This window comes from Loxodonta africana, chromosome 12, assembly GCF_030014295.1.
Source record: "Loxodonta africana isolate mLoxAfr1 chromosome 12, mLoxAfr1.hap2, whole genome shotgun sequence".
In the NCBI taxonomy this organism is placed as follows: domain Eukaryota; kingdom Metazoa; phylum Chordata; class Mammalia; order Proboscidea; family Elephantidae; genus Loxodonta; species Loxodonta africana.
Window position 1 is genome coordinate 7399149 of NC_087353.1, and position 144179 is coordinate 7543327.

A 144179-nucleotide genomic window follows, 5' to 3' on the forward strand; every position below is an offset into this window, starting at 1 on the left:
TGGGGAGTGACGGCCACCTGCAGGGTACCTGCTCCTGGCTTTCAGTGCCGCTGCCCATCAGCTTCCCTTGATTGGGCTCCGGAGGGATTGTATAATATTTGCAGGTATTTTCATAAAACAGAAATACGTACCATTTTGTTCCTTTGCAGGAATGTAGGATTAGACAGAAGAAGGAGAAGGAGTTTAACCAGTGGACTTGGGAACAAAATCAGCCGGCTGGGTGGGAAGATTATAGTGAATTAGGAGGTTTTCTGGAGACATTTCTACAGCCACAGTGGTATCCTGAGGAGCTTAGTCTAGGCCTATGTAAAACGTGTGCAAAGTTAAGAAAATGACAGTGGAATGTTAATTAAACAACACCCTCAATTAACCAGCCTTAAAAAAAAAAAAAAAAAGCCTTAAGGCAGATGTTTAAAAAATGAGGGGAGGAAGGTCTTGTGCCTGGAATTTAGTTTTTAAAAAGTCTTTAATCTGTCCAGGGCTGTGTATGCATTCATCCAGCTATAATTTTATCGCAAGAGAGCTTTTGGTGAACAAGGACTCCTGAGGTCACAGGATACCTTAGTCCTCTGCTTTGCCTGCATTGCTCCAGTGCAGCGCTAACCTAGGCTTTTATAGTTGCAAGGAAGTGAATGATAAGCGCTGCCTTCCAGATCCTTGGCTTGGCTTTTGTGCCTTTCCTCTCTCTGCCTCTCCCGAAGCTTGGAAAAGCCCTGCAGGCACAGTCTTGGAGCTTCTAGGATTTGATACCAGCTTCTTCTAGGAATGAATGCACCCTGAGCAAAACAGTTACTCTAATTTTAACAATAAAAACCTGTGGCCATCAAGTCAATTCCAACTCATAATGATCCTGTAGGACAGAGTAGAACCACCCCATAGGGTTTCCAGGGAGTGCCTGGTGGATTTGAGCTGCTGACCTTTTCGTTAGCAGCCTTAACGCTTAACCAGTGCACCACCAGGGCCCCAATTTTAACAATAGGAAATGTTAACCTCAGTTGTGAACAAAAACCTTGATCTCCCAACAAAAGCCTATTGTATCTTGTAAACTTGTAAACAATTTAAATGGCTACTTCTGCCCTCAGTGGCTCTGAGTGAGAAATCCTCTGGAGTCTGTCCTCGGGCGACGCAGGCACAACGCCGTGTGTGTGGGGGCCCGTGGTGGCAGGTCTACACTTCCCCCCAAGTATCCTCCATCCCCGAGGGAAGCAGCAGATGGAGTGACTTGGAAGAGAGGAGCAGTAGCAGTGGGCGTGTTAGCTGCTGAGGGACAAATTGCACTTAAACCTCAAAATGGTGGTTAATTTGCGTAATTAATCGGGCATATCTCAATTTGGCTCATTTTTGGGGGAACGCTATTTTTAAAACATAAAAAAATCAAGTCTGTGCAAGAGTAGAGAGAATAGTGCAATAAAAAGAGATACCCATAAACTCAGCCAACAAATTCAAGTTACGGAGTTTGTTTGCTTTATAATGTGTGTATGTGTGTGTGTGCATATCTATATGTTTGATGTATCAGTTGATGAACCATTTCACTGTGAATTACAGACCTCATGACATGTTACCCCTAAATGCTTTATCATGCATTTCCAAAAAATGAGGACACTCAACCTATGTAACCGTAATACCAATTCGGATTATTCCAATTGTTTGGAACATATCTTTTTAGCTGCTTTTATTTTTTATCCTCAAACCATGGTCCATCGTATGTGGTGGTTGTGTCTCGTAAATCATTTCAGCAATGACAACAGGAGCCCCCTGCCTCCCTCCCTTTCCCTCCCAGCTTTCTGCTCCTGTGCTGCCATCTCGTAGAGACCAGGCCAGCCGCTCTCTCACTTCATTCTGTGTCTTTCCGACAAACCAGAGGCTGGGTCTAAAAGCTTTATTAGACTCAAGTTAAATATTTTTGGCATGAATAATTCTTTGGTACTTCTGTGTACTTAGTATTGCCTACCATCAGAATCCACATAACGTCTGATTGTCCGACTATTAGTGCTGCTAAAAGTAGGCTAAGACGATGACGGTGAGATCATTAATCTGGTTTTTTTAAGTTTTGAGAAGCATCCATCTTCCAGTTGTCCTCTCGACTCTGGTCTTTAGGATTCTGTCCTGGTATTCTCTGGCAGCAGAATTCCCGCTGGAGGCTGCAGAACATCAGAGCCCCAGGCAGGTGCCAGCTGCACAGTTTCTAGACGAATCCTTCTAATTAAATTCCAGCGAAGAGGTAGCAGCGATTTAAAATGCAGGTCAGAACAGTTCATTTCTGCTTAAAAGTAACCAGTTTTATGGTGGGCTGTTGCAAACGGTTAAGCGCTCCGCTAGGAACTGAAAGGTTGGCAGTTCAAATTCACCGAGAGGCAGCTTGGAAGAAAGGCCTGAAGATCTACTTCCAAAAAAGGAGCCGTTGAAAAACCTGTGGAACACGGTTTTACTTTGTCCCAATCAAGTCACCTTAAGTCAAAGTTGACTCAGCGGCAACTGGTTTGGTTTTAGTTTTATTGTGTATTAGGCATAAAAAAAACTCAGTGGAAATGACACACATGATAATCTCCTTGGGACCAGAAGACATAGAAAAGTTGGCTTGCCGCCCGTTCTTTCCTCGTTACGTTTACCTGCTGTAGTGTGTTGTATCGTGTGTGTAACACCGTATGGATTCTGGCATCACACCCTTGCCTTCTTACTCTGACTGTAGCCTGGGTTAAGGAGGAAGGAGAGGAGAACTTGAAATAAGGACGTGTGTATGTACAAGTCACCCACATGAAAACAGCCGAGTGATCACAGAACCCTCCCTCCTGCATTTCTCTCTACTGAAATTTGATTTTGTGACATTTGATTAGAAATGTAATAAGATACCCAGAGATAAAACCACAGGTTATGTAACCTTTATTAAGAGGTAATGGAGCCAGCTCAGGGCGGCAGGGTGCGGGGGCGTGATGACGTTGTCCTGGCTTTGGAAAATCGTCAGATTACTCGTCTAGCATTGGTGCTCACATGTCACGTGGCGGTGGGAACACCCGTAGAGAGATGCCTGTTCTGGATTAAGCCTGGAAAAACTAATTGAATTAAAAAGGTTAGTGTTTCATAATGTGATGTTTTGAGTTTTTATAGGAAGAAGATGGTAATTTTGTGGAAATATCACAATACCTTGTGATTCTTTGGTATTTGATATTGTTGGTAAAAACCAAAACCAACTCCCTTGCTGTCAAGTTGATTTCAACTCATAGAGACCCTACAGGGCAGAGTAGAATTGCCCCATAGGGTTTCTGAGGAGTGGCTGGTGGATTCAAACTGCCGACTCTTTGGCTAGCAGCTGAGTTCTTAAGCACTGTGCCAGCAGGGCTCCGTATCTCCAAGGTAAAAAAACCCAAAACGCACTGCTGTGGAGTCTGTTCTGACTCACAGCAACCCTGTAGGGCAGAGCAGAACTGCCCCATGGAGTTTAAAAGGAGCTCCTGGTAGATTGGAGCTGCAGACCTTTTGGTTAGCAGCTGGAGCTCTTAAGCACTACACCACCAGGGTTTCCTGTCTTGGATAAAGGATAGGAAAATAGAGACCAAGCTTACGTTAGACTTTAGCCTCTTTGTGGGTGTGGCATTGCACAGGAGAGATTTTTCTCTCTAGTTACGAGTCCTTTGAGGCTGTTTGGCAGAGATCTTGGGAACGGGTTTGGGGAAGAAGTGGATAACCGAGGTGGTCTGTGAATTGTGCCTGGCCTGTTGTAAGGGCTCAGTAAATACTAAATGAATGTTGACTGTGGAAAGTTGGGGTCAGTGAGTTTGCAGCTTCCTTCTTACACACCCATAGATGAAGTGCTGAAGGGACGGACCGGTGGTGTTAGCGGGTTCGCTTTTTGTGGAGTATGCCTTGAGGAAATACATGCTGCTACCCTTCTCTCCCTTTCTCGTAACTAACGTTGGTGCCGTAACCACCGAGGTGCGGGTCATCTATGCAAGGCACGTCACAAACTTCCACACTTGTTTACCATCCATCACTTTATACAGGGTTCTGGCACACAAAGACCATTCCCTGGGTGCTGGTTAGTATGTCTCCAAGACCTGCCCTTTCTGGTACATCTCCACTAAGTCTCTGATTCTTTCAGGGCTGTTATAACCATGCTGGTGTCTGTCTTTCTGTTACCACTTTCTCATCACTGCCTATCAGTAATCTAATCTCTTGGCCCTGAAATATAAGGCTGCCCATTTGGATGGTAAATTTATATAGTTAGAAGTTAATGTCCCAGCATGGTTTTTCAGAATTGCAGGGGAGATATTTTCATTTAGTGATAAAGGGGTAGAATTTTAGCTTTCAAAACAAGTGATTATATATTGATCCCTTAGAAATTATTTGTGTTTAACATAAACTAATTTTCTCATTAAGTCAAAATTCCTGTTGGATTATTAGGGAAATATTTATGTGATTTTCAAATCGCAGCCAAAAGCAGAAAATCAAACCTGTTGCTGCTGAGTCGATTCCAACTCATAGTGACCCTGTAGCACAGAGTAGCACTGCCTCATAGGGTTTATGAAGGAGCAGTTGGTAGATTCGAACTGCTGAACTTTGGTTAGATGTTGAGCCAGTCATGGCCTAGCCAAGTTGACACACATTTTGGGGAGGACACAATTCAAGCACTGTGCCATCAGGGTTCCTAACGTTATGAAGTTTAGGTAATTTAACTGTATTTTCAAAAAAGCTGAACAAACCTGGCAGGGGTGGTGGCAGTGGGAAATGACACTTCGCTTTGGGTTTTCTTTTGAGAAGAGATTTTTTTTTTTTCCTTTAGAGACTAGGATTTCAAAGTTCTCATCTCCCTGGAGGCTTCTTTAGAACTGGCACGTAAGCCGGTAGGAGGAGATGCCAAGAATTCTTTTCTGTAGGAAATCTTCAAAGCCCAACATGTGGAAGCACACAGAAAATCAGCTTCCCTTGAGAATCAAGTGGGTAGAACCTAGGCTTTGAAAATCAGATCGAGTTGGCTCCTTTCTGGAGTCCCCATTCTTTGGGCGTCACACCCAACTCCAGATTCTTTGGGTCTCTGAGTTGGAGATGAGAGGAAGGCATTGTAACTGTGGTACTTAACTGTTTCTCTCACTTTATACTTGGGAGCATGTTAGAGATCTTCAAGAAGCAACATGAGAAAATATTTGAAGGGCATATCAAAATATGAATAATTTTTTAAAAGAATCGTGGGTACCAAACTAAAAGAATAATAGTATTTCACGACGTGAAAAGTATATGAAATTCACATTTCAGTAAATCGCAGACATGCTATATCATCTTCATGTTATTTAAATAAAAACCGTTTTGGTGTATCTTCTGTCTGACCTCGATCTTACCTTTTCCTGTACTGTATTTTTTCCCGATACCATAAATATATATTAGAACACAGACACACTTACCTACGTGTTACCTGTGGCTGCTTTCGCTCTACAGTGGCAGAGTTTAGTAGTTTTAAGAAAGACACTGTGGTCCACAAAGGTGTAAAAAAAAACAAAACTGTTCCTTTAAAACATCCCCTCGAGTAAACACCCATGTGTACCACCATCCAGCTTCAACAAGTATCAACTGGCCAATCTTGTTTCATCTATATGTGTCCCCCACCCGCACCCCTGCTCCCACCCTAATGGGTTATGTTGAAGTAAATCCCAGACATTCTGTATCATCTTCATGTTATTTAAATAAAAAACTGTTCTGGTATCTCTTCTGTCTGACAGATCTTATATAAACAGGAGTAGCAGCCCTTGTTTTAAGGAGTCCACTCCCCCAGTGATACCTGATACTTGGTGTCACAGTTATAACAGAAATACCGCAAGTGGATGGTTTTAACAAACGAATTTATTCTCTCATAGTCTAGGAGGCTAGAAGTCTGAATTCAGGGCACCAGCACCTGGGGAAGGCTTTCTCTCTCTGTTGGTTCTGGGAGATCCTTGTCATCAGTCTTCTCCTCGTCTAGGAGTGTCTCAGCTCCAGGACCCCGAGTCCAAAGGATGTGCTCCTTTCTTGGTGGTATGAGGTCCCTCTCTCTGCTCGCTTTTTTTTATATCTCAAAAGAGATTCACTCAAGACACAACCTAATCCTGTAGACTGTGTCCTGCCTCATTAACATCATAGGGGTAGATTTATAACACATAGGATAATATCACAAAATGGAGGACAATCACCCAATACCAGGAATCACAGCCTCACCAATTTGACACACATTTGCGGGGGGGTACACAACTCAATCTGTAACACTTGGTTATGGTGTGGGGAGCTAACAAGAGGCAGAGGAGGTGGAATTAAGGATGTGTACCATTAGTGGCATAAGAAAGCCTTTTTCTTTTCCTCCTCCCCCGTGGCCGGAGCTCCAGGCATCTCTCGTGTTCTCTGCTCTCCATTACTTTCGCCATGGATTTGAGTCATTGATGGTGGGTAGGCAAGAGGACAGTTGAAAAGACAATTAGAAAGGTGAGAATAGGCATGAAAAGAGATAGCCCGGGCTGTGAGACAGATCAAGGTGCTCTGTGGGATAACTACATAGTGAGGAACCCCCGTTACATGGACACCGAAGCAGGGGGAGGCAGCAGTACTGCCCTGGAGTTTCAGTGAGAGCTGCAGTGTTGTACCTGTGTTCACTGTGAATGAATCCCAGTTGTCACGACGTCAGAGGAGCACTCTTTCCTAACGTGAGCTAGCTCTTCACTTAGGTACCTGTTGGCATCATACCTTACTAGAATCCTGACAGACCCAGGCTACATCCATGAGAGGCTTCCTACCTCCTACATGGTTGTGGCTAAGCCACCTGTCTCTCGGTTTCGGGTTGGGTTCAGTTCAGATGCAGATGGCTCTCTGGTGTTTGTCATGTGGAGCCGGTGCTGCTTTCCAAAAGCTGAGAGTCGGCTTCCTCTACACAGAAGCAATAGAAAGGGACAAGAAGCGGGGCTTGTTTTGAGTGAAGACAGAGGCAGCAGTTATACTCAGGCCAGCAGGTGGGGGAACAGTGTGGGAAGTGGGACTTTCAGCCACAAGAGGGTTAGCAGGTAGAGGTAAGGGAATGTCTGATGCTGGTCAGTCCAGTGTTGGGCCTTCCGGGTCCTTCATACTTTTCCGTCTCACTTTCTCGGATCTCTTGGCTGCCTCACTGGCTAGACAGTGTGGACTGTTCGTTTGATAGGGAATAAAGGGGAGTGGGTGGGCCAAGCATGTACATGTGCATATATAGTGAATTAAAGTTACATTTCATATACCATTGTATCCTCTCTCTTTTAAAATAGTGATTTTCACAGGGCAATGCCCCTTACTTTGAATAATTACGTAAATAAGCAGGTCAAGTAAGTTTCACAGTCCCTTTATCTGCTCGGCGAGGCCTTCACAATGAAAAAGAAGAGCTTTTAACCAAGACATTCCCAGATGAAATAGCCTTATCCTGTTAAAGGGTGACATTCCCTAGGTGAAACAGCCTTATCCTGTTAGAGATTAACAAGACAAAGGAGTTTCCAAAAAGGAAGATTTGACTCAATTGAAAATTGAAACTTCCCTTCAGTGACTTCAGATGTTATGGGGAGTTCTACCAAGTGTTTCAAGAAAAATTAACATCAATCTTTCACAAACTCTTCCAAAAAACAGGAGGGAACATTTCCCAGCTTGCTCCACGAGGCCATTTTTACCTGTCGCTTAAGGCCTAAAATGTCACGTGGGTCTGAGCCTCAACTGGGTCCCAAAAGCCTAACCCTGAGTTTGCCTGCTCTTGCCAGGTATGGCGCCCCACCCAACAGGAGAGGCTTCCCCACCTGGCCTGTTCCCCTGTCAGCCAGATCACCTGCACCTTAACTGGCTTTACTTGCTGTCTTGTTACTGAAAACCTGCTCCCATGGCCTCTGCGGGTTCCTTTGTTCCTGGTGCAACCCCACGTGGTCCTGCGTGGTGTGCAGTGTCCTCCTCCCCGGGATGTGAGTGTATGTGACTAATAAATTGCTGCCAGTCTCATCTGTTCAGTGTCAGGTGTGTGTTTGGCCATCTCCAGAACCCTAGGACAGGACTCTCTCTACTATCAATGTGGTGAAGAGCCAGTGGACAAAATATTACCCTGATACTAGGAACAGAAAGGCATAAGAAAACTACAGACCAGTATCCCTCATGAGTATACGGGCAAAAACCCTCAACAAAATACAAGCAAATAAAGCGCAACAGACTATTAGAGGGATTACCCACCATGGCCAAGTGGGAGTCAGCCTGGGAGTGGAAGAGTGGGTCAGCATACAAAAATCAGTCTACAAATTAATTAAGGACAAAAACCACATGATCGCCTCCGTAGATACAGAAGAAGCATTTGACAAAAGCCTAACACTCTTTCATGATGAAAACATTTATTCAACCAACTTGGAATAGAAGGGAACTTCTTCAACCTGATCAAGGGGCATCCGTAAGAAACCCACAGGTATCATCATAACCCAAAAAAAAAAACACTGCCATCCAGTCAATTCCGACTCATAGTGACCCTATAGGACGTAGTAGAACTGCCCCATAGCGTTTCCAAGGGCACCTGGAAGATTTGAACTGCCGACCTCTTGGTTAGCAGCTGTAGTACTTAACCACAGTATCATCATACTTAATGGTAAAGGGCAGAAAGCTTTCCCCCTAAGCCCAGAAACAAGATAAGGATGCATGTCTGCCCTTGCTGCTGTTCACATTACTGGAGGACTTATCCGGGGCAATTAGGCAGGAAACAGAAAAGGCAGGCAGGTTGGAAAAGAAGTAAAACTCTTTGCAGATGACATGAGCTTGCCTGTAGAAAACCCTAGGGAGTCCACAAAGTATGAGAGCTAATCAGTGCGTTCAGCCAGCTTGCAGGATACAAGGTCAGTACACAGAAGTCTGATGTGGGTTGTGATTCTACACGCAGCATTGAAGGCAGAAATTGTACATAGTTGAATCCTTTGGAAAATTTCAAAATTGTCTTTCAAGTTTCTGTCTACAACCCTGTACGGTAAGAATGCATACAGTGTAACGTGTGTGCCAATACAGATTATAAAATTGTGTAACTGATTTTATTAAAGAGGTGGCACCTTGATCTGCTACAGAAATAATGCTGCTTTGTTCTTTCTGACTTGTACGTATTCATGGATTAGGTGAGAAATGTCTTTTTATATCTCAGAGCAGTCAAGAGGAAAGTTAACGCTGGATGTCGAGAGGCAGCCAAGCCCTGGCCCCGGCAGTTCGTCCTGGGTGGGCTTTGGGCAGACCTCCCCCGCCTGTGGCCTGCTTCCCAGTCACTGAGTAAGCAGTACTCTGTGGCACGTGGACTATTGAATGACCAGAGAGAGTCCAGTTTCATACATTTTGAGGGTGTCTGACACTGCCTTTGTTAGGGAATAAAGGATGAGTGAAACTGATTGACTGGTCTCTGTCTCTTGGTGTCTCGAAATCTCCATTTCATTGCACATCAGGGTATAGGTTAATGAAAGTGTAATTTAATCCAGGAGGAGTAGATCCCTACTTCTGGCAGGCCCTCCAACAGAACAGAATTAAAATACTCAGATGTGTAAATTTATGATTTCATTTGTCATCTGCTTGGTGTCACTTGATCTTCTGTAAATAATTTATGAGTGCCTAAAAATGCTCTTTATTCTGTATCTGTCTATATCCTCAATTAATTCCACGCCTGCTGACCGGCTGCCCGCTGTTGTCAGAGGCTGGGAAACGCTTACTCACTCCTCAGGCGCACCTTGAATAGGCCTTGCCTGCAGGCACGTAGTGTTTCCGGCAGGACTGCATCCACTGCCTGAGAAATAAGCTAATGCAGTGACATGGCTGGAATCCTCTCCCTACACTTGTAAAACTAATTTTTTTTCTGAGGGAAGTATTGCTCAATCGGTACAAGTTAAAAGCACGCAGGTGTGATTCTCCAGCACAGCAGAGTGGTATCATAAACAGAATTAAAATACATAGGACAGATTGGGAAAGAAGACCTGCAACTTCAAGAGGTTAGTCTCCTTCAAAGCAGAAATTAATATATTAAAAAAAAAAAAAAAAAACCCAGAAGAAATATTGGCAAAGAACACACAGGAGGCAATTTATAAAAACAAATGGGCCACAAATGTACAGAAGAAGTGTTCGACCTCACGCCCCATTCTTCACTCAGTAAAATAGCACAGACAGAAAACAAATGATAATCTCCAGCGACATTTATGCTTCCAGCGTAAGGGGAGGGCACCTATACTCCCTCACTCAGAAAGATGATGATTTCTCATGAGAAGTCTGGAACCATTAAAAAAGCTTTAAAAATGTTTGACTCGTTATCTTGGACTCCGCTTCCAGGAGTTTCCATAAGGAGGTAACCGTATGCACAAAGATGACGTACAGTGATGCTTACCACAGAGTCACTCACTCGGTAACAAAAATCAGCTGTTCCGTGGGGTGAAGCAATACTATGCCTCAATAAAAACTGTTTTCAAAGAGTACTTACGGATATAATCAGTGTTTTCTGAAAAAGCAGGTAGGTTAGAAAACGAAAATGGCATATAGGATGTTTATGATTTTATGAAAAACTCTTACTCCAACGTATATACACAGAGGCACTGTGTATCTATATCACATCTGGAAAAGAAGGAAGCTATAATTGGGCAATTAAGAAGCAGATTCTTGGCCAGTTCAGCACGGAATATGACTCTGAAAACCCCAAATCTTTTATGAACCATATTTGATGAGTGAAACTGATTGACAAATTGATTGGTAAACATGCAAAATTACAAATTTTAATATGCTTAGAAGAAAAAAGTTGCTTTAAAGAAGGTGGTAAAAATGATTTAGCCTGGGTTCCCCGACCCTATTCAAAGATGAAAATACACACTTCTACCCCAGAGCTTCCAGGGGACAATTTTCACATTCTTTCTAGCAAGTACAGTTAGCTTTGGGTGGCGGGATTATGGGTGATACATTGTCTTTTACACTGTATACTTTTCAAAATATTCCAAAATGGACATGGATTATTTTTTAAAAGAAAACAGTTGTTTAAAAGGTTAATTAAGTACATGGTATAAAATCACTAACACCACTGTTGTCAGTAAGATGCAAAACCAAGTTAACTCAGTAGATAAACGCCATTTATTTGTCTATAAAAGTAGTTCCGTACAAGTGAAGGCGAGGATACGCCTGGGCTGGTCGAGACTGGGGCTTGGCACAGGCTGGGCAGCCGCACTCCCTCGGTGCTGGGCGCGCCCTCTGCACGGTTCAGCTGTAAGCTGGCAGCGCCACCCGCGGAAGCAGCAGTGCCTTGGCTGTCGGTCCTTGAGTGCCCAGGGGCACAGCACAGTCACGCACACCTCTGTCAGGCTAAAAACGCTCCGCACAATTCACAACCCAGTCGATGAACACCAACACAGAATATGGCTCCTGCTTCCCTACGCTCGTGTTGTATTCGGAAAGAACTAATTTGGACACAACCAACGCAGTTGTTAAAATACATTTTAAGAAAAATAAATATTCTGCATGATGTATTTACAAGGATCAATTGTTTTTGTCCTCCACCCCTAATGAGTATAAAATTGGGAAACTGTAATTTGACAATTAAGCATATTCTTGGCCATTGGTGTCAGTTCAGCACAGAAAGTGATTCTGAGAAGTGATCTTTTTTGAACCGTATTGGTAAATATGCAAAACTGAAAATCTGAATATGCTTAGAAGAAAAAGATTTGCATGGATCCCTGACCCTATTCAAAGATTCAAATATCCAACAGTACCTTCCTACCCTATAGTTGCTATTTCTAGCATGCAGGCCTCACAGGATGCCTCCCTGTCACCCATCCAGTCGTCACTTTTAATCACAGAGAACATTTACTACCAGCTATTGCACAAAAAAGCACAGGTACGACCTTTCGTGGAGACAGCGATGAGGGCAGTGAGGGCCGCATTAGAATTTGAAGAGATCGATAAAGTGCTGAGGAGACACAGGCGTGAAGCAGCTGTCCGGGTCCGTCGCTGTGCAGGGGTGTCCTGAGTCCTGCAATGGGGAGAGACGGGGTGAGGTGACATCCACAGGTCAGGCACCACGGTGCCATCAACAGCCACTGGCTGTTTAAATGGACGCCGGACCCCATCTCTTAAAGGTATTTGAGAAATAACTTTGATTAGAATTATTAAACCAAATGCAGTGCTGGTTTATCAGTACAGAGAGATTTCCTTCAGGAATTTCTACCCAAGTAGATCAAAAGACTGATGACCTCGGAGTATGTCCTTGAAAATAACATCCTCTAAGTTTAAAGGAACATGACTGCCAGTCATTGCACCATGCTGCACCAGAAACCTACAAACGTAGCAAAAAGTGTGAAACCACTGAATCTGTTTGACACGCTAGTCCTGGCCATGCTTTCCCTTGGAAAATACTCTGACATTCTGTGTATTTCTTCCCAACCGTGCGTTTCTTTCTTCCCCCATTCTTATTTTACACTTTTACTCAGATTTCCCTCCCTCCATCATTTATCCCTTAAATTCATGCTTGGCTGCACACTGCCTCTATCCTAGAAGCCGTGCAAAGGCTCCTTAAGCAGGCAGGGAGGAAGGAAGGCCTTGGCCTGGTTTCTTGGGCCAGGAATGGGAAATCCTAGATCTAAGAGAGTTGCCCAGAGGAAGCCTCAGCTGGACCCTGAAGCTCCCAGATTGCACAGTATGCAAGTGTTTTCTGTTACAGATGGGAGGGAGCCAAGCAGAGCAGGGATCCAGGGAGGCTGGGAGGCCTCACTCAACTAAAGATCCTTAACTACACTGAGTAGGAAAAATGACGTAAGAAACAAAATATGTTGTGGAAGAAAACTGATTAAACCTTGAGAAGCCTGAAGAATACAGGCAAATGGGAATTAGCGGCTATGTTGTTGTTTTGTAGTTGGGTGCTGTCGAGTTGACTGTGACTCACAGCTACCCCATATGACAGAGTAGAGCTGGCCTGGAGGGTTTTCTAGGCTGTAATCTTTACAGGGGCAGATTGCCCGTTGTTGTCCAGCCGATTCCGACTCATAGCGACCATACAGGGCAGAGTCTAACTGCCCCATAGGGTTTCCAGGAGTGGCTGGTGGATTTGAGCTGCCGACCTTTTGCCTAACAGCCAAACACTTAACTACTGAGCCACCAGGGCTCCGCAGGAGCAATTACCAGGTCTCTTCTCATGTAGAGCTGCTGGTGGGTTGGAACTGTCAACCTTTTGGTTACCAGCAGAGTGCTTAACCATTGTACCACCAGGCTCCTTCAGAGGTAGATTAACCCATTGCCGTCCAGTTGATTCGGATTCATAGGAGCCCTGCTGATGTAGCGGTTAAGTGCTCAGCTGCTAACTGAAAGGTTGGCAGTTGGAACCCATCAGCTGCTCCGTGGGAGAAAGATGTCGCAGTCTGCTTCTGGAAAGACTTACAGGCTTGGAAGCCTTATGGGCCAGTTCTACCCTGTGCTGTGGGTCTGAGTATGAGAGGCTACGGAAGGGAAGTAGAATGGTTTCTCTTTCAAAGTGGTCCCTTCCTGGCAGTGTTCTCAGTCCTAAAGCACTGTCTTGTGGTGTCTCTTACCTGAATAAGAAATTTTTATTAAAAAGTCTACATTTTTCCGGTAAGGCTGTGCTTTGTCACTCAAGCATTGTTCTACAAAATAACTTCATTAAATACTTTGATTCTAGATGAAATAATCAAGAGAGTTGTGATTTTCTTTTACTGGTTTCAGTTTGTCATTAACCTCTGCTCACATACATACAATGTGTATTTAGGTGATAATTCTGGGCATCAGAGCTTAAATCGGTGCTAAGCTGTAATTTAAATTTCATTGGTTTACTACGTAATGGCAAGGATCATGTACGTGAGATGTACCATAATTCATTGTTTTTTAGTTCCAAACACAGCATGTGTGGTAAAATATGGAAGTACCTTGAATAATAAAGCAAGATGGTAGTCCTTTGAGATCATGAAGAAAGAATCAGGAAGGAATGCAGTAAAGGGAGAGAAAAAAAAAAAAAGAAGAAGAAAAGGAAAAGTTAAGATTAGAAAGAGCCAGACTGTATTTAGACATTCAGGTTTAATGCATATTATTTATGAAAATAAAAACAACAAGTAACTAAATTTGTCAACACAGAATATTATTAAAAGCAAACATACAAGAAAATATCAGACATCTCAAAGACCCCTACAACTTGAAGACACTGTCTTAAGACAATGATAAATATTTCCATTTCCTTTGAAAAATTTCAAATCGATAACTGAATGAGGTTTCAGGGCTAAATAATCTTCAAAATTGTTCACTGAAAAATATACAAAGTAATGCTGATATTACCATGGATAGTTTATAATTAAAAAGTTATACTAGTTTTTTTGGATATGTCATTTATTCTTTCCTTAACGTTCTGAGGGCCTTAAAAAAAAACCCCTATGCTAATTTTTTTTTTTTTTATGCTAAATCATACGCGTTGACTAGATTCCTCGTATGCCAAAAAGTCATGCAGCCAAACTCCATCTTCTTTGATGCTTTTGTTTCTACTTATTGTTTCTCAATACAAGACTAGTGTCAATCTGCTACTTTCATGGCCTGGGCAGCAGACGCCTCCCCACCACCGATCTGTCAGCAGATCCATCAACTGTTCCTTCGACCCAACCACTTCTCACTGCCTCCACTGCTGCACTGCCTGGACCATGACAGTCGCCTGTCTGTCCCTCCTGCTGTCCTAGTTATCACACAGGGAACTGGTCAAGAGTTTTCTACCATTCTCTGCTCACTACACTCCTGACACCCGGCCTTTCGCTGATCCTCAAACATGCCAGTGGGTTCCTTCCTCAGGGACTTTGCACTTGCTATTCCCACCTCTGGGGGACTCAGTCCTCGAGCATCTGCATGGCTCACTCTCGCATCCAGATCTGTGCAGGGTCACTGTGTAAATGTCTCTGTGGTCTGTAAATAACACTCTGTTCGTGCAGCCTTTCCTGACCAAACCACGTGTAACAGCTCTCCTCCTCCTCCTCAGCTCGGGGCTCTCCTCCTCCTCAGCTCGGGGCTCTCCTCCTCCTCAGCTCGGGGCTCTCCTCCTCCTCCTCAGCTCGGGGCTCTCCTCCTCCTCCTCAGCTCGGGGCTCTCCTCCTCCTCCTCAGCTCGGGGCTCTCCTCCTCCTCCTCAGCTCGGGGCTCTCCTCCTCAGCTCGGGGCTCTCCTCCTCCTCAGCTCGGGGCTCTCCTCCTCCTCAGCTCGGGGCTCTCCTCCTCCTCAGCTCGGGGCTCTCCATCTCCCTCGTCCTGCTTTTTTCTTCTGCGGCACTTTTTACTATCCAACATGACGCATTTTTTTAATTTTAATTATAAAATTGTCTTCATTTAAGCTTTGTAAGGGCAGGGATTTTTGACTGTTTCACTCACTTATATATTCCCAGAACCTAGAACACTGTCTGCTTGGCACACAGTTCAAAATCAAACCCACTGGCGTCAGTTCCTACTCAGTGACTTCACAGGGTTCCCAAGGCTGTAAATCTCTATGAAAGCAGACGGCCCCATCTTTCTCCTGCGGAGCCGCTGGTGGTTTAGAACCGGTGACCCTTTGGTTAGCAGTCTAATGCTTTAACCACTTTGTCACCATGGCTCCCTTGGCACATAGTAGGCACTTAGTAAATACTGGTTGAATGAATGAACACCCCATACAATGTTAGCTCTTTGAGGGCACGACTGTGCACTCTGTTTTATTCAGGCAAATACCAGGAACCCAGTAGTACTCAGTGAGATAACAGAATAAATGTACAGCCCATGTCTCAGTGGAACAGATCTGAGATTGGTGACTGCAACATAACACACATGGGTCTGATGGGAGAACACCCCAAATTGTCCTCTTTGTAGTTATTTTTTATTTCAGTGAGAAGAAAGCTCACTAGTCCTTTATGTGGCCTTAAAAGACAGAAGACAAATAAGCTGCAATTAAAAAAAAAAAAAAACTTAGCTTCCTACTAATAGGTGAATTAAATGGCTTTTACTCCCCAGGGAGATCTTAGTTTTAAACAATAAAGAAATACATGTATGGAAAAGGAGTAACTATTTAGCAGGGTAGAAAGTAATGAGGAATAATTCCTTAAATAATTTATAGTATCATTTATTTACAGCATAAATCTTCTGTAGCGGACCAGACAGCCAAAAAGCAGAGGTCTGTAGAAAGAGTGCTTAAGCTCCACTCTGTTGCTGGTGGCCGCACAGTCAGTTCTAGTTCATGGCGACCCTGTGTGTGCAGAGTAGAACTGCTCCACGGGGCTTTCAAAGCTATGACCTTTCAGGAGCAGACTGTTAGGCCTGTCTTCTGAGGCACCTCTGGGTGGATTCGAACCACCAACCCTTCGGCTGCTAGTCGGGTGTTTAATCATTTGCACCACCCCAGGACTCCTGGTCCCACTCTAGATCCCACCAGGATCCTAAACACAGTGCCATCTATCTGGAAGTTGGCAGAAAAAGTCCCTGTTTGGTGTGTGTCTACCTTAGATGTCTGTTTTCTCAAAGCATCAGCTAGAAAGTCTAAGCCAGCTCTATTTTCGACATTAAACAACAAAAAAAGATTGCTGTTCAAAGAGTTACACACAAAAAAAGACTACGTTGTCAACAGCATCAGCTCTAGCCTAGCTTTGCTAAAATCGTCTCCATGAGTGCATTTTCTTCTCTTGCCTCTTCTTTCCAGAAGGTGACAGGCGGCTAGCACCTTCAGTGGACTTAGTTATTTAGTGAGGGGTGCAGGGCACGGATGACCTACGCATCCTGTCTCGGGCATGTCTTTGTCCTCACTTTCCTGCCCGCCCACTCTAACCCCAGTTGGAAGCATTCTAGTTCGAACACTGCGTTAGTCCACGTTGATGTTACGGTTGGATCTTATACTGCCTGTATTTTCTTGGGATTTCTTTACAAATTAAAAAAATTGAATTATTCCTTACTTTCGGTAAGGATTGTTGTTGCTGGGTGCCATGGAGTCAATTTTCAACTCACAGCAACCCCACATGACAGAGCAGAACTGCCGCACAGGATTTCCTAGGCAGATCACCAGGTCTGTCTTCTGTGGAGCGGCTAGGTGTGTTCACTCTGCCAGCCTCTCGGTTAGCAGCCAAGCACTTAACCAGTGCACCACCAAGGGTCATGTCAGTAAGGGTAATTGCTAATTAATACAGACCCTCTGGCAAATTATTTTGTATTTTTATTTTCTAAGTACAAAATGCTATTTCAGATTTTCAGTGTTGTTTACTTAGAGCAAGAGAAGCCAGGGGTGAGTTTTAAGTTGCTTAGGTTTAACTGTTTGGGTTGAGGTCTAAGTATCTTCTTTGTAAACTAAAAAAGATTCCTTAACATATTCCTCATTATCTTCTCTTTTAGTTCACATTGGTGCTGGATCAAACATTTAACAATTAATTTCGAAGATATTTCTTTCCATACAACTGGTAGTAGTATCAATCATTAAGCTTCGTTAACCTTTAAGTTTACGGTGTAGTTCTTACATGGGTAAATACATGGGTAAATAATTGTACTCCAATGAAATATCCATGGAATGAAGGATCTGTCATCATGTGCCTGGTCCTAAGACAGAGGATTCAGTATAGATATGAAATTGTTAGTGTAGATATATGTAGACGAGGGAGATACAGCAGACCATGGTAGTCTTCATTTGCAAACCAGCCATGTGAACTGAATTTAGGGAAGAAACCTTCCATCCAGTAGCAGTTTCCTCTGAAGATTGTATCTCAAGATAATGGGAAACAATAATCCTAGGGCCATCAGATGGGCTGTTTCCCAGTCAGAGAGCTGGTTCTCCAGTCCCCATCAACGGGCCCCACTGTTAAGCGTGGTGATGGCAGGAAGCAGCACTGCTACCTACCTGGTCCACAGCCCACCATCTTGCATATAGTAGGCACACAACTTGTAGTTTTTGAATGAATAACTATATGGTTCATCACTGTATCAATACTGATACTGTTTAATTAACAGCGCAGTGGTTAAGAGCTCGGCTGCTAACCAAAAGATCAGCAGTTTGAATCCACCAGGCACTCCTTGGAAAACCTACGGGGCAGTTCTACTTTGTCCTATCGGGTCACTATGAGCCGGAATCGATTGGAGGGCAGCGGGTGTGTTTTTTTGGTTTTATCCCTTTTGTGTGACTGGACGAATTTCTAAATGCTGATCAACAGCCCCACTTTGCTGATACAGTTATAGAAATTACAGTTAATGAAAAATCAATACAATTATTCGCTAAGTCTCTGTCCATTTAACAACTTATTTAATAGCTGCTTGTAGTACAGTATTAACTTATGTAAACTATTTGTGAACATAGGGTCTAACAGTCTTAAAATAGGACATGTTTTCAACGAGTGTTGGTGTTTTCTTACAGAATGCTGCCTGTGGGCCCTGGAAGGTTGTTGCTAAGGGGTGGCTGCTGTGAAAAAGTCCCTCATGTGTGCATTCTGGAGGCGGAATTAGCTTGTCAATGGGTGCAGAGCGGAAACAGGTAAATGTGTAGCTAGAGGCAGGACCGGCCTCCACAGCAGGATCTTGGGGGGATTTGGGCGGGTTAGGAAAAAGTGAGAAGAGCTGGTTTCAGGGTCTCTGGAGCGTTATGGGACCCTTGCAGGGCTGGGAGCAGTTCTGGACTTGTCCCAGTAAAAGCTGAACATTTTATACTGTTAACTCATTTTGAAGAGGTTAGTACTCGGTGGGTTTTATCAGGTGTGACAACAGAACGGCTCCCGGCTCCCGGCTCCAGGCTCCCGGCTCCCGGCTCCCTTTTTACAGGCACTCATATTTGTTTAATAAAGTGATGCAGAAGGAACGGTGCTGAGCATGAAAACCAAACGTGTGTAAATTAATTATAAATATGATACAAATCTGAACACAAACATCAAAGATAATTTTTTTCAAGTTTCATAATAATTTTAATATAGAAATTGTGACTTTTAAAAAAAGTTTTTATTCATCAGAGATCAAATTAGTGGATAGTTTTGAGAGCCTTGTACTTAATGACATTTTAGGAACCTGGTTTGTCTAAGTTTGGGGCTTTAAAAAAATATGATATGTCAAAAATTATGGAAACCATCATTTTAAAAGGATATGATTAAAAAGAAACAATTTTCATTATTTGGTTTAAAATTCTGGATTATCTGTATTTAAAATCCCAGGTGAAGGAGAAGAAAAGTAAGATGTGCTTTTTAAAGTCATTATTATTGATGGGGAGAATCAAAAGATATGAAATCTTAGTTTTGCTCTTAGGTAAACATAGATTAAAATTTTTTTTTTAACCTCTTATAATGGAAATTTTCAAATGTACAATCAAGCAGAGTAGGATAACAAATCCCTATTTACGAATGACCTAGTTTCAACAATTAAAACATTCTGCTGTTCTTGTTTTACCTGTGCTCAGCCTCTTTTGTTGTCGTGGTTTCACCTTTTGACCATGATGAACTATGGGCTAAGAGAGTTATGTATCGTTAACAGCCAAACATCATCATGGTGCACATTCAGAACGCCTAGCTAATGCTGGGAGGTTGGGACGGATACAGGTAAGGCTGAGTTGAGACCAGTCAGAAGTACTGTCGACCACCAAGCAGGCAGTGGATGGTATGGACACGGTAACCTGTGTGAGAGAACGTCAGGTGGATCCTTGAGCCTACCATGCACCCATCCTGTACATTCTGTAAATGGGCTGAAGGAGAAACCACCCATGGAAAAGCACAAGTGAGTGGGAGTACCAGTGGGAACGCAGGCACCTGTTAGAGCCTGGGCATCAGGAGGGGCTGACAGGAGGCATACACGATCTGGAGAGAGCTGCCGGTGTCTAGAGCCAGTCTTAACAAAATACTGCAGAACATACGGCAGACTGAAAAATGGAAGTGCTGAGTGACGAAAGGACTTGTGGGGTTTGATGGTGCTGACTGCCAAGGACGGCGAAGGAGTGCCTGAGTCAGCGGGGTGGCCAGAGTCCAGGGTGGAAACTGTCAGGAGGAGCAGGTTGCCCTCCTCAGGCAGGGGGCTGGGGACCGAAGGCCAACCTAGGCAGACCTGGATAAGCTCCACACAGGCTAAGAACCAAAAAAAAAGAAACCCAAACCCATTGCCATCAAGTTGATTTTGACTTACAGTAACCTTACGGGACAGAGTAGAACTGCCCCATAGGGCTTCCAAGGGGCAGCTGGTGGATTTGAACTGCTGACCTTTTGGTTAGCAGCCAAGCTCTTAACCACTGTACCACCAGGGCTGCAAACAGCAGGTGCCAAAGGCAACTACAAGGTAGTCTGACATCAAATGAACGTCTGGGGTGGAGTTAAGATAGAGGTTCTTGCCAGACCTGGAAATGGGGCTAGGCCCAGGCCACCATTAATCCAGACCAAATTAAATGCCTGTAATAAATGGCCTCCATTCACGTTGTTTTTTTGTTTACCTTATTTTCTTCATAAAACTAAACCTGTAAACCACTAAACTGCCTGTGGGCTTACAAAGGGAAGAACTGGTGCTCCTACACCTCTGTCAGAAGGATGACCAAGGGCTGATCGTGGCCCCAGGAGGCCAGGTGTAGTGGAAACAGTCAGACAGAACTGCTCCAAATCCAAGAGCAGGGGCATCAAGATGACGATCCGGAAGGACAGACTTCTACCAGTCAAAAAGACAGGAGCTCTTTTCTACAAGATGTGTGTATTTGAGCATGTAAGTCTGTCACTGTTTATTTAAAGAAATTCATGAAAGAAAGGACTCATTTCAGGGCATGATAAGTAGAAAGAGCAGGCTCGTGTAGCCAAATGGATCTGTGTTATCCTGGGCAAGTTATTCAACTTCCCTGAAAATCATTTGCTTCGTTTGTAAAACAGGAACAATACTTACAGATGTTATGAGAAATATCAATACTGTATGGAGTGCAGGGCACGCAGCAGGCGTTCAGTAAATAATTGTCATCATCTGAACAAATTACGAGAATAGCAAACTAGCAGGACTCACAGGCTACGGGTTCTAGTAAGTTCCTATACTCAGACCATATCCTCATATGTTTGAAAAGGCACCGTTTAAAACTTCAAATTGTTTTTTTGTCTTCTCTCTCTTGGTAGTATGCTGCAGTAAGAAAGTCAACACTGTGCAAAGAAGCTTAAATTGCTACTAATACTTTTTTTGAGGCCAGGAGCAAGGGAAGAGACAGGAGCAGCCACGCAGGGTCTGGGGCTTTTCCTGTTCTGTGTATGCTTCTTTCTTCAGCACTTAGCACAGTGCCTGGGACAAAATAGTTGCTCAATGTTTACTAAATGCATGACTTACTGCTATCTCCCAGTGAGCTCTTCAAGCTACAAAGCTTTGGTTCTGACTTACGCACCTGAAAGGGTCATCCTTGCTGCCCAGTAGTCCTGCCTTTAGCTCTTCCCTGGGACTGGGAGCTACACTCTGACCTCTGCAGATGCCAAAGAGGGACCTGAGATGTCTTTCTGTCTAAGCTTCTCACCATACGGATGAAGAAACCTCGGCTCAGATGAGTTCAACGACTTGCTCCCTAGTCCTAGAAATAAGGTCTCCTGGCCACTGCTCCAATACTCTTTCTGCTATCTCTAGCTGTATGACTTAGAGGGGTCTTCTGTCTTATCCTTGTACAGGAGATCTGTGATCGGCTGGCTAACGCTAGTCAAATGAAAACAGTTCACAGAAAGGCCAAGGCTGCTAGACTTTGGATCTGGCAGGTACTGTTTTGTCTTAGAGTCTGGTCCTGAGTCTTGAAGTCTTGAATCCTGGTCCTGGATTCAAGCTTTCTTCTCCAACCCACCCTAGAAGTCTACTGTTTTTAACTAAGGCTTTATTAAATTGAAAAGTAAAGAAATTCAGTTGGAAGAATGAGTAGGAGTAAGGAATAAAATAGTTCTGTATCTAACTCCTTAGTGACTGCACTTTCCCACTCTCCTCCTTCTCAATGACACTCCCTTTAGATTGTCCAAACTCTGTCTGCCCCGCATGGGGGAGTAGTCATCTCAGGGGACCCTTCTGAGGGCCACTTACGTCAGACCCTAGAATTGGGTAGTCTCTGGTTGTACAGATCAGCCCAGAGGAATTACTATAGAGGGAATGCTCTATATTTTAGGAGAGATATTCCCTTCCTTTCACATTAGAGGTTTTCTGATAAAGGCAGGTAGAAAAATTGGAATAATAACTCCAATACAGTTAAGCCAGAACAGATGGAAAATCGGCTTGGAGCAGAAAGCCTGGCAGCTGCTGGCCAGAGGACGCCACATGTGTGCTGTGAAAACTGATAAAATATCTGATATAAAACAGAACAGGATGCACAACCATGGTGCCAGGTCCTTCAAGTCTGAGAGCCCTGGTAACAATTTAGATTCACCCAAATCCCCATAAAAAAACAAATCCCCATAGCCTCCCTTTTTTCTTAATAGGCTGGGTATTTTTCATTTCTCAGCCAACATTATTGGGATGTTAAAGAAAATGAATAGTCATAGTGGGGACCATTGTTGGAGCACCAACTATGTGCTGGGTGCAATATTATTTAATCCTCCTTGGTAGATTTCATCGTCAAATCTGAGGTCTGGAGAGACTGGTGACTTGCACGTGACCACACCATACTAAGTGCTGGAGCTGGAGATCCCCGTTTGCCTGACTTCAGCATCTGTGCTTTTCCCACGTTGCTCAACCACTCAAGCTAAGCTGGGCACGAGTCGACTTGGGAGGCCAGGCAGGAAGCACCTGACTTTTTCAGGAATTAAATTAGGAAATCAGCTCCTCCAGAAATTTTAGAGATTGATTTTTTTTTTTTTTTACACTCTTATGTAGAGATTCAGAAATGACAAAGCTGATTGCAATCAATGTCTTTCTGGAATGATGTATGGCAGAAAAAGCTGTAGCATGATGAGGGCTTAATAGGCCCTAAATGGAACGAGACCGATCCTGTTGCTATAGTGACGTGTGATATCATACGGTCCCTCCAAGAACAAGATTCTGAATGTTTCGAATCTGAAAATACAAGGAGACCTTTTTTTTTGTAATACGATTAAGTATAATAAAAAGGTTCACTAAATAAAAGAAGTTGGAGGTAAATTCTTTTGGAAAGCCAGAATCATCTCTCAATTGAAAAAAAAATCATAATTTCCACAATTCAGGATACTTATACTGCTTAACTACACCAAAATTAAGGACAGAGTCATTATTTCTTCATTAGTTAGTTGGCAGAAAGGGAGTGCTCCAATAGTCTTAAATATTGTTCTGAGAAAAATACTGCCTCTATCACTTGGAAAACTGGAAGACTTCTATCCCCGGAATAGCACTTTTCCCTAATTTATAGCGCACATAAAGGTATCATTGCTTCCAGTCCTTCTAGAGTATAAAACAGTCTTCTCAGAAGGAAAAATAAAACCAGAGAAGAATTAATTCAAAGTAAAAATTCACAGCATCTCATCTAACTACATCACTGACGACATACCCGCATGTGTTTTCAGTCAGTATTAATGCCTTACAGAGAAGCACAGGGTATTAGTCCCAGGAGGAACTGCAGAGAAAGGTTAGTACAGTTCCTTCTAGGTCAAGTATCAAAGCCGGTGAAAGCCCCAGACTCCACATGCTCGGTCTTATTTTGTCCTACCCGCTGGCCTCTGCGTGTGTTGACATCTTACCCTGTGCTATGTGTTGTGCCCCCCTTTCCGTGTACCTGCAGTCTCACCGCTGGCTGATTTACCTAACTTACTGGTTCATCCACTCAGCAGATGTTCACTGAACACCTAGCACAGTGCCTAGCAACAGGGTGCGAACACGAGGGAGCAGAGATTGCTTCTGCTCTTGAAGGACAAGGTCCTGCAGCGCAAGTGGACTACTGGCAAAAACTTACATCTTCCATCTTTTTAATTTCAAAACAGTGGGGAGTTACACTAAGATATAAAACAAACTGGAAACCCTGTGGCGTAGTGGTTAAGTGCTACGGGCGCTAACCAAAGGGTTGCCAGTTTGAATCCGCCAGGCGCTCCTTGGAAACTGTGGGGCAGTTCTACTCTGTCCTTCAGGGTCGCTGTGAGTCGGAATTGACTCAATGGCACCGCATTTGGTTTCGTTTGGATAAAACAAACTAGAAATAAAAATCTCCTAGGTTATTCATGCATGGTGGCGTCAGTAATCACCCATGATGCTGCTTAACCTTGATACAGTAAATTGAAGTGTTATTAAAATAATACAAGAAAATTGAATCTTTCCCACTCTCTGCTCAATCATGGATTGTAACTTAAAAGCATGTCACAGTTTTTATAAATGTAATTTGAAATGAAAAAAAACTCAAAATAGTTGTCTCTTTTCCATCAATCTAGAGCTTGCTATTGCTATGGTCCACCTAATACATACAAAAAGTCAAGAAGTTACCAGAAGAGCTGACGGTGTTTGTCAAGCAGGAAGGTTATTTCCCTCTGCATCACAGAAAGGGGCAGGTTTGAAGGAAGCGGGGCTGCGCTTGGGCTGACGCTGTGACCTGTCTGGGAGGCGGTGCTCCCCCTTGAGGAACAGCAAGGAACTGCCAGGCTCAGACGGAGAACCCGCACAGGACAAGAGCCACTCTGGGGGCCAGGCTTCCATAGTTCAGCCTCTTTTTTCTCCAGTGAAATCTCACAACATCAAATATACTCAAAGTCAAGGCAAGCCATGGAGATGCATTCAGGTAAAACACGTTAAGAAAATAAAATTGTACCAAAGAAATGGTATACATAAGTTTACCTCTGTGCATTTTTATCAGAGACATGGTCTGGATAATGAAAAGCAAAGCACGTAACAGGAAGTAAGAGGATGAAGGGTTCCTAAGTTACTCTGTAGATACTGAAGATGCTTCCAAATCCAAATTTCCCCAAAGGATTAGACCTGCAGGTAGGTAATGACAGTCTTGTTCCGATCAAATTCATGAGAAGATGACGCATATACTCTGAAGTCTGTGACTGAAGACCTTCCTGTCACTGGATTAACTCTTTACTGACCTCCTTGCTTTAAGAATTTAACTCTGAGAACTAGTAAACTTCCGCTTGAAGACACTGGTGGGTGACTGTCTCTGAAAACAACTGAAGGAAACGAAGAATTTAATTATCAGAGTTCTAGGCTGTAGGTCAAGGTTGGAGAAATTTTTTTTTTAGGTGCCATCAAGCCAGATTTTCGACTCCTAGCGACCCAGTGTGACACAGCAGAACCGCCCATAGGGTTTCCCAGACTGTAATCTTTATGGGAGCCGGTCACCAGGTCTCTCTCCTGCAGCGTCACTGGGTGGGCTTGAACTGCCAACCTTTTGATTAGCAGCCGAGAGTTTAACTACTGCACCACCAGACTTCCTTTTTGGGGAAATCAGTGAAGAGAATTCTCCCGTAGGTTACAGAAGAGGGTGGGGAAAATCTTAAATCCCTTTTCCTCAGAGGATTAGCAGAGACATTCCAGAGCCTGCTGTACCTAAAAGCTATCCACCTCAGGAACTGAATTCCTGCCGAGGACTAGGAAACGGGAGAGGGGGCCGGAAAGCAGCTTTCCCACCTCCCCTGCTCCCTGGCATATGCCTATTCTACACTAATGTCTATAAAAGCGAGAAACAGGGTTATCTAAGGGAAAAAAAGGTGACAAGACAATTCGGTTTTCAACATTGCTGATTCAAAACACGAGTTATGCATTTTACTTTTACAAACACCTGCTCCCCTGTCCCAATACTAGATGAAATACGTCTCATTACCCTTCTTATCACACACAGTATTTTCTATTTTTTATTTTACCTTTACGCTTAAAATACAGGTGATTCATTTACCTGGCCAAGGGTAAACCCTGACATTCCGAGAGTGTATCTGAAAGGATTACCTTCCAAAAGAGAATGCTGCAGTGCCGGCAGAAATGCAACGTGTCGCCGTATTGTTCCTTCGTTGGGTAGTACTTCAGAAGCGCAAAGTACATCAGCTTCCACTCAATGTGGCCTTTCTCTGAAAGGATCAAATGTCTACAAAACTAGACAGAAACAAAATTCTGTTCAGAATCAGCAGAAGATGATTGTCCAAGCACAGGATTAGGTGCAAAACCAGTTTTAAATGGAGTGCATGAAACATTTAATTATTTGAAATTAAACAACTTAAAACCCACTGCCGTCGAGTCGATTCTGACTTATAGTGACCCTATAGGACAGAGTAGAACTGCCCCAGGAGAGTTTCCAAGGAGCGCCTGGAGGATTCGAACTGCCGACCTTTTGGTTAGTGGCGATAGCACTTAACCACTATGCCACACACACACACAAAAAAAACAAAAAACCACTACGCCACCAGTGTTTCCATTAAACCACTTACTTGGATTAAATCAATGAGGGACTAATCAGATAAATTATGGCATGTCTGTACGATGGAACACCAAGCAGCTGCTAGAAAATTTAAACATCCTCATCTGCAAAGATGCCCACACATGTTAAGTTAAATCACACAAATCATGTATCTGATATGGGGCTTGTATGCAGGATACAGAGAACACTTACAACTCAGTAATGAAAAGACAAATAAACCTGGTTAAAAAAGGGGGAAGGGATCTGGATAGAAATTTCTCCAAAGAAGATATACAAATTACCAATGAGCACTTGAAAGACGCTCAACACCATTGGTTATCAGGGAAATGCAAATCCAAGCCACAGTGAGCTACCTCTTTACCCCACTAACTCATGATGGTTAAAAAACTGTCAGATGATAAGTCTTCACGTGGATTTGGAGAAATCAGAACCTCATACAGTGCTGGTAAGAATGTAAAATGGTGCAGCCATTTTGGAAAAGAGTCTGACAGTTCCTTAAAACATTTAAACATACAACTACCACTTGACCCCGCAGTTCCACTCAAGAGATGTAAACATATACCCACACAAAAACTTGTACACAAATGTTCATAGCTGCATTCTTTAGAATAGCCAAAAGGTGAAATGACCCAGATTTCCATCATCTGATGAGTGTTATAAATAAAATCTGGTCTATTCACACAATGAAATGTTATTTGGCCATAAAAAGGAATGAAGTACTGATATACCCTACAACATGGTTGAATCTTAAAAACATTATGCTAAGTGCAAGAAGCCAATCACAAAAGACCACATATTATGTGATTTCATTTACATGAAATGTCCAGAATATGAACAATGGGCTCAAGTACAGCAATGATTGTGAGGATGGCACAGGACTGGGCAGTGTTTCATTCTCTTGTACACAGGGTGGCTATGAGTTGGAACCAACTTAATGGCACTTAACAACAACGACAAAACAGAAAGTAGAGTAGTAGTTGCTTAGGCCTGGGTGGGCTCGGGGAAATGGAGGGAGGGGGTTTGATAGCTAAAAGGTACAGGGTTTTTTTTTTTTTGAGGTGATGAAATATTCTAAAATTGATTGTGCTTATGGTTATACAACTGTGAATATGCTAAAAACCACCAGACTGTACACTGTAATTGGGTGACTCATACGATACATGAATGATACATCTCGATAAAACTGTTACAAAAAAGTAAGTTAGAAACTGATATGATTTCAATTAGGGAAAAAATAAATGTGTAGAGAGATAAATTTTATAAGCATGCCTGATACGTATAAAGCTGAAACACACGTATGACACCCCTCGCAGTGGCCACCCTTGGGAAGTGGTGGGAGCTTTTACTTTTTTAAACACTGTACTTAGTCTTTATGCCTTTTTGTTATTGCAATAAGCATATTTTACTTTTTACAATTGAAAAAAATCATTTGGGTAAAATACTCATACTTTAATCATGGCTTTGAGTACTTTGTTTTGAAATTATGATGTTGTCCATAAGGAGATTCTTGTTTCTGGTAAAAATTTAAAAGGACAGCTTGAGGAAAAAAAGAAAAGTAATTACAGGCCTGCTTATATTAATTTCTGTATCCTCCAATAACTGCTCACAAAGTTAATTCCTCGAGAGTAAAAACAACTGCTTGGCTCTGACCTTTGCTTCTCACTAACCCGCACCACACCAGCACCCACAGGCAGCTACGCAGAGACCTCTCCTGGCCCCAGATCACTCCTCTCTGAAGTGACCAGCTGTGGTCTTCCTGAACTCAAACCTAACACCCACAACAAGATGCTCAAGTCAAGAGTGTTTAGGCAACTTCCCTCCCAACATTATTTTAGACTCTTTGTATCTGTCCAACCTTTATACGGACTCAGTTTTCACCTGGAGGATGCGTCCTAACCTACAGCATTTTCATAAAGTTGTTTTGATACACTTCTTTTTTTTTTTTCAGGGTCTTACAGTTGGTTACTGAGCCCTGATGGAGAAGTAAGGTTTTAATGTTGTGTTTTTAGAGTTCAGACAAGGAAATATGTGCAAACGAGATGCACCTGTAGGTGCTAGTTGCTAATTACAACCTAACTATCCTGGTACGACATTAAATATTGGTGCAGAAGAGACATTTAACTTCTGTATAATGGTTCATTTAATGAAATACAAACAACTCACAAATGGCCAACAGATATCCTTAGACTATATTCAGATCATAGGTTTATAAAAAAAACTGGCATTCTCATTATTTGGCAAACAGTTATTAAGGCCTTGATATGGTGATAGAGGCGAAAGGATGACAAAAACAATCTAAGGAGTACCCCAAAACAGACATGAGTTCTACTGGGGTTCCCTGTCCTCTGTACAGCATGTGTCCAATGAGAGGGAGGCTTCGAGGTAAGTTGTATAAACAGAGAGGGTCCCCTTTCTCTTCTCCATCCCAGATAACACCTTCATTCACCCTCTTTCCTATTCACCTTTTCCTAGGTGCTAAATTCTCCATTCAAAAAATTCAATCGCCCCTTTCCTATGCCGAATTTTAGGCTTCAATCTAATTTCTTTCCTATTCAAATTAATATCTGAGTTTCTCTGCTCCTTCCAACAAGCCCACCTAGAATGGTTTTTGCTAAGGCCACCAATAACCTCTGTATAACTCAATCAAATAGACATTTCCTAGTCTTCACCGTAATTAATCTCTCAGCAGCTGCTGACACTTCTCCATCTTTGGACACTCTTCCTTGGCTTCTGTGGATTTCAGTATCCTGTTTTTTCTCCTACCTCTCTAGTGCCTTTCCTCTTTAATCCTTTGTAGTTTACGCTCCTTTACTCAGCCTTTAAGGCTGGAGCTCCTCAAGGCTCTTCTTCTCATCTCAATCTATTCCTTCTCTGTAGACAAGTGCATCCAAGTCTATGGCTTCAAATACCACTTATGTGTTGCTCAGTCTCCATTTACAACCCCAGCTTCGATCTTTCCACAGAATATCCAACAGCCTACTTGACTGTTTTCATTTAGATATTTAAAAAGCATCATACTCAAACCTGTCCAAACCTGTAACTTATCCCCAAACCTGATCAGCCCCTCTGGCATTCCCCACTGCAGGGAAATGCTCTGCTGTCCACAACTGCCTGCGAGCCAGAAACCTGGCTTGAGCAACTCCCGCAACTCCTCTTCACCCTCATTGCCAATCAAGCATCAAATCCTACCAATTTTATCTCCTGTCTTTCAAATCTGTCCACTTCTGCATTTCCCTAGCCACCACTCCTTCTTGTGACCGTCTGTTAGTCTTTCTTGGGATAGTCTCTTCATGGGTGTCCTTGCCTTCCACTTCAACCTATTCCTCAAACAAGAGCAAGAAGGATCTTGAGCCTTGTGCCCTTTTAAGACCTATCTATATGGGATCAAACTGACAAAAGTAACTCAGAAGATTAGACAGGAAACTTAGGGAGCAGTGAGTTTATGTTAATGGGGGAGGAAGAACTCAGAAAAGGTGGGTGAGAATGGTTACACAACTCAAAGAACGTAATCGATGTCACTGAATTATACATTCAGACACTTGAATTGGTCTATGCTGCGAATCAACAACAGCAATAAAATAATCATTAATTAAAAAATTGAAATTTGCTCAAAACCCTTCAATGGCTTTTCTAAGGTCTTTGGATGAAGACTACGATCCATAGCATGGCCTCAACGAGCTGCATGATCTGGCCCCTGGCTACGTACCAGCTTCACTTATGTCACGTCCCCTCAGCACCTACCTTCCTATCACAGTGGTTATCTTTCAACTCAAGTATACAATGCTCCTCTCCATTTCAGAGCCTTTACACAAGTTGTTCTCTCTGCCTAGAATCTTCTTGCTTCTGCTTATTGCCTAGATTACCTTAATTTTCTCAAGGACTTTCCCTCACCCCTCCCTGTCCACTTGTGAAATGCTTACGTAATTCTACACTGCTTCTGCATCGCACTTCTCATAACCTCCTCTAGACAGTGATCTCCATGAGAGTAAGGACCATACCTGCCTTGTTCCTGACTCTATCACCCCTGCCCTTCACTTTGCCTTGAGCACAGCAGGCACTCACTACGTATTTGTGCAATAAATGAGTGGATGAATGATTTCTGCAGTGATCTAGAAACAGCAACAAGATTAAATTTTGGATAATAAGTAAGCAATTGTATGGGAGAAGACCCCTAGGAAGTATACATAACGCTGTACTTTGTGCTGCTTCCCACACGGGTTCTTGAAGGCAGTAGGAAATACAGAAAGTTGAAGGACTAGTCTTTGGAAATTGAAGAATGATGTGTTAGTAACTGATAACAGAAAACTAAGTCTCAAAGAGTTTAAACAACTTTTTATAAGATATATAATTTGATAAAAGGTAGAACTGGAATACATCAAATTAAGGAGAAAAGAAAAGAAACCGATGATTTTGATACACTATTGCTTTTAAAAGAGGTTTGGTTTTGTTGTTTTGTTCTGGGCTATTTTTAGCCCATGGTTCTTTTTACATTTGAAAAACCTTACCATCTACAGAAAAAAACGGTAGGGAATTTTAACGAACTGTGGTTATTCTTGCTTCTTTAAAAATGTACCTTAAGTACAGTGTGTGGGAAAACACCCCCGAGGTATCTACTCAACTCAGGGAATCTGGAGGGCGACGTCTCTGCCATCGTACTTACCTGCTTTTCAGCAAAATGGTACTGACAAAGCTTCTTCCACAACTGTCTGTCTTCACTGAGCATATACAGCGTTGGAGTCACTTGACCTAAAGTTATGATGTCCCATCCATCTGAGAATCTGTATAGTATGTTGTTCAGCATGTGTAAAGGCAGATCACTAAGGGTAAGGCCATTGTTCACTTGCTGAAAGGAAAACATTGACATCCTCTGACTGAGAGCACAATACACAGTAGCACTTACTTACACCTGAATTTAATGCTCAAGCTAGAATAAATACTTCAAAATACGGACTACAATTTAAAATACGACTTTTCTGCACTTCACAGTTTGTAAAGTGCCTGCACCCGTGGTCTCCTCATCCTCACAGCAACTGCAAGGCAGGCAGGGCAGAGGTTGTTTCTGTCTCACAAATAAAGAAACAGATGCACAAGCAGGTAAGTGACGTGCCCTAAGTCACACTGGTGGAAAACAGAGAAACACGAAATAAAAGCTAGGTGCTCTTTGTCTTAGCCTCCTTTCTTGTGGCTTCTAGTATACCACTATGTGAACCAGATATATTTTGAGCATTAGGAGAAAAGTATTAAACTAATACATTAAAAAAAAAAAAAAGCCTGGAAAATGGTAGGTTCTAAGAACGTAGAATTGTTGAAGAAATCAATCTAATGCTTCAGGAGCGCAACAAAGACAGGCATTTTATGTGGCCATATGGTAGAGCAGAAAGACCTAATTTGGCCTGTGAGTCAGGAGACCCCAGGCTGACTCTGCACCTTGGTCACTACCTGGGTGGCCTTGGGAAGTACCTTAGCATGAATTGGTCACAGTTATTTCAACTAGGGGAGGTAGACTAAATTACCTTTAAGGTCCCTTCTAGCGTAACATTTCTGTGACTTCACATTTATAAAACATATCCTCCCTGACATAAGCCTGAGAGTAAATACGATGTATTTATCCCTCAGGCTGATGAAAGTGAAGAACCATATTTATGTACATTTTAGAGCAAAATTAAAAGCTGACTGTGCTATATAAAAGGGAACAGAAAAACAGATATAATTGTATTCTGTTCTGAGAGATGAGCACTAGCCCCCTACTTGGAGGCTAAATTAGTTCAAGAAATAACTCTACTTTGAAGGCTGATGTAGGGCAGCCCTGGATCTAGTTTGGGTTCTAACCCATTTAGACTTTTCAGTCCTCAAGCTGTCTGAAACTGCATGCCTAAATTCTCATTAGAAGAACTTGTTACTAATAGGCTGGAGTATTTAGCTGATTCAGCAGGAGGGCAGAGAATAAGTGTTTGATGAGACTGCTTGATCCCAGCTCAGCTTTTAACCACAGAGCACTCGGCCGTCATTGTATTCTGAGTTAACATCCATGTACACACCTGCATGCTTCTCACACGTGTTCAATGATTTTTTGGGGGGGGTGTCCCCATGTGGTCTATATATACTCTTAAAGCCATGAGGGCAGTGAGAGTGGTCCCTTTGATTTTTTGTAATGGTTAAGAGCTTGGCTGTGAGCCAAAAGGTCGGCAGTTGGAACCCAACAGCTGCTCGTTGGAATCCCTAAGGGAAAGTTCTATTTTGTTCTATAGGGTCCTATGAGTCGGAATCGACTTGATGGCAACGGATTTGGTTTTCGATTTGGTAACCCTAGTACCACTGCATACAACTGGCTAGAATGAATTAATTCCTTGAGTTTGGTCTTACAGACCTCTGCCCTCTATGAGAACAGACCTAAAATGAGTGGGGAGCAGTGAAAGGTGAATGAACCAGGAGTCACGACATGCCTTGCCATTTACCCATTTTCTTCTTAGTGCTTCCCTGCTGCAGTCCTACCTATGGAATACTTTCTTAGCACTCTGAAAATATTAAGTGCTGAAGGACATTAATTGTGCATCCAAATGGGGCAACAGAAAGGGTAGACTAATACTGATGGCTGTTTCTGAATTATACTTCTTATTTATCAAAGTGCAGAAAGCATGCTGTTAGACACCCAGTAGGGCCTTGATATTTGCTGACAATTTATGAAAGAATCTACCATTATGGACACATTGTGTTGTTTATGTAGGATACATCGGGGCTTTGATGGCCCTTTCATCTCTGTAAGTGCATGTCATTTCACTTTTCACTTCATTACACTTGTTTATACCTGTCTCCACAACTAGACTGTCAATCACTCTTCAGGCAGCAATGAGGTCTTAACGTGGGCTACTGTGCCGCACAATCCTGGGGCATCCTGTCCTCAGTATCTAGCACAGGGCCTGTGGCACGAGGCACACATTCTTTGAATGAATGAAAAGATGAATGAATGCTCACCATTGACTAGTCTAAGCATGTTTTATTCAAGATTTAGCCAGTGATTTCAATTTTATTGTCTAGCATATGGCAGAGAATACATATAAAAGATAATATGCATGTAAATTTATCCCCCATCTAATAGTCTTAGCACTATTATAAGAATTAAGTCTTATTCTGAACAGGTGCTTCATTCTTCTTAATGAGAGAAATTTCTTCCCCAGACAGTTCATAAAAATTCTGCTGCTAAAATCAGAAAGCTGAAGGTAGTATGAAGTGGTAGAAAAAAACCCTGGGTTTTAGTAAGGAATTATAGATGCTGGTATGGCAATTTGGCATCTGGTTCTGGCAGGGCCCAGGCTATGGCCATACCACCCTGAACGCGCCTGATCTCATTTGATCTCTGAAGCTAAGCAGGGTCAGGTCTACTCAGTACTTGGAGGGAAGTCCACCTGGGTATACTGGATACTGTAGGTTTTTTTTGGGGGGGGTGCCCTGGGGGTACAGTGGTTAAGAGTTTGGCTGCTAACCAAAAGGTTCTCATTATACTTCTTTTAAAGTATCAACATTAATTTCACTTTTGTATCATAATTTCTCCCTGCCTAATCAAAATGTTAATATGGTAACAACAGTTACTTCTAGCTGAGGCAGTGTACTTGGACCATCAGAGTTGTGGAGATGTATGTCAGGCCAAAAACAGAAGACAGTCTTCCTAGCCATTTTCTTCTAATTGTAGTATCTGTTGGCCACTCCTTGGAAACCCTATGGGGCAGTTTTATTCTGTCCTGTCCCATATGGTCACTATGATTCGCAATCGATATGAACGGCAGTGGGCTCGGTTTGGTTTTGTTTTGGTTAGCCATTTTGAGTGTGGAAAACCATTTGTCAACTTAAGATAATTTATATTTCCCATTATCCTCTGCTTCTCTACCAAGCTAATATAAATGAAGTGAGATCTAAAAAGGTGCTTTCTGAACTACACATTTATACCTCTTTCTTGCTCTGCCACAGTCTACCTAGGCAAAGATGAAAGGCTTTTCCTTGCTTTCTTCTTTCCCTTCCCTTTGTGGTATATTCAGGTCCTGTTCTTGGAGTTTCTTTGCTATCCTCCCTCATCTGAGGTTGTCATTAATCTACATTTCTTTATAAATAATGCACGACAGCTAAGTCTTGCCTGGAACTTCCCAGTCAGACCACAAAGGCTGCTAATCTTGGTCTTTCCCAAACATTCTCTCCCTTAGATGCTGACCACTAAAACCCCATTGCAGACAACCTCATATCTCACTCCCTCCCCAGAGATTCATTAGCTGAGATATTATCAGTTCTACAAATTAGCAACATTAAGGATAAATGGGATTTGTAGCACGTGACTTGGCCTCCTCTATTCATTTCTTTCTGTACTATTTCTGCCCAATCTTAGCTGTCTTTCACAAGTCTTACACACACTTTACATCTGTGAATTACATTCGCCTCCTATTTTTTCTGAAATTTACATCAACGCTTCTCTAGCAAACTATGTTCCATGTTTTAAATGTCTTACAAGTGAACTTTCATAGCACAGCCCACTTGTACATGGGAAACGAAGACAGGTAGGGTAGAGCCAGATTATAGAGATCTCTGAATTACTGGCAGAGTCATTTTTAAGACAATAGAAGAAATAATCCAATGTTTACATCAAATTTGCTTATCTCTTATTGACACTGAATATTTGATTATTGATAAGTTCAGACTGGTAATAGGGCATCACTACTTTTTTTCTAAGCCCCGTATTTAGATGCCTAATAAATGATCAAAAGTTAAGATATTCCCAAATCACTTTTGAAAACAACTGCTTTCATGAGGAAGATCTATATATCTGTATCTACAGTTTATTCTTTCTCCCAGGTAGTACTAGAGATAAACAAAATACAAATCTAAAACACTTACTTTGATCAATAGTCTTAACATTTTTCTCACTGAAACTAGTTACCAGAATAAATAAAAATAGCAAAAACAACTGACATGAATTACACCTTCTTTTTCCCATGTTATGTTCTCTGTTGCCAAAGAACTATAAAACAACACACACACACACACACACACACAAATAGAAAGCAAAAGGAGAAATAATAATAATAATATCCCTGGAGAAACAACAACTAGATAAATGGAGAATTACTGGCAATATAATTTAGCCTTAGTTTACTGAATGTTATTTTAGCAGCCTGAAACACTTCATTTCCTTCGAAGGTAAATTAATTTACCACCTAATCACCCATGGGATCAGCTTTGTTTAATGATTACCATCCCTATTGTCTTTCTAATAACAACTCTAAGCCATTAAAGGTTCTTTTGATCCGAATCCATCTTAAAACAATTTAATCAATACTTGTGAAAGAGGTAAAAAAAAAATCTTTCAAAAAGCTTTAAGAGTCTTTCCTGTGTGCTTAGAAGAGGCAATGACTTTTATAACATAAAATAGAGCATAATACTTTTTAGGCCAAGCAGTTCATACCTTCGTCATCTGAAGATTCTGTAGCTGTTGTTGCCAAGTGAGGATAGTTTCTAATCGGCAAATCCAAATATTGATATTTCCCACCAACACGGACTTTCCTACTCCTCTAATAAGAATACAAAGTGTAGAGCTTAGGTCTTGGAGAAGATCTTTTATTAGGCGAGGATTTTGGTGGTCACTGAGAACTGGAATAAAGAAAAAGCTATGGAGTGAGGGATACATATATATATATATATATATATATACATGCACACGCACATATAGTCCTAAATTCCTATATATGCATAACTTCTTGGTGTGAAATTTAAAGTTCTGCTTATTAATAACTCCTAATTAATACAATTATAACTCATTAAAGAAATTATTGGCTTGTCTGATGCCCAGGTGAATAAATCACAACTTTAGTAATTATGCAAACATTAAAAAAAAATACAAACATTACACGTCTAAAATGAACAGTGACTGGCTAGCCATGAAAAGGTAAAGTATCTTTTTAAAATTCAGGGATTAAATTATCTTTCTTATATATCTCTTTGTAGCAGAAACAAAATTTTAAAAAGGTCCACTATGGTAATATAGAACATTAAGAATTGGAGGGACCAAGTTGTCTGCCTAATACTATCATATTATTTGACATTATTGATTCTGAAAGAATACATACCTGGGTGGGGGGGAGGGACAAAAGAAAAATCTCATACTTTTTCCAAATTTCTAATTAAGAATTAGATTATTTTAAAAAACATCAGTGATCATCTTACCCTTTTGAACGATTTTATCCAAAATGTTGAAGTAATTCTTTTGTGCCACACCACTCAATGAAGTTAATTGGGATTTTGCAATTAGCTGCAGTAGCTTAAAAGAAAAAGGAAAAAAGCTAAGGCAATATATAAATCTATTTAATAAGGTAATAACCTATAGTAATATAAAACCAAACATAGTGTGAAGCTATGCTAGCATGAGGCATTCTAAACTGTCAGTGTATCCATCTGAGTGCACTGTAGGAAAGTCACCACTCTACCTGTTAAGCTGAAAAGGGTTTAATACAAGGAAGTTCAGGGAATCTTCAAGTCATGCAGAATTGTATCCAGTTGACGGAAGCTAATTTATATCCAGGACCCTAGCTAGCAGGGAGTCTGTGAATTGTAGTTTTTAGCCTTCCAACCTTTATAGTACAGAAGCATATTAGGAAGAGACTAAAATAGATGCTGAGGGCCAATCCACCTTGGTTACTAACAAATATTTTTAAAAGACTACACACTCAGGCTCGATGTTGTTTGCTGACCAGATACTCAGAAAATCAAAAAAGATTTTCCACATGTAAACTAAAAAAACTAAAACTCCTTCTTAAACTAAACTTTGGTCAAAGAATATACAAGTTGCAGAATGTCTAGGAAAAAGTATTAAAAACACCGTAACAGAATTTATTAGTTAGTTTTTTTTTTTTTTTTTTTTTGCGAGAATGACGAATTAAAGTCTTCCACTACTTAGAATGCTTCTACTTCTGTTTGGATCTCCTGGAACGCTAAGCTATTTGGTGTAGACACTCCTGTTAAGACCCTTTCAAGAACCAACCGTTTTCTGCTTTGAATTTTTTGTTGGTACCAGGTGTTTTTCAGTAATGGAATGTATACAGATTAATGGACTGTGTTTAAATTTTTGTTTGTTAATATGGATTTTGAGAAATACTGTGTAAAAATACATGATTTGTGGGTGCCCGTATGGCCCGCTGATCTTGGGTAGCAGGCTTTATTGCAAGGTGTCTTCCATTTGGTGCATGGGGCACCTCTGGTTTTGCCTAATACCTCAGCTATTTTGCTTCAATGAATGTTTCTTTCACCTTTCACCATTACATAAGTCTCCACTGGAGGGCAGCAAATACTTTCAGTGGGAAAAGTAGAGTCCCCCAAAAACCTGAGAGCCAGAAAAAGTGGGTGGGCAACCATATATTCCACTGGTTTTGAAAGGAATTTATAACTTCACTCTGAGGTGAATCTTTTGGCATTATAAAGTGCTTTCCTTCTTTCCTTCACTGCTTCTTGTCCCATTTCATTTTTGTTTATATTTGCCTGGTATGCTTTTCCCATTTTTTTTTTTGTTTGTTTTCCTTTTTTTAATTTTCAATCTTTCTGAATCACTATATTTTAGGTGTGCTTCTTATACACAGGTTAGAGTTGGGTTTTGCTTTTTGATCCAATCTGAAGATCTTTTAATAGCCTGTTTTACATTTATTGATACAACATGTTTGGTCTCAATTTTGTCTTTTTTATGACAAGTTTTTGTTTATACATATATATTTTTTACATCTTTGCACATGCATTCTGTTTGTCTCACATTTTCCTCAGAGTATACTGATGTTGTGACAGCTACTTTTTTTTTTAATACCCATTTTTGAACAAGGTAGAACTTCCCAGACCACTTATTTTGCAGAAGACTCCAGGAGGGAAAGGCCATAGTAGCTTTCTAGGCTTATCTGTCCAAATCCTCTCTTTCCTTTGTTCCCATAGGGAAAGGTTGTTTTTCACAAAATATGCCTCATCTGTAACCCCACTACCCACCTCTCAAATAAAAACTGGGTCTAAGAAATCTTTTGATGTCAGCCCTCTTCCCTGTAATTCTATCACTTATGGCAAGGAATATAGCTTATAAAACATTTGCCTTTCTTGCCAGTCCTCTTTACAAGGAGTATGTTTACTGGCATCTTCAATATATACCCCTGCTGAGTCTTTTTTGTCTGCCTCTACACTTCTATTCAGTTCTCTCTGTACTATTTCTGCTCAATCTTAGCTGCTTTTGGTAAGTCTTACACATATTTCAGAGTCTGTGAATTACATGTGCCTCCTACAAAAAAAAAAAAAAATTTTCCTACTTTTCTGAAAATGGGATAGTTCATCCCCTCCTTTCAATTCTCTATGCTGCATTTGTTGATTTCCACAGAAAGAAAAGAGAAAATACTAACTCACATAGCCATGTTGACAGCAGAAGTACCGAAAAACTATAAACATGAAAATCACACAGGAATGTTCAGAAGATTATCATTCTACAACTTCTATTGTATCTACATAAAGCATGCCCTCCCTACAGTGAAGACATTACAGAAACACAACACTTCAGGGCACTGTCCAGAAATTTGATTAGATTATACCAAACATACCTGAGAAACCCACTGCTAAAATTTCAATTCTGTTTGTTCATCTTTCCAAAACATATTAGCTAAATATTACTATTAGTACATTTCTTCCTTATTTTGACCATCATTGGAATATTGCTATTTGAAAGTTAAATAATCCCCTGCCTGAGTTTAGAACTAATTTAAAGACAAAGAATTCGGGCCAGTTGAGATTAAGATATCAGATTTACTGCTAATGAAAGCTGGACTGACGATGTGCCTTAGGTCTGCAGCACAATGGACTTCCTATTACTGATCCCTACAATGAGACTTACCCACCAAACCATAGGCATTGTTTAACAACCAAAACCTTCCCAAAATAGGCTTCTTGTCCCTACAACACTTATGACACAAAGGATGCAGACCAGAACATACAGATATGTTTGTCTTTTATTCCCTAAAAAAAAAAAAGGAAAGAAGAGGAGGGTAATGCATGCCCTATTTCTCACCAATATGATAAATGATGGGGCAGAGACAGGCCAGGTTGTTACCCTCATACAATGCTTCTCAGTGTTGCCTGTGGGAGGTCCATGAGGTCAAATGAAGTATTGCATTGGGCAAATGTACTCCAGAAAACCTTTTTAAAGAGTTAAAAAGCAGAGATGTCACCTTAAGAACTAAGGTGTGTCTGACCCAAGCCACGGTATTTTCAATTATCTCATATGCATTTAAAAGCTGGATGATGAATAAAGAAGACCAAAGAACTGATGCAGTTGAATTATGGTGTTGCTGAAGAATACTGAATACACTGCCAGAAAAATGAACAAATATATCTTGGAAGAAGTACAGCCAGAATGCTCCTTAGAAGTAAGGACAGCAAGACTTCATCTTACATACTTTGGATATGTTATCAGGAGGGACTAGTCCCTGTAGAATAACATCATGCTTGGTAAAGTTGAGGGTCAGCGAAAAAGAGGAAGACCCTCAACGAGATGGACTGACACAGTAGCTTCAACAGTGGCCTCAAACATACCAACAATTATAAGGATGGCGCATGACCGGGCAGTGTTTCATTCTGTCATACACAGGGCTGCTATGAGTTGGAACTGACTCAGTGGCACCTAACAACAACCAGGTGCTGCTTGCCTCCATCCTGCTTCCAGCTAGGAGGTTGGGAGGGAGATAATCTACATTTGTGCCATCAGGTATCTCCCCAGTTTTCAGATGAGCTGATTTATAACTATCAATATCCATGATGTTATAGAAGAGGAAACTGAGACACACTGAACTCTCCAGGCCTCCATTTGCCTATCCAAAGTTTGGACTACTCCCTCTTCTTCCCCAACTCCAGCAGGATGAGTGGCAGGCAGCCTTTTGCTGGGGGAATGTCTCAGGAGCCCATCCGGTGACCTGTGTTGGGGGAGGTCAGCTATGGTCAAGGCCCAGAGATGGGGGGAGTGGGAGAAGGGGTGTGGTTGCAAGCTCCTGGGTAAGGGAGGAGAAGGTCAGCAATGAATAATGATATCAGTGAGGGACAGGTGCTATCCAGATGGGGAAACTTAGGTGAAAACTCCTCTAATCTTTGAGAAGAGGCGAGCCTCCATCAGCTCTGCAGGTCCACTCATCTTTCCCATGAAGACACCGCAGCCTGGAGAGTTTCGGTCACTCCACGCTTAGACTGAGATACAGGAGTAGAGGGAGCAGGGCTTGTTCTTAGGCCCCACCACAGCCAGGTAACCTGACCACAGAGACGCCCCTCCACTCCTGACAAACCCGAGGGACGCACTCCTCCCACCTCAGCTGCTGAGAGAGGGAGTGCTGGGCTCAGGTGTCTGCCTGCCAGCCTTGCCCTGCTTGGTACCTGAGAAAGGCTCATTTTTAGCACCTGGTTTCTTTTCCCTGCCCGGAGGGAACTCAGAGAATAGAGCAGGGAGACCTGGAAGCAAGGCCCAAAGGAGAGGCACATTTATGGAAAATAGCTCCCACAGCAGTTAGTTTTAAATTGCTGAGTGATCCATCACTGCTGGCGATGGAAAGTACAATGGCCAATAGAAACTGCTCAGTGGAGGGCTTCTCCGCCCCCCATCAAGTGGCAACCAGGGCATGTGCCATACCTGCCATACCTCTGGATGTGTCCCCCAAGGGGATGTGTGATTGTTCTGCTCCCCCCACCCCACGGGTGCCCACACAGAGAGGGGCCCTTAGCCTCCATGCAGTGTGGACATGAAGAGGACACCGTCCTGGTCCCGATGCTGGTAGTCTGCCTCACCCGGCAGTTCCCAGTCAGTATCATTCATTAGCACGCAATTCCCAGCCGCACACTGTCTCCTTGGGTGAACAAGTCTGGCTGTTCTTTTAGCAAATTCTTCTTGGTCCAGGCAAGGAGGTTCTGGATATCCCAGGGCTCCTCCTGCCCAAGCAATGTGACCTGACGCCTCTTCATACCATCGAACAGGAGCTCTGTGCCACTTCTGAGCTCCACCTTCACTGACAACGGCCTGCCATCTTGGGGCAGCCAAACTCGCAGGAAATACTCAAAATATCTATTTTTAATATAAATTTGATTCTGCAATAGTAAACACTGATGAGTGATTACTATGTGAAGGCACTATTTGAGGTTATTTAATTCTCATAACACCTCTATGAGGTAGGTACTATTATTATTCCTGCTACACAGATGAGAAAAATGAGCACAGAGAGATTAAGAAACTTGCCCCAGGGTCACACAGCTCAGAGCCAGGATTCGAATATAGGTAATCTGGTTTCAAAATCTCCATTTGTAGCCCCTACGCTAATCGATATATAAGGAATAGCTTTTACAGCCTTCGATGATTTAAAATTTGATTTTTCTGATTAAAAAAGAAATCTTACTTTTACTGCATTTAATGAAAAAAGGAATGCAACCTACACTCTTTAATAGCAGAGAGTTCACAAATAGAAGTTTGTGAAGCCAAAGGGGAATCATTAATTACTTAAACTTATATGAAAAGTTCATAATCTGTGTTAATTTTCTGGGGAGAGCTTCTACAGCTTTCATCGTATTCTCAAAGGCCTGTGACCTTCAACCCCAAAGGTTAAAGAAGTATTACGCTACAGAATTAATGCTGGCTGCATTGAAAAAAAAACAAAAAGTTTTCTACTTTAGGAACTAGTGCATCTCATATACAATTTACAAATTACTCCAGCAGATGGTCTGTAAGAAGTGATCTCTGCTCTTTGGGTTGTCTCTTTTCTTCACCTTCCTTGTGAATTAATATTACAATGATGTCTCCAGATGGCGCAACCAGTTAAATGCTTGACTATGAGGGAAAGGCTGGCGGTTGGAACCCACCGACAGGTGCCTCAAAAGACAGGACTGACTATCTGCTTCCACAAGGTCACAGTCTTGAAAATCGTAGGGAGCAGTTTTACTCTGCACACACGGCATTGCCATGAGTCGGAATCAACTCGCTAACAAATAGCAACAACATTATATTCTGTCAAAAACCTAAATGTACAAACACCAAAAATTAATGTAACCGAATATATTTATTGTTGAGTAGCTACAATTCAGGTAGTGTCAACCCTAATGTATAGGGAAGGAGCTCCAAAGAGGGGACAGTGAAAGCAGGTTATATAGGTCACTGTTATATTAACTTCTCAGGGGACAGCATCAAAGCACAGTGTAAAGTTTTAGGGTTCCAGGTTAGAGAGTCACCAATGACACACCCAAAACCAAAAAACCAAACCCAGTGCCATCGAGTCGACTCCGACTCATCCTAAAACACACCTCTAGTCAAACCCTGGAGCCCCTGCTTCTTGAAGCTGGCTACACGTAAATGAGTTCCCAGAAGAACTCAATGCCTAAGGCAAAACAATCTCTGCTAGGCTGCCCACCAGGCTGTTTGACCTGAAGGTGACTCCAGGGAACCAGTTCCTTTAAGGTTCAAAAGGACACCCCAATTCCATGAACCCAGGAATCTGGATTCCAGGAGAATTAAAATAGTTTTGTCACTTCTGACTCTCATCTTGTTAACTGATTTCTAGTACTGGTAGAAAGACTGCTGTTTATTTAAAATTGAACTGTTACACAATTTTAAGTCTGTTTTGGTACAGAATTCTTAGTTGCGACATTTAGTCATTCTACAAGTTCTCTTGTTGATAGGATAGCTATGCTAAAAGTTAAGGAAAAATAAAGCCAGTAGCAGATATTTGCAGGCGGTACTAACAATGGTATTTCAAATTTCTAATATAATTAGAATATGCATCTAGAAGACAAGCTTCTGTTGATGCCATCTAATGAACAAAAGGCTTATATTACTTGCTCAAGTTGGCCTGACATAGCCTACCCACTATAATCATCAATTTATGTTTAACTTCTCTTAAAAATGTCATAGCTACAAAGTCAAATTTTAATTCTATTAAAGTCACATTGTCAAGTTAGCTAAAGAATGCTTCCTTCAATTGAAAATAGGTGTCTAAGAAGTCCCAATAGTGTCGTTTCTTGGTCTGTCTTCTTTAATGAATCTTGTCTTAAAACATTAACATATATTGTTGATGACTTTAATCCAGCCCCTTTTAAGGGGAAAAATCACAGGAAATGCCTGGAGCGAATGAAAGAGCCTACAGTCAATTCTTGAATCAACATTTAATAAAAAAAAGATTAAATAAAATATATCTTTTTCATACAAGAAAAATTTGAGTCAGGTACCTCAGAGAGTAGCCTTTTGTGAAGAATCTCTTTTTATAATATAGCTATAACTTCTATTTCTGAATATTGTTTTCCTGAAAAGAGGAAGTTCCCGCAGATTGCAAAGACAACTGGCAAGAATTCAGTTCTTGTAGGGTCTCCTACCGGTTTGACGGCACGGGGTCTGGGTACCGGTTAGTCCACATTCAGCTGGCATTTATGAATAACTGGAATAACTTACAAAACAATTCATGTGAACAGTGGTTCGCTCCTTCGTATTCACTCGTTCACTCATGTTATGAACAACACGTACCTATTCCCCGTCAGGGACTGTTCCAGGGGGTTGGGATGTAGCAGGGGTTACTGAAGAAATGATTTCATGACAATAACTTAGCATTTGACTGTCTCTCAGACAAAGTTCAGCAAACAAAGGCTTCATTAGCAGTATGATCAGAAATTCTAAAAATACTCCTTTTCAAGATTTTCATTTAACTTGACAGAGTATTCTTTTACAATGTCACATGATGCATTTAAGAAAGTAACTTGCTTTCTATCAGAGGAAGAGTTTATAAAGTCGAGAAAAACCAGGTCTTAACACAAGCATTTGTCAGTTGTTGTCAGGGTAGGTTTTCTCATCTCTAATCTTGGACTATAAATGGATTCCCATGCAGATGTTATCCCTCAGCCCGAATCGTTCACAAGAGACAATGAAAACAGTAGCTACAGCTACAGAACACATCGAATGGCCTAAAAAGAGCTTCACATGATTTCACTAATTTTGATCCTCACTACTGTCCTCTGAAGCTGATACTAATGTTTGTCAGATGCTGTGGGTGAAGGGGTTAAGTAATTTGTCTGAGATCCCCTGGTAAATAAATAAGAGATAGAAATCAAACACAGTGCAACTCCAGAGCCAACCTCTTAACCCCCAGTCCCTGCTGCCTCTCCAGTGTGGCACTGATTCCATTTTAAAGACCCCTGGAAACCCTGGTGGCGTAGTGGTTAAGTGCTATGGCTGCTAACCAAAAGGTCAGCAGTTCAAATCCGCCAGGCGCTCCTTGGAAACTCTATGGGACAGTTCTACTCTGCCCTATGGGGTTGCTATGAGTCGGCATCGACTCGATGGCAGCAGGTTTGGTTTTTGGTTTGGTGTCATTCATGACACCAGTGTTTAACCATTTCCATCTCCTCAGCATGAGCTGCTGTGTAAATTAACTGCTCTCAAGTAGGCCTTAGCAGAAATTATGAAAACATTTAAAAATAACCACTTAACTAGCCCAGAGATGCCTTTTAGCTGGGTTTGTGTCTCTACTGTTTAACAGATGCCCGAGGCCCTTGGGAAACAGTGGGGAGCTCATCTCCAGAAGGGAGTAACACCTGGAACATATGACTTCTAGCATTAAAGGGGCCAGGGCAGGTGAGTCTATAGAAGAGCAGTTCCCAGGTACATATAAAGTCTGTATAAAGACAAGTGTGAGAGAGAGAAGAAAACACAAAGATAAGTGGTGACAGGAAAGGCTTCAACGCTGTACCAAAAATATATTATCGCTGCGAGTATTAAATACTGGGAAATACCATTACTGAAGGTTGTAGAATCTTCTGTTAGCAAGTTTATGAAATGGACACAAGAGAAGCCCGGTGATATTAAAACAAACAAAAACAACAAAATCCTTGTTTCTAATAGAAAGAAAAACTGTCACTGAAATTATAGAATAGATATATTTTTTAACTCCGAAATCATTTTGATATTTTCTTGAAATAACCCAGACAATAAAGGAGTCATCTTACCGGAAGTATTCTGAAGCTACAAACTTTACGGCAGACAATTACTCTGAGCATAACATGTGCCTCAGCCCCTGCTGTGACGTTCGCAGCAAATTCACGCAACCACTGCAAGGTGCTCCTGTCTTTACCTTGGCCAGGAATGACACAACTGTTGTTGTTGTGTGCTGTCGAGAACTGTAGGACCTCAGATTTATGTCATTTGCTAAGCTTATTATACAATCTGCTCTAATATACTCTAGATGCTTTTAATGTTAAAAATAAAAAAAACCTAACATACACTTGGCCAGCTACCTGAAAAATATGTATGAGTAAAAGGACATGCCTGCACAGAAATTTTTTAGTAACTTTATTTTATGACTGTTTCTGAAATCACCATGTTTTATTTCACCTGCTGGCTTTCAGGTACTGACAGGTGATCTGATGCTATGACAAATGTATTGTCAGCTTCTCCAAAGGAAAGAGAAGATGCTATCTTGACCTTCCAGTATTCTCACTCCTCCATCAGCAAAATATATTATGACACTCACTCTATTGCCATTACAGTGTCTTCATCTAACCTTTGCCCAAAACAAAAGGTTGCCCTGGATTATAACACTTGTATTTTTTTTTCTTTCTTTTTGCTACCTTCCTAGTTTGTAATCATATCATTAAACTTATTATTATCATAGATTCATTTTTCACACATTTCAAAGTCGCATGAGCATGAGAATATTAAAAGACCTCTGTAGGCTAAACATTCATTCATTCAAAAAGTTTTTACTGAATAACTATAATGTGTAAGGAATTATGCTTGATTCTTTAGGGAATACAAAAATATAAATAAAATATGATTGTTACTCTCAAGCATAAAACCCTTTGGTCCAAATGGTATGCCATCATTAAAATAAACCTATTATTTAGAAATATTTCTTAGAAAAATATGATAACTCTTTTAATGAAACTTGATACAGTAATGTGTAATAGTGAAAAGAAGATATTCTACCAGTAAAGGACCTCAGCAAAACTCTGTAACTCTTCATTTGGTATATGGCAACCACAGGCAGGATGGTTAACCACTCAAAGGTTTAGAGCTGATCTGAGACTCAAATGAGAGGAAGCATGTGTAAGTGCTGTACAGCTGTTAAGTAACATAAAAATGGCAGTTTTCATTATTTTCCAGACCAAACTGATGTCCACTTTAAACACTTGGAAATGACAATGAGCAACAATGGCAAAGACCACGTTCTATCCTAACACGGGACCGTCACTCATTTCCTCAGCTGGGAATGCTCACTTCTTTGCTCGCTTAATTAAACTTATCTTTCAACTACTAATTCAGATTTCTTTCTCAAGGAAGCCTTCCCTGGCCCTTTAGACTGGTCAGGTCCTTCTATAATAAGTGCTGACAGTACTGTCCGCCTCTCCCTGACAGTCCTCACCATAACCTATACTCTAGCTGTGGGAGCCCCTGGTTCAGCTTTGTTACCACAGTCACACTGTGAACTCCATGAGGGTAGAAGTTGTGTCTCATGTTGTCGCTATTCATTCTCCAGCACATTTATGTCTGACTTACAGGATAAACATTGGAAAAAAGTTATAAAAAGAAGTGCCATTTAGAAGGACAGCTAGAAACTTAAGGCCTATTCATAGTGTTGTTGTTGTTCTGTTGTTAGGTGCTGTCGACTTGGTTCCAACCCATAGCGACCCTATGCACAACAGAACGAAACACGGCCCAGTCCTGCACCATCCTTACAATGATTGTTATGCTTGAGCCCATTGCGGCAGCCACTGTGTCAATCCACCTCATTGAGGGTCTTCCTCTTTTCCGCTGACCTGTACTTTGCCAAGCATGATGTCCTTCTCCAGGGACTGATCCCTCCTGACAACATGTCCAAAGTATGTAAGATGCAGCCTCGCCATTCTTGCTATTAAAGAGCATTCTGGTTGTACTTTCTCCAAGACATATTTGTTCGTTCTTTTGGCAGTCCATGGTATATTCAATATTCTCTGCCAACACCACAATTCAAAGGCGTCAATTCTTCTTCAGTCTTCCTTATTCATTGTCCAGCTTTCACATGCATATGTATGATGCGATTGAAAATACCATGGCTTGGGTCAGGCGCACCTTAGTCTTCAAGCTGACAACTTTGCTCTTCAACACTTTAAAAAGGTCCTTTGCAGAAGATTTACCCAATGCAATGCATGTTTTGATTTCCTGACTGCTGCCTCCATGGCTGTTGATTGTGGATCCAAGTAAAATGAAATCCTTGACAACTTCAATCTTTTCTCCGTTTATCATGATGCTGCTCATTGGTCCAGTTGTGAGAATTAATTTTTGTTTTCTTTATGTTGAGGTGCAATCCATACTGAAGGCTGTGGTCTTTGATCTTCATCAGTAAGTGCTTCAAGTCCTCTTCACTTTCAGCAAGCGAGGTTGTGTCATCTGCATAATGCAGGTTGTTAATGAGTCTTCCTCCAATCCTGATGCCCCATTCTTCTTCATACAGTCCAGCTTCTCAGATTATTTGCTCAGCATACAGACTGAATAGGTATGGTGACAGAATACAGCCCGGGCGCACACCTTTCCTGACTTTAAACCATGCAGTATCCCCTTGTTCTGTCCAAACAACTGCTCTTGATCTATGTAAAGGTTCCTCATGAGCACAACTAAGTGTTCTGGAATTCCCATTCTTCGCAATGTTATCCATAATTTGTTATGATCCACACAGTCCAATGCCTTTGCATAGTCAATAAAACACAGGTAAACATCCTTCTGGTATTCTCTGCTTTCAGCCAGGATCCATCTGACATCAGCAATGATATCCCTGGTTCCACGTCCTCTTCTGAAACCGGCCTGAATTTCTGGCAGTTCCCTGTCGATATAGTGCTACAGCCGTTTTTGAATGATCTTCAGCAAAATTTTGCTTGTGTGTGATATTAATGATATTGTTCTATAATTTCCACATTTGGTTGGATCACCTTTCTTGGGAATAGGCATAAATATGGATCTCTTCCAGTCAGTTGGTCAGGAAGCTGTCCTCCATATTTCTTGGCATAGACGAGTGAGCACCTCCAGCGCTGCATCACTTTGTTGAAACATCTCAATGGATATTCCATCAATTCCTGGAGCCCTGTTTTTCGCCAGTGCCTTCAGAGTAGCTTGGAATTCTTCCTTCAGTACCACCGGTTCCTGATCATATGGGACCTCTTGAAATGGTGGAACATTGACTAATTCTTTTCAGTATAATGACTCTGTGTATTCCTTCCATCTTCTTTTGATGCTTCCTGCGTCATTTAATATTTTCCCCATGGAATCCTTCACTATTGCAACTCAAGGCTTGAATTTTTTCTTCAGTTCTTTCATCTTGAGAAACACCGAGTATGTTCTTCCCTTTTGGTTTTCCATTTCCAGCTCTTTGCACGTGTCATTATAATACTTTACTTTGTCTTCTCGAGCTGCCCTTTGAAATCTTCTGTTCAGTTCTTTTACTTCATCAATTCTTCCTTTTGCTTTAGCTGCTTGACATTCGAGAGCAAGTTTCAGAGTCTTCTCTGACACCCATCTTGGTCTTTCTTTCTTTCCTGTCTTTTCAATGACCTCTTGCTTTCTTCATAGATGACGTCCTTGATGTCATTCCAAAACTTGTCCGGTCTTCGGTCACCAGTGTTCAATGTGTCAAATCTATTCTTCAGATAGTCTCTAAATTCAGGTGGGATATACTCAAGGTCGTATTTTGGCTCTCGTGGACTTGCTCTGATTTTCTTCAGCTTCAGCTTGAACTTGCGTATGACAAATTGATGGTCTGTTCAACAGTCAGCCCCTGGCCTTGTTCTGACTGATGATATTGAGCTTTTCCATCGTCTCTTTCCACAGATATAGTCAATTTGATTTCTGTGTGTTCCACCTGGTGAGGTCCATGTGTATAGTCGCCATTTACGTTGGTGAAAGAAGGTATTTGCAATGAAGAAGTCGTTGGTCTTGCAAAATTCTGTCATTCGATTTCCAACACTGTTTCTGTCACCAAGGCCACATTTTCCAACTACTGATCCTTCCTCTTTGTTTCCAACTTTCACATTAAAATCACCAGTAATTATCAATGCATCTTGATTGCATGTTTGATCAATTTCAGACTGCAGCCGCTGATAAAAATCTTCTATTTCCTCATCTTTGGCCCTAGTGGTTGGTGCATATATTTGAATAATAGTCGTATTAACTGGTCTTCCTTTTAGGCATGTGGATATTATCCTATCACTGACAGCATTGTACTTCAGGATAATTTTGAAATGTTGTTTTTGACAATGAATGCAACACCATTCCTCTTCCAGTTGTCATTCCCAGCATAGTAGACTATATGATTGTCCGATTCAAAATGGTCAATGCCAGTCCATTTCAGTTCACTAATGCCTAGGATATCGATGTTTATGCGTTCCACTCATTTCTGATGATTTCTAATTTTCCTAGATCATACTTCGTACATTCCAGGTTCTGATTATTAATGGATGTTTGCAGCTGTTTCTTCTCATTTTGAGCCATGCCACATCAGCAAATGAAGGTCCCGAAAGCTTTACTCCATCCACGTCATTAGGGTTGACTCTACTTTGAGGAGGCAGCTCTTCCCCAGTCATCTTTTGAGTGCCTTCCAGCCTGGGGGGCTCATCTTCCAGCACTATATTAGACAATGTTCCACTGCTATTCATAAGGTTTTCACTGGCTAATGCTTTTAAGAAGTAGACCGCAGGGTCGTTCTTCCTAGTCTGTCTTAGTCTGGAAGCTCAGCTGAAACCTGTCCTCCATGCGTGACCCTGCTGGTATCTGAATACCGGTGGCATAGCTTCCAGCATCACAGCCACACGCAAGCCCCCACAGTACGACAAGCTGATAGTGAGATAGATAAAAAGTTATATACCTATACTTGTCATTTTTATGCCTTCATGTCAGATTAGCTCAGATGGCTTTTAGAAATCTTATGTTCTTACGTTCACATTTTCAGATTGCTGTGTTTGGGAGCCATGATGCACTTTATGGTAATAGTTTCAAGAGAAAAACAGAGGGATAACGCTACAACACCCAAGAGACACGTGATACACGAGATTGGATACTGCTACCTATGAGTTGAAGCATATACTGTTACACAGTAAACTTTTTAAAAAGTATAGTACAGTACATATATAAGCCAGTAACACAGGTGTTCATTATGACTATCAAGACATGTATTATAGGTTATATATGTCCTGTACCATTACACACCTGGAGCCCTGGTGGCATAGTGGTTGAGAGCTACGGCTGCTAACCAAAAGGTCAGCAGTTTGAATCCACCAACTGCTCCTTGGAAACCCTATGGGGCAGTTTTACTCTGTCCTATAGGGTCGCTGTGAGTCGGAATCGACTCAGTGACACTGGGTTTATTATATGCCTCACAGTGGAATCGCTTTGTATACAAGAGACATGAGATCCACATGTTCCATGTGGGAAGCTGATGAATTCCATTATAACCTTATGGGACCGCAGATGCGTACGTGGTCAGACGTTACCCGAACGATGTTATGTAGGGCGTGACTGTACTGTTATTTGAAAGTAGATGTAGATTAGTTTTAAATGAATATTGCAAAGTCTGAGGCAACCACTAGAAAAATGTTAACAGTATAACAGATAGGCAAAGGATGTAGAGAATATGGAATCATATGATATGCTCAATTAAAACCTGAGAAGGCAGGAACAAGAGAGGAAACTAAAAAAAGAAACAACCATTGCAACAAACAGAGAAGTTACAAATACAGCCGGTATTAATCCAATTATATCAATAATCACTTCAAATGCGAGTGCTCTAAATACACCAATTAAAAGACACAGACAGTGGGTTAAAAGATCAAAGTATGTGTTGTCTACAAGAAATCCAGTTTAAATACAAAGGCACAGACAGAATAAAAGTAGAGGGATGGAGAAAGACACATGATGCTAACACTAATCAAAAGAAATTTTCAGTAGCTATATTAATTTTAAGGAGCCCTGGTGGAGCTGTGGTTAAGCACTGAGCAGCTAACAGAAAGGGTGGTGGTTCGAACCCAGTAGCCGCTCTGCGGGAGAAAAGATGCGGCAGTCTGCTTCGTAAAGGTTACAGCCTTGAAAACCCTATGGGGCAGTCCTACTCTGTCCTTTAGGGTCACTATGAGTCAGAATCAACTATTCAGCGGCAATGTGTTTCTTTTAGGCTTACAGTTGCTTAACCTCTCAATTTTTTTAGTCCTTCAGGTAACATTTTTTAAACGTCTAAAGCCATTAAAATAGAAATTCTTCCAATGTTTCAGAGCACCATTAAAAATACAAAGTTACTAGCTTCATAAACCATGACTTGTACTTTACCTGTAATAGAATGAAGGGAATGAACCACATAGTAATTAATCTTTAGACAAATAAAACAAACCGTAAACGGAAAATATAGCTTTAAGATTCCTTCTTTGTGAAAGTCACCCAAGATAAAAATCTCTTCTAAAAATAAATTAATGGACTACAGCTTTTGTGAAGTTCTATTTTGTATAAACTTCTGTTTTTTTTTTTCCCCTTAGTAGCTAGTCCTTCCTCTATTAAACAAGGTTCATTCTTTGTGAAAAACCTGAAATCAAAAACCCATTTCAAACCCTCAGGTAAAAACATCCCTATGGAAAAAACTGTGCCTCTTCTCTTTGTATCGCTGACAGCTATTCCAAATCACACACACAGAGACGGTTCTGCAGCAGAAGTCGAGCTCTCCAAGAAAACACGTGGAAGCACCATCAGTTCACAGGTGATCCTGCAAGAGGCGGATGAGGACTTAACTTCTGCTGACGCCCTTTCAATCTATAACACCAAGATGAAGGAAATTCTCCTGAACTCATTTCTTTTCTTCCTACACAAACAAGTACAATTTTATGCAGCTGCCAAAACCATTTTACACTTACAATCTCCAAAAGACAGTTATTCAAAAGAATCATCAAAATACATCTGGAAATCAAATACCTACTTTGACGACATAATTGAACCTTCGGGTATCCTGGATTGCACTTGAGAAGTCTAAGCGATTGAAAGCTTCTCCCAAGGTACAGTAGCCATGCCTCTGGCAAAAAGAAACACAAAACAGTTAAAATAAGTGAAATTAGTTAACCAGTCAAAACTAACTGACCGTGTCAATTCTGTGCAATTTTTTTTATTTGACAAAGGCATTTGTTGTTATTCTGCAAATGTATTCCAGATTTAGATGAGAATACGGAAAAATAATAGCAATGTGAAATTTAAGCCACTTATGTAATAATCAAGACATTATGAATTAACTCTCCGTTTTTATATTATTGCCTATGTAATGGCACTGGAAACATACTTATTGAGTATCTTGCCAGATTCTTTTGCTGGAGACAAGCTGGGGGCAGGTATAAAAATTAAGTTAAGATGACATAAAAACTGGATGTATTTTAGGCTATGCAGCAAAAATACACAAATCATCTGTTCAGCTATTATGAAGATACATTTGCTATAAATACATATGTTTAAACATATTAACTGCAAAGGAGTTTTTATTGTTTCAATGTTGAAAGTATGAATGACCACAAAGGATCAAGAAGTTAAAAGGAACCTGGGTACTAAGAAGTAGCATCTCCCGGGCACTGAAAAACAACTTCAGGTGAAGACTGAAGGAAATGGGGAGGTTTTGATCCAACAACTGGTAATTTCTAGGCTGGAGAACATGGACTCAACAAACCAAACAAGTGGATAATCAGACCTACAGGTCCAAAAGTCAAAGGAAACAAGCAAACTTGAGTATGTCTTTCTTTAGTATCTCAAACACTACTATTCTATTTTAGGTATTTTTCTTTAATGAGATATCCTATGTTCTACATTGGTTTGCGTGGATTTGCATTTTAGCTTTCAGGAGTCCTTTTAAATTCTACACTCTGTATTTGAAACACAGATTTCATTTCAGACTTGTGGAAGCAGATAAACTGGAAAATAATCAGAGAAAACCTGAGGCAACAGATTACTTCTCGAATTTAAACAGAGGACATGAGATGGTCTAGTAAAAATAGTTGGAGTACTAACACCTTAATTTCAGATGCACTTTTTTTATAAAGGCTAATTTAGTTTTGTGTCTAAGTCCCAATAACAGTCCTAATGTGTTGATGAATCAACGAAATACATTCATTTAAAAAATTCAATATGTATTTTTCTGAAAGTCCGCTGCATGCAAAATTTTTTCCTGGAAGCAGTGGGGGAAGCAAGGATACATATGCAGACTGTGATCTGGTATCCATTTCGGCTGATATTCCTATTTTAAGTTCTTCCTCTTCTCAGCCCACAGAGTTCTAAATAATGTTACACAGACACCTTTTCGAGGTATCCGCACATCTCAGAGTGGCCTCTTCTTTCTTTGGGAATTAACTCTGGTTCACAGAGTGGACCACAGATAACAGGCTTGAAGCACATGTCCTTGTCCACCTTTTCAGGAGGATTGAAACCTTAACAGGTAACCCCAGAAGCTGCAAGCAAACACAGGCTGCCATGCGGATAAGCAGCAGAAATATCGGGTCTGCAGCAAGTGGGAAGAATATATACACGGACAACGAGATGCAGAGACATGGAAGGGGGTGCGCTACCCTTCCAGCTCCAGTTCTGGTCCTTCCTGAGCCCCGGTTATACCCGCTGGCAGGATCCATGTAATACCCTGCACCGTCAAGAATTCCTCTTTTGCTTCCTATGCTAGGTTAAAGTGGATTCTCTTTTCTGTAATCAGTGTGTTAACACAAAGCCAAAGAAATATTTAATAGTCTTTCATAAGCGGGCAGTGTAACCATATGCCACACATGCACACACACACATACACACAACGATTGGGAGTCACTGTGTCAGAAGATCCTCATATATTAGAACGTGAAGCACAGATTTGATATTGGAAAAGAAATAATTTATTTGATACGGTATTACATATACATTAGAAACAAAACAAAATACACTCTTAGAATACTTACTTCTCTTGTGCTTTCTTTATGGACGTAGATCCATTTTTCACGATAAAAACCTTCAGAATAAAAATTAACTGTGTTTTAAAAGTTGGTAAATCATTCCAAAATGAAAGCTTAAAGGCACTTCAGTAATTGCATATGCTAACAAAATGATCTGACTTACTGTATAGGCAGGAGTTGCTTTTACTTAGTTAAATGTAAGCAAAAGTGCTTTGTTTCCTAATATGGGCTTAAAAGGAACTGAAAGACCTTGTAAGAAAATGACTTAAGACAGTCCCAAGCCTTAATACCTTAGAAGAAAATTCATGTTATTAATAACTACAGTAATATCAAAACATACACATTACAAAAATGCAATTAAATTAACAAGCTCTTAGGAACCCTAATAAAATTTCTATTCCTCCCTTATTGATTTCATATGGTATTCCATATGTGTAAATTTTTCATATAACTCAAATCTCAAACTTCAAGGAACACCTTATATAACTATATTCTCCATATGACCCTATCTTCTTCAATAAACCTGTTGCCGTCGAGTCTGTTTTGATTCATAGTGACCCTACAGGACAGGGCAGAACTGCCCCATAGGGTTTCCAAGGCTGAAATCTTTTGGAAGCAGACTGCCACATCCTTCTCCTGCAGAGCCGCTGGTGGGTTCCAGCTGCCAACTTTTCAGTTAGCCGATTTTAGAATCTCCCGGGGATTTTGATATACTTAACCAAGGTAGCTTGAGACACTAAAATACTTTATTAAGACACGGAAAGGATAAACAAAACCATAAAAACTCTAGAAAAAGGTTAGTATGACAGTACCACCACCAATCCTAACTGATGACTTGCCATCTCCCTGATCCAAAGTTGAAGAGGCGCTCAACACTCCTGCTTCTTTACCATCTTTTCCAAGATTTAACAGGAGTTAAAGTATCACAGCACTGTAACATTTTCTTACTAAGCATCGACCAAATATGAAAACTGTTAAGGCACTTTCACTAAAGCCAGATGAAGCCAAACATGCATTTTCACTGTTTAAATACATTTAATTAAAAGCTTTCCCAATTTTTATTCTTATTTTCTTTGATGAAATAAGAAAATAAAACCGTAAGTTTTTGTTTTGCTTAGGAGTGAAACACAGAGGCTTGATGAATGAAATTCATGACTGCTGTTCAAAGAAATACAGCAAGCCCTGGCCGCCGTTCGGATCCACCAGCTGCTCTTTGGAAATCCCATGGGGCAGTTTTACTCTGTCCTGTGGGGTTGCTATGAGTCGGAATTGACTCGATGGCAAAGGGTATTCAGTCATTTAGATATGTCGGTTATTTTGTGGTTTTTGCAATCTTTTGCTTTGCCTGTTTACTAGCTAAACTAAATGATTTCACTAAAATGACTGAGTTATAAAAAGTCTGATCCTTAAGTCAGTGGTCAGTACTTGATCACCTTTTACTTCACAAGGCAGCATGTCAAAATAATTTAGCATAGCAATATATTCAACAGCTAAAATATAAAATTATTAATGAAAATGATCTTACATTGAGTATCTGTATCATTTCTAAAGTGGTCCTTTTTCCTTTTTTTGGATGTATATTCACACTCTTCATTATTGAATATTTCTTCGTCTTCACTATTTAAGATACTGAAATAAAGATACATTTTATTAAAATAACTTTTCAGGGAGATCTACACTTCGCTTCTCTTTTGTAAGATAACACAATAAATACTTGGTTTACAATTCAAGAGACTAAAATAAAAATCATGTTAAATTCTAAAAGCAGCTAGTTAATTTTCAAAGCCAGAGATCATGGGCTTGAAATTATATTTTCATTTTGAGAAAGAGATTTATCCTGGCTCCTTCGAGAATGCTACACCAGGAATAAATGAACTTCCAAAATCAGTACTGAGCCGATTTTACAATCTCCCGGGGATTTTGATATACTTAACCAAGGTAGCTTGAGACACTAAAATACTTTATTAAGACACGGAAAGGATAAACAAAACCAGAAAAACTCTAGAAAAACGTTAGTATGACAGTACTACCACCAATCCTAACTGATGACTTGCCATCTCCCTGATCCAAAGTTGAAGAGGCGCTCAACACTCCTGCTTCTTTACCATCTTTTCCAAGATTTAACAGGAGTTAAAGTATCACAGCACTGTAACATTTTCTTACTAAGCATCGACCAAATATGAAAACTGTTAAGGCACTTTCACTAAAGCCAGATGAAGCCAAACATGCATTTTCACTGTTTAAATACATTTAATTAGAAGCTTTCCCAATTTTTATTCTTATTTTCTTTGATGAAATAAGGAAATAAAACTGTAAGTCAACAACTAAACAACTTGAATACATTTTTCTTAAAAAAAAAAGTTTCTTCCTTCTAATCAAAAAATAATTATGTAAAATAGCAATCCTACACCCACAAAAATAAAGACACATAAAATTTTTATTTTTCAACACATTGGTAACTAAGATTGTTTTCAATTTGAAAGCAAGGAAGGGGCTTTGTGTAGGTAAGCTTCAAGTATGTGGAACTGATGCTCACAAACAAGGAAGTAAAATTGCTTTATTTCTCCATCATCATTCTTTGACAGGAAAATTGTTTACAAGCCCCTTCCACTCACCACTATTCACTTTTAATAAAAACAGCTGAGTCTGCCAAATGAATCTATTTATCATTGTCACAATAGACTTAAACAGCACTAGAGTAGTTGTAAATCACCAAGACAAGCCGAAGTGCATTTAGAAAAGCGCACAAACAAACTCAACATTCAACGGCAGGCATTAAATAACACCAGTTCATGGAAATGTGTTGATCCTGGTTGAATCTTATGTTTAATCTCATATTATTTTGTTGTCATTGATTCAAATATTGAATTTAGACGCTTCCAAATTTGAAAAGCTTTTCTAACTAAAATCACAAACATCACAGGAAAAGTAGAAACACACTGTTTTCTAGAAACTGTCGCAGAAATGAAACCAGATAAAGGGGGGAGAGGGACAAATGCTGTGTATCTAAAAAACATGGTGGCTGTTGCACTTCCGCTAGAGTCTCTTCAAGCATGGTGCAGAAAGGAGAATAAACCTGAGTAAGTGCCCACTGACACATTCAGCCTGCTTTCAGGACTTGCCCTTGGATGGCTGGGCCAGTTTCAGATTCTTCCACATTTGAAGGGAGGGCAAATGTCTCGTTTCATTTCTGGCTGGAACACATGCAGGGTTGGCTACAGTAATGGCATCTTTCTAGTAAATGTTACAGGCTGCATTGATGTTGGCTTTCTGGGGCTCTCCAAACTAGTGGACACCTGAGGTTGAATCCAACCAACTGGGCCCGTGTGGACAGTGAAACAACTGCACTTCGGAGTTAAGACCCTAAACCCACTGCCATTGAGTCGATTCTGACTCACAGCGATCCTATAGGACAGAGTAGTACTGCACCATAGCGTTTCCCAGGCTGTAATCTTTATGGAAGCAGGCTGCCACATCTTTCTTCTGTGGAGCGGCTGGTAGGCTCAAACCTCTGACCTTTTGGTTAGCAGCTGAGCACTTAACCACTGCACCACCCGGGCTCCTGCTAAGGCCCTAGGGGAGGTCTATGTTAGACTTCAGCCCCTACAAATGATAAGGAAAAATGGCTATTTTAAAGTAACTATGAAGAATTAGATGGTGCCCAGCTACTACGAATGAGCTCCCTGACAAGGAACAAAACAGGAGAAACGTGTGGAGCAGAACTCAAATTCATGTAAAAAGACCAGACTTAATGGTGTGACTGAGACTGGATGAAACCTAGAAGCTATGGCCCCTGGACGCTATGTTAACCCCGAACTAAAACCATTCCTGAAGACCACTCTTCAAAGATTACACTGGACTGTAAAACATAAAATAACACTCGTGAAGAGTGTGCTTCTTATTTCAAGCAGATACAGGAGACCAAATGAGTGGCTCCCGTCTGGAGGCAGGATGAGGGTGCAGGAAGGGATAGGAGCCAATTGGATGAACATGGGAAACCTGGGGTAGAAAGGGGGAGTGTGCTGTCACATTGTAGGGATTGCAGCTAGGGTCACATGACAGTATGTGTATAAAATTTTGTATGAGATTAACTTCAGCTGTAAACTTTCACCTGAATAATAAAGTAACTATGAATAAGGAAGGCTGAAGAAAAATTGAAGCCTTTAAATTATGGTGTTGGTGGCGAGTATTGAATGGATTACCAGAAGAACGAACAAGTCTGTCTTAGAAGAAATACAGCCAGAATGCTCCTTAGAAGTGAGGAGAGCAAGACTTTGTCTCACGTACTTTGGATACATTATCAGGAGGGATCAGTCCCTGGAGAAGGACTCAAGCTCGATAAGGTAGAGGGTCAGTGAAAAAGGGGAAGATCCTCAACAAGATGAATTGACACAGTGGCTACAACAATGGGCTCAAACATACCAACGATTGTGAGAATAGCGCAGGACCGGGCGGTGTTCCGTTCTGTCCTATGCAGTGTTGCTATGAATCAGAACCAGCTTGATGACCCTAACAACAATTAACTTAGTTGCTATTTTCCTCAAGTATTACAAAGACATCTTAAAAAAAAAAAAAAGAAAAAGCTGTATTTTTTTTTTAGTGTGGTTGTTATACCGTCAGGTAAAAAACTGTAAAAGTAGGGAAGAAAAATAAATGTTTCTAACATTAAAATTCAACATATCAAAATAGTATTCAATATTGTGTAATCTTTTTCCATTTCACATATATGCAAACTATGAATCAACCACATTTCACAGACAGTGCTTCCTCCTTTAATGACCTTTGGTTTCCGAACAAGATAACTATCACCTACCCTGATACGCAGGTGGCTTAAAAAACCAGTGGAACCTCACACAGCATGACAGCTTAAAAATACAGACAACAGATGTACTTGCGAGAACTACAGGGTACCTGCAAACTTAAAAGCAGACCTTTTTTAACTCCCCACATCCGAAGCTACGTGTACCATCAGCACTACAGTCACCCTTTTTTAGGCAGAGTGCCTAAAAGGCGGTGAAACTCCAGAGTTTCTTTAGTAAACTCACTGCACAATGCATGCTTTTTCTTCCATATTCATTTCCAATCAAGAAAAAGGAGAGTATAGAGAAAAATTGCTAAAACAACTCTAAATAGAAAATAATCTAAGGCCAAGCACAGAAATTATTTTTTTCTTATAAATCAATGCCAAAAGTTAGAATGCTATTTTAACACTGCCCAAGTGTGAACTGATCATTTTCCTAAATGACAATCCTCTTCCTAAGGATGGCCTATTAAAAATCTACATTTTCCTTTGATGACATTTTTCGTAAAGAGGCAGATAACGTGGTCTTAAAGCTTCATTTCCCAAACCATTTTAGGGTTCTAAGTATAGTCTTTAAAATAATGTGCTGTTTTGGGTTGTTATACTCAAATCATTTTCATACAATTCTAGGAAAATAAGCCTCCAGTTTGTAAAATCACTCAACAAAGGTAGCAGTGCTGTAAAATACGTCACAAAACTTTGGTTACCAGTAATAAAAATTACCAGTTTGCGAGTGACTTCAACAGGTTTTTTTGTTTTTTCAGGTATGTTCTAATAATCATAAAAGTAATAGAAATTCAAACAATAGAAAAGTAAAAAAAGAAAAATCTCCCTCTCCCATTCTACCCCTTAATCAGCCATTAAAAAAAATCTTTTCTGTTTTTATTTACTCTGGTTGCTAATTTTATAATTCCAAAAAATATGCAAATACTTCTATTTCTTGAATTGTATATAATGATAAGTAATCAACCTTCTTATTACACTCCTCTCAATTCTGGTTAGCAGTTCATCATTCAACATCTATCAACGCACGCCCAATCTTATTGCAATTCTTTCCTCCCCCTTTTCTTTGCCCCTTGCCAACCCTGATGATTCTGAAGAAAGTCCCAGGTGTGATGGTAAAGACTAAGACACCAGGTATTATGTCATTTCACATGCAAATGTTTCAGAATTTTAAGTCCTGTTGTGATTAGTGTACATACTGTCCTTCATGGACAAGTTCTTCTGCAGCTGAGCTAGGGATCTCCCACGCACGTTGTACGTTCTCTTCAAATGTCTGATGTCTCTTAACGGTGCCCGAGTCGGCAGCTGAGATACCCTGCTAAACTATCCACTGCCTTAGGTTGCTCAGCCTGACTCAGTGTAGGGCAGGACCTGCTGCCTGAGCTTCTGCCTGGCCCTGTCACAGTGTGAGCTAGGGATGGGTGATCTAGGCTGTTAGACTATGTACCTGGATGACTGGACTTCCCAGCATGGGTACTTCTGCTACTGCTAGGCACCACAGCCACCCAGTGGGCTCCCCAGACTCTTCCCTCACATGCCCATATCACTGCTCCATGCCTGGAGTCAGGCACCCCAGTCACTGTTACATGACCTTCAGGGGTTGGGGAACAGGGGGATACAGCAGGATGTACTCCGACTGTGCACCTCAATTACTTGCCCTGCTAGGTGTCCCTGGACACCTTCCCAGCAGTGTTTTCCACCACTTCTGGGGGTTGGTCTCCTCAATACTACCTCAGACTCTTCCTATCAAGTAGGTTTCTTTTTTTTCTTTTTTCAGTCAAATGCTGTATGCTTCAGTATCTTACAGAGCCTGTGTCTTTTCAGGTCCACCAAGACGTTTAGAGTTGCTTTCCCCCCATCCCTTTTTTAAAATAAATATAGTATATATTTACAACTACTGTTCTTAGGTCCCATCGGGGCTCCTTATATTTACAGTATTTAATATATATTTTTAGTCATTTTCTTGGGTTTTACATGGGAGGAGAAATTGCAGCATCTGCTCTGTCCGACTTGTTGAAATCAGAATCTTGTAAAGCTGCATATAACCAGTTATGCCTATGACTGTAGTAGGCTGGACTGCGACCTCCGAAAAGATGCAACCAAGTTGTAATTCCTGGTACGTGTGAACGTGACCTTATTTGGAAGTGTACTAAAGGACAAATCTCAAGATGTGATCATCCTGGGTCATCCAACCAAAAAACCAAACCCAGTGCTGTTGAGTCGATTCCAACTCATAGTGACCTATATGGGTTAACCAGGTGCCACCTTAATCTAGTGGTTTTCTTAGACCAGGAGGCACACATAGACACACAGAGAAGAAGGCAGCCATGTGAAGATGGAGGAAGAGACTGGAGTGATGTGTCCACACGCCAAGGAACACCAAGGGCTGCCAGCAACCACCAGAAGCTAGGAGAGAGGCATGACGTGGATTTTTCCCTCCGAGCCTCTAGACAGGACCAACCCTGCTGACAGCTTGACTTCAGAGAGAATACATTCATGTTATTTTAAGCCACAAAAGTTTGTGGTAATTTGTTAGAACAGCCCTAGGAAATTAGTAGTTATTTATCTTTTTAAGTGACTTCAATTTGATATTGATCTTGAAAGTCACATAAAAAAACAAACCAAACCCACTGGTTCTGACTCATAGTGATTCTACAGGACAGAGTAGAACTGCCCCACGGGGTTTCTAAGGCTACAGTCTTTATGGAAGCAGAATGCCACATTTTTCTCCTGCAGAGAGGCTGGTGGATTTGAACCACCAACCTTTTGGTTAGCAGCCAAGCGCTTAACCACCAGCTGATCTCTTCACCAGTACTGTACCAGAGCTCTCTGGAAAGGCATACCTGTGGTATCAGCTGTACCATTCAAATAGGGAAGACCTTAGGGAGAGAGAAACTCAGCCCAAATGTCTTGTCTGAAAGATTTTATATACCAAAGTAAATATGATATTAAAATAAATAAATAAATAAATAACCTCAAACACAGTGGTTGATGAATATCCCCAGGCTGACGTTCTCTGACATTTCTTCCAGAATCTCTTTGGCTATACATCCTCTTTCAAGCACAAGCTGGCTACACTTTAGCGCCTTCCCCTAATGGTAGCACAATTTCTGCTACTAAAATCCCTGATTGCTGATTTAGGTTATACTTCTATTAATCAGTGGTTGTCCATTAAACAACTTTTTATCCACACGTTTTTGAAAAAAAAAATTGGAGTTTTATTATTTTCTCCTGCCAGCCAAATGTTCACATTTATTCATTTTTCTGATATAAAGTTACTTTTGCATCAATATATTTTTAACCTCTATTGAAAAAAGATATTCCAAAAGAAAAAGCCCAGTCATTTTGATATAAGTTAAAAAAAAACGTGAAACCTGTTTTTAGGATTAATAGTTCTTTCTGAAGTATTTCACATACGTGCTTAAGGAATCTAAAACAAATGTACAGACTTACTGTGTGAAGGGGACACCAGAGCAGACGGCGAAACAGGGTCATTACGTCTGAGGTGGAACAGAAGTAGGTTCACGCTCATGAACCGCTCGGCAGGGAAAAGCAACTGGACCATAAACACCTTGCAATTTTGCAGAAGGTAAATACTGTTTATTTAAGAGTTTCAAAATGCAGCTCTCTTAGAGAATGGTTACGTCAAAAACTCCACCAGTCATGGCTGAAAATCCATCAAAGAATATTACAGAACACAAAATGGCACACAGAGTTGCTATCCTTTTATGTTTCTACCAATTTCCTGTGTGCACAATATGGACCCCTCTACCCTCTAACCGGAAACCCTGGTGGCGTAGTGGTTAAGTGTTACGGCTGCTAACCAAAGGGTCGGCAGTTTGTTTGGTGACCCTCTAACCACCTGTCTTATCTAGACAAACTCATGGTGGTGACAGTCACATGCTTACTGACCCCGTACGGTCTTTCTCACTTAATTTACCAATGTAGGTCCAAAACCAATTGAGAACAGTGATAGACGAATTCTCAGCAGCTTTGCAGCAGTGATCACAGGCCAGGGATGGGATAAGTTCAGGGAACATATTTAAGATATTCAAAGAAAATGTGAGCCACAGATTTAACATCTAGATAAACTGACTCTGAAGCGTAAACCAAAAAACCCGTTGCCATCAAGTCGGTTCTGACTCACAGCGACCCTAAAGGACAGAGCAGAACTGCCCAATAGGGTTTCCAAGGTGCAGCTGGTGGATTTGAACTGCCAACTTTTTGGTTAGCAGCCAAACTCTTAGCCACTGTACCACCAGGGCTCCCCTTAAGTGTAAAGGCCATGAAAAATTTCATGATCGTGTACAAACACAGGACATACCGAGGAATCTGCTAAAGAATGGGCTCAGGAAAACCAAAATAACTACAGAGGTGGAGACCAAAAGATTGGTGTGGAGCAGACACAGGTGTCCCCTGCTTTCTGAAAGTAGTGCATTCCTATGAAATCGTCCGTAAGCCAAAACGGCATAAGCGAAGAAGCAAATAACCACTAATTCATACGGGGAAATTTTTTTAGCATTCCCAGGCCCCCAAAAATAACCTACCAAACCACATCAAATAACACATAAAACCCTTACCAACTCTCATAGGCTTTTCTGATACTGTAGGACACACCTTGCTACTGGATGCACAAAATAAACAGAGATAAAGCACAAGACGCTCAGGGACACAGTTCAGAGCTATGGAGGCTGGATGCCGAGATGCTGAGAGTAGTTCCTAGGGAAGGAGCTTGGCAATGCCACTCTCGCTGCTCAGAATGCGTGATGCCTCTTTAATGCCTAGCTGCAAAACAAACGCGGAGCACTACTGCTTTTTTTGGTAAAAGTGGAAATTCTCCTCGGATTTCTTTCAGCTGGCGAGAACAGGTACTAACGTAGGTCTTCTGTAAAACCAAAGTGGCGTCAAGTGAACTTGCAAACTTGTGAAAAGTGGGGGATACCTGTAATAGGTATTTATTGGTAGACTACGTGATGACAATAAGGGAGGCGGTTTAACGTAACAGTTACACGCTGCTCTGACAAGGATCAAAAATAAAGTAGAGGGGATGATGAGAGTACACGTAAGGTAGAACAAGGTTATCTACTGCCATGTTAACCGCGGGTAAAAGGATACTACTTCAGTTAGATGTTGGAGGAAAAGGAGGGGAGGGGAAAGAGATGACTAGCTAACTGCTATATTATACATTACATATTATAAGGAGTTGGCAGTCAGTATTCAGAAAAGAAGAAACTAAGGATACAATATAAAGTTATTATCATAAAGGTAAAAATAAGAGAAAAAATACTTCCTTAATACCAAGAGAGAGAAAAAGCAAATAAAATAGGACACAAGGTAATAGGTTATTGTGCGTATGTGTAAAAGATACACATATAGATAGACAAGTACAGGTATAAATATATTTGTGTACATACATATAAAACATTAACTTAAGAGAACTGGGGCTAAAAAGAACAATAAATGGGCATGGCCTTGGCTCACCTATTAAATGGAAAAGATTTCTGGATTGGCTTACAAAGAAAATTCAAACACCATACTGTATACAAGTAAACCAAAACCAACCAAACCCATTCTGTGGAGTTGATTCTGACTCATAGCAACCCTACTGGACAGAGTAGAACTGCTCCATAGAGTTTCCAAGGAGTGGCTGGTGGATTCAAATGGCCGACCTTCTGGTTAGCAGCCAAACCCTTAACCAGGGCCCCAGTATACAAAATACACACCTATAAAATATACATCTATAAAAAGATGGGCGAATATATTTTTAGAATTTATGGGAGCCAGGGAAAGCAATTGTCACAAGAAACTTTATAGCATTAAATACCTATAATAGTAAAACATAAATAATAATGAATTAAACATATAATTCAAAAGCTACAAAAAAGAATAAGTAAACCAAAACATAGGAATGAATTATTAAAGACAAAAGCAGAAACTAATAAGTATAAAAAGATTATAACTAAAAAGTAAATCCAAAAGCTACTAGCATCTGGGGAGGAAAAAATCAATAAGATAAACAAACCACAACATAGCTTACCAGAAAGAGAGAGAGAAAAAGTACAAATATATAAGGTTAAAAGTGACAAGCAGGAAATTACAAATGCAAACAGGAAATAAAAAAAAAACATAGACTACTTTATAAAATTCTGTGCATATAAATTTGAAGTAGATGAAACTGATATTTTAAAAGTACAAATGTAATGCTATTACAATAAAAAGTTTTTTTCCATAAAGCTAGACAAGTTAAAGTTCATTTAAGAACAAGCAGCAATAACAACCAGAAAAAAATGTGAAAAAGAAGAGCAATCTAGCCCTACCTGATATTAAAACACATTATAAAGCCTCTACGTTTAAAACAGTATGCTAGCAGCACATAAAATAGCATTCTAACGTAACAGAGGAAACCCTGGTGGGGCAGAGGTTAAGAGCTACAGCTGCTAACCACAAGGTCTGCAGTTCAAATCCACCAGGCGCTCCTTGGAAGCTGTATGGGACAGTTCTACTCTGTCCTACAGGGTCCCTATGAATCGGAATTGACTCGGGGGCAGTGGGGAATGTCACAGAGTAGAAAATGCAGAAGTTGTCTTGACTGCATATGGAAATTTAGTAGGCGATAAAGGTGACGTCTCAAAACAGTGGGGAGAAGGACTTTGTACTAAGTGTTATTTCAGTAACTGGACAGCCACTGTAAAAAGACACAGATTTGCTTATCATGTCCTACCCCAGGATGAATTCCAAACCGACTGGAAATTTTCTTTGTTACTGAGGCATAATTCATACACAGTAAAATGTATATGTCTTTAAATACACTTTAATGAATTTTGACAAAAGTTTTCACCATGAACACACACCCCCATCAAGGAATGTTTCCATTCCTCAGGAAGTTGCCTCAGGTTCCTTTCCAGCCAATCCCAGCCCCTCCCCCACCAAGCTGTTAAATCAACCTTCCTGAAGGGACTAAAACTTAATCCCACCAGCAAGCTAACAAGCCAGCCTGCCACCATTTCACATACATATTCTGACAGAAGACAGCAGATCCCCAAGCCGGAGATACAGATGGGTTACCACCCACAGCGAGACCCAGCAGCCAAAGGAATCCCTAGCAACATGTCCCTATGCTCCAGTTCCCAAAGGGTAATGCAATGAGGCCAGATGTTTACCAGCACTGCAGTAGGCTGTACCACTGGAAAAGAACCCTGAACTCAAGGGACTCTAAGGTGCGCCTGACCCAAGCCGTGATATTTTCAATCGCATCATATGCATGTGAAAGCTGGACAATGAATAAGGAAGACCGAAGAAGAATTGACGCCTTTGAGTTGTGGTGTTGGCGAAGACTATTGAATATACCATGGACCTCCAAAAGAACGAACAAATCTGTCTTGGAGGAAGTACAGTCAGAATGCTCCTGAGAAGCAGGGATGCCTAGACTACATCTCACATACTTTGGACAAGTTGTCAGGTGGGACCGGTCCCTAGAGAAGGACATAATACTTGGTAAAGTAGAAGCTCAGCAAAAAAGAGGAAGACCCGCAATGAGATGGACTGACACAGCGGCTGCGACAATGGGCTCAAACACAGCAATGGTTGTAAGACGGCGCAGGACAAGACAGTGTCTCGTTCTCTTGCACGTCGGGTCACTATGAATCGGAACTGATGTGACAGCACCTAAAAACACCTCAAGCTTTTATGAGGCTGCTGGTACATCTGCAAGTCGTCCTCTCAAGGAGAGATTACTCATTTCCCTGGAATGTAAGCAAATACCCAGCAAAGGGCCAGGGGCAAGAGAGGGGAGGGACACTAGGTTTATTACCATGGAATGTAAGCCAATGTCTCTGGGAAGAGAAAGGAAATGTCTTTATTTTTACAGTTCTAGGCTGTCTCCACAGGGCGCCGGTGGCGGTGGCGCAGTGGTGAAAGCACTTGGCTACTAACCAAAAGGTTGGCTATTCGAGCCTACGAGCTCCTCCGGGGCAGAAAGGTGTGGCAGTCGGCCTCTGTTAACATTCACAACTTTGGGAACTCTGTAGGGCAGTTCTACTCTGTCCTTAGGGTTGCCAGGAGTCAAAACTGACTCCAACACAGCAGGTTCGGTTTAACGAGTTCAGGATGTCTCCGTAAGGGAGGCATCTCTGGATTTCTCTGGGGGGATATACAGTATCTGTAGCTTCCAAGGCATGTTTGTTATTCAAACATGTCCTCTGCACACAAGGCAGGAATTCAAGATACTCATGGAAAGTTGCCTCCAAACCAGAGCAACCAGCTTTGATTTCTATCACCATAGATAAGTTCTGACTGCTCTTAAACGTCATATAAATGGGATTTTAAAGTACATATTCTTTTGTGGCTGACTTCTTCCACTCAACACAATGTTTTTAAGACTCATTCATTTAGGTTTGTGTATTAGTAGTTGACTCTTTCATTACTGGGTAATTAAATTATAAGGATATATCGATTTTTTTCTATTGAGGACACATATCAGGGCTATTTCCAATTTTTGATTAGTATGAATAAAGCTGCTGTGAACACTGTTATAAAAGTCTGTTTGTGAACATATGCACTTATTCTCAACACCACTTTTCGCAAGTGGTTACAACACTCGCTCGCACTCCCAGCAGAAAGGCAGAGAAGCCGCAGGTGCTCCACTCCCTCATTAACACCTGGTCCTCCGTCTTTTCAGTGTAGCCACACTAGTGGGTGAGAAGTAGTATTTCACTGTGGCCTTAATGTGCATTTCTCAGGCGACTAATAATATTAAACTGTTTGTTTGGTTTACTGGCCATTTGCATGTTTTTGAGAAGCGTTTGTTCAAATCTTTTGCACAACTGCTTGTATTATTTAGTGGTAGAAATGCTAGGGAAAAAAATCCTTTGTCAATGTTTATCAGTCTGTGCTTAATCGGGATGCAGAAACAATACCAATTACTTTAACTGAAAGAATTAAAAAGAAAAAATTATAAATACACACAAAAATTGTTAACCACTTAAGTGAAACGTCAAAAAGACAACATTAAATTATTCCAGAGGGAAAGCAACTGCAGAAAGCAGTTATCACCCTCAGGACTGGGAGAGCGAAGGAAAAAGACTTGGATCTGTGGTGCCGAAATCTCAGTTTATGAGGAAGGAGTGTTACTCAGCTGGTGCTGGAGTCAATCTGGGTCTGGGATCCAGACTCCTAGGGCATAAAAAAAAACAAAAACCAAACCAGTTGCCATCAATTCCGACTCACAGCGGCCCTAGAGGGTAGAGAGAGAGAAGTCAACTGCTGCTGAAGGGACACCAGGAGGCTACCTCTGCGTATGTTGGAAAAAACAGCAAAGTAGATTCAGTGGCTGCTATGGGAGGGAGCTGCCGTTTGCTGGAGTGAAGAAATGTCCCTGACAGGATATTTCTGACACTGACAGGAATAAAAAAGCCAACAGGAAGGAGCAACTCCCTTCTTCCTGCGGCCTTGCAGGCTCCCGTCAGCACCCCCTACCGGCAGAGCCTAGCAGGGAAGCAGCTGGGAAAGGAGAAGTATGGTTTGTAGAATCCCAGCCCCACCATCACAAAGAATAGTCTATAAGGGTAGGTTTGGAACTAAGAGACAACAGCATAATGACTAGCACAGTCTATATATGCAATGTAGTATTTTCTCAATCTTTGGCATGCCTATTAATTTTCTTTGTGATTAAAAAAAAAACAACCTTTTACAGATAATTTTAGACTTGCAGAAGAGTTGCAGAAGCAGTACAGAGTTCCCAAATTCACCCAGTTTCACCTACCATCTTACATAACCGCAGAACAATTATCAAAACTCAGAAATTAACACTGACAGAATACTATTAACTAAATTACAGATTTTATTTGTATTTCACCCGTTTTTCCGCTAATTTTCTTTTTCTGTTCTGGGATCCAATCCACAATCTGAGATTGTATTTAGTTGACACAATTCCATGGTCTTCTCTGATCTGCGAGGGTTCCTTGGGCTTCTCTCATCTTTCATGACCTTGACAATTTTGCAGGGTACTGCTGAGTTATTTTGTACAATGTCCTTCATTCTGGGTTTGTCTGGTGTTTTCTCATGGTTAGATTCAGGTTTTACGTTTTCGGGAAGAGTGCCACAGAGACGATGTGCCAACAGGACATGCTAACTATGTCTTATGACCGGTGATGTTAACCGTGAGCGCTTGGTTAAGATGGTGTCTGACAGGTTTCTCACTTGTGAAGTGATTAGTTTTCCTTTGTAATTAATACATATTTTGGAGGAGACTTTGCAAATATCCTGTTTCTCCCTGAACTTTCGCATAATAATTTCAGCAGCCGTCAATGGATCTCGGCTGTAGCGATTATTATTGTGATGTTCTAATGGTGATTTTCTATTTCCCTTGTTGCTTCTACATTTATTAATTGAATTCTTCTATGAGGAAAAAATTGTTCCTTATTCCTCGTTTATTTCCGTATTTAGTTATTTAGTTATATCACTATAGACTCATGGTTATTTATTTTATTTTTTGGGTTATAATACAAAACTTTAGTTATATCATTATAGGCTCATGGTTATTTATCTTATTCTTTGGGTTATAATACAAAACTATTGTTATTTATTTTGTCCCTCAAATCATTGCAACTTTGGCTACTGGAGCTCTTTCAGGTTGCTTCCTTTGCCCTTTCGACATGCCCCATTCTTTTCCTTCTTTCTTCCTTTAAATCATTTCCTATTTTCTGGCACCACAGAATACTCTGGGCTTATCTTGTATTTTCCCTTCCTGGCTGTGGAATCAACCACTTCAAGGAACCCTGCTTCCTCAGAAACCAAGACCTTGCTGCTAGGTCTGCTCACTGCTTCTGGGGTGTCACTGCTTTTAGGGCTCTCAGTGGACAGAGCAAGGAAATACACGTATATCTGTGTACATATTTATGTATATGTAACTAACCCATGTACACGCATCTACCTACCTACCTACCTACCTGTATATATATTTAAAATAGCAACAACAACCTGAATTCATACTGATACCTCTGACATCAATCCAGGACCACAGGGTTCATTCTCGCATTATCCCCTTCCTTATTCATAACTTCCTTTCCCAACAGTAAGAAAAACCTGCCTCTCATTGTCTGTATTTTACTCACTTATATTTGTTTAACCCTAATATATATATATATATATATTTCCCAAATTGCTAACTCATACCCCTAGGTGAAAAAATTTTTTTGTTTGTCTTTGTCTTGAGCCTTACAGTATCCAGTCAAAACACTGTTTTCCACAGTTACTTATTAAGCGAGGTCAGCTCTTTTCTTCTATGCCCACTTCAGTGGCTGTGTGATTCATCTGTAAAACAATTAGGTCCATCTGTCACAGCCTGTATTCCATTTTGTGTCAGCTTCCACCACCAACACCCGTGTTGATCTTTAAAAAAAATTTACATACAGTAAAATTCACTCTTTGTGGTGTACACAGTACTGTGGGTTTTCACAAATGCGTAGTGTCATGAATCTAATGCTATGGTTCCGTACAGAACGGATCCATCGCAGCAAAACTGCCGCCTGCGACTGCCTTTAATCAGCTCTTCCTCCCCCAGTCCTGGCAACCATTCATCTGTTTTCCATCCCAACAGTTCTGCCTTTTCCAGAAGGTTGTATAAATGGAATCATACAATATCTAGTCTTCTGCGTTCAGTTTCTTTCATTTAGCAAAATGTATTGAAGAATCACCCATGCTGTTGTGTGAATCAATAGTTTGTTTCTTCCCATTCACTGGCTGAAGTACATCTGGCTTATATCTAAGTTCTGGCAATTACTGAAGAAAGTTGCTGTTAACATTCACATACAGGCTTTGTGTGTACATAAATTTTCATTTATCTTGGACAATGTGTAGGCGTGGGATTGCTGGGCTATATGGTAGGTGTATGTTTAACTTCATAAAAAACCGCCAAACTATTTTCCAAAGTGTGTGTCCCGTTTTGCACTCCTATCAAGAGTATGTGAGAATACCTTCCAGTGGCACCTGGGACTGTCCTCACCAGCACCCGGAAATGTCAGATTGAAAAAAATAAACAAATTAACCATCGTGATAGGTGTGTGGTAGTTCAGTGGTAGGATTCTTCCTCCCGTGCAGGAGATCCAGTTTCCACTCCTGGCTACCACACCTCAGGCGCAGTCACCACCCATCCCTCCGTCAGTGGGGGCTTGCTTGCTGCCGTGATGCTGAAGAGGTTTGAGCGGAGCTTCCAGACTGAAATGGACGAGGAAGAAAGGACCAGTGATCTACTTCTGAAAAAACTTCTGGATCACAATGGTCCAATCTGCAACCCATCATGGAGACGGCCCAGGAACAGGCAGTGTTCCGTTCTGTTTTACACGGGGTCGCTATGAATCCAGCTATTACAATAGATTGTAATGGGTGTAATAGGTATCTTATCTGAACAGGTAACTGAATTGCACTGTTCAAAAGACTCTCCTTTCTACCCTAATCTGCCTTAACACCTTTGTTAAAAATCAACTGACCTTGTAACTATGAATCCTTGTGTAAAATCTCTCTTCTATTCCACTGATTTGTCTATCCTTACCTTAATACCATACTGTCTTGATTATTACCAATGAAAGAAAAGCAACGTAAACCCACAATGAGGTAACACTTTAGGATGTAGAACAATAGGAACCCTTACATCTACTCGTAGAAGAGAAAACTGACACGACCATTTTGGAAAACAGTTTGGCATTACCTATTATGTCGAATCCGCCGGGTGCTCCTTGGAAACTCTACAGGGCAGTTCTACTCTGTCCTCAAGGGTCGCTATGAGTTGGAATCAACTCGACGGCAGTGGGTTTGGTTTTTTTTTTTTTTTTTTTTGGTATTATGTTGGATATATAATACTCTATGGCCCAACTATTTCAATCCTAGGCATATATCCAACTAAAGTGGGTACACAGGTCAACAAAGAGATCGATACAAGAATTTTCATAGCAACATTACTGTAAAATTCCCAAACTAAAAACAAGCCACACATCCATTCTCAACAGAATGAACAAATACATTGCAATTATTCAGTAAATGGAATACTCACGGGTGAATCTCCCAAACATGAAGCTGAGCAGAAGTGACCGCATGTAAAAGAATCCATAATGTATGATTCCTTTCATATGAAGCTCAAAAGTCAGACAAAACTAAACTATAGTGTTTAGGAACACATCTTAAAGGTAGTTAAGTATAAAGAAAAACAAGGAACGGGGTGGGCGCAGTGATCTTTTGGGATGCCGGCAGTGCTTTCTTTCTTGACTATGTTTGGTTCCTTGGTAATTCCTTTGTGACACATTAATAAATTCTCTTGTGGACTTTTGCTGTATGTGTCACACTTCACCAAAAAAAGGGGGAAAAAAGAGAAAATACATATACCTAGGAATCTGAGATATTGAGAATTTTAAGACTCATTTTATGACCATCCCACAAATAAGATAGGAGAGAGCTTTAAGCCAAAAAATCAATATATGAAATGGAAAACTAACAAAATAAATAAAAAGAAGACCTTAAAAACAGATGACGGTACAAGGTCAAAGGCAGCTTATGCATATAAATGAGCTAGAAGGATGAACTGAAGATGACCAAAGTACAGGAAGACAGCGCTAACCAATCTCAGAGGAAAGGGATAAAGTTAGGATTCAAGGCTCTAGGAATGTGGTTTAGCACATTTTTTTACATAAAGAACTGGTAGAAAATAAGTACACAGCTTTCATCTAAAAAACACTGTACAGCAGACACAGTACCACCCCTAATGAACAGCCTTAATTACCTGGATTGAAAAAGGGTTGATTTGCTCTCAAGGCCTGCATTATGAAAAATGTCTACAGCCAGCATAAAACAAATAGTAATTTAATTTTATCTGAAAAGAGGAATTCAGGCGCTTGCTTCTGGAAGATAAACAAATCAATAATCATAAACCAGGTTTATTTCAATAGATTAATCTTTGGTTTAGAGTTAGAATTTTTCTAACTATATGAATGTGCTTATATATTCGCCTGGACAGCAGACACTTCTGGAGATCATAACTGTGTTCAGACACTATGCAGGAAAACAATGAGACACAAAGATGAATTGGGAAAATTCCTTTCTCTGTAGGAATGTTTAGCTCATGCAAGTTACATTTAGATAAGCAATTAAAACGTGTTAAACCCGATGACAGAAGTGTTCTTAGGGTAATCTGGGAACCAAGAAAGAGAGAGAGGTTAAAGATACAAAAGTTTTTAAGGAGGGTGCATATGTACCTAAATCCATAGGTAACAAAGAGGAATTTGAAGATCACTGCTAATGAGCTGAATTCTTATTATAAATTTAGACTATTTCTGTTATAACTCTTTTGTGTGAGGAAAACTGAATCTAAACTGGTATATAACAAAAGAGAAACCTGCTTACTCACAGAAGCTGAAAAACCTAGGCCCAACTTGACTGAGCGTTCAAACAATGTCAAAAGGGTGAAATCTTTCAGCTCAGCTACCTCTGGGCTGGCCATACTCTCCATAGTGCCCATCAAGTGACTCCTAGCAGTTCAGGTTCTCAGCATCACAGCGCTCAGTAAATGGAAGGAAGAATGTACCTCCCTAATAGTTCAAACAGAAGTCCAAATTGATGCTCACTGGTCCCAACTGGCCTGAACCAACCACTGCACCAGAGAGATGGAATATACTGATTGGTTTAGCTCAAGTTATCTGCTTCAAGCCTGTCAATGGAGACAGCCTCAGAAGAAGCAGGTCCAATGGAAGTGGGGTGGCAGGGGGATGGTCCCCACAAAGAGAAACTGTGGTACTGCAGATACAAAAATGGAGAGAGGAGGCTAAACTGCAACAAGTATCCACTACCCAAAACATCGGCTACTGTTTAATTTTAAATATCCATTCCTTCCCTATCCCTACTAATGACTCATTAACAGGCATAGGGAAGGAATGCATGAAACAAAGTGAACAGATGCTTAAGGACCAAATATATAATTAAAATTATAGATAATACAACTCAAGAAACCTTAATTAGTATATATTAATCCAAATCAGGACACACAATGCAAACTGTGACCATTCTAGTATTTTGTAAATGAACTACTCTTTATCTTTTCAATGAATAATTTTTCTATGAATGTGAACTGACGGGGAAATACAATTTCTTTAAAAAAGATTCTTTTAAGACCCACTCTTACACTAACAAACAAAGAAATAAAATCACAGTAAGATTTTTTTTCCCTACCAAACTGTTAAAGATCAAAAACAGTTAAAGTAATGATAAAATCAGGGAAGACTGGAGAAGAATTAATGCCTGTGAACTATGACGTTGGCAAAGAATATTAAATATACTATGGACTGCCAGAAGAACAAACAAAACCGTCCTGAAGGAAATACAGCTAGGATGCTCCTTAGAAGCGAGACAGCAAGACTCCGTCTCACGTACTTTGGACATGTTATCAGTAGGGACCAGTCCCTGGGGAACGACATCATGCTTGGTAAGGCAGACGGTCAGTGAAAAAGAGGAAGATCCTCAAAAAGATGGACTGACACAGTGCCTGCAACAATGGGCTCGAGCATAGCAACAATTGTGAGGATAGCGCAGGACCGGGCAGTGTTTCGTTCTGCTGTACAGAGGCACCTAACCACAACAGTAGCCCATAAACACCTTGTGCATATTAGAAAAAGAAGTCCCCTCCACACAAGCACATGGCACAGTGAGCAGACGGCATCTTTCTATGGACAAAAACGTACCCCTTCCTCTGTGCAGACGTAGCCTACACCAGGGCACACAGCTGCGTTTCATCAGCCAGCATTCCCTCCTGTAACCAGCTACCCTTGTGCTACAAATCTTGCACACACACACACAGCATCTCGGGTGAAGCATGACGATTTTGGTACACCACTGCTGAGAGTATAAACTGGTACAAAATCCTGGAGGGCAATTTTTCCAATACTAAAATTTTAAATACACAATTCTACTTCTAGGGATTCAGACTGCATAAATATTCACACAATTATGCAAAGAGATACACATAGATGATCAGTACAAGGCTGTCTGAAATCGTGAAAACTAGGAAATAACCAAAATGCTATCAGTAGAAGCTTGGGTAACTAAATTATGCTGTATCAATACAATAAAACACTGTCATTATAAAGACTGAGGAAGTCAACATCTACTAATGTGAAAAGATATTCAAGACATAACAAGTGGGGGAAGAAAAGGATGACCTACATGGTCAGGTGAACAAACACTAGTGATAGAAGCATAAATCGGTACAACCTCATTAGAAGGTAATTCTGCATAGTCTAGGGAAGTTAGAGATATGAACACCCTGTGACTCGGCAACTCCACGCCCAGCCCGGAGAATTCTGTGCACACCGGTACACGAAGCTACGCATTAAAACATTACTGTAGTGAATGGAACCTCATTCTTTCAGTTGCCAAGGCCGAAAACCTACTGTCGTCCTTGACTCCTCCGTTTCACTGTATCCCAGACATTCAATCTGTCAGCAGGTCCCATCAGCTCCACCTTCAATACACTGCCAGAATGTGAACACTTTTCGTCATCCCATTATCACCATCATTCTCGAGGCCACAATCACTTCTCACTTGGATTATCATAATAGCCTCTTGAGAACTAGTCTACCAGTCCTGCCTTTGTCTTTCCAAAGTCTGTTTTTAACACAATAGTCAAAATGATCCTAACCCAGATCCTATTAAAACATTAATATGAACATACCATTCCTCTGCTCAAAGCCTCCTACTCCCCAACTCGTTCTGATTGAAAGGCCAGGTCCCTACTAATACCCACAAAGCCCTGCGTGATTCCCCTCTTCCTGCCCTCGCCCTTACTCACTTCCTGCCAGCCATACTGGATTCCTCACTGTGATTTAAATTTGCCAGGCACATTCCTGACTTGAGGGCTTTGCATTTGTTCCTTTAGCCTGGGAGGTTCTTCTCTCAAACGTCTATAGGGTTAGCTCTCTCAGTGCCCAACGTCTGAATTCAACAGAGGTCTTCTCAGTGAGGCTACTTAGATTATCACACACTACCACACTACCCTCTTGTAAACATGTATCCCTCATACCTGCTTCCTTCCTCCACAGCACCTGGATTATCACACACTACCACACCACCCTCCTGTAAACATGTATCCCTCATACCTGCTTCTTTCCTCCACAGCACCTGGATTATCACACACTACCACACCACCCTCCTGTAAACATGTATCCCACACCTGCTTCTTTCCTCCACAGCACCTGGATTATCACACACTACTTTTACCACACCACCCTCCTGTAAACATGTATACCTCATACCTGCTTCCTTCCTCCACAGCACCTGGATTATCACACACTACCACGCCACCCTCCTGTAAACATGGATCCCACACCTGCTTCTTTCCTCCACAGCACTTATTATCCTGAACAATCCACATATGTAACTTGTTTTGCTCCTTGTCTGTCTCTCACTAGAATGCTGTGTCTTAGCATGAAGAATACCTAATAAATGCACAATAAATTCTGTAGAGTGAACAGATAGAACGTTATTTGTAATAGTAACACTGGAAACATATCTACCTCAAAGGGTGTCTTGCTCCTGAAGAGATTTCATCCACATACCAAAGAACTGAAGTTAGGATTCAGGCCTGTAACATTTCCAAGGAAACCCTTTGGGGGGACAGGAATAAGCTGTCTCCTTCCCTTTTTTTTTTTAAACAGAGAAAAAAAAAATTCTTTTTTTCCCTTGCTCTTAACCTGTGGCACGTTTGGCTCCTTGTGTAGGAAAAAATTCCATCAGTTCTCATTCCCAAAGTTAGGCAGGCACTGGGGCAAGGATGGCCAACACACTACTCTCTATTGTGAGGAGATTAAGATAAAAAATCTGTTTCTTATCCAGAATACCTCATGTGTGCACTTAGGATAAAGTTAATAAAGATGAATATTTAAAGCCAAACAGTAAGGTTCTGAGAATGTGTCTGATGGCTTCAGATCTCTCGGAGAAGCAGGAAGTAAGGGTGTCTTGTAAGAGACCAGACGTTAGAGGAGAGTGAAGACGAACAGTCCTCATGGAGAGAAGCTGAGCACGCTGATCGAGGAAACACAGACTCGCTGGACAGTGTTCAGTTTATCTGGCACAGAGCAGATGGTCAATAACACTGGTTTACTGAATGAATGAGTCAAAGAGTAAAAGTAAAAAGGGAACGAGTAACAGAGCAAGCAAGGGCGAGTGCGCAAATGAACGAAGGAGTTAATGACCTGGCAAAGAGGTGACTGACTGCATGAGTTTGTAACGGTCCCACTGTGCTCTCTGCTGGGATTCCTCTGTCCTTGCATCTCCTAGCTGCTCATGTGTGGCTTTATTTGGGTTCAGAATTTGCCATATAAGTGTATTAAAAAAAAAAAGTTGCATATTCATCAACTGACCGAAGTTTAGGTATTCTACTGGAAGGTTAAGGTATTGGCGAGAGCATTATTGAAACAATAAATCATGGAACACAAGCTCAGTCGAAACAGACGCAAAAAAGAGATGATGGATAGAAGGGGAAAAAAAGGGCAACAGGCTAGGTGCCAACCAGATAACCTGCGAGGAGAGGAGATTATTATGTTTAAAGACTGGGGAGCTGAATTCATAATGTGGGAAGAGGAACTACACCATGGGAATGGGTGGCTGAGAGAAGAAGTAAATGACTAGAAATGAAGAGGTCAAGAACAGAGAGGACAGGGTGTTGTGAGTCACACAAACGGACGTTGGAATCATTCCGAACAGCGGCAGGATTTGGACTGCTGAGAAGACTGGGATTCCTTGTAGACTTTGCTATCTGGGTGAGACAAAGTGACTAAGCAGTTGGTTATGTGGGCAGAATAGGATCCGAAGTGAGAAAGAACTTCCACTTTTCATGTTTTATACTGCAGAATTACATGATTGTTTTGCTGTTATTGTTGGCTTATAATGAACACATATTACTTCATAAGTGACAAAAAATGCAAATCTGAGGAGAGACGGTATTAAAACAAAGTCAGAGACCCAACCAAAAAAACCAAACCCACTGCTGTCGAGTCAATCCCGACTCATAGCAACCCTATAGGACAGGGTAGAGCTGCCCCATAGAGTTTCCAAGGAGCGCCTGGCGGATTTGAACTGCCGACCTCTTGGTTAGCAGTTGTAGCACTAACCACTACGACACCAGGGTTTCAGTCTACAATCCAAATGAAAGCATTAGTTGAAAAAGCAGTAACAGCAAATACTGCCTGAAACATTTAAGTGCTGAGTCCGACAACGAAACTAACTTTCTAGATCACTTACGTTTTTATTTTTCAATCACTAAAGAAAAAACACAAAGAAGGCCATCTTGGTCTTCACTGCAACCTGTAACAGCACTGTAAGAATCCTAAGGGGAAAACACTAAAACGACAACCGCGTTATTCATTTAACTAAATAAATGGATACAGGACAGTCACCTCAGTTAGGACTGGTTCTAGGAAGCACAGTTCTTACTTCAAGGGCCATATAGATCCTATGAATTATCTGCCCTTCATGTGGATGAGAGACCATTTTCATATTCTCATAAAGGAACCAAAAATACAACTTCTTTTATCTTGTCTCCTTGGGGGACACACAGTTTTATAAAAACTCTTTACAGAATTCAACCATCATGGGGTAACTTGAGAATCACTAGATTTGAGGATAATTTTCATGGAGTCTCTAATTTATGACGGCCTCCATTGCTATGACCACTGGGGACTAAACAAAAACAAAGCTTAACATATTAAAATTTTGATAGAAAATAGACTATTTAAAGGAAAAATAGTGAGACAAAAAGATTTACTAAACTAAATGTAAGGGAAAAAAAAAAACCTAGAAGCATTGCTAAAAAAGTGGTGTAGTGGTTAAGTGCTTAGCTGCTAACTGAAAGGCTGGCAGTTCAAACCCACCAGCTGCTCCACAGGAGAAGGCTGTGGCAGTCTCTTCTGTTAAGATTACAGCCTTGAAACCCTAGGGGGCAATTCTACTCTGTCCTATAGGGTCGCTATGAGTCAGAACTGACTCAATGGCAAGGGGGTTCAAACATGACATAAAAATATTTGACTATAAATTCCTCTATTAAATTTTAGCTTCATAGAAGGTCAACTAGTAAATTCTTCGTACATCATCCAACCTAAAATGGTGACTTTAGGACTCTCCAAATTTAATAGGGGACAGTGGAAGGAAATCTAGATTCCAAACATTTCTAGATATAGTCAACCAATTTTAAATTTAAATGATTTGCTACGAAAAATTATAACAAAAAAATAACCTAGAAAATTCATAACTGTGCAAGATTAATGATCTCGTCTAATACTAAAAGCAATTACAAATAAGTAATTATAGTTCTTAAAGTTACAGTCGTCAATACATAATGCCACAATATACATTTAACAAATATTGCACGTTACCTTCACTATAATGTGAAACATAAAATTAATTTCTGCTTCAAATATTGCAAAAACCAAGCTCTGGTCTAAAGCTACTAAACTTCGGTCAGTTGATGAATATGCAACTGTCAGATAAAAATATGATAAAACCCATTATTAGATCCATGCCACTCCAGGTCTTCAGTACCGTCCTAATCCTCCAAACTCTCGAAGAGCGCTTGGGGCAGAGATGGCTAGTATCACGTGACAGCCACCTACCCTGCCTCTGGGTTAACGCAACCTCTAATTTTTATCTGGACACGTGGCTAAGCGGAAGAAAAACCATCATATCTTCGTGCATATAATGTGAGCCTTCTACTTTCCTTTCCAAGCACTATTGCCAGCCCCCAACCGCCTCCCCCTCACCCAGGTATTTTCATAAGCATGCTATGCTAATTTTTTTTACCACAACATGTAAAAATACTTAGCATAGTGCTTATGAAAATACTGGGGCGGGTCGGGGGAGGAGGAGGTGGGTTGGTAAAAAAACACAGAATGCAAGCTGGTGTTACCTGCATAAAAAATACATTCCCCAGCCTCCACTGCAGCTTGTGCTCCAGGCAATAAGGTGTGAGTAGACGTGATATCTGCAGCTTTTGGATTGTGCCCGTAAGGAGCAAGGGAACTTCTGCCCTACCAACTAAAATGCACGTGTGGCAACCAAGCACCTGGACCCTGCACAGGCGGCTACACACTGGGGATGTCAGAGTAACAGGAGAGGCGGTTACTAGGTTCCCTTACATTTTATGGAGCAAAATCACCGTACCAACTCAGGCTTTTGAGAGAGAAAAATACATTTCCTGTCTTGTGTGAGCCACGCTTATTGCAAGTTTCTGATATATGCCACCCAACCTGTATCCTTTAATTTCCTCAGGTTCCTCGGCTATAATGTGAGGTTAGCAATAATGATACCCATCTCACAGACTATTGTGAAGATTAAAAATTTTAAATAAAAAGAAAGCTGCATCTGCATAGATATTAGGCAATTTACTAAGCTCATTCTCTAGCTAAATAACTTATTTCCTCACACCAACCTCTGTGCGGGCAGCTCTCAGCAAAATTACAAGTCATGCAGCTTTGCAGTGACTTGAAAAACAGATAAAACCATAAACGTTAGGCTGGTAAATGACGTGGATCTGTTTAGCTGTCACTCACATGTTGTGATTGATGTTATACTGATTCTCTCTTTCGAGTTTCTGACTACAGGATTCACATCTTTTCCAGCCATCTTCTGTTTTAATCCAACTCCATCCAGGAGATCTCCAGTCCTGGCCCAAAAATGGCATAGTTCTCCTATAAAAAAAAGTTAATTTATGTTAAAAGCATACATATAATTAACCAAAGTTTCTTTTCATTTATTCATTAATCTTAAAGAATAAAGTCCCTAATTAATAGTTAAGTGTCTGCTTAACTTACAATCGGCTACACAGTGATGATAAAATAGTGAAAATAACATAGTACCTCAGTTGTCCTGTAGGAAACCCTGGTGGCATAGTGGTTAAGAGCTACGTCTGCTAACCAAAAAAGCTGGCAGTTTGAATCCACCAGGAAACCTTGGAAACCCTATGGGGCAGTGCTACTCTGTCCTACAGGGTCGCTACGAGTTGGAATCGACTCTACAGCAATGGGTTTTTCGGTTTAGTTGTACTGAGGCACTAAGACAGGGGTCAGTCCCTGGGTTAGGAACACTGGGCTTATGGACAACTCCTGCTGGCCCTTTAATGTTACGTAAATTTGCCCTCACTTTGAAATGAATGAACCAAGCCCTACTTGCAAAAAATTCTTCATCGCAATCACCTTCATCTGCTGCTCATGCAGCTTTTAAATCACGGAAAAGCCCTTGAGCCTTTTCTTGCACGAAAAAAAAAAACCCAGTGCCTGACCTATAGCGACCCTAAAGTAAGGCTAAAGAACCCTATATACCTGTTCTGACTCACAGTGAGGAACAGATCCCGTTTGCACTAGGGACTGCCCGTCTAAACCAAAAATTACACCTGTCATGAAAAGTCCACCAGAAGTAACAGCTTATGTCTGAAGAACGAGTAGAAGTCGGGGGGGTAGGGAGGAACAGGGGATACTATTCCCAAAAGAGTAAACCCTCTCCCAGAAGTTAGAAGAAACGTGACATGAAATGTATTCAGCAACTGTAAGCAGTTCAACTTGGCTGAAGCTTAGAATATACGAGAGGGAGTGGGGAGTGGCTGGAAGGAAGAATGGAGAAGTAATTCAGGTCTAGATGAAGTCAAAGACGCTGCTGGACTTCATTCTGCGGGCAATGAGGGGGCGGTAAAGGGGTTTAGGTGAGGAATTTGATTAGATTTGAGATCTACAAAGAATGGATAGGTGGTGGGCGGGTGGGACCTGGAGAAAAGAATAAATAGGACTGAAGGTTACTGAACATTGGCCTTAAAAAGATCAGAAAGTATGGAAGAGCCTAGAAATATTTAGGAAGTAGAATCAAACGGCACTTGAAGACTGACGGGCTGTGTGAGGGAGAAATCAAAGAAGACACCCAGAGTTTGATTTTCGGCACTTGGGACAGAGATAAGAAATATTGATGGACCAGCAAGTTTCTGCCAGAGCGTGCGAAGGTAAGGGAAATGTTCATCTCTGTTTTGGACATGCAGTACATTGATATGCCTGTGGGACGAACTAGAAAAGACAGCCAATTAACTCTGAAGATAGGTACTACACTAAACACCAGTTATAAAAATTATGACTCTGCTTTAATATCATAGTCTGAGAAGCTTTGAAAGAACACTAATGCTTAGCCCCCTCCCAGACCAATTAAATGAATATTTAGGGGTGGGACGTAAGTGTATTTTTGTTTTTTAAACTCTACAGGTAATTCACATCCACAGTTACGGCTAAGACCACCTTAAATGTCCACATCACTGATTCAGAGTGTCAACTCCCAGATAACTTACACTGAATAAACAGATGTGTTTTACTGGTAACAAAAGTCATTACATTTACCAGTTTTCACACATGTGACTACAGAACTTCTGTTCTTTAGTCCTTCCAGATAGATCTGTGAGTTTTATATTCAAACTTTTAATAGAGTTCTTGAGTTTTGTGTGACCCATATTTTTATTCTTCCTCTAAAATATGTAACTTAAATGAACATATTACACGTGTATCTTTTCTTCCATACCAGACTTGATATAAATGTAACATAGGTGTGTAGATAGGGATTCTGAATGGAAATGGCTTCATATTGAGACTATAACTCTGCATAAAGACTTCATGAATCCAAACCTAGGTCATACCCCTGTGCACACCCAATTATATAGTGAAAATAAAAATTATTTTGGTGAAAAAAAGTCACCTCCCCAGAAAAGCCTTCCCTGATTACCCTGTCCAAAGAGCTCTCTCCCTCTTCTGTACCCCACCCCCAACAGTCTCATCTTGTTTTTTCAGAGTAATAAGAAGTTCTCATTTGTTTACTGTCTGTTTTCCTCCAAGACAATGAAATGTCTTGTTCAGCTCTGTTTTTCAAAAACCTTGAAAAATACCAAGCACACAATAGGGCCTCAATAAATATTTATTGAACAAATGAATGATTTATGTGAATTCATGGCTCAGAAGATAGAGTTGGATGGAGAGAAAGATATTTGGACAGTAATCAAAGTTACAGGAATGATATCACACACATAGAGTTTGTCAAGTTGTAAGAGAAGAGAACACAGGAAAAAACCCTAAGCCTCACCAACATTTAAGAGAAGAGTAGATGAAGACGAGCCAAGAACGACAACTGCAAAGGAAGAGCCAGAGAGGTAGGGGTGTACAGGAAGTTAAGAGAAGAAGGCATTTTCAGAAAGAAATGATCCCCAGAGGGGAAAATGTTTTCAAGAAGTATGGCAACAACTGAAAGCATACAGTGAATTTAGGTACAGAAAAGTAGCTGGTGATGCAAAAATAATTTTCAGCATAGTAATGTGTTATAGTAGTCTCATGTTTAAAGTCGACTTGGGTATTTCATTAATGTTGAATATTTACACCATAGAGACTACATGAACAATGAAAAACCCGGGTATTAAAATAGCCAGAATATTAAAAAAAAAAAAAACTACTGATCACCCTAAAATGCAAAAAGCACCACCCACATCCAGTTAATTCACAGGATTGGTAAGACTATCTACAATAGCACACATCCGATTTTCTGATTTTCATTAAGGCTGAGGTTTAGGCCAGAGAAAAGTCCTAGAAAAGAGGGCAAGCAAGGACCATGGTGCTTGCATGGCAACTCTAGTCTCATAAAACATGGACAACAGAAAACTGGCCGTTAGGACCATCTCTGACGATTGCCAGAACATCTCTCAATATCATACTGAAACTGTGGATTCAGAATTCTGTCTTTAAAATAAAATCAAACGGCAACCCTGCAAAATACTGCTGATAGACCAAATACAAGATTACTTCAATGACAAACATTTTAGCACTGACTAAATGTATTATTAAACTATGTGTCCCTGGCCTCAACTCTGTGTATAATCAACCTTAGGAACAGAAATACAAACAAAAACAAACACCAACAAAAAAACACACACAAGAAATACACAACCGTGCACACGCACATGAGCACATACACAATCTTGTGATATGTGTATTGAACGAGTGGTCAAGAGAGAATAAAAGAAATTCAAAGAAATTAGGAATGGTGGGTGAAAGTATGAAGGTGGGAAGGCAGGTGATACATCTGAGAAAAATAAGCCAGATAGGTTGGCTGGAATGGACACATATTACGGGAAGTCTGGTAAGTGGGAAAGGTAACTGGGAGCCAGATCATGGAGGACTCTGAATATCAAAGGTGTCTGGACTTTATTCTTTAAGTACTTAAATGTATTTGAGCAATGTAGGCAATGGGAGCCGAGTGTTGTTTTGAGAATACTAATTTGCCAGGGTCAGTAGAACTGACTGAATGGATAAATGGACGCAGAAAGAACAACTAATTGCGCAAGAGAAACATGTTGCTGACAGACCACATCGAGATGACTGCCCCATGCACATCCCTGTACCCTCAGCAAGCAAGCTATTTTAGAACTCGATGACACACAAACATCATATTTATCTGTTTAGACACTACACCTATTCAGCATTTAGTACACTTATCTTCACGCCTCACAAGCAATCCCTAGAACATGTACCAAAAGTTTCCACTGTACAGTTAGAATCCAGTTTGGTGTTACCACTAAGACAAGCAATTTTTGTCTCAGTCACCAAAACTCTACATACAGTTCATTCCGACTTTAACAATTTTGCTTGTATTTCTACGGGTGGGAAGGAGTGAAGTAGCAGCTAATAGACGGTGTAAATAACAAACAGTCATTTCCGAGGTTTTCACTTTCGACACAGAGGTAAACATTTGTTTCTCTGTAGATGTGTCTTTCCACAGATCTCTCATGTTATGCTCTTTGGATCACAACAAAGTTTTAAAGTACACTAAAACCTGTGGAAGCCGGAACCTGTGGAAGGAAGAAACCTCTCAGAGAAGGAAAACGCAAATATTTTCCATTAGAACTAACAGCAGAGAAGTGGTAAGACTGCACCCTGTCAGAGGTGGGAAAACTTTCGAGACCTGGGAAAATAGGGCACTCCTGTCGAGTTCCGGCTCTCACAGGTTTCGCTGTATAATTTATACAGTTCGGGAACTAAAGCACAGACTGTGGAAGCAGGTTTATTTAAAAAAAAAAAAAAAGTAATAAAAAATCATCGGGGGGGGAACTTGCAATTTAAAAGGCCTACATCTCAAATTTTCAAAAATAATCCCAATCTGAGGCACCTAATTTTGTGAATCAGAAAACAATGTTATTAAACTTTTGGAATGATGACAACCCATTACTTTGTATGGGAATTTATTTATCTGTCCTGCTAAGAGATCTGAACTTCTAGGGTTTTATATTTATTTTAATTAAAATTACCTTTGTTTTGAGAATTTCTGAACACAAAAATAAAGCCTAGAAATTACTCCTGAATATTATTAAATGTGTAAGAGCAACTACACAAACGGCAGATGTCTACTCTGTTCTAAAATAATTTGTATAATTTACAGTTTTTAAGGACATCATGCTTGGTAAAGTAGAGGGTCAGCAAAAGAGAGGAAGACCCTCAATGAGATGGACTGACACGGTGGCTGCAACACTGGGCTCAAGCATGACAACGATTGTGAGGATGGCGCAGGGCCAGGCAGTGTCTCGTTCTGTTGTACATAGGTTGCTATGAGTCAGAACTGACTCGATAGCACCTGACAACAACAAGCATATTTTATGCCAACTGACATCAGAGAACATACATGAGGCCATATTATCTAAAATCTTCTCTTAATCTCAATGTAATACGGCAGGACATGGTGGTGAGGCACTACAGCAGAACAGGACTTCATGAAGTTAATTTGCCAGTGGGAACTCCTGGCACGAGAGAATCAGAACTAACCAAGAAACTCCTTTCCTTCAACAAGCATAACCTTAACTAACCCATTGCCGTCGAGTTGATTCCAACCTACAGCGACCCTACAGGACAGAGCAGAACTGCCCCATAGGGTTTCTAAGAAGCGGCTTGGTGGATTCAAACTGCTGACCTTTTGGTTAGCAGCCACAGTTCTCAAGCACTGGGCCACCAGGGCTCCCTACTGATCTGAGGATAATAATGTTGGCAAACATTCATTAGAGATTAGTATGCGCTAGTCATTAGTCTAAATAACTTGCGAATATTATCTCATGTAGTCCTCACACTACTCGACTAGGTAGAAAATGCTAATACCACCATTACAGGTCTAATTCTCTATTTTACAGACGAGGAAAGAGGCGGTGTGATGGAGCTGGGATTCAAACTCAGACAGCCTCACTCTGGGTGGGATACATGCTATTAACCACTCTGTTTTTATAATAGCAATTACTGAATGTCCTGTAAAATAGATGTCATAATATATTTTTTTTTAAACAGTTTTTACCTTATAGTACATATGCCACCAGGTAATGTACAATAATTGTCAATCTACATATAAAAGCACTAGGACAAGGAAAACATTACAGGAAACATAAATAAGTTTTTAGAAGCTACATGTGTTTCACTATTTGTTTTTAAGTTAGATGAAAAGGAAACAGTGAGGGGTACTTCACAGCAGTCATTAAATTGGTTTTCAAAACAATAAAAGCATGTGCTAGATATACTAGCAGAAACAAAAAAGAGAAGTTACAATGAAGATAACAGCAAGGCAGTTTCATATGCAGAAGGAAAGGCTGGCAAAGTAGTTTATTTTCCCCTTTGTTTCTTGACTTTCATTATAAATTTTGAGGAAATAATTTTCATGTTTCTGGGATAAGAAAGAATAAGTAGTCCTCAAATTGATAAGCATCTGATTTTTCTTTACGGCTCTCCTTCCTTACACTCTTTCCAAATAATTTAGGGTCAAACAATTTGAGATCAAATGCAAATATAGCTTGTAAGTGTGGAAGAATTTGATTCAAAAAGGATATCCAGAAATGACAAATTTAGGCCTGACATTCAGAAATGGGATTTACTGTAAAAAGGCCTGAGAGAGAATCACAGATACTTCATGGAAACAGAGACACAGAGGAGAGGGGAACATGGAATATGAAAGAGTAAGTGAAATGTGTCTTTTCTGATCAGGCTGGATGATAAATATTTGGATGAGGCAAGAGGAGAGAGAGAGCCAGCTTTACAGGGAAACAAACCATTCCCTGAATTCCTGAGTTTTCTAAATGAATTTCAATAGGCCCAAGGATAGAGATGGAATCCAATTGGAAAAAAGGTCAAAACCAAGCTTAATGATAGGACCAAACCAAAACCAAACCCGTTGCCATCCAGTTGATCCCGACTCCTAGCGACCCTATAGGACAGGGCAGAACTGCCCCCATAGGGTTTCCAAGGTGTGTCTGGTGGATTCGAACTGCCGACCTTTGGGTTAGCAGCGAAGCTCTTAACCACTGCAACACCAGGGGTCCTTATGACAGAACGGTGCAAAAATGCAGAAATGTCAGCTGCAAGGAAATAACCAAGGAAGGCCACTTAAGGGAGCCGATGGCACAGGAGTGGCAGATGGAGCAGGGAAATGGAGAAAGGTGGAACAGCTAGCAGGGACAATGTGGGCTGGAGGGCACAGGGGTGGTGGGGGCAGGTGTGCACAAGGAGGCGAGGGACCCAGGGGTGGTGGGGCAGGTGTGCATGGGGAGGCGAGGGACCCAGGGGTGGTGGGGCAGGTGTGCACAGGGAGGTGAGGGACCCAGGGGCGGTGGGGCAGGTGTGCACCGCGAGCCAAGGGACCCAGGGGTGGTGGGGCAGGTGTGCGTGGGGAGGCGAGGGACCCAGGGGCCGTGGGACAGGTGTGCACCGTGAGCCAAAGGACCCAGGGGTGGTGGGGCAGGTGTGCACAGGGAGGCGAGGGACCCAGGGGTGGTGGGGCAGGTGTGCACCGCGAGCCAAGGGACCCAGGGGTGGTGGGGCAGGTATGCACGGGGAGGCAAGGGACCCAGGGGCGGTGGGGCAGGTGTGCACGGGGAGGCGAGGGACCCAGGGGCGGTGGGGCAGGTGTGCACGGGGAGGCGAGGGACCCAGGGGCGGTGGGGCAGGTGTGCACCGCGAGCCAAGGGACCCAGGGGTGGTGGGGCAAGTGTGCATGGGGAGGCGAGGGACCCAGGGGCGGTGGGGCAGGTGTGCACCGCGAGCCAAAGGACCCAGGGGTGGTGGGGCAGGTGTGCACCGCAAGCCGAGTGACCCACGGGTGGTGGGCAGGTGTGCACGGGGAGGCGAGGGACCCAGAGGCGGTGGGGCAGGTGTGCACCGCAAGCCAAGGGACCCAGGGGTGGTGGGGCAGGTGTGCATGGGGAGGCGAGGGACCCAGGGGCCGTGGGGCAGGTGTGCACCGCGAGCCAAAGGACCCAGGGGTGGTGGGGCAGGTGTGCACGGGGAGCCGAGGGACTTGGGGTGGTGGGGCAGGTGTGCACGGGGAGCCGAGGGACCCGGGGTGGTGGGGCAGGTGTGCACCGGGAGGCGAGGGACCCGGGGTGGTGGAGCAGGTGTGCACCCCAAGCCGAGGGGAGCAGGGATGGTGGGGAGCCGACGGGAGGGAAGGCAGGAAAGACCCCGAAGCCTGTCGAGGGGTGAAGGCGAGGCCGACAGCGACCGAGGCGAGCACAAAGATGGAAGCCCCGGCGGGCGGCGGTGGAGGTGCGCAGGGAGGCGGCGCGCGGAGAGGGGAGGCGGCCCGGCGCGAGCGCCGCAGGGCGGGGAGGCGACAGGCCGGCGGGGACCCGCGGGGGACGCCGACAGGCCGGGGGCCGCGGCGGCGAGGCGACAGCCCCGGGGAGGTCGCGGAGGCCGAGCGCTCCCGGCGGGCGGGCGGGCGGGCGAGCAGCCTCCGAGCCTACCTGACAGGCGGCAGCCGCGTCGCCGGATTATTGCCGGAAGTCCCCGGCTCCCTCCCGGGCAGCGCCGACAGGGAAGTCCCCGCCCCCGCGCCGCGCTGATTGGCCGGCGCGGCGTCCGCGTGGCTGTGTTGCTACCCCGGCCGCCGGACCCCGGGCGGGCTAGCGCTGTCACAGAGGCCGGGCGCGCGGCGCGCATGCCCAGTGGGCCCGCCACGCCTCTGCTCCGCGCGTGCCTGGTCCGCCCGTCGTGGGAGGAAAGGGGGCGTGCGCAGCGCCGGGGATCAGGCGGAGGGGAGGAGGGGACTGGAATGGGGAGTGACAGTCTGTGACCTGCGGTGGGGTGTCCAGCCAAGCACTGATTCACACCCGGAATAGTGCCTTGACACGCACTGTAGGAGGTCGGGCTCATGACTAATGATGCTGATAACACTTATCGCTGCTTAGAGGTAGACCAGAATAGAAGCCCTCCATTTAACCTTTCTTTTGATAGGGTTTGCCTGAAGGAAGTGGTAAAACATGACCTTTAAAGCTGTATTTCCTCCTTATATTCATTATTGTGGTTGGATCTCATATTCCACAGAATGCTATTTACTATCTTTACAGAAGTGTGTGTATATATACACACACATACATATACACATACGGAGCACTGGAGCCATGGTGGCCAGTGGTTCAGAGCTCGGTTGCTAACCAAAAAGTCGGCAGCTTGAATCCACCAGCCGCTGCTTGAAAGTCCTATGGGGCAGTTCTACTTTGTCCTATACCGTCTCTAGGAGTGGGAACCCCGATGGGTTTGTTTTTTGTTTGTATGGAGCACTGGTGGCACAATGGTTAAGGGAGGGGCTGCTAACCAAAATGTTGGCAGTTGGAATCTACCAGCCACTCCTTGGAAACCCTGAGTCAGCTCTACTCTGTCCTATAGAGCCGCTGAGTCAGGATCAACGGAATGGCAGTGGGTTTGGTTGAGAGAGAGAGAGAAGCACTTACAGATAAAGATCAAAGGCTATAGCCTTCAGTATGGATTACACCTCAGGATAAAAAAAAACAAAAATCCCCAGGACCAGACCAATAAGCAACATCAACGTAAACAGAGGAAAACAAGTTGTCAAGGATTTCGTTTTACTTGGATCCACAATCAAGTTCCATGGAAGCAGAAGCCAAGAAATCAAATGACGTATTGCACTGGACAAATCTGCTGTGAAAGACTTCCTTAAAATGTTTTTCAAAAAAAGCACAGATTTCACTTTGAGGACTAAGGTACACCTGTCCTAAGCCATAGTATTTTCAGTTACCTCATATACACACAAAAGCTGGACGATGAATAAGAAAGACCGAGGAATTGATACCTTTGAATTATGGTGTTGGAGAAGAATTTTGAATATACCATGGACTTCGAGAAGAACAAAAAAATCTGTCTTGGAAGAAGTACAGCCAGAATGGTCCCTAGAAGAGAGAATGACAAGACTTCGTCTTATGTATTTTGGACATGTTATCAGGAGGGATCAATCCCCAGAGAAGGACACTATGCTTGGTAAAGTAGAGAGTAAGTGAAAAAAAGGAAGCCTCTCAAGGAGATGGATTGACACCGTGGCTGCAACAGTGGGCTCAAACATAGCAACGATTGTGAGGATGGCACAGGGCCAGGCAGTGTTTCGTTCTGTTGAATGTAGGATCGCTTTGAGCCAGAACCAACTGAACAGCACCTAACAGCAACATAGAGCTATATTGGGGGAAGGTCCTTAAATATATATTATCTGTTTAAACTCTCTTTACGTATCTGTTTAAATAAATCTTTGAGAAATCAAAGAGATTCTGTGTGATAATGTATCTTGATAGAACTCTTTGAAGAACTTTGCCAGTGTCTGTTTTTCAGTGTTGGAACCCTTGGAAACTAAAATTCCACATTTACGAATTTGTTATTTGAAAATATACCCATGAGTGCACAAAGATAGAGTGCAATGATATCCATAGTAGCATTTTGAAATAGTGAAAAGTTGGAAACAAGTGCTCACCAACAAGACAACAATTAAATATACTCTGTTGCTGGCTGCAAACAGCAGTCCCCGACTCATGGCAACCCCATGCACAACTGAAAGAAACTGCCCAGTCCTGCATCATCCCCGTGATTGTTTGCAGACAGGACCATTGTGACATAGAGGGTTTTCATTGGCTGATTTTCAGAAGTAGTCCATCCTAGTCTGGCAGCTCTGCTGAAACCTGGTCAGCATCAGATGGGTGGTGACTCTGCATGAGATGCACTTGCCAGGCATCAACCTGGGCCTCCTGCGTGCAAGACGAGGATTTTACTGAGCCACCAATGCCTCTTAAATACATTCTGTTGTTGTTGTGTGCCATCAAGTCGATTCTGACTTATAGCAAGTCATAGTAGAACTGCCCCTATAGGGTTTCTTTATGAGAACAGATTGCCAGGTCTCTTTTCCCATGGAGTGGCTGGTGGATGTGAACCACCAACCTGTCAGTGAGCAGCTGAGTGCTTAACAACTACATCACACACACACACACAAAAACCGAAGCCCATTGCCATCAAGTTGATTCCAACTCATAGTGACCCCATAGTACAGAGTAGATAGTCTACTTTGCAGAAGCAGACTGCCACATCTTTCTCTCATGGGTGCAGCTGGTGGGTTCAAACCACCAACATTTTGTTTACTTCCAAGCACTTAAGCACTGCACCACCAGGGCTCCTTAAACATATTCTTGTTGTTAAGTGCCGTTGAGTCAGTTACGACTCATAATGACCGTATGAACAACAGAACAAAACACTGCCCAGTCCTGCCCCATCCTCATGATCGTTGTTATGCTTGAGCGCAACGTTGCAGCCACTGTGTCAGTCCATCACATTCAGGGTCTTCCTCTTTTTCCCGACCCTCTATTTGACTAAGCATGATGTCCTAGGATATGTTAAATAAACGTCTGCTATATTTCACACAGCGGAATACCATATGGTCTTTAAAAGAACGAGATATACATCTATGTACTAACATGGGAGGATGTAAAATGTACATTGGGAGAGAAATCAAGTCTCAGAACAATGTGCATATAGCAATCTTATTTTTGTAAAATAATAGCAATAATCTATGTGCTTACAAATGCACAGGAAAACTGTGGAATAATGTAACCCAATCTCTTTAAGGAAACCCTGGTGGCGTAGTGGTTAAGTGCTACAGCTGCTAACCAAAGGGTCGGCAGTTCAAATCCACCAGGCACTCCTTGGGAACTCTATGGGGCAGTTCTACTCTGTCCTATAGGGTCGCTATGAGTAGGAATCGACTCGACGGCACTAGGTTTTGGGCTGGGTTAATATCTTTAAGTATTGTTTTTTTCACTCAAGGAATTATGAATCTTTTATTTGTTGAAATATTTCTCTGTTATTTGAATGTTTTAGAGTGACATTGTATTATTTTTGTAATAACCAAGATAAAAATGTTGAAAAAGGATTTCGTATTCTCTCTACCTCCCCAAATATGGTTGGATTTAAGTCTAAATCATGAAATCTGAAGGAAGAGGGAACTGGAAAAGCCATGTTGATTCCGTTCATCATTCCTTTCATTCTAGTGCTGAGATTGAAATTGATCAGAACATTGGATTCCTTCTCTGAGAAAGTGACTTCCTTGAAGGCAAGATTGTGTCTTGAGTATGTCTGTCTTCTTAACACCTACCACAGTGCGTGATGCATAAGTTTTTGATAAATGCCTATTGGGCAAATAAATTAATGAATGGATAGAATGTTACATTGTACAAAGTTATTTATCTCATTTTTCTCAGAACAACCAAGCTTTGTATGTATAGTTGTGATGTTCTTCACTGCACTAGGGTGTCAGAATGAAGACGCAGTGGGAATAGAAATCAAGTGAGTGGCCTGTTAGCCAAGCCTTGAGAATGCTCCAATTTAGGGCAGAACTTCTTCTAATTTACACAAAATCACCATATAGTAGTCTACAGGCAGCATGGCAGGTGAGAATACTCTTCCAATGTTACAGACAAAGAAATTAAAGCTCAGAGAGTATCTTAGTCAACTAGTGCTGCTATATTAGAAATATCACAAGTGGATGGCTTTAACAAAAAGAAATTTATTCTCTCACAGTCTAGTGGGCTGGAAGTCCAAATTCAGGGCTCCAGCTCCAGGGGAACCCTTTCTCTCTCTGTCAAATCTGGGGAAACTTTCCTTGTCATCAATCTTCTTTTGGTCTAGGAGCTTCTCCTCACAGGAACCCCAGGTCCAAAGGATGTGCTGTGCTCCCAGCACAGCTTTCTTGGTGGTATGAGGTCCCTCTGTCTCTCTGCTGGCTTCTCTCTTTTATATTTCAAAAGAGATTGGTTTAAGACACAATCAAATATTGTGGAATGAGTCTCATCGACATTAACTGCCAATAATCCTGCCTTATTAACATCAGAGAGGTAGGATTTACAACACATAGGAAAATCACATCAGATGACAAAATGGTGGGCAAGCATACAATACTGGGAATCATGGCCCAGCCAAGCTGATGGATATTTTTGGAAGACACAATTTAATTCATGACAGAGAGTTAGATTAAAACCTTGCACTTCTCACTTTCATTCTGGTTTTCTTTCCATATACCACATTTACTGAATTTCCATTCTAGTCTGAGCTTCACTGTAATCAAGAGCCATGGAAACAGCCAATCCCAGAGAGCTAGTCAGTTTAGATAATGAAGACAGCTTCTGAGCAGCATGGAATATTTTACTGATGGCTATTTTAGGGATATATGACCAAGAAATAAACCTACAGGTCTTGAAAGGAGATTAATTCCATTGCATGGGTATTGGCAAAATTTATCAACCATAAATCAGCCAGAAGATCTAACTTTAACTGGCCAGTCTCTGCAGGGATATGGTACCTGGCACATAGTAAATGCTAAGAACTTTTTACATTGCCCAAAACATTTCACATAGATTAATAATCCTATTGTTGTTCCTCTGAAAGTAATCTGCCCCCCTCTCCCCCTGGTGATTTTCTGGGTGCTTCTAAGATATAATCATTGTCTTTGCTTTCTGAATCTGAATTTTCAGCTATTATCTCTTCAAATATTGCTTTTGTCCCATTCTATCTTTTCAGTCTCGGACTCCAATTACACTTATGTTAGACATTTCCACTTCGTCAGCTATGTCTCATGTTCTCTTCTGTATTTTCCCTCAGTTTGTCTTTCCATACACTAATTCATATATTTTCTTCTGACCTATATTCCAGTTCCATAATTCTACCCTAAAATGAGTATAATCTACTGTTAAAGTCATCCATTGTTTTCTGGGGACAGAGGCAGAATGAGATTATTCAGAGCTGTACTTCAGTTATGCTAAGAACTAATCTATTTCCACTTTACCCTCACTTCAAGTTTTAGCCTTTTGGAACTGAATCCAAAAGTGTGGAGGGTTTACCAGGCCCTTCACTGCTTGGTGGGCTCTGCACATCAATTTTTGCACAACGTCCTTATTCCTTCTTCCCCAGCTGTGTTTTTTCCCAGAATCTGTTTAGCTTCTCAGCCTCTCAGCCACCTATTTCAGAATTGGAAGATAATTCTACAAGAAACGTGACCACAAATGCAGGGCCCACCTCACTGGGTTTCCTTCTTTTCCGAAATCTTGGCCCTATACTTCTATCATGCTTAGTTAATGGTTACGATGCCTTCAAAAAATGTTTTTCTTTTAATATTTTGTCCAATATTTCTAGTTTTTCTCATTGGGACAGTTGATACAAATTGCCACATCTGCCAAGAAGGGAAGCAGACAATCCACAGGAGATCTTGTTTGAGATTTAGAAAAATCCTGAGACATAAGTCACATAAGATAGTGTTACATGTACAGACTCTAGAATCCAGTGGTCTTAGTTCAAATACTAGTTCTTTGGCCTGTCAACTCTATGACTTTAGGCAAATATTACTTATCTGTTTTCTTACCTAAAATGATTTACAAAAGTATCTATATCATACTTTTGTGATAAAGACTACAGGAGATGATATTACAAAAATGATCTGAGCAGTGCCTATGCCTGCATATAATCCACGTTTAATAAATGTTGTCATGATTCTTATTTAGAGATAAAGTTCCAAAAATTTAAGTGACTGTCCAAACCTCAAATTCTTCTATTTTTGCCATGCAATGCTATATATATGAACTTTTGTGAACTAATGTGGTCAGGTGCAGTTATTAAAATACTTCATAAAAAATAAATAGCAAGGTTATAATTTCCAGGATACTCAAAATTTCAAAGAAAGCCACATGGAAATAATAACAATGTTAGAATTGAGAGATTTAACTTATGTGGCAATTTGAAAACTAAAAAACAGTTCAGTAAAGTTTTAATAAATTGTATTGATTCTGCACATCAGATTGCAGCTATCAATGGCCATATTATCATCTTGAAAAAAAATTTACGTTGTACAAATTAGTTCTGGATCCACTTTACAGAATTCACGGTGACACAAGGTGGTCACCTTTTCTTTCTCCCATGTCTTTTTCCTTCCCACCAATAGCCTCTGGAGATACCAGAACAGCAGTATACTAGAGAACTTGACTAGAAATTGCTATATCCTCATAAAACTTCAGTACAATTTATAGCACCTTACCAAATTTTTACCAAAATGGTAGCCGGTTCTGATGAAGTTATAACTTCCTTACTTTAATGAATGGCATAAAAAGTCTTCATTTATTTCTCAGGATGTCTCCCTCTACCCCCAATGTTAAAACCCCTGGAAGCTTGAATGATGAGAAAATTTTATCATTTGATTCCTAAAATAGGGCAGCCTTGGGATTGGTTAATCCATATGCTCACCATATCATCAAGGATTTACATTCTATCTGTTTGCGCTGTTACCAAGAGGGATCCCATCAGGGGCCAAGATGGCTGCCACGGGTCTACATAACACTTACAGGCCAACAATATTCAGGAGAAAAGGAAGATGTATCTCTTCCTATGTGATTCTTTTAATCAGAGGAAGTTCTTTACCAGAACTTCCCAGAATTTGTCACATGTTCCAGAAGTGCATTTTATACCCATCCCTAAAGGAAACATCTGTAAAGGGAAATGGGATTACCATGATTGGTGTGGCAGGAAGATAATACAATGTTTCGTGATTATGCTTCCACTTCCGGGAATTCATACCCTTGTGTAAGTAGTTCCCTCTCCTTGAATGTGGGCTGGTTAGTGATTTACTTCTAACCAAAGCGTGCAGGAAAGGTGAGGGGTGTCATTCCTGTGATTAAGCTAGTAAGTTTGGGACCTCCTTCTTCCTAGTCCACTCCCTTGCCACCTCTGATGAAACAAATTGCCGTGTTGGAGAGGCCACATGGCAAGGAAATGAGGGCTGGAAATGAGTTATGTGGAGGGTGGATATCTAAACAAAATTAAGTTTCTCTCAGAAAGAAGGGGTGGGGGTTACTTAATTTGGGGGTATGCAAGTTAGGTTGCCTACCTCAGGCCATGTAATCATTTTTACATTATACATTTTAATTGCATAATCAAGGAACATTGTTATACTAAGAGCATCAGAAGAAATTTACAAACATTTCTCCAAAATATGAATACCTATTTGTTTCCTACAATGTGTTCCAAATATAAAAATACATTATAAAAGAAAATACTGAGTTCAGATATAAATATTTAAAAAAAAAATTTTTTTTTTTTTAAATATATTGTTTACTATATACTAGACAGAGTCCTGGTGGCACAGTGGTTAAGAGCTACAGCTGCTAACCAAAAGGTCAGCAGTTGGGATCCACCAGCCGCTGCTTGGAAACCCTATGGGGCAGCTCTACTCTGTCTGTCCTACAGGGTCACTATGAGTCGGAATCTACTCAATGAGAGTTTTAAATACTTCACATATACGTTGACTCATTTAATTACCATTAAAACCTGGAAAACTATGTGCCACTACTGTCTACATTTTACTAAGAGGAAACCGAGGCATAGAGTAGTTACCCATTTACACACCTAGCCATCAGCGGTCCATGGATTCAAACCTCACCACTTGGGTGTGAGCATCTGAACTCTTGCCCTCTGTGCCAAAGCTTGACTGCTGCGTAATCAGTGAACTTGCTCCTCTCCTTTACTCCCTCTGCACTCCACACTCTTTTTCCTAATTAGGAAAAAAGCCCACAATTGTTGAAGCCAGTCCTCCAGGGCATTTCCAATCTTCTAGAAAGATTTGAATACTATTCTAAATTGTTTGTAAATAGTACTTAAGCCTTAAGGCTAAGTATAAAAGATTTCTAATTAAAAAAAAAAAAAAAAGTGCTTTCTAATCTAACCTCACCTGGATCAAACTTTGGGACTTTATACAGCTTGTGGATGGGATAATTAGGTGCACAGGGCAAATCTAAGCTTCGTCCCTGAAATCCAGATTGTTTCTGAAGGAGTTCTTAGGTTGGATAGTACAGCAGGTTGAGTCAGTGGGTTTGAGTACCTGACCACAATCCAGTCATCAGGATCCAGATAGTCTCAAGTAGCCAATAGTCAAAGCCTTTCCCTCCTCCTATCATTTGCACTTCAGTCCTGCCCTCAAACCACGTTAGTGGTTTCATTGTTTTCTGGTTATTCTTCTGTTTTATTTTTTATCATTGCTGTTTGGCAAAAATAAGCAAATTCATGTACCTCAGTAAATATAGCCTTATTTCTCCTCCCTTACGCAGAATTTAACATACTGTATATATTCATTTTCACCTTAACTTTTTACTTATCAATATATCCCAGAAATCATTTCACACATTAGTTCGTATAGCTTTTTGTTGTTGTTGTTTTGTTGAATTTGGCAGTTGCGCAGTGTTCCATTAGGTGGATATACCAGAGTTTATTTAGTTAGTTTCCTTTGTACGGGCACTAGGTTTTTTCCAGTAATTTCCCATTACAATTAATGCCCGATGGATGATCTTGTATGTATGGGTTTTTTATTTTTTTGGTTGGTTTGTTTTTTGATTTGTGGTGGTGTATTTGCAATTCCTATAACTGGGATTGTTGGGTCAAGGATAACCGCATATATAGTTTTGATACATATTCGCTCCCTCCTTGTCCCCATCCTCCATAGGGGCCATAAGAAGAATTTTAAATTTACCTAATTCACTGGCATCCACACAGCTCCTTGTGATGAAATTCTAACGGCTGGACTGTTAAGAGGCAAAGTAACAGCAGACATCAAAAAAGCAGCTATAATATGAAAATATGAGGTTCAAGGCAGTTCAGAGTAACAGATATATTGAGTGTGTACTTTGGGTCAGTCACTGAAGTTGACTCTATAAACATGTTTACAACCCTCTGGGAACTTCATCCGTGGAGGAGAAGAAAACATCTGGAGGGGTCAGGAAGAACACTCCTCTAAACAGATCGTCTATACAGCTGAGGACTGTGGAGACTTCACCACGGTAGATGGTGGCTCGGCTTGGGACATAGTGATGAGATGCTTTGTTACCACAGGGAGTTTACGGGCATTTAGTTCATTTAACAAGCCTATATACTCAGGGAGGGCAGTGATGATTCAGAGGTGGATTTCTTGCCTTCCATGAGGAAAACCTGGATTCAACTCCCAGCCAATACACCTCGTGCATAGCCACCACCTGCCTGCCTGTGGAGGCTGTTGTGTTGCTATGATGCTGAACAGGTTTCAGCAGAGCTTCCAGGCTGATAGAATAGGCAGAAAGGCCTAGCGACCTGCTTCCACAAATCAGCCAATGAAAACACTATGGATTACGGTGATCTAATCTGCAACCAATCATGGGATGGCGCAGGACCGGGCAGCGTTTCCATCCGTTGTGTGTAGGGGTGCTATGAATCTGGGGCTAACTCGATGTCAGCTAACAACAACAACAATATACTCAGGTGAGGAAAAATACTACATTTCTAGGACCAAATCAAACCAAACCCATTGCTGTTGAGTCGATTCTGACTCATAGCAACCCTACGGAACAAAGTAGAACTGCCCCACAAGGTTTCCAAGCAGCAGCTGGTGGATTTGAACTACCAACGTTTTGGTTAGCAGCCCAGCTTTTAACCACTGTGCACATTTCTAGATTTTCTTTAAATTAACTCAATTCTGACAATATCTAAGAAGTACGAGAAATTTCAACTCATTGTTGAAGCTCATTCACAAAGTTGAGTTATTTCATAACAGTAAGCCGGGGGATGACACTAGTCATCAGGCAATCCCATGTTCCCTTGGGGTTTGGGACTATGGCATGCATGGGAATCTCAGGGCTTCCTGGAATACACTATACATCCTTCTCCTCTGCCCTTTCTGAATGCTGCCACAGAACAAGGTGTAGTTCCTTGATAATCTTAGCACAATCTACACTTTGTCCCTCCGTTCTCAGGTAATTACCTCTTTTCCTTACTTCTCCCCCTCTGGAACATTTAGCATAATATGCTTAAAGGAGTCTTTATGAAATACCCAAAGACTACTTCTACTTCCTACACAGTGATAATGCTGAGGTAAGAAATAAAAACAAAACCTAATCACCACCACACAAACAAAACCCTATCACCTTGACATGGAATTGAGGGGGTAAAATATACAGTAGTGTCTCAAACATCCACTTGTCATTCAGACTCTATGCTTGGTACTTTGGGGATACTATGGATACAAAGATCAAGTGAAAACCCTGACCTGAGAGGCTCACCATCTTCTAGTGTAAGGCTTTCTCTCTTTGCCAGCTCTGGAGGAAGGTCTTGGTCTCTATGAATGAGCTTCTACTCCTGGGTGATCTTCATGTGGCCTTTGTGTTTCTCTTCCCCCACCTCTACTAGCTCCCTCATTTGTTTAATCTCTTTTATATTTCAAAAGAGATTGACTCAAAACACACCCTAAACCAGTCCTGATTCGTTAACATAACAAAGAAAACCCATTCCCAAATGGGGTTATAACCACAGGCATAGAGGTTAGGAATTAGAACATATATTTTGGGGGAATACAATTCAATCCATAACATAAGAATATTAAATGTATTAATGTTTGTATTAGTTTGTTCAACAAACATATTTCCCTTCTATCTTTCCTCCAGGTCTTAGGCACGGAACAGATACAAGATACACGTGTAAAATCTTGTAGATATATTTACATTAATACATATGATTCAGCAAATTCTACTCCCAAGAATTTACTCAAGATAAATGAAAACATATGCCAACAAAAAACTTGTACAATAACATCCATAGCAGCTGTAGTCACTGGGAATAACCCAGATGTCTCTCTATAAGAAAATGGACAAACTGTAGTATATCCATACAATGGAATACTACTCACCAATACGAAAGAATGAACTACTGATGCATTCAATGACGTGTGTTGATATAAAGAATATTATACGTAATGAAAGAATGCAAACACAAGAAAGTATAGGCTGTATTCCATTCTTATGAAATTCTGGAATAGGTAAAACTAAAATGGTAATAGAATAGAAATCACCTCAGTGGTTGCTTTGGGGATAACAGGAAGAGACAGAAGGCAACTTCCTGGTTTGACGGAAATGTTCTGTGCTGTTTGGATTACATAAGTGTATGAATGTGTCGGAACTGATTGAACAGTAGAATTAAGATCTTGACATTTCACTGTATATAAATTACCCATAAATAATTTAATACATGTATTTTCCTTTGAGGGGAATACTTTTCTGTTTGATGTTTTCCTAGTTAAATTTTATACTATATATTGAATAAAATATCAAACTTAACCAGCAATTAGGTATTGAGTATTGACTCCACACCCAGAGTCTTATTAGTACTTGTAGAAAATATAGGGAAATACAGAAACCTTCCTTAACATCCAGGGGCCTGTGCTCTGTGATTAAAGAGGGAGGAAATATATAGATAATACTGTTAAAGATCAGCCAAAGATTTAAATAGCAATTCAATAGAACCCAATTAAGTCCTCGATCAATTGCACAAATGGTAATGATTTTTTTTTTTTGTAGGAGGTCATAGGTATAAATAGATCACCTTGGGTTGAGGTAATCATAAAAAGATAATAAAACTCATTATAGCAGGTGAGAGAGTAAAGGCATAGTTTCATAACTTATGTCTTCTTACTACGGCAGATTGTTAGAAACATCTCTTAGGGAGTGTACTTTCACCTTATGGTAAATACTGAATAGCAGATACTCCCATCCAAAAGTAATAAGAATGGTAAATCTCTAAAGTGTTTCATAGTCCTGGTGTCCTGAAATTCTAATCTCAACTTCTGGAGAACATCTCCATGGTGTTCCAGATTGTACTTGCTGAAGAATTGTTGTCCTGTCCAAATTGCCCCTGTTCTTCAAGACCCAGATACACTCCCATCTCTTTATATAATTACAACAATAATGTTGGTAATAACAATGATAATATTAGCTACCTAACATTTATCTAGTGTTCACAGCATGACAGGCACTGTGCTAAATGCTCTGCTTGATGTATACTCAAAAGAAGCCTGTAAGGTGGATACTATTACTATCCATGTTGTGCTAATTAGACCCCTGAAACTTAGGCTAAATAATTTTGCCCAGAACCACAGAGGTAGACAGTGGGGGGTCCAGGGTTGGACTCCTGTTCTGTCTGACCCAGACTTTACCCTCCTAATCTCTATTATTCTTCTGTTCCTGTGGAGCTCTTCATGAACCAAGCCTGTTTTAAGTATTCTCACCTTCTCCTTAGATCGATAAACAACATCATGATGAATGGAGAAAAAACTGAAGTTGTCAACAATTTCATTCTACTTAGATCAACAATCAGTGTTCATAGAATCAGCAGTCAAGAAATGAAATGATGTATGGCTTGGACAAATCTGTTTTAAAAAGCAAGGATGTCACTTTGATGACTGTGATGTGCCTGACCCAAGCCATGATCTTTTCAATCACCTCATATGCATGCAAAAGCTGGACGTTGAATAAAGAAAGACAGACACATTGATGCATTCAAATTGTGGTGATGGCAAAGACAATTGAATAGACCATGGACTGCCAGAAGAATAAACAAATTGGTCTCTGAAGAAATACAACCAGAATGCTCCTGGTTGAAAGGATGGTGAGACTTTGACTGACTGACTTTGGACAAGTCATTAGGAAAGACCAATCACTAGAAAAGAATATCATTATTGGTAAAGTAGATGTCATAGTTGGTAAAAGGATACCATGGTTGGTCACTGAAAATGAGGGAAACCCTCAGTGAGATGGATTGGCACAATAGCCACAACAGCAGCCTGAGACACACCAACAACCATGAATATGGTGCAGGGCCAGGCAACGTTTCCTTCTGTTATACTAAGGTCGCCATGAGTCGGAGCCAGCTCGATGGCAGCTGAACAAGAACGCCTCCTTCTCCCAATCTTCGGTACGCTTATTATTCTTAGGATTAATTAGACAGTCATAGTAATGTGTGACTTAGTTATTTAACACTCAGCCCCAACCCTGATCTCAATTTCTTCTTTTTTTTTTAAATTTCAGCTCCCCATGAAGACTGAAATCTTGAAGACAGAGACTAAATCTTATACTTCTTGGAGGCTTAAAAGTCTAAATCTCTAACTATGGAGAAAACAGGGAGATAGAAGCGTAACAGACTGGCTGCCTATCCTAGCTGGAAATTTAATTTAAATAGCACAACCATTCCTGAAATACTGAGAGTAAGTTCAGTTTCCCAAAGTTACTTCAGCTATAGTAGCAATATATATCCTAGCCTGTAATATTTATGATTTTTTTCCATGGTGAAATGTGCTTGTTTTGTTTCTATATTGCATTGTATGAAATCTGGACAATAAAATAAAACAGCAATAGATAGTTATAGCTGAAAGGGACCTTTGCTCCATAGACTAATTTCCTCATTACAGATACGTCTCATGCCTTAATGACATACACATGGTCAGTACAGGATCAAAGTCAAGCCTCCTGACTTGAAATATATTTTATTTTCCTGACACAACAGATGGCATTTTGTCTCTGTTGTCATCTGAGCCTTGAATTTCTAGATCCTTCTCCCTATGTCCACCAAATGATAGACGACTTGTGTTGGACTTGATGACTGAGATATCCTCAGCCTTTTAATCTAGTGCACTCACTGTGTTGGCCCTTAGGACTGCTTCAGACTTCCAGTTGCCTTAGGTAACCCTGTTCTCTTGCCTTTCTACCACTTCGTGGCTCTATCCCACTGTTTCACCAAGGAATGACTGACCATGTCCTTCTGGGAAGAAGCACACACATCCAGGCTCCGGGTGATGAATAAGCAAAGTCTATTAAGAGAATCTTCTCTGAGGGGGAAAGGTCTTGGGAAGTGTAAATAAAGCAGAGGAGGCTCTGGGTGGCACAGACAGAAAGAAGCGAGGAGGAATGTGAGATAAACTGCCATCAGAGAGAAGGAGCTCAGCATCCCTGAGGATGTAAACAGAGCATAGTGACCAGACCATGTAACTGGTAACTGGTTAGAGACGAGGCGTTAGTTGTGTGCCTCATGGAAGGCAGGAGAAAAAACCAATCACGAGGGATAATATCAGTAAAGTGATGACTGGAGCAATGAATGATTTCCACCACCCCTACAGGGTCTTGAGCTCTACAGGCTGACCACAAATGAATCGAGAGAGTAGTAGTTCTTATGAGAGGACAAATGCTGCGAGGCATTATGGAGTTCTGAAAAATCATGACACATGTGTATGTCCAGTGTGCCCTGGTACTTGAGCTCTTTGGAGGAGGGGTGGGGCGAGAAGCCCTAAAATGTAGTGTTTGCTGATTTTCGTGGTGCAAATACTCCCACCATGGCCAATTCCGAGCTACCAGTGTAACATCACTGAGTGAGGAGCTGGAAGAGATGCGCTTAATCAGCTCTCATAAGTCTGTAGGATCCAGCTCCAGCAGACCACTGAGTCTATGACTACCGAAAACTGAGAGCTGTTAATAATTTCCATTTCTTAATAAGACCTCATTCTAACACATTTGATAAAAGTGTTTATAAGAGCCAGATTGTCCAGTAATAGGAATTTTCCAAGTTTCTGGTTAGGATCACTCTCATTGTACAAATGATGACAACATGTCACAGATACACAGTCACCGGGGTTACATTACAGAACTTAATATGTAGGAGATAGCTACATTTCGTGTTAAACAGCATGGGTTTCCTTAAGCAATTTTGTCAACGGAAGTTTACTGCTTTTTGAATTGAATTAAAAAATTCAGTAATATACAATGGCAGTATTTTTAAGGCATCTGTGTTTTAGTAAATTATTCTGACAATGTGTTGCATAATTTTGGTATACTAACTGTGGTTTGGTTATGAACAATAAAAAATGAAATAGTTCATGGCCTGTATTAACCATTCTAGTTGAATCCTGCAAAGTTTCTGAATAATAGAATAGGTATCTAATATCTTTGAACACAAGGTGAATATGTCGCATCTTCAAATAACTTCAGGGAGAAAAAGAAGTTAAAGCAAATCAAACTACCAGGGATCCTTACTAAGTTAGAAAAGATAAGTGGAATTGAATAAATAAAACTGTCAACACAAATGATTCTTATCTTTTGGAGAAAAATGCCTAATGCACACATTTTTTTTTAATAGATGGAAACGATAAAATCAGAACATAGAAATTTAGCTTCTATGTTCAGATGGAAATCTCAACTTCATCTGAAGTGTTGAAGATTGCAAGATGAGAGAAAGAACTGGATTCATGCCATCTAGAGAATCAGTTTGTATAAAGGCATGGATTTATTTCTGTGTATACCAGGACCCACACTCCCAGGGACAGCTGAAGTCAGTGCACCCTGGTCAGTTGTAAAGGAGGGAGGCACTAGTCTAGTAACAGGCCTCATTTCTGATTGATGTGTAAATCCACAGAGCCCACTTTATAGGCGTCTTGGTCTACCTTCACAGGTAGGTGAAGCAAACAGCAGCAAAAATACCAACAATTTTGCCTCCTTCTCTCTACAAATTGTTTGTTTTTACTCCAACATAAAACCTGGGGCGATATAAATGGCATAAGCCAGCCGTGGATGCAGTGTTACTGAAAGCCTGATATTTTAGGACAACCTAAAGAATAAAATACAACAGCTTGCAACTTCTATGTTAAAAATATTCTTCTTAGAAGAACTTCTTCACTATGTCACTATGTCTTAGTGGAGAAAAGTAAAGAAAGGCAAATGGCAAAGCCAGGACTATCTTTCAGTGGGGAACCCAACCCTGGCTGCGTATTTTTCAGATATCATGGACAACCATCGAGGCATGACCACACTGACGAGGGGGCTTAGGAAACTTACGTATAAGAATATTAGAGAACCTAATTAGGCATAACCCAGTTAAGTAACTACTAAGGGGATGTGATAATTAACTGCAGCTCTGTGAAGGGTGTCATACCCCATTGATGGAGATCATTATTCTAGATTTGTACAGAGTAATGATTAGAGGTAATGATCTGAAGTTACTAAAAACTTGATGAATATATAGGAAAATTTTCTTGAAAAACGAGTCAAATTATAGCTTCCTGAGAGATTTTGAAGAGCCATTGCATTCCAATGCTTGCTTAAAACTAGATCGTTTTTCTTATATTGTGGAAATAACCATTTATTTGTCTCTTTGTAATAAACTGTAAGTAACCTATTTTTTTCTATTATCAGAGTCCCTAAAAAAAAAACGCTAAATATTTGCAACTGGTGGGATCTCACTTATTTGTATGATAACTTCACTATAAAGTATTTTATTGCTTATATATTAGGTAGAAATAGATTTTGATGCTTATTACAGAAAACCCAAAGCAGGAATAGCTTAAGCCATGTATAAATTTATTTATCTCTTACATAAAAGGAGTCTGGAATCTGGAGGTTGGCAATCCAATAGCATGACAGCTCCATAAGCTCATCAGGATCCCAGTTATTTGCCATATATGGTCTCCTATCTTCAAGATCAACACATGTCCAAGGTAGCTGCTGGAGCTCCAGCTATTATATTCACATTCTAGGAAGCAGGAAGGAAGAAGAAGAAAAGAAAGTTAAGTACATATCCTTATTCTTAAGGAGATTTTCTGAAAGTCTTACGCTGCACTTGTATTTACATCTCAATCATGTGTCCACACATTGCTGTAAAAATAAGGGGAGAATGAACACAAATTAACAAAGCCTCAGAGACCCATGAGATGTCATCACGTGTACCAACATACCTGCTATGGATTGAATTGTGTTCCACCACGGGATGTGTTGAAGTCCTAACTCTTGGTATCTGTGAACATGACTTAGTTATCTAGCGCTGCTATAACAGAACTATCACAAATGGATGGCTTTAACAAACAGAAGTTTATTCTCTCACAGTTTAGGAGGCTAAAAGTCCAAATTCAGAGTGCTAGCTCTAGGAGAAGACTTTCTCTCTCTGTTGGCTCTGGGGGAAGGTCCTTGTCATCAATCTTTCCCTGGCCTAGGAATTTCTCAGTGCATGGACCCTGGGTCCAAAGGAAGTGCTTTGCTCCCAGCACTGCTTTCTTGGTGATAAGAGGTCCCTCTCCTCTTTGCTCACTTCTGTCTTCTATATCTCAAAAGAGATTGACTCAAGGTACAACCTAATCCTGTAGATTGAATCCTGCCTCATTAGCATAACTACCTCTAATCCTGCCTCATTAACGTCATAGAGGTTAGGATTTACAACATATAGGATAATCACATCAGATCACAAAATGGCAGAATGGCAGACAACCACACAATACTGGGAATTGTGACCTAGCCAAGTTCACACACAATTTGGGGGACATAATTCAATCCAAAACAATGACCTTGTTTGAAAATAAGGTCTTTGCGATATTACCAGTTAGGTTAACATGAGGCCATAATATGAGGAGTAGGGTGGGTCCAAATCCCATCTGAGTTGTATGTGTAAAAGAAGTGAATAGACAGAAACACAGGAGAAGACATCATGTGAAGAGCATCTAAAAGTCAAGGAATGCCAAGTTTTCCCAGGAATCACCAGAGGCTAGGAGAGAGGAAGGAAACAATTTGTCTCTAAGAGCTCGCAGAAGCAGTCAACATGGCCAGTACCCTGATTTAGATTTCTAGCTTTCAGAACTGTGAGACAATAAACTTCTGTGTTTTAAAGGTGCCACTTTGTGGCATTTTGTTACAGCGTCTCACAGAAACTAAGTCAATACCCATAATGGGAGTCCTAGAAGGAGAGAGAGAGAGAGGGAGAGGTAAAGAGTATTTGAAGAAACAATAATCAAAAACTTCACAGTTTTGATAGAAGACATTAGTCTACACATCCCAGAAGCTGAAAATATCCAAGTTTTATCTCCAAGTAGGGTAAACTCAAAGAGATCAACACCTAGACACATCCAAATCAGACTGTCAGAAGCCAAAGACAAGGATATGATCTTGAAGGCAGCAAGAAAGGAGCAACTCATCATGTACAAAGGCTCCTCATAAGATTAACAGCTGATTTCTCATCAGAAACCGTGGAGACCAGAAGACAGTGGGATGACATATTCAAAGATCTTTAAGAAAAAGACTGTCAGCTAAGAATTCTATGTCCAACTTTTGCTGGGTCCTTCAAAAATGAAGGAGAAAGTAGCACCAAATAAGTGTGTAGTGAGCACAGCTTGACCAAAGTAAACGGTTCTGCTAAGTAGCACACAAGGGAAATAATACAGTTCACAAAGTTCATGGTCTGCATCCTAGTAATGTGAGTAGTGTCTGGGGTCTTAAAAGCTTGCAAGCAGCCATCTAAGATATAACTATTGGTCTGTACTCATCAGGAGCAAAAGAGAAAGAAGGTGACAAAGTCTCAGACAAGAAACTAGCCTACAGTGCTAATGGACTGCATGAGCCACAGCCTCATCTACCCTGAGACCATAGAACTAGATGGTACCTAGCTACCACTAGCAACCACAATAGATGGGCCCTGATAAAGTGAGAAAAACGCAGAACAGAACTCAGATTCTTGGACCACTTGAGACTAGAGGACTCTCTGAGACTATTGCCCTGAGATATTTTTTAAACCTTGAACGAAAATTATCCCCTGAGGTCACCTTTTAGCAAAATAACAGACTGGCACACAAAATACAGGATATTACCTGTGTTTACAGTGCTCCATTCTATGTGAGAACAAAAGCCAACCATTACTCTAAGGCAAAGATGAGAACATAAGGGGGCAGGAAACTAAAGCACTGAAAATGGAACAAGCAGAACGCAATTAAAGAGAATGTTGACACATTAGGAACAATAATAACTAATGTCACTGAACAATTTGTATAGAAATTGTCATAGGGGACCCTAACTTGCTGTGTAAACGTCCGCCGATAACACAATAAAATATTTAAAAAATGAAGGCGATATCAAGATATTCCCAGATAAACAAAAACAGAATTCATCACTAGCAAACCCGCCCCACAAGAAATACTAAAGGGAGTCCTTCAGGCTGAAATGAAAGGACACTAGACAGTATCTCAAATCCACATGAAGAAAATATAGAGTCATGTATTAAAAGTAATTACCTAGGTACATGTAAAAGACAGGAGAAACAGTTTTTTTTTTTTTTTTTGCTTATAACTCTTTTTTGTCAAGATATAAAATGACCGTAAGAGTCTGTCCATTAATGACAATGAAAGTTACGTTTATTGACTGCTTACTATGTGCTCAATGCTGTCCAAAGCTATTCACGTGCGCTCCGAGTTATTGGGTGGTGGATTCCCTCTGGCCATGTGGAGATGAGGTTAGCTGTCCAGCTATGAGCAGCTTAGCTATGGGATGTTTTCAGTTTGTTGCTTTCACTCCCTCCCTCCTTTTTTTTTTTTTGGCAAATGAAACCATATTAATTCATGTTTAGAAAAACTTTTGTTTGAGGAAAGCAAGCACACATTCTTCCCAGCAAGCTGATGCTACAGTCCACTATGCTTGAGTTTACCCTCTAATGATCTAGGAGGGACCCGTGCAGAGCAATTATAACATAATTTAAGACCATCTAAAAGCTACCTTAAGGAGCCCTGATGGCATAATGGTTAAGAGCTCAGGCTGCTAACCAAAAGGTCAGTAGTTCAAATCCACCAGCCGTTCCTTGGAAACCTTATGGGGCAGTTCTACTTTGACCCCTAGGGTGCTATGAATCGATATTGACTTATTGGCATACAACAACCAAAAGGCTACCTTTAAGGAGCCCTGGTGGCACAGTGGTTGAGTGCTCTACTGCTAAAGACCTGGCAATCTGCTCCTGTAAAGATTACAGCCTAGAAATCTCTATGGGACAGTTCTACTCTGACCTTACAGTGTAGCTATGAGTCAGAGCCCACTCGGCGGCACTCAGCAACAAAGGCTACCTTAAAAGAGGATGAATTATAGTTAAAACGTGAATGTCTCAACATGAATTTAATGGAATTAACAGTGAATTTACCTGTCATGATTTCAAAAAACTCAGAAATTTGGGACCAAAAGAATTATTTTTCTTGAATTAAACTCCAGGTAGGTAGTTTTTAGTATATCGGCAATGGACTTCACCATTTTCTAGTCTCACCCGAATACTGGTAGTGAGGCTTTCTTTCTAAATCACCATTACTCACCAGATTGTCGAATGCCTCGCCTCTCTTGTTTAGAGGGGAACTTCCATGTGTCTTGGGCCAAAGTAAATGGGGTGTTCTACATGTAATTATTTGGTTGGGGCTTGGTGAAGCCTTGGGCACAGGTGGGTGTCTTTCTGCTCCACGACTCAGGGGTAATTTGTAGGTAGCTACTGATGGAAACTCCACAGCTCATAGACAGGAAAGGAAAAACTAACTTGGCTACTCTCCTTGTATGACCCAGTCAGGTTGCTCAAATAGTGTAGCAAAGTCTGAAGACATCAGCTTAGCTTTTGTGTGTTCATTCCACTCCTCATGTTGACTTGTTCCCTGTTTGCGAAGGAAAAGAAATCAAATATTTATCCTCTTTTTATTCCTGCCTTAAAAAGTCTTCTTTCTTTCCAGGCAATGTGGATATTCTTTCCAACTAGTGCAGAGTCATGTACAAGGAAGTAGATAAAAGAAAAGCAAGAAGATTAACATTTCAAGATATTATCTTGCTCTGCCAGGAGAAAAATTGCACTGATAGAAAATATTCTGCTAGCATCGTGAACCAGACAGCCTCAGAGATCCAAGTAAAATGGCATGTATTTAAGGAAAAACCCTGAGAAGAAAATAAATAACATACTTTGTACAGATGTTTCTCCTTTGACTGAAGGACAATTGTGCTGTGTACCGTATTTGTTAGAGCTATCAGGCTTTAAAAGGGCATTTACAAGAAGGAAACACAGATTGACTGTGATTCTTGCTATTACTAGTAAAGTGCCTTCTTGCTTTACCCTCTGTTGTCTTGGAAGGGAAGGAAAATTGTCCAGTCCCCAGAGTCTGTGTAGTCTCTTGCAAAAGCTGTACCTTCTAAAAGGAAAAAATTGTTATGAGAACAGGCACTTCTCAGCTTGCAGGCACCTTAACTCCTGGAACATTTGCGTGTGAATGACTTCCTGTCCTTATCAAGTGTTTTCTCAAAGGTCACATTCTCATTAGAGCTAGCTTTCTACTTCAGTTAAAATTGCTGTCTCACACACTAATGGCATAGTGGCTATGAGCTAAGGCTGCTCACCAAAAAGGTCGGTTCAAATCCACCTGGGGCTCCTGGGAAACCCAGTGGGTCAGTTCTGCTCTGTCTTCTAGGGACTCTCATGGCAACGGGTTTGGTTTTTTTTTTTGGTTCACACACGCCTTGGCACTGGTCTTATTTTTCACATTTTAACATACTGTGTATTCGACTTATTTATTGCGTCTCTGTCCACCCCTAAGAAATAAGCCCCACCAGGGCAGAAATTTTTGTCTGTTTTATTCACTGATGCATCTCAGGCTCCTAGAACAATGCGAGGTACAGAGTAGACACAGATATTTGTTGAATACATGAATGAACTAAACCCGTTTCTTGAGTTAGCAATGTTATCTACGCACGTTCTTGTTGCTCCTGGCCAAAAAATTCTGTTAATCTCACAATATGACGACTCAAAGAGTGTACGAGGAGGAATGTGAATGGAAATATTTGCAAATCCTGGTGCTTATTTACTTGCTGAAGTTTGACATTTTCATTTTCTCTTTTTATAGCTGTAGAACATTAAGGTACTAATTTGCTACCATGCCTATACTTGGCATAAAGCTAAGCATTAGCTAGAGATGATTCAAGAGGAGAGAGAATGAGCCATAAGAAATATGTAAGCCCGAAGAGTAAGAGGCAGCAGAGAATAAAGTGAAAGGAAAAGGCAAAAGGACGGAGAAAGATTAAGAGGCAGGGGAGGAAGACACAACCCATAGGCAGACAAAATCGTTGGGTCCACTCAAAGAAATCAAATAAATTCATGCCAGCTTTATGCTGATTAAGTTCAGCTTTAATGATCTCGTGGGAAGCATATACGATATGATTTCTATGAAAAAGGAAGCCAAGAACCAGACTAGAATAGAATGAGCAACAATGCCTTTCTAAAATTGTTGCTTAAAAATGAGATGGTTTTCTCAACTGTATTCCTGTCATAATTAGCATGATATTAAATTATTAATGATTACTATTTTATGACTGAAACAATATAGTAGGTGGGGATGCTTAATATTCATTGACTGGATAAACTGATGAAGATAGAAAAATAGAAAATGCAGACAACCATAAGGAAGAAACATTTAAAAATCACTCATAATTCCACCACTCGGAGATATCCACTGTTCTTTTTAAAGAAAGCCTCCGTTTTTAAGCTTCAGATAGTTGTGAAGGAAATGATCTTTTGTGAGAGCAGGAAGCCATCAGTTGCAGAACTCCAGACATTTAGGCACATGGGCCATAACCGGACATATATTTTCAGAGGTCCTCTGATCAGTGTTTCTCGAAGCGTGGTCCCCAGACTGCTTGCTTTAGAGTAACCTGGAGTGCTTTTTTTAATGCAGATTCCCAGGCCCCACCACAGGTCCACTCAATCAGATTTTCTGGTGGGGAGGTCTGGGTTCCTGCTTATAAACAAACTGCTTAGGAGATGCCAGTGCGTAATACTGTTCTCAACTGCTGGTCTGGAAAAAAGGTTTCCAAAAGTGCCAGGCTCTATGCATGTTAATTACCTGATGAGCCTGTTAAAAATATAGAATCTCAGATCCCATTTTTAGGAGGCTTTGTCAGTTTGGTTATGGCAAAACCCGTGTGCCTCTATTTTCAAAAATCGTTCTACTTGGTTCTGGTGTGTTGCCGGGTTTGGGAATGCCTGCTTTAAGATTGGTGGTTTTCTAATTTTTTTAAAGCCTTCAAACATTTTGTTCCAATGACTGGGCTCTCAATTAATACGTAAAACAAATGGAAGTGTATTTTCCCTGTGTGAATCATAGACATCTGGGTGAAGATATATGGATGCACACTTCCCTCTGTCCCCATACTAGTTCCAAAGGGGGTGCCACAACATGTCACTTGAAAACCAAAGTTAGGTAAAAAGGTGATCTCTGTGGGTGACCTCACACATGGCCTGATCCCTGGGTCCAACATGGTCCAGATCTACATCTAGGGTCTGAATTGTGGCCTCTTTAAAGGGAAGACCAAGTCGTATTTCTTTTTTCTTTTTTTTTTTTTTTTTACCTTCCACAGGGGACATAGCAGGGAGGCTGGCCTACAGTAATTATGCCATAAACACTCATGGAACAAATAAGGTAAAAGGGGAGAAAAGCTTCATTCACTCAGATGTTGACCATGTTCTGGAACTTGGCCCAGTGTAGTTGCTGACATTTGTACACAAGAAAGGCAAAATGAAAATGCTAGTGACTCTACTATATAAACACCCTGTGCAGGGAAAACCTTTGCTTGACATCCTATTAAGAATGATTGTTTCCAAGAGCAAACAAGAGCAATTTTCTAGAAAATGGTACATATAGAACAATGACCATGATTTCTAAGACAAAACCAAATATTATATCTGTATGCTTGACCCAATGTCAATTTTCCAAACAGTACTTTCCATGGTGGCAACAGAAAAATGATAAAAGTATTTCAGACAGTATTTTGATTGATAAAAGTGCAAAAATTAAAAAAAAGAAAAATTCACACGCCCTATGGCAGAGCTAGGCCACAAACCAAACTCGTTGCCATCGAGTGGAACTGCCATGTAGGGTTTCCAAGACGTGCCTGTGGATTTGAACTACTGTCCTTTTTGTTAGCAGCTGAACTCTTAACCACTATGCCACCAGAGCTAGGCCAAGAGTATGGCAAATCATAGTTCTCTGTGTTCTTCCAGCTTCCAGGGGTCCAAATTGTTATAACCTATGCTTTGCCCTTCCCTCTGTCCTCCAGCCTTCTCTCCAAGAGAGATGAAGAAGAGCTCAATGAAATTTTACATAGTTGTATTATCCAGATTAAGGTAAAAAACAAAAAACAACAATAAGGTACAGAACACTAAATCCTTATTTGAACAATTACTCAGCGTATTTATTATACCAAAGGCAATAGAGAGAGGTCTGTGTTACATGTTGTTGTTCTTAGGTGTTGTCAAGTCAGTTCTGACTCATAGTGGCCATTATGAAACACTGCCTGGTTCTGGCGATCCTCAAAATTGTTGATGTGCTTGAGGGCATTGTTGCAGCCACTGTGTCAATCCGTTTCATTGAGGGTCTTCCTTTCTTTTGCTGACCTTCTATTTTACCAAGCATGAAGTCCTTCTCCAGGGACTGGTTCCTTCTGATAACATGTCCAAAGTATGTGCGACGAAGCCTCTCTGTCCTTGCTTCCAAGGAGCACTCTGGCTGTACTTCCTCCAAGACAGACTTGTTCATTCTTCTGGCAGTCCATAGTATATTCAGTATTCTTTGACAACACCATGAATCAAAGGCGTCAATTCTTCTTTGGTATTCCTTATTCGTTGCCCAGTTTTCACAGGCATATGAGGCGATTGAAAAGACCACGGCTTGGGACAGGTGCACCTTACCCCTTGAGATGACATCTTTGCTTTTGAACACTTTAAAGATGTCTTTTGCATCCGATTTGCCTAATACAATATGTTGTTTGATTTCTTGACTACTGCTTCCATGGACGTTGATTGTGGATCCAAGTAAAATGAAATCCTTGACAACTTCAACATTTTCTGTCTTTATCATGATGTTGCTCCGTTTATTATGAGTTTTCGGGATTTTTTTTCTGTATGTTGTGGTGTAATCCATACTGAAGACTATAGTCTTTGATCTCCATCAGTAAGTGCTTTAAGTCCTCTTTACTTTCAGGAAGCAAAGTTGTGTCATCTGCATATCACAGGTTGTCAACGTGTCATCCTCCGATTTCAATGCTGCATTCTTTTTCATCTCCTTTTTGCTTTAGCTGCTCCACTTTCAAAAGCAAGTTTCAGAGTCTCCTCTGACATCCATCTTGGTCTTTTCTTTCTTTCCTGTCTTTTCAATGACCTCTTGCTTTCTTCATGTATGATGTCCTTGATGTCATCCCACAACTCGTCTGGTCTTCGGTCACTAGTGTTCAGTGTGTCAAATCTATTCTTCAGATGGTCTCTAAATTCAGGTGGGATATACTCAAGGTCATGTTTTAGCTCTCGTGGATTTGCTCTGATCATGATAAATGGAGAAGAGATTGAAGTTGTCCAGGATTTCATTTTACTTGGATCCACAATCAATAGCCATGGAAGCAGCAGTCAAGAAATCAAAAGATGCATTGCATTAGGTAAGCCTGCTGCAAAGGACCTCTTTAAAGTGTTGAATAGCAAAGATGTCACCTTGAAGACTAAGGTGCACCTGATGCAAGCCATGGTATTTTCAATCGCATCATATGCATGTGAAAGCTGGACGATGAATAAGGAAGACCGAAGAAGAGTTGAGGCCTTTGAATTGCGGTGTTGGCGAAGAATGTTGAATATACCATGGACTGCCAAAAGAACGAACAAATCTGTCTTAGAAGTACAACCAGAATGCTCCTTAGAAGCAAGGATGGCAAGACTGCATCTTACATACTTTGGACGTGTTGTCAGGAGGGATCAGTCCCTGGAGAAGGACATCATGCTTGGCAGAGTACAGGGTCAGCGGAAAAGAAGAAGACCCTCAATGAGGTGGATTGACACAGTGGCTGCAACAATGAGCTCAAGCATAACAATGACTGTAAGGATGCGGCAGGACCAGGCAGTGTTTCCTTCTGTTGTGCATAGGGTCGCTATGAGTCGGAACCGACTCGACAGCACCTAACACAACAACAACATTCTTTTTCATACAGTTGGATTACTTGCTCAACATACAGATTGAATGAGTATGGTGAAAGGATACAACCCTGACACACATCTTTCTGGATTTTAAACCGCAAAATATCTCCTTGTTCTGTTTGAACGACTGCCTCTTGGTTACATATGGGTTCTGCCTGAACACAATTAAGTGTTCTGGAATTCCCATTCTTCTCAACATTATCCTTAATTTGTTATGGTCTATACAGCTGAATGTCTTTGCGTAGTCAATAAAACACAGGTAAACATCTTTTTGGTATTCTCTGCTTTCAGCCATCTGACATCAGCAATAATATCCTTCATTCCATGTCCTCTTCCGAATCTGGCTTGGACTTCTGGCAGTTCCCTATGAAGGTACTGGTGTAAGCGCTTTTGAATTTTCAGCAAAGTTTTACTTGTTTGTGATGTTAATCATGTCGTTCAATAATTTCCGCATTCTGTTGGATCCCCTTTCTTTGAAATGGGCACAGATATGGATCTCTTCCAGTCAGTTGGCCAGGTAGCTGCCTTCCAAATTTCTTGGCATAGATGAGTGAGCACTTCCAGTGCTTCATTCGTTTGTTGAAACATCTCAATTGGTATTCCATCAATTCCTGGAACTTTGTTTTTTGCCAATGCCTTCAGTGCAGCTTGGACTTCTTTCTTCAATACTCTTGGTTCTTGATCATATGCTACCTCCTGAAATGGTTGAATGTTGACCAATTCTTTTTGGTACAGTGACTCTGTATATTCCATCCATCTTCTTTTGATTCTTCCTACATTGTTCAATATTTTGCCTACAGAATCCTTCAATATCGCAACTCGAGGCTTCAATTTAAAAAAAAATTTTTTAATTGTATTTTAGATGAAGGTTTACAGAACAAACTAGTTTCCCATTAAACAGTTAGTACGCATATTATTTTATGACATTGGTTAACAACCCCACAACATGTCAACACTCTTCCTTCTCAACCTTGGGTTCCTTATTACCAGCATTCCTGTCCCCTGCTGCCTTCTAGTCCTTGCCCCTGGGCTGGTGTGCCCCTTTAATCTTGTTCTGTTTTATGGGCCTGTCCAGTCTTTGGCTGAAGGGTGAACTTTAGAAGTTACTTTATTACTGAGCTGAAAGGATGCCCGGAGGCCATGCTCTCAGGGTTTCTCCAGTCTCTGTCAGGCCAGCAAGTCTGGTCTTTCTTTCTGAGCTAGAATTTTGTTCTACATTTTTCTCCAGCTCTGTCCGAGACACTTTATTGTGATCCCGGTCAGAGCAGTCAGTGGTGGTAGCTGGGCACCATCTAGTTGTACTGGATCTATCCTGGTGGAGGCCCTGGTAGATGTGGTCCATTAGTCCTTTGGGCTAACCTTTCCCTTATGTCTTTAGTTTTCTTCATTCTTCCTTGCTCCCTAAGGGGTGAGGCCAGTGGAGTATCCTCAACGGCCACTTATAGACTTTTAAGACCCCAGATGCTACTAACCAAAGTAGAATGTAGAACATTTTCTTTATAAACTATGTTATGCCAGTTGAGCTAGATGTTCCCCGAGACCATAGTCACCACTCCAGGCTTGAATTTTTGATTCAGTTATTTCAGCTTGAGAAATGTCGAGCACGTTCTTCTCTTTTGGTTTTCTAACTTCAGATCTTTCCACATGTCATTATAATACTTTGTCTTCTTGAGCCACCCTTTGAAACCTTCTGTTCAGCTCTTTTACTTCATCATTTCTTCCATTAGCTTTAGCTTCTCTACATTCAAAAACAAGTTTCCAAGTCTCTTCTGACATCTATTTTGGTCTTTTCTTTCTTTCCTATCTTTTCAATGACTTCCTGCTTTCTTCATGTATGATGTCCTCCCACAACTCATCTGGTTTTCTTTGGTCATTAGTGTTCAATGTGTCAAATCTATTCTTGAGATAGTCTCTGAATTCAGGTAGGATTTACTCAGGGTCATCCTTTGGCTTTTGTGGACTTGTTCTAATTTTCTTGAACTTCGACTTGCATATGAACAGTTGATGGTCTGCTCCACAGCAGGCCTCTGGCGTATGTTACATACTTGCTCCTTACCTACATTTTCAGGTGTATCAGTTAGGATCCCAAAAGGAAACCTATGGAATATTTAAATTTGAACAATTTGCTAATTTGTTGTTGTTGTTAGGTGCTGTTGAATTGATCTGGAATCATAGTGACCCCATGTGAACCCATGTGACAGAGCAGTACTGCCTGATAGGGTTTTCTGGACTGTAATTTTTATGGGAGCAAATCACCAGGTGTTTCTCCTGTTGGAGCCACTGAGTGGATTCAAACTGCCAACCTTTCAGTTAGCAGCCAAGTGCTTAACTGCTGCACCATCAGAACTTCGTTAAGGAGGCTTTAATAAAGGGACTATTTACAAGGGTGTGTGCAGTGTTTAGGGAACCCACAATGGATGGTGTATTACCCTATGACCGGTGATAGTGAGAACTGAGTTCCGTGTTAGCCCTAGGTAAGCAGGAACCGAGGCAAGGGGATACATACCCACATGTAGGATATGGGAGGGCCTGAGTTACCCATATGTTAGTTGTAAAAGGGAACACTTAACTGATAATCCAGCACAACAGATTTATGAATATTATGGAAAGGTAGCCACATTTCATTATTGATGACGAGTAGAGATAAAAAGAGTTTGCTTTCAGTTTATTTGCATGCGAACTTTGGTTCCTTTTAATGCTTTCACAAGGGTGATTTGTTAAATGTATATCTAAACAATTTAATTTAGGGTTCAGACACCTCTGAAATCTCTGTAATGCTAACATGCGGAAGGCAGTTCTCTGTGAAGCCTTGGTATATCTTTGTTGCCAAACTGGCTCTCACCGTAAAATTTAAGTGTGAAAAGAAGGTTATAAAGGTAAATTTTCTTCCTTTTCCACCCCCACCTGATAGAATGGCCACTGCTCTAAAGGCATAGCTTGTTGTATTAATGCACCCTCTGAGTATAACGACGGAAGAAGATATACTTAGTCAATTTAAGCAGTAGATTGATGTTTGATTTAGATTTTCCTTTTGGGACAATAACAGGATCAGTAAAGGGAAATGGTTTTCCTTTTTTCATTCATCGTAGAAACTCTTCTTGTAGAGAAATTCTTATAACTCTAATGGTAGCCAGTTGAATGTTAAGGCTGACACTTGATGGATACCATTCCTATACTTGTTAGCTTCCTTGGACTTTATTCTTTAGAATTAGTCAACATGAGGGCAGAGTCTGGGTATTTTGTTGTATATTTGCTGAACCTAGGCATCTTTCTATCATTTTACTTACCACACTGAATTGTGATTCTCTATGTTCCTCCAGTCTACTGTGAACTCCTCAAGGGCTAGGATTTTGTTTTGTTCATCCCTCCATCCCCAATGCCTGGTCTGCAGTAAGTGTTCAATAATGACTATTGAATGATTAAGTGGCCGACTGATGGAATGAATGAAGTTTAGTGGCTCACTGGGGAATGTATGGTTGGCTGCCCCTTCCGATTTCACTGGCGTTATATCCTGTCCAGGGGAGGATTAACCAGTAAGGAAGGTATGCATGGGCTTACAGTAAGCAAGGTACCTGAAATGTGGTGAAAACAAGTAAAATTGGGCTCCACAGATTAGTAAATAAGTACAAGTAAGCCCATGCGTACCTTGCTTATTGGGTAATCCGTCCCTGAATTTCTGTCCTGGAAAGATCACTGGGACAAGCTCTGGTCTGGACCGAGGGCAGTTTTGTACAGCTGCTGGAGGACTAGGAGGATAGGGGTGGGAAAGTGACAACCCCTGGATATTCCATTTACACAGAGATAAAACGTGAGGCAAATTTTGCTGCTGCTATTTTTTCCTGTCTTTATGCATCAGAGGTTTTCAAATCAATTATGACTAAACCAAGCTTACTGGAGAATTTATTCAATTTTGATTACATACACACAGACATTATTTAATATCAGTCCAAGCTTTCTCCTTTTAGAAGTTGGGAAAGTAAAGTACTTTTCTCCCAAATGCTAGTACAGTGGCAGTACCGCTTACTAGCCTGACTCAGAAAAAGGCTGTGTATTGGAGGTCTGAAAACTGATCTAAACTTTCCTCTAATTAAATCACCGACTCATTAACTCTTCCAGGCAAGTCATTTTGCCTCTCTGAGTCTCTATTTTCTCATATATAAAATGGTGGTATCGAATTTATACTTTTTTGGGGGGTAATTATGTTCTGCAGGAGACTATAAGCTCCTTGGGCAGGGACTTTGGCTTCAATTAATTCTTGAATTCAACAAATATTTAAGTACCTATCATGTTCTATTTACTGGAGATATACTTCCTGGAGCTTGAAGCAGTGGGGTGGGAAGAGATAAGCCAAAAACAAATTAACAATAAAATATTAGGTGATGACAGGAATTTTGATGAGAACAAGGCTGATTCACATGATGATAGGGTCTGGATGGGGTAGAGAGAACGTTAGTTTGGAAGGTCTGGGGATCCTTGATGAGGAAGTGACATTTTAACTGAGACTTAAATGACAAAGAGGAACAGACATGTGTTGATCTGAAGGGACCATGTTCCAAGGGGGAGATGTACTCAGTGCAAGAAGCTAAGACAGCTATTAAAAAAAAAAAAAAAAATGTATTAAGGGAACAGGAAGTTAGTGTGACCGAGGAAATGAGTTGGAGAGGAAGGCAGGAGATGGCTCACGTACGCATTTGTAGGCCAGTGTGTGATGTCTACGTTTTATTCTGAGTGTAATAAAAAACCTGTATCAGTCAGGATTTAGCTGCTGGAAGTAATAAAATTCTGAGTTATTTCAAGCAGTAATATAGGGAATTAGGTGTCCCTGAAGAATGGAACACTGGAGGAGTGGACTCTAGGCTGGGCCTCCAGAAATGACTCCCAGGACAAGCTGCTAAGCTGACTTGGCAGGAAATTTAGTCTCTGCCATAATGAGAGGAGCCCTGTTGGCACAGTGGCTAAGTGCTCGGCTGCTAACTGAAAGGTCAGAAGTTTGAGCCCACCAGCAGCTCCGAGGGAGAGAGATGTGGCAGTCTGCTTCTGTAAAGATTTACAGCCTTGGAAACCATATGGAACAGTTCTACTCTGCCCTGTAGGGTTGCTATGAGTTAGAATGGACTCGATGGCAACATGTTTGTTTTGTTTTTGGTTATAGTCCCTTATCACACTATATATGTATCAGGGCCAGAATGTGTGTCTAATAGAATATAACAGAAGTGATGTTACGTGACTTCTAAAGTTAAAAAACGAAACAAACCAAACCTGTTGCCATCAAGTCCATTCCGACTCATAGAGACCCTATATGTCAGGTCATGAAATATATTGCCACATCTGCCTAGCTCTGTGTTCACTTGATCTCTGGGGAACCAGCTGCCATGTCATGGGCACACTCAGGCAGCCCTATGGAGAAGTCCATTTGGAAGGAAATGAGGCCTCCAGTCAACATCTAGTACCAACTTGCCAACAAAGTGAGGGAGCCACCTTGGAAGTGGATTCTCCAGCCACAGTCAAGTGTTCAGATGACTGCAGCCTCAGCCAATACGGTGGCTGAGACCTCACAGGATACTGTGAGCCATAACTGCCAAGCGAAACTACTCCTGAATTCCTGACCCACAGAAATCATGACATAGAAAATGATGATTATTACTTTAATCCAAGAACTGTTGGAGTTATTTGTTACACAGTAATAGATAACCAATACTAAAATGGCTGGAGCCCTGCTGGCACAGTGGTTAAAGAGCATGGCTGCTAACCAGAAGGTTGGCAGTTCGAATCCACCAGCTGCTCCTTTGAAATCCTATGGGGCAGTTTTACCCTGTCCTATGGGGTCACTGTAAGTCAGAAAACAACTTGATGGCAACGGGCAATATGATTAATTTATATTTCAACATCATTGTGCCTGCTAAGCAGATTGTAGAGAGACCAGCTAGGTTTTTGCAGTAGTCCAGGTGAAAAATGATGGTAGCCTTGCCTAGTAGGGGAAACTGAAAGAATTCAAGGATTTGTAATATGTATTGGACATAGAGTCAACTAAAAGTACTGGTAGATTGATTGTAGAAGAGTGAGAAAAAGAAAGGAATCAAAGATAAATTCCCCTCCTCCTCCTTCGCATTACCATAGCTAAAATTGATTATGCAATTATTATAGGCAAATAACTACACAAGGTGCTGTTTATATACCATTTAATTCTAAGTGAATCACATTATTATCATCCTCCTATACCACAGATGGAGCCCTGGTAGCAGAGTGGTTGAGGGCTCAGCTGCTAACCAAAATGTCAGTGGTTTGAATCTACCAGCTGCTTCTTGGAAATGTTATGAGGCAGTCCTGTTCTGTCCTACAGGGTCACTATGAGTCAAATCGACTTAACAGCGACAGTCTTTTTTTTTTAATTAATATCATAGATGTGGAGTTTCTGGTTGGTCCAAACGGTTAATGTGCTTGGCTACTAACCAAATAATTGGAAGTTTAAGTCCACCCAGAGGCAACTTGGAAGAAAGACCTGGTGATATGCTTCTGAAAAGTCAGCCATCAAAAACACCTACGGAGCACAGTTCTACTCTGACTCACAGCTCTACTCTGGCCATGACTTGGAATTGACTCAGTAGTAACTGGTATATCACAGATGTAGAAATGAGTCTTTGAGAAGCTAAATGATGTTTCACAGAGAGTAATTGTGTGAATTTCTTGTGGCTGCGGTAACAAATTGCCACAAATTTGGTGGCTTAAAATGATAGAAGTTTATATTCTCACAGTTCTGGAGGTTTAAGTTGGAAATCAGTATCATTAAACCAAAATCAAGATGTTGGTAAGGTCATATTCCTTCCAGGGCTCTAGGGGAGCATCTATTCCTTGCCTCTTTCTGCTTCTGGTGGCTGCCAACATTCCCCGGCTCGTGGCCACATCACTTCAGTCTCTGCCTCTGTCTTCAAATTACCTTCTCCTCTGGTGGCGTGTTATTTCTCTCTGCTTTCTCTCATAGGGATACTTATGATTGCATTTAGGGTCCACCCATATTATCCAGGATAATTTCCACATCTCAAGATCGTTAATCTAACCATATTCACAAAGACCCCTCTCCCTTTGTTCTTTTGTCATACAAATTAACATTCATAGGTTCCAGAGATTAGGACATGGCTATCTTTTGGAGGGCCTTTTTTTCCGCCTACCAGAGTTGTAGGGTGGGAATTTCAACCTCAATTCTCTAACTTCAGAGCCCAAGCTCTTGAAGTAGGAACAGTAAAAGAAGTAAGTATAAATATCTCACGGATATAAAAGTGAGACATGTTTCCCCTTTTTAGGGAAGGAATATGAAAGCAAACAGATGACATGCATACATGGGTCATGTGCTTTTGGACCTTTAACTCTTGTTTGAAGATTTTAGAAGGGAACTTCTCTTATCCCTTTGGGAGAACAGTTTCCTCCTTTCTCTTTCCAGGAAGATACTCCTTTATGAGTGCGAAACTTTAGAATGGACATACGTGAGGTGAGAGGGATGGGGAGGCCTTCACTGGGGTGACAGGGTCACAACTGACCAACCACCATTTTTTAGCCGACTGCTAATGTCAGAATGAGTGTTTTTTGTTTTGTTTTGTTTCTTGTTTGCTTTTTGCCATGGAGACTGGTGTGGAAGATGTCATTAGAGATGCAAAGGTCAAGCTCTGGTCATTCATGTGGACAATGAAGTCACCCATCTGATGGAGAGGAGTTTTTGAGTCAGGTACCAAAGTCTATGATAAAGGAGGACTATAGAGCAGGTCTGTACCTGAGAGTTCTGGGACGCGGGTGGGGTCAGCATACAGCAGAATACAGTCAAAGGCTAACCCAAAGGAACAAGCTGCTTGTTTTTGTCCAAGTACGTGGAAGAGTGAGGGTTTGGAGGTGGCAATGGGAATCTAGGAGGAAGGCAACCCCACCTCCTAAAACTTTGTCGTACAGGAAGATCTCAACGGCGACTCCTTGAAAGTGCTGTGAGGTAAGTGGTGGCCTCAGGGACCACCCAGCTTTCAGTCACATCAAGGCAAGAAGGGCTGAGGGAATCCTCTACAAAGAAGATGTGTGTAGGCAGGTTGATGACCCCACCCAAACCCATCCCCCTCAAGTCAATTCCGACTGATAGAGGCCTTGTAGGACACAGTAGAACTGCCCCACAGGGTTCCAAGAAGCAGCTGGTAGATTCCAATAGCTGACCTTCTGGTTAGCAGCTGCTGTCTTAACCACTGTGCCACCAGGGCTTCCTACCCAAAGGTGTACACCTTCTGATTCCTGGAATCTGTGACTATATTACTTTAAGTGGCAAAAGGAATTTTGCAGAGAAGATTAAGTTAAGGATCTTGAGATGGGGACATTTTCTTGGATTATCAAGGTGGGCCCAATGTATTCACAAGGGCTCTTAGAAGAGGGACACAAGAGGATGAGGGTCAGAGAGGGAAACGTGACAACGAAAACAGAAGTCAGAAAGAGAGAGAGCAAGAGATTGATTAGAAGGTGCTGTTCTGCCAGTTTTGAAGACAGAGAAGGTATTGAGTCAAGGAATGCCGACAGCCTCTAGAAGCTGGAAAAAAACAAGGAAACAGGTTCTTTCCTAGAGTACCAGAAGGAGTCAGACCTGCCAGCACATTGATTTTAGGACTTCTGACCTCCAGAACTATAAGATCATAAGTATGTGTTGTTTTAAGCTGCTAAATTGTGGTAATTTCTTACAGCAGCAAGCGGAAATGAATACATGATAACATAGAGAACCTTGTTGATTATGAGGTAGCAGTATCAAAGTATGAAGCCTTGGTGGCCAGTGGTTAAGTGCTCAGCTGCTAAACAAAAGGTCAGCAGTTCGAACCCAGCAACTCTGAGGGAGAAAGCTGCAGCAGCCTGCTTCGTAAAGATCACAGCTTAGGAAACCCTGTGAGGCCGTTCTACTCTGTGCTATAAGGGTCTCTATGAGTCAGGATCGACTTGACAGAAATGGGTTTGTTTGTTCGGTTGGTTGGTTTAGTATCGAAGTACACCGTGAAAAAGTTTGGGTGATGGGGCCAAGGAGAAAGGTTGGGTAAGAGGCAAGGAAGCTCAAAGCACTAGGAGAATGATGATGAAGTAGACGACTGTCTGGCTTCAGAGCCCAAGCCCTCGGATGTGCTGTTGTTGTTGGGTGCCGTCAAGTCAGTTCCAACTCATAGCGACCGTCCATACAACAAAACGAAACACTGCCCAGTCCCGCGTCATCCTCACAATCATTGCTGTGTTTGAGCCCATTGCTGCAGCCACTGTGTCAATCAGCCTCATTGAGGGATGTCGAAACAATAAAAGAAGTAGATATAAATGTCTTATGAATGTAAAAAGTGAGACATGTTTCTGGTTTTTTAAGGAAGGAATATGAATGCAAACAGATGACACGCATACGCAGGCCATATGCTTTTGGACCTTTTAAATCTCGTTTGAAGATTTTGGAAGGGAACTTCTCTTATCCCCTTGGAGGAACAGTTTTCTCGGTTCTCCTTCCAGGAAGATAATCCTCACTGAGTGTGAAACTTTAGAATGGACATATATGAGGTGGCAAGATCAGGGAGGCCCTCACTGGGATGACAGGGGTCACGGCTGCTCAAGCATTACGTTGTGTGTGGGTGGAAGGACACAGTAGAGAACCTCTGACCTATTCACACTGAGTTAAGAGCAAAAATCAAAACAGCCAGTTATTCAGACTCCTGGTGCCCACTGGCCCTCCTGAGTTTTGTGGGTTTCCTGAGCTCTGCATCGAGCTTTTACCTGTACTGATGCCCTCTCTCCGGACTAGCAGACTTGTCAGCAGAGTCCCTTCACTACTCAGGCTAGGCCATCACCTGACCAGAGGCTCAATCCCACGCCACCCACTTGCCACTCCAGCATTACTGTGACAAGCAGCACCTACCAAAAGGAATGTTTTTCCATCCATGTGTGTGATATTACCTTTCCCCTTATCTGGTCATCACTGGAGTGTCCCCTAGGGAAGAAAAACAAATCTAGCAGAAATAAATAAAACAAAAGCAGATTTTTTTTTTTTTTTTTTAAAAGAAAAAGGATCACCGTGAAGGGCATTTTCAGCAGCTTCTTAACTTTGTTCATCCTGACTCCAGAGCAGCCTTTTGGGTTTTGATTCTCTCTCTATTGGTCATTAGGTAAGGTAAGTCAGCCTTATAGACAGCACAGAGATGAGGGAAAACATTTCTTGTGGAGCAAACTCTTTCTTACTAATCTTCCTTCCAATCTACAAGAGGGAGTGGAGAGAAAAAGAATGCACTACAGACTTTCCACCCTTTAAAATAAGCTGATAATTAAAAATCCAAGATTCACGGAAGATGAATTGAGGGCAATAATCTACCTTGCAAAAGGATCCTGGACAGGAGAACAAGATGGTGTCCGGTTACCGCCACTGACTGTTGTGACTGGGGTTGCAACAGATGGTCCTGGATAGAACGGGACAAAAATGTGGAGCAGAACTCAAATTCTCACTTTAAAAAATCCAGACAAACTGGAACAATAGAGAACAGAGGACTCCTTGAGACTATTGCCCTGAGACTCTTTAAACCTACAACCAAGCCAGCGCCTGGCGAAATAACAGAGTGGCACACAAAATAAAAGATATCACCCATAAGATCAGTGTTCTACTTAAAAACCATCACTATGAGACCAAAAGGTCAACAATGACTCAAAAGCAAAGATGAGAAGATAAGGGGGCAGGGAAACTAGAGTACTGCCAATGGAACAAACAGACCACGATTAGAGAGAATGTTGACACATTGTGATAAATATAACTAATGTCACTGCACAATTTGTAGGGAAACTGTCCAATGGGGTCCAAAGTGGCTGTGTAAATTTTCACCAAAAACTCAATAAAAAATTATTTCAAAAAATTATATTATATAAAAAAAGGATTCTTGAGAAATCTATGTAAAATAGAATTAAATCTACTTAGGCACAGTTTTAAATATTATTGGGAGCAAAATCATACATTGGTGACTAGAATAAATGACAATGAAGATTTAAATACCAGATTAAAAAACAATGAAAGTGATCTTTCAAGGCAGCACAATGACAGGTTATTGGGTGTAAATTGAGAGTTGGAATGCTCAAGGAGGACATGGGGTCATTCTACATAAGGTTCATATTTTGGAGGTTGCTATAGAAATTAAGACTTTGCAGACCAGGCTAAAGAATGTAGACTTCATTTTGAAGCTGCAAGGTCCCTAGGGAACATGAGGTATTATAGGGACCCTCATACTAAACATGGTCTGAAAACTGGATGTCTTTCACGTTGTAGGATACACATAATCCGAAAATGATCAAGCCAGCAAAGATCCAGGTGATGACACTAGATCCCCTCATGATAGTCATAATTCTCTACTATTTCTATATTAATATAAACCCATTGCCTTTGAGTCAATTCCGTCTCATACAAACACTCTAAGACAGAATAGAACTGCCCTGTGGGGTTTCTGAGAAGTGGCTGGTGGATTTGAACCGCTGACCTTTTGGTAAGCAGGTGAACTCTTAACCACTGCACCGCCAGGGCTCCCTGTTTTTTTTTTTTTTTTGTAGGTGTCAGTATTTCTATTTACTCCATGATTTGAAAGCAGCAAGTGTTGAATACGTCTTAGAGGTTTTGACAATTCTGAGAATATGTCATCTTGAGGAAAAAGGAGAAACATAGATGTTAAATCCTACATATTTTTGCCCAAAATCCAAGAAAAAATTAACATTTTTATATTTCTATCATAATTACCTTTTTTAAAAAACTTGGAGTAAAACGCCATGTTAAGCACTATGCAGAAAGATGTTTAGACATAGAGTCTTAGTCATCTAGTGCCGCTGTAACATTAATACCGCACGTGAGTGGCTGTAACAAACAGAAGTTTGTTCTCTCACAGTCTAGTAGGCTAGAAGTCCGAATTCAGGGAGCCAGCTCCAAGGGAAAACTTCCTCTGTCGACTCTGGGGGAAGGTCATTGTCATCAATCCTCCCTCGGTCAGGGACCCTGGGCAAAAAGGGTGTACTCTGCTCCTGGCTCTTGTTTCTTGGTGGCATGAGGTTCCGCTGTCTCTCTGCCCACTTCTCTCTTTTACAGCTCAAAAGAGATTGACTCAAAATACAACCTAATCTTGTAGATTGAGTTTTTCCTCATTAACATAAGTGCCTCTAATCCTGTCTCATTAACATCATAGAGGCGGGATGAACAAAACATAAGAAAATCACATCAGGTCACAAAATGGTAGCCACCCACACAATCCTGGGAGCCTTGGCCTAGCCAAGTTGATACAATTCAATCCGTGACATATAGTTACCCGGAGGACTGGGTAAAATTTAAGCTGCATTTTAATGGTCAAGGCTATTTCACACACAAGTCACATTTGATAAATGAAATAAATATTCAGGAAGAAAAAACTTTGAGAGGGATACTCATTTCCTACTGCTGCTGTAATAAGTGATCACAAACTTGCTGGCTTAAAGCAACATAAATTTATTCTCTTACAATTCTGGAGGTCAGAAGTCTGCAATGGGTCTTACTGGGCTACCATCAAGGAGCCCTGGTGGAGCAGTGGTTAAAACGCTCAGCCGCTAACCGGAAGGTCAGGGGTTCAAGCCCACAAGCCACTCCTTGGGAGAGAGATGTAGCAGTCTGCCTTGATAAAGATTACAGCCTTGGAAACCCCATGGGGCAGTTCTACTCTGTCCTATAGTGTCGCTGAGTCAGGGTCGACTTGACAGCAGCGTGTCTGGTTTTGAGTATGTTTACATTTTTAACAAACGAAGCTAGCTACAAGAAAAATTCAGATGAATTTCAGGAACAAAATATTAAGCTACAAGCAAAAGTTACAGAAAAAACCTTTTGGGTAGCAGCTGAGCCCTTAACCACTGCTCCACCAGGGCTCCTGCCTGTGGTAACCGCTAACGAGCATAGTTCTCTATATACTTGCCTTTTCTTGTCTTTTTATGTAAATAAGGTTATATAATATTTGCCCTATTGTGATTGACTTATTTTACTCAGCATGATGTCTTCCAGCTCTATCCATATTGCAGCATGTATCAAGACTTCATTTCTCCTAACGGCCGAGTAGCATTCCATTGTATGTATATTACATTTTGTATCTCCATTCCTCCGTTGTTGGGCATTTAGGTTGTTTTCACCTTTTGGCTATCGTGGATAGTGCTGCCGTGAAAATTTGTGTACAAGTCTCTGTTTGAGTCTCTGCTTTCAAGTTTTTTGGGTGTATACCTAGGAGTGGAATTGCTGGGTCATAGGGTAGTTCTATTTTTAGTTTTTTGAGGAACTGTCACACAGTTTTCCGCAATGACTACCATTTTGCATTCCCGTCAGCAGTGGGTAAGGGTATCAATTTCCCCACAACCTTGATAACAATTGTTGTGTTCTGTTTTTTTTTTTTATTTTTATCTTAGCCATCCTAGTAGGAGAGAAATGGTATTTCACCGCAGTTTTTATTTGCATCTCTATGATGGTTAATGACGCTGAGCATCTTTTCATGTGTTTGGTGGCCATTTGAATGTCCTCTTTGGTGAAATATCTATTCAAGTCTTTTGCCTATTTTATGATTGGGTTGTCTTTTTGTTGTTGTCAAAGTTTTACATATGTTTTGGTTATTAGGTTCTTGTCAGATATATGTTTTCCAAATATATTCTCCCCATTGGTAGCTTGTCTTTTCACTTTTTTGGTAAAGTCTTTTGGTGAACAAAAGTTTTTAATTTTTACAAGGTCCCATTTATTTATTTTGTCTTTTGCTGTTTGTGCTTATGTTATTACATTAGATAATCCATTGTTAAAAGCTAAGCCTGACAGTGTTGCCCCTGGTTGTTCTTCTAAGAATTTTATTTTAGTTTTGCACACTTAGGTCGTTAATCTATTTTTGAATTTGTTTTTGTGTATGGTGTGATGCATAGATTGTGTTTCATTTTTCTGGATGTGGAAATCCAATTTTCCTAGCATTGAAGAGGCTCTGCTTTCCCCATCAAATGAAATTAGCACCTTGTCAAAAATCAGTTGACCATAGACGTGTGTGTTTATTTCTGGCCTCTCAATTCTATTCCATTGGTCTGTGTGTCTGTTGTTATACCAGTGCTAGGCTGTTTTGATTACTGTAGCTATATAGTATGTTTTAAAATCAGGAAGCTTGAGTCCTCCTATTTTGTTCTTCTCTTTCAACATTGCTTTCACTATTTGGGGCCTCTTGCCATTCCATACACAGTTGAGAATTGGTTTTTCTTTTTCTGTAAAGAAGGCTGTTGGAATTTTGATTGGGATTGCCCTGAATCTATAGATCTCTTTGGATAGTATTGACATTTTAACAATATTACGTCTTCCAGTCCATGAACATGGAACATTTTTCCACTTATTTAAGTCTCCTTTAATCTCTTTCAGCAATGTTTTATAGTTTTCATTGTATAAGTCTTTCATGTCCCTAGGCATTCATTCTCTTAGATTCCATTGTAAATGGAATTGTTTCCCTAATTTCCCTTTCAGGTTGCTAATTGTTGGTGAATAGAAACCCAGCCGAGGGGTTGGCAACCAATGTCACAAAACAATTTGTGTATTAACTGTTTAATGAGAAGATAATTTTCTCTGTAAACTTTCACCTAAAGCTCAATTTAAAAAAAAAAAGAAAAGAAGAAACCCAAATTATTTTCGTTTGTTGATCTTGTACCCTTCAACTTTGTTAAATTCCTCTCTTGGCTCTAGAAGTTTTCTTGTGGACACTTTTGGATTTTCTATATAGAGAGTCATATAGTCTTCATATAGAAATAATTTTACTTTGTCTTTTTCAATCTGGATACCTTTTATTTCCTTTTCTTGTCTTACTGCTCTGGCTAGCATTTCTAATATGATATTGAGCAGAAGTGGTGAGAGCAGGCACACTTGTCTTGCTCCCAATTTCAAGGGGAGAGCTTTCAGTCTTTCTCCATTAAGTACAGTGTTGGCTGTTGGCTTTTCGTATGTGCCCTGAATCATATTGAGCAATTCCCCTTCTATTCCAACTTTCTTTAGGGTTTTCATCAAGAAAGGGTGTTGGATTTTATCAAATGCTTTTTGTGCATCCATAGAGATGATCATATGGTTCTTTTCCTTTGTTCTATTGATGTGTTGTATTATGTTGATTGACTTTCTAATGTTGAACCATCCCTGCATTCCTGGAATAAATCCCACTTGGTCATGATGTATGACTCTTTTAATATTCTGTTGAATTTTGCTCACTAGTGTTTTGTTGAGGACTTTTGCATCTAAATTTATAAGAGATATTGACTTGTAGTTTTCTTTTTTTGTGGTGTCTTTGTCTGGTTTGGGTATGAGGGTTATTTTTGCTTCATAGACTGAATTAGGGAGTATTCTTTCCTTCTTTATATTTTGGAAGAGTTTAAGAAGTATTGGTGTCAGTTCTTCTCTAAATGTTTGGTAGAATTCTCCAGTGAAGCCCTCTGGTCCAGGATTTTCTTTTCTTGGGAGGTTTTCGATCACTGATTTGATCTCTTCATTTGTTATGGGTCTATTGAGACTTGCTATGTCCTCTTAGTTGTGTGCTTCTAAGAATTTGTCCATTCCATCTAGGTTATTCAGTTTGTTGCTGTACAGTTGTTCGTAATACTCTTTCGTAATTCTCTTTATTTCTTTTGGGTCAGTTGTAATGTCCCCTCTTTTGTCTTTTATTTTGGTGATTTGCTTCATTTTTCTTCTTTTCTTTGTCAGTCTAGCTAAAGGTTTGTCAATTTTATCGATGTTTTCAAAGAACCAACTTCTGGTTTTATTGATTCTCTCTATTGTTTTTCTGTTTTCAATTTTACTTATTTCTGCTCTGATCTTTGTTATTTCCTTTCTTCTGGTAGGTGTAGGCACAATTTGCTCTTCTCTTGCTGGTTCCTGGAGTCATTGAGCTAGGCTGTTGAGCTGAGATGTTTCTTCTTTTTTCACGTAGGTATTTGTTTCTGTAAGTTTCCCTCTGAGTACTGCCTTCACTTCATTCCATAAGTTTTAATATGTTGTGCTTTTCTTTTAATTTGACTCTAATGAATTTGTGGTTTGTCTTTTGATTTCTTCCTTGCCTCATTGGTAGTTTGTGTGTTGTTTAATTTCCGTATGTTTGTGTATTTTCCAGTTATTGACTTCTAGCTTCACTTGGTTGTTGTTAGAGAAAATACTTGGTATGATTTCAATCTTTTTAAATGTATCAAGACTTGCTTTGTGACCCAACATGTGGTTTACCCTGGAGAATTATCCATGTGCCCTGGAGTAGAAGGTATATTGTGCTGTTGTTGGGTGGGGTGGTTTATACAGGTCTTTTAAATCTAGCTGGTTTGTAGTGTCATTCAGACTCTCTGTTTCCTTGTTGAACTTCTTTCCGGCTGTGCCGTCCAACGTTGAGAGTGAGGTATTAACGTCTCCAACTATGACTGTAGTGCTATTGATTTTGCCCTTTAGTCCTATCAGTGTTTATTGTATAAATTTATGTGCTCCAATGTTGGGTGCGTATATATTTATGATTTTTAAATCTTCTTGATTAATTTACTCTTTGATCACTATATAATGTCCATCTTTATCCCTTCTAACAGATTTTGTCTTAAGATATACTACGTCTGTTATTAAGATTGCTACCCAACTCTCTTTTGGTTATTATTTGCATGGGATATTTTTTCCATCCTTTTTATTTCAACCTATTTGTATTCTTGGATCTAAGGTTGTCTCTTATAAACAGCATGTAGTTGAAGCATGCTTTTTTTATCCACTCTGTCACTCTCTGCCTTTTGATTGGAGCAATAAGGTCCATTTCAGTGATAGTAGCAAATTGTTGAGTGACTACTACTTTAAAAGAAGGATTGACAAATTTGCTGAATGGAAGTGAAATCTCCAGGGAAGACTGAACTGACCAGAGATAGAGAGAGCAGCAGCCGCCGTTCTTTTCCACTCCCCGTGGTAGATCACAAGGGTACCTTGAAGGGAGTGGTAAAGAAACTCAGAAAAATGCATTCATTTTATTTGAAAGGCATTAGGAGAAATGATTCTAATTAGAAAGGGACAAAAACTTGAAGGTCAAATAAGATACAAAATACTGTATGTGTGCCTAATTAGGGCTTTAAAATATAAATCAACCACAGAAGCAGTAGGTAGCGATTGCTTAACTTCATAATAATCTCCGATTGTAATTAGAGAGCTACCCTTTAGAAGCAGAGCTTAGAGAGACAATTTGCAAAAAAAATCAAAAGAAAGATTTAATCACATGTCTTCCTATTTGAAAATATTAGCCTGTTGCTGTGTCGACATACAATCATTAATCTACTAGGTGAAAAACAGAAAACTCAGCCCACGCACTATTTCTTCTTCTTTTTAAAACATATTTCCTCTGATTCCTTGTTTTCAAGCTGGGGAATTCACTGTGTATGTTGGCGGCTTAGTTGCCTGATGCTAATTGTCATGGATTGAATTGTGTCTCCCCAAAAATGTGTGGATCAACTGGTTAGGCCATGATTCCCAGTATTCCGTGATTGTCCTCCAATTTGTGATTGTCATTTTATGTCAAAGAGGGTTAGGGTGGGATTGTGACACCCTTACCAGGTCACATCCCTGATCCAGTGTAAAAGGAGTTTCCCGGGGGTGTGGCCCGCACCACCTTTTATCTCTCAAGAGTTTACAGGAAAGGGAAGCTAACAGAGAGGGTGGGCCTCATACCACCAAGAAAGCAGTGCTGGGAGCAGAGTGCATCCTTCAGATCCAGGGTCCCTGTGCAGAGAAGCTTCTAGTCCTAGGGAAGATTGATGAGAAGGCCAACAGAGAAAACCTTCCCCTGGAGCTGGCTCCCTGAATTTGGACTTTTAGCCTACTTTACTGCGAAGAAATAAATTTCTCTTTGTTAAAGCCATCCACTTGTAGTATTTCTGTTATAGCAGCACTTGATGACTAACATACTAACCTATGAATTATTTAAACATTCTGAGGTGATAACACAGAAGAGAAGACTAGTAAGAGTTTGTCATGGATTGAATTGTGTCCCCCTAAAATATCTGTCAACTTGTCTAAGCCGTAATATCCATTATTGTGTGATTGTCCACCATTTTGTCATCTGATGTGATTTTCCTTTGTGTTGTAAATTCTATCTCTATGATGTTTATGAGATGGGACTAGGGCCAGTTATGTTTAATGAGGCAGGACTCAATCTACAAGATTATTTTATGTCTTAAGCCAATCTCTTTTGAGATATAAAAGAGAGAAGCGAACAGAGAGACATGGGGACCTCATACCAACAAGGAAGCAGTGCCAGAAGAAGAGTGAGTCTGTTGGACCCGGAGTCTGTGCACTGGGAAGCTCCTAGTCCACGGAAGATTGGTGAAAAAGATCCTCCCCCAGAGCCCACAGAGAGAAAGCCGTCCCTTGGAGCTGACACCCTGAATTGGGACTTCTAGCCTCCCACACTGTGAGAGAATAAATTTCTCTTTGTTAAAGTCATTTACCTGTGGTATTTCTGTTGTAGCAGCACTAGATGACTAAGGCAGGGTTTCTTAACTTAAATTGCACAAATAACTAGAAAGTAGAACCTACATTTCACTAGCTTGGAAATCAATGGCTTTCTCTCACCAGGAAATACTTAGTAGCAGGCAGAGGGGAAGAGAAAGAGCTAATCCAGTATGCACTGAGTAGGGTTTCCAGTATTCCTCTTTTCTAGTTGCTGCTCTTAGCCAGTCCCCGGCCTCTCTACTCTGAGTTTTCTATCCCTATCACATCTTTACTTCCCATACACACGTAGTTAAAGAGCAAGGGCAGGGTAAAGAAAGGGGAAGAGATAGGCAGGCAGGAGACCTGAAATAAGCTCATTCAGACTAAGTGTCTTCTCTTGTCCTCTGATCCCTGTGAGGCCTGACGTTTGTGAAGTCTGACAATTCAAACCCACCTAGTGTCTCTGTGGGAGAAAGATCTGGCAATCTGCTCCTGTAAAGATTACCCATTGCTGTAGAATCAATTCTGACTCATAGCTACCTTACAGGACAGAGTAGAACTGTCCCATAGGGTTTACAAGGCTGTAAATCTTTACAGAAGCAGGCTGCCACATCTTTCTCCCGTGGAGTGGCTGGTGGGTTCGAACTACCAGCCTTTCAGTTAGCAGCTGAGGGCTTAAGCACTGCCCCACCAGGGCTTCCCTGTAAAGATTACTGCCTAGGAAACCCTATGGAGCAGTTCTACTTTGTCACATGGAGTCTCTATGAGTAGGAACCGACTCGATGGCACCTAACAACACAACAATTTGGTCTGTTGGAGTACTAGGAGCCCTGGTGGTGCAGCGATTAAGCGTTTGGCTGCTAACCGCCAAGATCAGCAGTTTGAATCCACCAGCCACTCCTTGGAAACACTATGGGGCATTTCTACCCTTTCCTATAGGGTCACTATGAGTAGAAATAGGCTTAATGGCAACGGTTTTTTTTTTTTTTGGTTTATTAGAGTACTGATCTTTTGCCCTAAGAGCCAGGTTACATCTCAGTGGCAGGGGTACAGATGTGTATTCCAAGGTCATGGAAGAAGCAGGTAATTGAGGCTCATCCATCATAAATGGCAGGGAAGCAAAAGTGAAGGTGAAGCTACATGCTGTGTTCAGTGCCTACGATCCAGCTTTTTAGCTGAGAAAGACTGCCCGAGGTGAGGCAGTGCAAGGAAGAAGAGCCAACCACCGGCAGTTTCTGTCGGGAAGGCTCTGACTTAGGGAACCTCAGAACACAGAAGCCTACAGAGAGACACGTCACCAATGTGGGGAGGGGGGAAGAGAAACCAAATGTATCAGAACAGTATTTAAGACCACAAACCCAAATCAGTGCTGTGGGCTTTCTGTAGCTCCCTTCCCTGGCCCTTCTTCCACTAATTTTTTTAAAATTGTCTGATTGTGGTAAAAAATATGTATTACGAAATATTTGGTAATTCAACCTCTTCCCACTGATTATAAGAGCATAGCTGGCTCAGCAGAATTGCCTCCCTTCAAAGATAAATCGGATAGGAATCAGCATGGAGCTGTATAGAAAAAATTACACAATTAGGCAGAAAAATCTATCAGGCAGAGGAAGGGCATATATCACCCATGAAAATTAGGAACAAAACAATGCTGTCAGTTCTTACTACTCTTATTCAATAACGCATTAGGTTTCCAAGTCATTGCAATGAATTAAAAAACAATAATAAGAGTAACAAGGAAAGAAAAGGTACAGCAAAATTATTATTTTCTTGCAGATGATATGATTGTCTACATATAAGATCCAAGAGAATCTCTAAATGAACTACTGAGATTCATAAAAAGGTTTAGCAAGATTGTAGAGAGCAAGAACAATATACAACATTAACTCAATTTCTTTTCACCAGCAATATCCACATAGGAAATATGATTAAAAAGTATCATTCAGAGTTAGAGCAAAATCTATAACATTCATAGCTGCAGCCAGATCTAACAAAAATGTGCAAGACTTTTCTGGCAAAAACGATAAACATTTATTGAAAGACATAAAAAAAGAATTGAATAAATGGAGAAAACTGCCATGTTCATGGATAGGAAGATTCAACACTGTAAAAAGTGACTTCTCTAAAATCTTTAGATTTAATGAAAATTTAATCGAAATCTTATCAAAATATATAGGGAAATTAACAAAGGGCTCTAAAGTAAATATGAAAGAATATACGTGAGGAAATAACTAAAGAAACGTTCACAGATGAAATGACGTAGTTCCTTGAATTTGCTTCAAAAAAATCTGGGGCAGGTGTGGGGATTAAGGAGCGGGGAGGTAGACGAAACAAGGTTGGACATGAGTTGATAACTGTTGAAACTGAGAGGTGGAAACAAGGAAGTTCTCTCTACTTTTGTATGTTTTACATTTTCCAAAATAAACAGTTAAACAATTTGAGAAAGAAAATAGTAGCCAAAACATTTTTTTTTGGCGGAGTTTGTGGGGGAGACCCAGTTAGGGAACTTATGAGAAAGCGAATGTATTACAAAGAGATAGTAATTAAAAGAGTGTGACATTAGTATAAAAAAACTGAAAAAACCCATTGCCATTGAGTTGATTCTGACTCATAGCAACCCAGAGTAGAACTGCCCCCTAGGGTTTCCAAGGAGCACCTGGTGCATTCAAACTGCTGACCTTTTGGTTAGCAGCAGCTCTTAACCACTATGCCACCAGGGTTTCCAACATTAGTATAGAAGTAGCAAATTAGCCCAGCTGAAAAGGACAGAGCTCAGAAATCGACACATGAGTACTTGTGAATTTGGTGATATCCTAGAGATGGCTTCTCAAGTCCGTAGGGAAACAATGGACATTTAGTATTTAACAAACCGAGATTGGCTCTCCATATGGGGAAAAACTCATTAAATAAGATTCTTACTTTATGCTATCCTCAGAAGATTACTTTAGATGAATAAATGCCTAAAGATGAACAACAAAAACTAGTAGATTAAAATATAGCTTTATAGTTTTTCTCATAGTTAACATTCTGTGGAAAAAGGAAGGGTCATAATAATACATGTAGTATGGCACTGTTTATGTAAACTAAGACTCTCAAAAAAGAATTTAATGTAATGAATAAATGTAACTATACAGAAAAAGTCAAATTTAAAAAAGAAAAACAGGAATAGAAAAACATAAACCAAACTCATCAAACTGGCTGCCACTTGGTGAGTGAGGAGGGGACTATATGTTGATTTTTAAGCATTTATTAATTATGTCTGTAGTGTATTATTTGTTTAAAAAGAAGGATTGGAAACAAATATGGCAAAATATTGACAGTTGTTTTTTTTCTGGGTTGTGAGAATACTGCTTTTTTAAGAAATGAAACTCTAACTTTTCTGTATTTTTTAAAATTTTCATAATTGAAAACTACCAAGCAATAAGAAATCACCCAAAGGAGCAACAAAATCACCTGTCTTAGTTTGCTAGGACTGCTGCGACAAAACACCACAAAGTGGGTGGCTTGTTAAAAAAAAAAAAGTCAAACCCATTGCCATTGAGTTAATTCTGACTCATAGCGACCCCCTATAGGACAGAGTAGAACTCCCCATAGGGTTTCCAAGGAGTGGCTGGTGGATTTGAACTGCCAATCTTTTGGGTAGCAGCCGAGCTCTTAACCACTGCACCACCAGGGCTCCAGAATGTCTTATAAGACAGAAATTTATTTTCTCACAGTTTGGAGGCTAGGAATCCGAACTCAGGGTGTCGGCAGGACCATGCTCTCTTTCTTTGTTCTCGGGGCCTATTCTTCCTCCTCTTCCCCAGCTTCTGATAGCCCCGGAGTCTCTTGGCGTTGCTTGACTTGGAGATATATTTTCACATAGCATCTTCCCCTGTGTGACTCAGTCTTCCTGTCTGTTCTCCCGCTTTATAAAACACCACTCAGAATGGATAGAAACCACTCATGCAAAACGGTAAAGTGATCAAAAACAAGAAACACGTGATAGGGATAGAGAAGGTGGATGGAGAGTAAGCGTTATCATTGTTAATAGAGCTCAACACTGAGAGTGAGATTTTAGGTGATTTAAAAACTATACCTTTTGGTCAGCACGTTATAGTGGTTGTTTGTTTGTTTGTTTTAAATAATAAGTATGTAATGTTTGGAAACCCTGGTGGCGTAGTGGTTAAGTGCTATGGCTGCTAACCAAAGGGTCGGCAGTAATGTTTATACAAAAAAGCAATTATTCTTTCAAAATAATAAGGACGCTATTACAACTTCTTGAATTGGAAAAGCAAGCTGTGTATGACTCCCCTCTGCACCACAAGTAAGGAAAGAAGAAAGTTGGTGGTTTGTTAATAACTTAGTTGTATCATATTTGGATCATTTAAATTAGGAATATTTAATTCATGAATTTAAGCTAAAATCAAATTATAAGAAATGCAGAAAGAACAAATTCAATTCAAACTAACAATCCACTGGGGCACTGAGGTCCCTAGGTGGCACAGATGCTTTGCCCTTGAATACTAATCTAAAGGTTGGAGGTTCTAACCCACCCAGTGGCACCTTGGAGGAGAGTCCTGGTGACCTGTTCCCCTCAACGTTACAGCCAAGAGAACCCCATGGAGCAGTTCTACTCTGTAACACACGGGGTTGCCATGAGTTGGAATCGACTCTGCAGCCACAGTTTGTGGGGCAGGGGGCACTGAACAGACTGATAGAAGAGGACGAGGACTAACCAGCCTGCTCCTCAAGGCTGTTACGACCATTTATGACCTTACTGAAGTCTGCTGCATCAGAGTGTATCTGCTGCAACTAACCGACTATCTTAAAAACAAAAACCCACTGCCATCAAGTCGATGACTCACAGTGACCCTATAGGACAGAGTAGAATTTCCCCATAGGGTTTCTAAGGAGCGCTGGTGGATTTAAACTGCCGACATTTTGGTTAGCAGCTGAGCTCTTAACCGCTGTGCCACCAGGGCTATTGGCATGGCTTAAACTCCGAAGACATAAATAGATATCTGGGGGTCTGTGTTCCGGGATGGTGAACTAGCTCATAATGACAAGTACCCAGGCTCTTGCCGTCTTTCTGCACTGTTATCCTCAGCACCTGAGCTTGAGGCTGCCACAGTTCCAAGCATAATATTTTCACAACACCATATTCAAGGCAGGAACAGGTGCGGGCCCTAAAAGGGCTTTCTCTTCGTCAGGGGAAAAATCTTTCTAGGATGCTCTAAAAGTAGACTTTCTTTTGTCTTATTGGCCAGAGGCAGCTAACACAGACAACCCTCACATAAGGGATTACCTTGGAATGAGGACAGGGACTGCTAGGACTAGCTCAGATCCATCGTGATTTCTACCCAGAAAAAAATAGAATTCTAGTGTCAATGAGAAAGAGGAGAACGTTGTTGTGCCATCAACTACCAGGGTTAGTTGTGCTAGCATGAGGTGTTGGGTACTGGGAAGAGCTACAAAAAAAATACATCGATGCTTTCCAAAAGCTAACACACTCGAGGGGAGATAAAATTAAATACACAAATTAAGATGTGCTGGGAGAAGACAGGAGATGATTAAATTTTTCACAACGTGTCCTCTGTTATGTTATGGGATTTAGGACATGAGGAGTGGCCACAGTGGCTAGTAATGGCTTCATGGAGGAGGCTGGATTTAAACTGGACTTGAATGGATGGATAGAATTTGGTTAGATGGTATGGAGAGGAGAGGGGTTTGAATTCTCCTCTGCAGCTAACATGGGTGCAGGGCTCTGAAGCTTCAGTGAGGTTCCTGGAGTGTGGCCTTGGTCAAGCATTGAAACTGGCCTTCAGGCTGCAGGGTGCTGAGCCAAGGAGATTCCAAATACAGGGTAGGAGAGGGGGATGAATAACACAGTCCAACTGAGGCATGTTATCTGAGGGAGCCGAATGGAGAGGAGGATTTGAATTGTGGTGTTGGCAAAGAATATTGAATATATCAAGGACTGCCAAAAGAATGAAGAAATCTGCCTTGGAAGAAGTACAGCCAGACGCTCCTTAGAAGCCAGGATGGCAAGACTTTGTCTCACATACTTTGGACTTGTTATCAGGAGGGACCAGTCCCTGGAGCAGGACATCATGCTTTGAAAAGGGTCAATGAAGAAGAGGAAGATCCTCAGCGAGATGGACTGACATAGTGGCTGCAACAATGAACTCAAGCAAAACAACGATTGTGAAGATGGTGCAGGACAGTGCTTTGTTCTGTTGTAACTCAAGCAAAACAACGATTGTGAAGATGGTGCAGGACAGCGCTTTCTTCTGTTGTACGTAGGGTCACTATGAGTAAGAAGTGACTCGTCAGCGCCTAACAACAACAGCACCACCACCACCTAACGCTGACTCAGTGCTTACTATGTGCCAGGCACTGTTTGTTCTAAGTGTTCCAGGTGCATTAACTCATTTAGTCCTCATGACCATGTCATAAAGTAGATAGGATTATTATTATTTTTTCCATTTTTATAAATGAAGAAATTGAGACCTAAGATCATGAAATAACTTGCCCAATGTTAGATAGCAGGTGATGACACTAGGATTTGAACCCAAGCAGTTTGTTAAGAGTCTAGATTTCTGGATTACTGTAGAATTAATTCCCGAAGAGACAAGGAATGGGAACCATATTCGTGGGCCAGTGCACTGAGGTTTGGAATAATATATAGGAGACAGAGCTTGGAGAGATTTCTTGAAGTACTAGAACATACGCTTAGGGGCTTTTTAATGTACCTGTGTGGCCTTTCCTGTGTGTGGGGAGGTTCAGACAAGAGAATTACGAGTGAACAGAACAGCCTGACTAATGGCAGTGGGATCGCTAAAGCCTACTGGTGGAACTCTAGAATAGAGGATACTTGTTGGAATTTGTCTTGGTGGTTCAGTGGGTAAGAGCTCAGCTGCTAATCAAAAGGTCAGCAGTTGGAATCCACTGGCCACTCCTTGGAAACCCTATGGGGCTGTTCTACTCTGTTCTACAGGGTTGTTATAAGACAAAACCGACTCAACAGCAACAGGTTTGGCTGGAATTTGTGCTCAAATCTGGGAGGACTTTGATAGGCAGAAAGGGGATGGCTTATCTATCCAGTTAATAGGCTGAGACATTTGCTTGTGAAGTTAAAGTCAATCAGCTTAAAGACATACAAAACAAACAGAAAATAAACCTTTATTCTGAAGCATTATTTTGTTGGTGACTTCATCATGCTAGATTCAGCAAAAAGTTTTCCAACAGTAATCTGGACAGAGATTTGCTACTATCCCTCCCACTAAGCCTTAAAAAAAAAAAAAAAAAAAATTCTCGGAGACAGTGCCTATCGTAGTTCAGAAAGGACGTAAGTTGGCACTCCATTTAGGTTTATGGAGGCGTACCTCAGGAAGATCGTCTTGTCTTTACTTGTATTTCTTTTATTTAGGGTAATTCCTTTCTCTCTCCTAAATAATTATAGTTACTGGGCTGGAATGGAAGATGGCTATTTAGAGGACACTGGACAGATAAGTTGGGGGATGGCTTCAAAGCCTGTTGATTAAAGATTGTGAATGTGATATGAATGACAAGAGAAATCCTTTACTAAAATAAAGAAAAATGCCCCAACCATCTACTGCTTTTTACAAGGAAAACATCACTGCGTGAGATTTTTTTGGTAACTTACTTAACCTTGCTATGTCTCCCTGTCCCCATCTGAAAATGGAATCATAAGCAATACCTTTGTTATAGGGTTTGTCCTGTGTTGAATAGCATCCTCTCAAAAGTCACACAACTTCTGGGAATCTCAGAACGGGCTTTATTTGGGAGTAGGTTTCTTGCGCATGGGGGTGGTTAAAATGAGGACACAGTGGAGTAGGCTGGGCCTTAATAATTCCCTATAAGAAGAGAAGAGACATAGAGTCACAGGCATGGAGGAATGCCATGCGATGACAAAGGCAGAGATTGGGGAGGTGGGCTTACAAGCCAAGGAAAGCCATGGATTGCTGGCTGTCAGCAGAAGCTAAGAGGAAGATGAGGGCTAGATTCTCCTCTAGGGCCTGGAGAGACAGCATAGCCCTGCCAACACTGCAAATTTGTACTTCTAGTCTCCAGAACTGTGACAGACACATTTCTCTTGTTTAAAGCCACCCAGTTTGTGGGAATTTGTAATGGCAGCACTAAAAAAAAAACAATCTAAAGGGGAATAAATGCAGCCCTGGTGGTGTAGTGGTTAAGAACTCAGGGTGCTAACCAAATGGTTGGCACTTCGAATCCACCAGCCGCTCCTTGGAAAGCCTATGGGGCAGTTCTATTCTGTCCTATAGGGTCGCTATGAGTCGGAATTGACTCAAAGGCAACGGATTTGTGAAAATTAAAAAAAATATAGGTAAAAATCTCCTAAAGTTGTTTCCATCACATAACAAAATGTTCAGTCAATGCTTACGATTATTCTGTTTTCCTTTTCACAGTTTCTCAGGCAGGTTCTTGGCTTTGGACAGCCTTCGTAAGAGCTTTATACCAATCAGCCTGTTTTGAAGCTTTCTATCTGAAAATCAGCAGATCAGTTGGTGGCTCTTTGAGAACACCTGAAACAATCAGGTCTAAAAGAAAGTTATTATTTTACATATGTCCTGACAGCAAATACTAAGTATTTTAATACTTAATATTTAATACTAAATATCAGGCTCACTGGATTTTGTGATTTAAAAAAAAATTTATTTCTGACATCTTGTGGCGTGGCCAAAATATATCTCAAAGGAGGTTTCTAAGAGACCGATTTTCTGTTAACGTTTATTTTCAGTGTTTCATTTAAGCGCAAGAATCTGTATTTCTGTTTAGATATGTTCTGTATTTCTGAGTCTTCTGCTTTCTCCAAACTAAATTGCCCAGAATAACCTCACAGTCTGTGTTCATTGTGCCAGAGCCTGTTTAGAATAAGATTAAGGTTGCGGGAGAGTTTTCCGACTTTCTGTGTTTTTCAAATATGGCTTATTTTTCTCTTAGACCATCTCCCCGAGTCGTTACTTTGTTCTTACAGAGCGTGTAGTAGCTTACATTGGGTGACTTTTCCTTTTTTTTTTAATTTAAATTACCTTTATTTGAGAAGTGGTATAACAAAACTAAACATATTTTTTACTTGGAATTATAACTGAGTATATTCTTTTATTCTTTTTTATTTTGACTGTTAGAGCAGAAAAATGTGTTTGGATTCACTCTTCTTGGTCTCCACATAAACTGTACTCTACTTGTCCAGACTCTGTTCTCAGGCCAGCAGGTACCAGCTGGGGACCAGGCCCAGGGAAAAGGAGAACAGAAGCCGGTGTCTAGGCTTTGGGCTCAAGAACCGAAGGAACATTCCGGAGCATCGAGTCTTAATCCCTGGGCAGAGATTTGAGACCAGGGTCTGAAGCAGAGTCTTAACCTGGGCAAGACGGAGAGAAAGTTTTCTCTGGAAGCCTAAGCCATGGGAGGTAGCCTGAGGTGATGCCGGTGGAGAGAGGGAGTCTGTGTAAGATGGCTTGCAGCCTCACACTGAGAGGGGCAGGCAGCTTGTTACCAACCTCAGTCAGGAAAATACAGATGACTCATTCCTAAGGAACGAAGTAGAGTAGCCGGCTTAGTGGATCAGCAGAGTTTGCTTCTTGCAGAGTTTAATTATAGTTCCTTATATCTGCCTTTGCAGCAAACTCAATGAAAAAGCTGGAACGGCCTTTAGAGACTGTTAGGGCCAGACTTTCATTCTACTGGCAAGATTGGACCAGGTAGTTTAACAATTTCTCCAACATTTCATGGCTGATTATAGAAAGAGCCGGACTCAAATCTAGTTTTTTTTTTTTTTTTTTACTTCTAATTCAGTGTTCTTTGTTCGCAACGATCAAATATCTAATGTTTGCATTTTTCTCCACTTTTTTTTTTAAAATGCAGTTTACTAAAAGTTAATGACAGAAAACAATTGCCAGTAGGATCACTCGTTTGAGCTGTTCTCTGAAAATCCCTGTTTTGGATATAATTTGTCCTTTTTCTATATAAAATGTTCTAGGTCATGGTGTTTCCAACATTTCCCTTTGGAGACTTCCTCAACCGACCACGTCCCGGGGTCAGAATCTCTCCACTGGGGACAAGACTAGATTTTTATCTTCTTATTAAGGCATTTCTTATACTTTCACACAAAGTTACAGTAACTCTAGAGTTTTTTCTCTTTCAAGCTTCTAGTATTTTTTTTTTTTCATTTGACAATGTTAATTCCCGTATATCAAGGCACAGTGGCATCTGTTAATAAATTCCTTGCTATGTGCGGCACAGCTCACGTAGAGTAAATTGGCTGTACACAACTTTAGGTGAACAGTGGGTGTCACTTAAATTTTGTACATTCAGAATTGTGTTTCACAGGTTAGAAAACATCTTATACAAATAAACTCTGTGGAGCTGGGATTTAAGCGCAGGAAGCAGCTGGCATCTGAAACTCGCTATTTGACTATCATCTGTTTAAACACACAGGAAGGATCTTGTAAAATCTGAAGTAAACACAGAGAGGTATTTAAGCAATATATAAAAGGGTCTTAAAACAAACCCTGTTTAATCCTTTTAAAGGGAGCATCTCTCCCAGCAGAAGTAGAACATGCCAATTAGCTGAACATCCTGAAAAACAAAATCCCTCAGGGATGCACTGCTAGGGAGATAGGTGTGTTTATTTAATGTAGTATTTTGACAGAAAGCCAGCCACATCTCTGAACTCCTGAGACCTACAAAATGAAGAC

General features: G+C 40.9%; 1 protein-coding gene and 2 pseudogenes across 2 annotated transcripts; 1 reads left to right on the plus strand and 2 right to left on the minus strand.

The window, feature by feature from the left end:
- Nucleotides 1–10027: 10027 nt before the first annotated feature.
- Nucleotides 10028–88904, minus strand: FBXO25 (F-box protein 25). 2 transcript variants are annotated; one of them, XM_064294982.1, is made up of 11 exons: nt 88829–88904; nt 80598–80735; nt 55741–55844; nt 54222–54271; nt 52226–52318; nt 36447–36540; nt 35689–35873; nt 30904–31086; nt 25778–25921; nt 13875–13901; nt 10028–11971 (listed from the first exon to the last, which is right to left on the minus strand). In XM_064294982.1, the coding sequence occupies exons 2-11, from the start codon at nt 80726–80728 to the stop codon at nt 11882–11884; spliced, it is 1101 nt and encodes a 366-aa protein (XP_064151052.1). In that variant the 5' UTR covers nt 80729–80735; nt 88829–88904; the 3' UTR covers nt 10028–11881. The 2 variants fall into 2 exon arrangements, with proteins under 2 accessions (XP_064151052.1, XP_003411909.1); XM_003411861.4 differs by lacking the exon at nt 13875–13901 and having other exon boundaries at nt 10030–11971.
- Nucleotides 33553–33671, plus strand: LOC111751200 (5S ribosomal RNA; annotated as a pseudogene).
- Nucleotides 38043–42221, minus strand: LOC104846075 (ubiquitin-related modifier 1-like; annotated as a pseudogene).
- Nucleotides 88905–144179: the final 55275 nt, after the last annotated feature.

What these genes read in the sequence shown, in the direction of transcription:
- FBXO25 (XM_064294982.1), bottom strand. Translation starts at nt 80,728, where the DNA reads ATGCCATTTTTGGGCCAGGACTGGAGATCTCCTGGATGGAGTTGGATT. An exon ending in AGAATCTTCAGATGACGAAG is followed by an intron (nt 31,087 to 35,688) that starts GTATGAACTGCT and finishes TTTTCCTTTCAG; the next exon opens with CAAGTGAACAATGGCCTTAC. An exon ending in GCAGCATTCTCTTTTGGAAG is followed by an intron (nt 13,902 to 25,777) that starts GTAATCCTTTCA and finishes ATGATCTCAAAG; the next exon opens with GACTACCATCTTGCTTTATT.